At 43.8% G+C, this 123463-nt stretch overlaps 1 protein-coding gene, 1 long non-coding RNA gene and 2 other non-coding genes across 6 annotated transcripts; 2 read left to right on the top strand and 2 right to left on the bottom strand.

The window, feature by feature from the left end:
• Nucleotides 1-8260: 8260 nt before the first annotated feature.
• On the top strand, nucleotides 8261-65554 carry LOC118885078 (zinc finger protein 160-like). 3 transcript variants are annotated; one of them, XM_036833419.1, is made up of 4 exons: nucleotides 8261-8339; nucleotides 20110-20199; nucleotides 23319-23445; nucleotides 62113-64120. In XM_036833419.1, exons 1-4 carry the CDS (start codon nucleotides 8277-8279, stop codon nucleotides 63990-63992), a joined length of 2160 nt encoding a protein of 719 aa, XP_036689314.1. In that variant the 5' UTR covers nucleotides 8261-8276; the 3' UTR covers nucleotides 63993-64120. The 3 variants fall into 3 exon arrangements, with proteins under 3 accessions (XP_036689314.1, XP_036689316.1, XP_036689315.1); XM_036833421.1 differs by lacking the exon at nucleotides 62113-64120 and adding an exon at nucleotides 26852-30040; XM_036833420.1 differs by lacking the exons at nucleotides 8261-8339; nucleotides 20110-20199; nucleotides 23319-23445 and adding exons at nucleotides 44314-44364; nucleotides 56428-56517; nucleotides 57063-57189 and having other exon boundaries at nucleotides 62113-65554.
• On the top strand, nucleotides 24910-24982 carry TRNAE-CUC. The gene has a single exon. It is a non-coding gene; the product is annotated as a tRNA-Glu (tRNA).
• TRNAD-GUC lies at nucleotides 60291-60362 on the bottom strand. The gene has a single exon. It is a non-coding gene; the product is annotated as a tRNA-Asp (tRNA).
• A 42923-nt stretch (nucleotides 65555-108477) lies between the features above and the next one.
• Nucleotides 108478-122711, bottom strand: LOC118885155. Its single transcript, XR_005017452.1, has 3 exons — nucleotides 122562-122711; nucleotides 117924-118493; nucleotides 108478-109509 (listed from the first exon to the last, which is right to left on the bottom strand). It is a non-coding gene; the product is annotated as an uncharacterized LOC118885155 (long non-coding RNA).
• Nucleotides 122712-123463: the final 752 nt, after the last annotated feature.

Raw genomic sequence — 123463 nt, 5'->3', positions numbered from 1 at the left:
GGGAGGACCTGAGGATGGGGAGAGGACCAGAGAGGTTCCAGAGGCAAATTCCGTATCTAAGAAGTTATTTTAGAGGGTACCTGAGGATTCTGTTAGGGCCAGAGACCCCAGCTAGGCAGAGGAGATCGCCTCCTGGGTGCAGCTTCTGCAGGCAGCTGAGCTTTGTGTGCACAACTGTGCTAGGCCAGAAGTGTGAAGTAGAAACCTAGGAAGTTTGGGGTCGGGGAGCAGCTCTAGCTAGGGCCTGTGGGCGCCTTCTACGCTTATGCAGTGCAGGGTAAATCTGTGTGGCCAGCCCTGGTGCTGTTCCGGAGACACACGGATTGTAGGACGCGCTGGATTCAGGCCCTGAGGGGCTGCCGGCTTTTCTGTGTGTCCATGCCAGAGGGTTTGGGCAGGAAAGAAGAGGCAGAAAGGGTGAGGGTGGGGGAGAGGAGATCAAGTACAGCGCGGGATGGTGGTAGGACTGGTTTGTGCTACAGATTTACGTCCGGACCGGGCTGAACCCTGCAGCTTCTTCCCGTGGGCTTGGGTCAGATTGCATTCTGGTTGGGTGATCAGAGCCCTGAGTCGATAGAGGGACCAAGTTGTTGCTGCAAGTTTGGATCCTGGGTAAGGGGTACTAAGACAAGACTTCTGAGCAGAGGTATACAATCTGGGCAGAACCTACAGCAGCGCAGGCGCCTTGGGGAATGACTCCAGGGGGCGGAGTCTGGTCCCACGAGGGGCGGGGCTACATAAAGTTCCTGGACGCATGCGCGGGTGTATGTGCCAGATGCCCTTTGGGGGCTTGGTGGCCCAAGGAAGTCCCTTCCTAAGTTCCTTGGAGAAGCTACGGCCCAAAGACCTGTGCCCAGGTGAGATCCTGCCTTCTCCCAGTGACTCTGTTTTTTGTTTGTTTGTTTGTTTTTAAAGAGTAACTTTTTTTTTTTTTAATTTATTTTTGTCTGTGTTGGGTCTTCGTTTCTGTGCGAGGGCTTTCTCTGGTTGTGGCAAGCGGGGGCCACTCTTCATCGCGATGCGCAGGCCTCTCACAATCGCGGCCTCTCTTGTTGCGGAGCACAGGCTCCAGACGCGCAGGCTCAGTAGTTGTGGCTGACGGGCCTAGTTGCTCCGCGGCATGTGGGATCTTCCCAGACCAGGGCTCGAACCCGTGTCCCCTGCATTGGCAGGCAGATTCTCAACCACTGCGCCACCAGGGAAGCCCCTGTTTTTTTATATTGCTTGTAATCTAATCGTGACCATAAAGTTCATGATGCTGTCTTCAGATTTTTTTCCCCCATGATCAGCAGAAAAATGACAAAGGGAAAAAATATTTTTCTTAATATAGCTCCTAGGTTTCTTTTATTTTATTTTATTGAAGTATAGTTGATTTACAATGTTGTGTTAATTTCTTCTGCACAGCAAAGTGACTCAGATATATGTGTGTGTGCATATATGTATATATATATATTATTTTTCATATTCTTTTCCCTTATGGTTTATCACAAGACATTGAACATAGTTCCCTGTGCTATACAGTAGGACCTTATTGTTTATCCATCCTATATATAATAGTTTGCATCTGCTAACTCCAAACTCCCAATACTTCCCTCCCCCACCCAGCCCCTAGGTTCTTGTTCAACCTAACAGTCACAGAGACCTCTGACTTTGGTGATTTAGAGCCATGTCTTCCAACAGATAATGATGTCTTTCCTTTCTACTTATTTTATTGAAGTATAGTTGATTTACAATGTTGTGTTATAACAGACAATGATGTCTTATGTGTGATAGTGTGAACTCATAGAAAATACATTTACTGGTCTTTGCCCTTGGTTCCTGGCACAGAGCCCTTGAAACTCTTGAAATTTCCTAAGTGATAAAAGAGTACTAGGATCATCTTTAGTTCTAATATTTGGTCTTTGATTCCTGCCATAGAGCTCCAAATTCCTTTAGAATTTCCCGGGTGATAGGAATCTCTTTTGTTCTAATGAGACAACTCTTGGTGGGTTCCTAGACGGAAGCTGGTCACCAGAAAGACCAATCTATGATTAGAAGGTGGGAACTTTCCATACCTCCCTCACCTCCTGCCCCCTTTCTCCACAGAGAGGAGGGCTGAAAATGGAGTTAATGATCCATCATGCCTATGGGATGAAGCCACCATAAAAATCCCAGAAGTATGGGGTTCTGAGAGCTTCTTGGCTGGTGAACACGTGGAGGTGCTGGGAGAGAGGCACACCCAGAAAGTGTATGGAAGCGCCAAGCCCCTTTCCACATACCTTGCTCCATGCATTCTTCCATTTAGCTGTACCCGAGTTATATCCTTTTATAATAAGCCAGCAATCTAGCAAGTAAACTATTTTCCTGAGTTCTGTGAATCACTCTAGCAAATTAATTGAACTAAAGGAGGGGGTCATAGGAGCCTTCGATTTATACCTGGTCAGCCAGAAACACAGATGACAATCTGGACTTGTAATTGGCCTCTGCAGTGGAGGAGGGGCAGTCTTGTAGGACTGAGCCCTTAACCTGTGGGATCCAACGCTATCTCCAGGTAGATAGCGTCAAAATTGAGTTGAATTGTAGGACACCCAGCTGGGGTCAGAGGATTGTTTGGTGGGGAAAACACTATGTTAGAAGTGTCAGGGACTTTCCTGGTGGCGCAGTGGTTAAGAACCTACTTGCCAATGCAGGGGACACGGGTTCGAGCCCTGGTCTGGGAAAATCCCACATGCCGCAGAGCAACTAAGCCCATGCGCCACAACTACTGAGCCTGCGCTCTAGAGCCTGCGAGCCACAACTATTGAAGCCCGCGTGCCTAGAGCTTGTGCTCCGCAACAAGAGAAGCCACCGCAGTGAGAAGCCTGCGCACCAAAACGAAGAGTAGCCCCCCACTTGCCACAACTAGAGAAAGCCCGTGCGCAGCAACGAAGACCCAATGCAGCCAAAAATAAATAAATAAATAATAAATAAATAAATTTCTAAAAAAGTGTCAGAAGTATTGTGTGTGAATAAAAGAGAAACACAGGAATGTGTTTTTCCAATCAGACAGGGACACAACAAGAACACAATGAAGACATAGGACCCTTCGATGCTATTCAAAGGGCATATAGACCAAAGTTCTTGGGCAAATTTGTTATTATTATCATTAGTTTAAAGTTTCTAATGTTCTGTTGTTCAGATATAGCATGTGTACTTATTATTTCTGGAATTTTACTTGGTGTCAGTGTTGAATTTGTTGAATTAATATGTGGTGACACTGTTGAACTTTTCTCCAACTGTATAATTTTGGAAAATGGCTAAGGTTAAAGAACCACTCACCCCCACCCACATGTAGGAAACAGCTTACTGCAAAGGACTACCCTTCCGCATTTGACTTCAGTAAGACTCATAAGAGTCCCCTTGTTTACCTAGGAACGAGGCAGATACAGACCCTTCAAATCAACGTTCTTTGTCTCATCAATATTTACTGAATTGTTTGTCCCCACTGATCAATAGGAACTAAAGAAAACCAAACTATGTAAGTCCAAAAAATGCCACTTCAGCATGTCGATTATTTTGAATTAAATGCACTTAAGAACAGCCAGTGAAAGAAAGACATTCTGACCGTCCATTGTCTTCCTGAAAGCAGGATCTCCCATGTAAAATGTGCCCTCCTCGTACCAGGAGGAAGAAAGACATTCTTATCACCAGAGACAGGAAATTTGGGGCCAAGAAATCTGTACAAACAAATCTTGTTAAACGAATCCGTATCTTTCTATTTTCTTCTTTACCGCTTACTGCCCCTAGCCCAAACCCTTTGTTTTGTCAATTCTTCACAAATTGATTGTTTTTTGTCTAAAAGGTATAAAAGCTTCCTGCTGTGGTCACTTCTTTGGGTCTTCACTCTTGTGAAGGATCCCACGTAGAGTGAGAATTTAATAAAACTTTTATGTGTTTCTCCTGTTAATCTGTCTTATAGCAGTTTAATTCTTAGGCCAGAGATCCAAAGATGGTAAAGGAGAATTTTTCCTCCCCTACAGAACAATGCTTGTTAATAGGATTTAGTCAAACTTTACTTAAGATCCTCTCCTCTCCCCAGTGCCCTGAATTTTGGATCACTTTTGAGCACTGTGAACAACCCTTCCATGACAACAGCCCAAGAGTAGGCAACTTCAGGGTAAAACATTCCCTGATCAATTACAGGTAATGCAGCATCCTCATCTACTCTCACCTGTTTTTTTGTTTTGTTTTGTTTTGTTTTGGCCTTGCCGCGTGGCTTGTAGATCTTAGTTCCCTGACTAGGGATCGAGCGGGTGCCCCCTGCAGTGGAAGCATGGATTCTTTTTTTTTTTTGGAAGCATGGATTCTTAACCACTGGACCGCCAGGTAAGTCCCACTCTCACCTGTTTTTTGTTTTTTTGTTTTTCTAGCCTTGTTTATCCTTCCTTATAAAGAAAAGCTCTTGTCTGTCTGGCTTTTGAGACTTTTGCAGATCATAAGGTTGGAGCATTCTCTCTAGTACATCCTTTCAAACAAAACCTCTCCTTATCTAAGTTCAAATTTGTTTTCTTTTTGGCAGTGGTCACTATTTTAGTTGTTTCATCTGTGCTAGAAAATGTATATTCTCTATTTTTATGTCACAGGGTTTAATATTATAGTCGTATTGAAACCAGGCACCTGAGATTGGGACTTGAACCCACGTGCCAGGACTCGAACCTGGCTAAAACCCACAGTCTTCCAACTGAGATCACACAGAATTCAGTGAGAAAGAACTCAGTGTGAGACAAAGTGATGGGTAAGAAGTGGATTTATTTAGAGAGAAGCACCTTCCACAGACAGAGTGTGGGCCATCTCAGAAGGTGAGAAAAGGCACCAGGGTACGTACGGGGTTGTCAGTTTTTATAGGGGTGGGTAATTTCATAGGCTAATGAGTGGGAGGAGTATTCCAGCTATTTTGGGAAGAGGCGGGGATTTCCAGCAATTAGGCCACCACCCACTTTCTGATCCTTATGGTCGGTCTTGGAACTGTCATGGCGCCTGTGGGTGTGTCATTTAGCTTGCTGATGTGAATGTATACTGAGGTTCAAGGTCTAGTGGAAGTAGGCTTGTCCACCATTTTGGACCCATTTGGTTCCAATCAGTTTATGTCATGTCCTCGGGCTATGTCATTCTTTCAAAGGTTGTCCCCTGCATCCTTCTCTCCTGTTTCAATATAATAATAGTATAATAATTAAACAAGGTTTAATATTATAATCATATAATAATCAACATATAATCATTAGGTCAAAATAGTTCCTTGTGGGAATTCCCTGGTGGTCCAGTGGTTAGGACTCCATGCTTTCACTGCATGAGTTCGATCCCTGGTCGGGGATCCCACAAGCTGCTCAGCGTGGCCAAAAATAAAAACAAACAAACAACAACAACAACAAATTAGTTCCTTATGTTTTTCTTTCTTTCTTTCTTTCTTTTTTGGCTGTGCTGTGCAGCTTGCAGGATCTCAGTTCCCCAACCGGGGATTGAACCTGGGCCACTCAGTGAAAGCCTGGAATCCTAACCACTAGGCCACCAGGGAACTCCCTTCATATTTTTTTTTAAATTTATTTTATTTATTTATTTATGGCTGTGTTGAGTCTTCGTTTCTGTGCGAGGGCTTTCTCTAGTTGTGGCAAGTGGGGGCCACTCTTCCTCACGGTGCGCGGGCCTCTCACTATCGCGGCCTCTCTTGTTGTGGAGCACAGGCTCCAGAGGCGCAGGCTCAGCAATTGTGGCTCACGGGCCTAGTCACTCCGCGGCATGTGGGATCTTCCCAGACCAGGGCTCGAACCCGTGTCCCCTGCATTGGCAGGCAGACTCTCAACCACTGCACCACCAGGGAAGCCCCTCCCTTCATATTTTTAAATCTTTAATAATTGGCATCTGTGTTTTGATATGACAAGATGTTGGGGCCCAGGGTGGGCCACCCCAAAATGTGCCTCAATGGTGTATTGATTATTTTGAATTAAAGCTACTTAAGAAACGGCCAATGCAAGGGGGACACTTTGACCCGCCTTTTCTATCTCCTGAAACCAGGAAATAAATCTTTCATGTGAAAGTTTCATCCCATGCATCTGGAGGTAGGACAACCCTTATGGCCAGAGATGGCAAATTCGGGCGAGATGCCTGTATAAACCTTACTACTTCTTTAATTTACTACCCCAAGCTCAAATTCTGTTTAGATTCTTCACTAATTGAGCACCCAAAGCCTAAGTTTCTTTGTCCTGCCAATTCCTCGCAAATCTTTTTTCTTTGTCTAAAAAGTATAAAAGCTGCCTGCTTTGGCCCCTTCTTAGGTCCCTATGAAACCTCCATGTGCTCGAGTTAAAATTTATTTCTTTTTCTCCTGTTGTTACCTAACCAAACTTGGGTCTGCTCACCTGAGCACAGCTGCCAATCTACTGACCAATCTACTGACACCAGGATGTGGTGAAGGAAAATGCGGCATTTATTGTAAAGGCACCAATACAAAGAGGACGGAATTCCCATGCTCAGAATCCTCGAACTCCCTGACGGTTTTGGGGGAGAAGTTTTTATAGGCAGAATTTGGGGTGATAGATGCAGGGTGTGTGACTTTCTTCTGATTGGTTGGTGGTGAGATAACAGGGTTGGTGCTCTAGGAATCCTGTGCTCAGCCTGAAGTTACCATCCTCCACCTGGGTGGGGGCCTTAGTTCCTGCACAAGAACTCAAAGATATTATTATATATGTTCCTTGAGGAGGAGCCAGGACCCTGCCCCAAGGCTGCACTATTGTTTCTTTTTCTTTTTTTTTTTAAACAAATTTATTTATTTATTTATTTTGGCTGCGTTGGGTCTATGTTGCTGTGCGCGGGCTTTCTCTAGTTGCGGAGAGCGGGGGCTACTCTTCGTTGTGGTGCACCGGCTTTTTGTTGCGGTGGCGTCTCTTGTTGTGGAGCACGGGCTCTAGGCGCGCGGGCTTCAGTAGTTGAGGCACGCAAGCTCAGTAGTTGTGGCTCGTGGGCTCTAGAGCGCAGGCTCAGTAGTTGTGGCACACGGGCTTAGTTGCTCCGCGGCCTGTGGGATCTTCCCGGACCAGGGCTTGAACCTGTGTCGCCTGTGTTGGCAGGCGGATTCTTAACCACTGCGCCACCAGAGAAGCCCTGCACTATTGTTTCTTGACTGCTCCTCCCTGTTTCTGCATTCCCTCCCTTCCCTAATTAGCAACTGTTTGAATCTTCCCTTTGGAACTCAGGGAAGGTCAAGGAGGCTGAATGATGACTATTTTCTACAAACAAGAACCAGGGACACAGAAAGGACGTGTACCCAGGAGGGCCCCATAGGGTCCTGCTCCACTTTAACTCCACATCAGTTCCCCAGACCACAGTGTTGCTTCAGCCTCACTGGCAGGACTCCAACATGCTCACAAAAATAGCTTTTGATTTAAGCTGTTTTCAACTTCAAAGAGGAAGACATCTTAGGTTCCAACATATGTGGCCCGCACAATTGTAGCTTTTACCTTAAAACTGTGAGAGATAGTGTTACCAAACTCAAGTTCGTGTGCCCAATGCACAGGGAGGCCAAACTGAAACATCAGGGTTTGGAGGAGAGAAAGTTTTACCGCAGTGCCAAGCAAGGAGAAAGGGTGGCTAATGTGCAAAAACAAACAACTCCCCAGTGGTTTTAAGGGAGAAGTTTTTAATAGGCAAAATTAGGAGTGAGGGCTGTAGGGTGTGTGGCTTTTTTCTGATTGGTTGGTGGTGAGGTAACAGGGCGGGGTCCAGGAATCTTGCGCTTAGCCTTAAGTTACCATCCTCCACCTGAGTGGGGCCTGAGTTCCTGCAGAACTCAAAAATATTGTTATATATATATTCCTTCAGAAGGAACCAGGATCCTGCTTTAATCTCTGCACTATTATTTCTTGATTGCTCCTGCTTTGCTTCTGCATTCCCTTACTTCTCTGATTAGCAACTATGTGAATCTGCCTTTTGGTACTGAGGGAAGGTCTAGGAGGCTGAAGCCTATTTACGATAAACAAGAAGGGGGACATAGAAAGGATCTGTACCCGGTAGGGCCCGACAGTGTCCTGCTCTGTTTCAACAGTAACTTAAAGTAAGCAGGAAGCAACAGGGCTACACAGAAGAAACAGGAAAGCACTTCCAAACCCTGAAAACCCAGAGGCACTGAAAGCGAAACCCTGGCCCCGCCCCTGCTTTGGCCCCACCCCTGTTTTGGGCCCGCCCAAGCCCGGCCTCTTTTACGTCTCTACGTTCCCGCCCAGCCCAGGCCCCGCCTCCAAGTTGCCCCGCCTCTTCCCTTGGCGCTCATGCGCAGTTTCCTGCAGACCCCGGAAGCGGTTACCGCGGAGCGAAGGTCGCCCTACGGGATCGTGAGTTTCATCTTTCTTGTTTAAACCTGCGCTTTGCGTTACCCCGTCTTCCATACCTGGGTCTGAGGGTCTATCAGGATCTTAAAATCCTGGCACTCCTCCTCCACCCAAAGTAAATGCAGACGTCGCCAGTGAGAGGGGGGAGGGGGTGGGGGTGGGGAGGTGCCGCTTCTCTTGCTTTTTGAAATGCGCGAGCTGAATCCCTGCCTTGCGCACCCCTCAGACTCGCCCTCTCGGCCCCTGGAGGGCAGCACCAACTGCCCCGCTGCAGAAGAGGCCGCGTCCTCTTTATGGTCCTGGGATTCTGGAGAGTCCGCCCCGGTTCCTAAACACACCCACTTCCCTTCACTTCGCACACTTCTCAGCCGGGTCTTTTCCGCTCCCCAGGCCTCCCCTTGTTAGTCACCGCCTCTTCTCACCTTACGTTGGGGGAAGAGGCTAAAAAAGGGCCTGTCTTGAGTCACCCAGAGTTTTTCTGTCCCGAATTCTACCCCACTGGATAATGTGCTCTATTAATGTGGAATTAATAGGCGGGCATCTAATCCCATCTGTTGACTGAAAAAAAAAAAAAAAAACACCACCTAGAAGTTGAGAATTATGTTTTATTTGGCAGACAGATCTGAGGACTTAAGTTCAGAAGACAGCCTCTCAGATCGCTCTGAGGGACCGCTCCCAAGAGGTAAGGGAGGAGCCAGGGTATATAGGAGTTTTGCAACAAAAACCAGGTAGTGAGAACATCAAAAGATTAGTTAATCTAAGAAAACCAGACATCTCCAGTTAATGAATTTAGTGCTTTTCTGTGTATGGGAAGATGCGAGTCTGGGCTCACTGAAATCATTCCTGTGGTACGCACCTTAGTTATCTAGGGCCGGCATCCTGCTGTTCTCCACCCTGAATCCCCTTAGGGAGTACCGTCGGGGTGGCTGCAGTGGCTCTTGGCTTGATGGCTGCAACGTCCTTTGTTTAATGGTATGGCAGGAGGCATTCTTCATCCACACATCCCATTCCTGGGTGAACGAGAGACAGACCCACTGAGAGAATGAGGAAAATGAGAAAAGAGGAATGAGGGAGAACCATAAATAGATGGCAAAGTGAAGGACAGATGGATGAACTTGCAAAGAGACAGAGTTACTGCCCTAAAAAATAGAACAGCCAATTATTTTACCAGCAGAATGGGTTTATCGAGGAATTGCAATACATGACAGGCAGACGGTAGCAAAACACCATAGGCAAGTCCACCAAGTCAAGGAGAGGAATGTTGCTTTATAGAGAAAAAGGATGAAGTTGGGAGTGGTTGTCTTGAACAAAAGTCCCTTGGAGGGAAGCGGAGAGTTTGCAGTTCACGAGGCGTTTCCCATTGGCTGGGTTTGTTGCTGGGCGGCTAGGAGAATAATTCTTGTTTGAGATCTGTAATTGATGTCTTCCTGTTGGCGTTTGTAATTGACTTCTAGTGGTAGTGCCTGAGGGCTTTCGCTTAAAGCCTCCAGATTGATGAGGTTCTCCTTATTCTGTTTCACGGAGTGAAAGAACAAGCTGAGAAAGTAGCAGGGGGAGAAAAGAAGATACAGATTATTTAGAGTGTGTGTGGAGGGTCCTCTAGGGAGATGAAGGGGAGCAAAATAGGGAGAGGAGGCCCTTGATCAGCAAGACGAGCGCGGATAATAAAGGGGGACGCGGGGCATTTTACCCAGAGTGGGGAAAAAGGATAGAAGAGTTGGGCAGACAGCAACTTTGAGCTGGTACAGAAAGAAGGGGCAACGGGGGACAAGAGAAGCAGAGCAAGCCGGGGGTGCCAGAGGGTGGGGACGTGTCGGGTGTAACAGGAAAAGAGCGAACATAACAGAGAGCAAAGATGGGGGAAAAGAAAGAGGCAGAAATACATGAAGATTTGAGACTATCCAGGGAGACTGGGTAGAAAGCGACAAGAGGGGAAACAAGTTGCCAAAATGGAGTAGAACAGGTGTGAGAGGAGGAATAAGACAGAGAAGGGGAGAAACGGCAGGACAGGGGAGGAGACCAAAATGAGCAGAAACCTAAGAGGGAAACACAGAACAGCCAACAGAAATAATGGGAGAGGGAAACAGGTAGCTGTGAAGAGAAGGAGCCAGATGAGTGGTGAGTTGATTGGATGTGGGTGATGAAGTGGCGAGATATATTTATTTGTGACTTCTAATATAATGCATTGAAAATGTGGTTAAAATATGCATGAAAATGACATTTGCAAAACTCCTTTCTAAAAGGCTTGTGCATTTTGTAATTATTTGTATCAGAAGATAACTTCCATTTGCAGTTGACGGAGCAGTGATTTGACTCTGTTGTGGGTCACCCTCTTCCCTTTTCGTAGCATGGGGTAGAGGGTCAGGGAGATGAGAAAGGAGGGCAAGAAATGACTGTCACTATGTGGTGCCCTTTGTTTGTTTGTTTTTGGCTGCACCTCGCAGCTTTCGGGATCTTAGTTCCCAGACCAGGGATCAAACCCATGCCCCCTGCAGTGAAAGCGCAGAGTCCCAACCACTGGACTGCCAAGGAATTCCCTACATGGTGCCTTTTTATTTTATTTTTTATTTTTTAAAGCTTTTATTTAATTTGTTTATTTTTGGCCGCACCACACAGCATGTGGGATATTATTTCCCTGACCGGGGATCGAACCCGTGCCCCGACCCCCCCTGCATTGGAAGCGTGGAGTCTTAACCACTGGACCACCAGGGAAGTCCCCATGGTGCCTTTTTAAAGGAACATTAAAAGTGCTGTTTTTCATAATGGATTTACTTTTTTCTTCCTAATTCCTTTACAGTTACTACATTACTTTTTTTGAAGCTTGAAAGAAATCTTTGTTTATTCAATTTACACTTTTCTATAAATAATTTTTAACTTCTGACATAAGCTTTGGCGGCCTTCTATAAGCAGCTCATGGCATTCTTTTCAAAATACGACATATTTTCATTTTTAAAAAATTTGACTACATAATTCATTAGATTTTTTTTTTCCTTCCATTTTTACACTATTTCCCTTTTAAATTGTGTCCAGTACAGACTGAGGCCTGCAGGCTCTCTGCTCTTTGTCGGAAACATTCTTTGGACTCTAGTAAATAAATTTAGCTTCTTCCAATGTATACTTTGGTAAGGATGTCAATGATCTTTTGTCTTAACAGTCTAAACCTAGTTTAACCTGCTACTGTAAAATTCCATTTTTTAAATTTTTATGTGACCTATTAAAATAGTGAGCTGTGAGGTACCAAGTAGATGTTTCCCTCAAGTCCCTCTCGTCCATGCTCTGCAAATGTTGAAGGATGGTCTGGATTGACCTGGAACCTTCTTCCAACAGAGCCCAGCAGTTCATGATGGAGAAATTTGCTCAGAGCTTATTTCTGTAGGTGACCCTCTAGCAGTGCTGTCAGCAGCAATTGCTATGTTCAGCATTATGTATTTTGTAAATGTTTTACTGTGATTTTTCTGGAAAAGAGGAGTTCATTGCTTGAGATCAATGTGATCAAACCTTGAAATAGAAGTTTCCTTTGCTCAGGCATGTGAAAGATGGTCCTGGAATTTTTTTTTTTTTAAAGATTTTTGTCTGTGGACCATTTTTAAAGTCTTTATTGAATTTGTTACAATATTGGTTCTATTTTATGATTTGGTTTTTTGGCCACGAAGCATGTGGGATCCCAACTCCCCGACCAGGAATCGAACCTGCACCCCCTGCGTTGGAAGGTGAAGTCTTAACCACGGGACCGCCAGGGAAGTACCGGAATTTTTTTTTTTTTAATTTAAATTTATTTATTTATTTATGGCTGCGTTGGGTCTTCGTTGCTGCTCGCGGGCTTTCTGTAGTTACGTGAGCGGGCACTACTCTTCGTTGCAGTGCACGGGCTTCTCATTGTGGTGGCTTCTCTTGTTGTGGAGCACGGGCTCTAGAGCGCAGGCTCAGTAGTTGTGGCTCACGGGCTTAGTTGCTCCGCGGCACGTGGGATCCTCCCAGACCAGGGCCCAAACCCATGTCCGTTGCATTGGCAGGCAGATTCTCAACCACTGCGCCACCAGGGAAGTCCCAGTCCCGGAATTTTTAAGGGAGATTGATAAGGCTAAACTCTGCCCACTGGCCCCTCCAGCCACCTTTTCACAATTCAGTTCCGTCTGGTTCTGCTTACTCAGCTCAGACCTTCTCAGGGTAACTAGACGAAATGACCCCCTCTCCGGGGCCCAGTGAGCCCACCTCAACGAGGAGATGATGGGCTAAAGCAGCAGCTCTGAACCTGAGTGATACCAATCCCTGAAATGGTTCGTAAGATTCAGTGTGTGTCTGCGTGTGGCAGTTCTTGGATGGAGTGCCCAGTTGCCATGAGAATTTTTTTAATGGGTCCTAATCCTCCAAAACGAGGGCGGAGGGGGGAAGGTTGGAAGCAGGGGCACGGGCTCAGACAGCGAGACCATCTGTCGAGAGCTTATCCCTGTCTTAGAGTTATCAGGGGTAAGTCTGTGGGTAAATCATGCCACTACCTGGCATTGAATCCTCCATTAGCTCTCCTCTTCATCAGGACAAAATCCCGACTCCTCCCTGTGGCTCCTCAGCCCTGTGTCATCCTCAGGGCCCTGCCAGGGTCTCCAGCCTCATCCTGGGCGCTGACCCTGTTCTCACGGTTCATTCTGCTGCAGTCACATTTGCCGTTTCTCTGGTCCCAGACACCAAAACCTTTTCTGTCTTAAGTCCCTGCTCTTACCCTGTGTCCCTAAATCGTCCTGGCTCTGGCCCTTTCTCCTCCTTTAGGTCTAGGCTTAGAGATGTGTCGCCACCCCTCCAGGCCATTCATGTGAGGTTCCCTTCACCAGTCAATATCTGTCACGTTAACGCTGGTTTTATTGTCTCCAGATCGGTCACTCATAACAGAAATGCTCTTCTCTGTTGATTATTTTCAGTTGTTCCCGTTTCCCCTGCATTGGAGGGCACAGAGTCTATCTTGCTTACAGAACAGCTGCCGCCTCTTACGTTGGGGTTGGGCTTCAACGCTCGGGCTGTGGGTTGGGCTGAGTACTCCTCAGCATAGATCAAGAGGCAGGGATGAGGATGGGTGCCATGTTGCTTCTGGAAATTTCAACACCAGTTAATCTAAACCTCCTGTGCTTCCTTATTTTACTCAAAAAGGAGCAAATCCCTGAGTACCTGGTGCCCTCACCCAGTGTGCTGAGGTGTCCCCACGTTCGGCCTGCTGTGTCATTGTCTTACTTTAACCCCCAGGGCTTCCAGACTGTGCGTGTCACCAGGGACCAGTTACCATCTTGGGCAGGAGCTTTGCCTTCCACCAGCTCACCTTCTCAGAGTCAGGGACGCTAATTTCCCTTCAGCAAGGGTGGGGAGAAGGTCAGGAATCTAAGGGGACATGAAAGAGGCACCCGCTTAAGAGGTAGGGACTCTTGTAAGTTGCTGTGAGTGGGAGAAGACGAGACAATGGTAGCCTCTTCGAAGAGATCTGGGGCTTGTCTCTCTCTCTGTGACGTCCTCACTGAACTCACTACAGCCAATTTTCAGCTGTGGGTTTTTGGGGGTTTTTTTGGCCACACCCCTCGGCTTGTGGGATCTTAGTTCTCGACCGACCAGGCAGCGAACCCGGGCCCTCGGCAGTGAGAGCTCGGAGCCCTAACCCCTGGACCACCAGGGAACTCCCTCAACAGTTTTTAAACCGGAATGCGTGTTGTCCCCGGTTGCGGGCAGGTGTTCCCAGCAGGGCTCACTTCTTGGCCTCCATACTGAAGGCCCAGTGTCCTTCTGTTTGCAGTTTGCATGCAGTACTGCACTGTCTGTGTCCAGAGGTCCCTGTGATTTTCAGTCCAGTTTGCTCGTGTGGAGGCGGAGTAGAAAAGGGGGGAAGCGGAGGGGAGTCCGTAGGCCTCTACAGAAGGGCCGTGGAAGCTAGAGTGGGCCTCTAGATAAGCCCAATGAATAGTGTGTGCACCTGTCCCAAGTGTGTTTGCGGGATTAAAGGGGTGTGTGGAAGCGTTGGCAAGGTAGTCTAAGATCTGCGAAGAGCACGTGGAAATGGGTTAATGGGTAGTTACGGGGCCGCGTTTTGGGGTGCCACTGTCTTAGGTCAGGTTCACTGGGACACAGATGCCAAGACTGAGATTTGCATATGTGGGTTTAACGGGGAAACTCATGGGCACACTTGAGGAATGACGCAAGTGGGATTCGGCCGAGAGAAACGATATCCCGCAACGTTAGAACCAAGGCCTGTGCTGAGCCCACAGGGAGCTGTGGGTGCAGGAGGACGGGTGCCTTGGTCCTGAGGGGCTGGATCTAGCGGGCGCCCCCCAACACCCACTCCACACGGTGACTTCCGTGGGGTTTGCAGGAATCACTGCCCAACCCAGAGGATTTATAGGGAACGTCTCAGAGCATATTTGGGGGGTACCTTTGGTATCTGGGGTTATTTTGAGTCGCAAGGCTAAAAGGTTTCAGACGCATTTTGGAAGACTCACGTGAGAATTCGGAGTGTTTCTGAAAGATGTTGGCGTCTCAGTGGGGCATGTGCATCCTTGTAGACATCTCTTTTTCTTTGGTAGATTTTGGTCCTGCCAGTGTTTGGGGTGGAGTCATTATGAATGAAGACATGATGTCTTGTTTCAGTAGGTCCTTGGGTGTCTCTCTATGTGTTATTCCGTTGTGAGTTCATGAGTTATTGGGGCTTGTGGGATTTCATAGCAGGAGCGGGGTTCATCACGGAGTATCTGGGGAGGCTGTGAGACCCCATGGGAGTTTGTAAGAGCGTCTGATTCCAGAAGGGCAACAGCTCAGCTGGCAGATGGTTTCCATTAGGGAGAACTTACTGGGAGTGGGTAGGCAAAACACGAAAAGAGAGCTTACAAGGGGGCCATGATGCAGGGAAAGATCTGTGAAAACTAAGAGGGCAGTGACACCCCAGCGAAACACCTGCAGCAGAAAGGCTCCTCACTCTTTTCGTTTTTTTTGAACTATAGTTGATTTATAGTTGTGTTAGTTTCAGGTATACAGCATAGTGATTCAGTTTTATACATATATATATAGAATATATATATAAGAATATATATATATATATATTTTTTTTTTCAGATTCTTTTCCCTTATAGGTTACTATAAAATATAGAGTATAGTTCCCTGTACTATATAGTGGGTCCTTATTGGTCACATGTTTTATATGCAGTAGTCAATATTTTAATCCCAAACTCCTAATTTATCCCTCCCCGCTCCTCTCCCCTTCAGTAACCATAAGCTTGTTTTCTGTGTGGGTCTATTTGTTTTGTAAATCAGTTCATTTGTATATTTTTCTTTTTTTTTTAGATTCCACATATAATCGATTTATTTTTTTTTTTTTAGATTCCGCATATAACCGATATGATATTTGTCTTTCTCTGTCTGGCTTTACTTCACTTAGTATGAGGATCTCTAGGTCTAGGTCACACTCTCCTTGAAAAGATACAGCCTAGCTTCCTTGCTGCTGGGCCAGTGGGGATTACTCTCTGCTGGTCACACGTACCACCACCCACCCAGCCACGCAGCGTCACCGTGCACCTGGGGGAGCACAGAGGCCAGATGTTCCAAACTCACTCTGCAACCAGGATATACCTTCAGCGAGGGGGAGCGCGAGGTCCTGGGTAGGCAGCTGGGGAGAGGATGGGGAGTGCTGGCTTTCGGGGGCGACAGCCCTGGTAGTGGCAGGGAGACTCGGGAATTGGACAAGGGGAAGCTCTGTTCATCCTCGCGGGGGGACCCTCTCTTCAGCAGTGACTAGTATAGAACAGGGTGAGCCGGTGGGCTCATATTCAGAGAAAGGGTATCTTCTTTCCGACCAACACACTTGCCCTCAGCGCACCCTTCTCCCTCTCCCTTTGCTCTCTTCTCTAGAACAGCGAAGGTGATGCTTCCGCAGGTGAGTGACCTGAGGTTGGAAACATGGTTTGTCTATTTGTGCCTCTCCTGTGTCCCCTCCCTTCAGGCCTTCCGCCCTCCTCTCTAATGTTCTGTTCAGACACACACACTTCCTGCTGTCCAACCCTCAGTTTGCACAATCCCAAGACCCTGGGATTGGGGGCTGTGACCATTTAAGCCAATGTCATAGCAAAGTGAGAATTTACACACCAGGATCCTTCCTCCATTGTGGAGTCTGGGCAGCCAGGAGGCCTCTTCTCTTTCTGCCAAGCATAGCCTCTTTCTTTGCTAACGTGCATCTCTCCTCTCCTCCTGTGGCAGCCACCTGTGGATCAGCTCACTGCGATCCTGGCGGAACTTGCACTTGCCCTTGCCACCTTTTGAGAGGGAGGAGAGTGATCTGAGTGAAGGACTCTCAGCTTGACCACCCTCCCCCTCTGCTCCTGGTCAGCTCCCCCCTCACTTGTGATGAAGGCTAATCAGGCCCCCAGAATGAAGGCCACGCCAGAGGGCATACAGGTAGCACTTGGTGTGTCTGACCTGGCAGTTGTGCCCCAGTTGCCAGCCCCACTCACAGTCTCCAGACAGTATGGCATCCTTCCTCCACTGCGTCTTCAGTTTGCCTATCTCAGCAATTGTTTTGGTCGTTTGTTGTTGTCGTTTTTGTACTGTTTTTTTGTTTGTGTTTTTTTATTGATGTATAGTTGATTAACAATGTTGTGTTAGTTTCAGGTGTACAGCAAAGTGATTCAGTTATTCATATATATATATATATATATATATATTCTCTTTCAGATTCTTTTCTGTTATAGAAAAGAATAACTCTATTCACTATCTTGTACAAGATAGTGAATAGAGTTCCCTGTGCTATACAGTACGTCCTTGTTGGTTATCTATTTTAGACATAGTAGTGTGTATGTGTTAACCCCGGTGTTTTGGTCATTTGTAATGGTGGTATTGTCCATCTTAAACACCCTCCCCAAAGTTTTTATTCACTCCTTTCTTCCGTCTTTAAAACAAGACATTCTCTATTAACTACATTTCCCTCTCTAGTAAGTACCCTTTTTCTGTGCTCCGTTTCAGAGCACAAGGCCCTAAAAACTTGTTTATATTCTTCAGTTCTTCACTTGAACCTCATCCAATTAAGCTTTCGCATCCTCCGTGTCACTGACACTTTCTTCTTCAAAGTCACTGATGACCTCCTCGTTTCTTTTTTTTTTTTTTAATTTATTTTATTGAAGTGTAGTTGATTTACAATGTTGTGTTAATTTCTGCTGTAGAGCAAAGTGATTCATTTATATATATATATACATATATATACTTTTTCATGTTCTTTTCTGTTATGGTTTAATACAGGATATTGAATATGGTTCCCCTTGGCAACCACCAGTCTGTTCTCCATGATTCTGTTTCTGTTTTGTAGATAAGTTTGTGTCGTATTTTATTTATTTATTTATTTATTTATTTATTTATTTATAACTTATTTATTTATTTTTGGCTGCATTGGGTCTTTGTTGCTGCGTGCGGGCTTTCTCTGGTTGCAGTGAATGGGGGCCACTCTTCATCGCAGTGCGCGGGCTTCTCATTGCGGTGGCTTCTCTTGTTGCGGAGCACGGGCTCTAGGCACACGGGCTCAGTTGTTGTGGCTCGTGAGCTCTAGAGCACAGGCTCAGTAGTTGTGGTGCACGGGCTTATTTGCTCCACGGCATGTGGGATCTTCCCGGACCAGGGCTCGAACCTATGTCCCCTGCATTGGCAGGTGGATTCTTTTTTTTTTTTTTTTAATATAAATTTATTTATTTATTTTTGGCTGTGTTGGGTCTTCGTTGCTGTGCACGGGCTTTCTCTAGTTCTGGTAAGTGGGTGGCTACTCTTTGTTGTGGTGCGCAGGCTTCTCATTGCGGTGGCTTCTCTTGTTGCGGAGCACAGGCCCTGGGCGCACAGGCTTCAGTAGTTGTGGCTCACGGGCCCAGTTGCTCCGCGGCATGTGAGATCTTCCCAGACCAGGGCTCGAACCTATGTCCCCTGCATTGGCAGGCAGACTCTCAACCACTGCGCCACCAGGGAAGCCCCAGCATGTATCTTTTTGACTTGTAGTTTTGTCTGGATATATGCCCAGAAGTGGGATTGCTGGATCATATGACAACTCTATTTTTTAGTTTTTGAGGAACCTCCGTACTGTTTTCTATAGTAGCTGCACCAGTTTACATTCCCACCAACAGTGTATGACCTCGTTTCTAAATCCAGTATTTAACTTCCTGCGCACATTTGCTTTTCCTGTCAGCAGCAGGTGGCACAGTTCCTCACTCCCTCTTCCTTGAAACACTTTTTTTCCATGGTTTTGAGGACGTCCCACTAACCTTTATAAGCCTGTCTACCTATTTGTTTTATTTTCTTCTCCCCTCCCTGTTCACTTCTTAGTTCCCTCTGCTGAATTCCTTACCTCCCTGGTCTCTGAATGTGGGTGCATCCCAAGGCTGAGTCCTGGAACCTCTTCTCTGTCTATACCCGCTGCCTTTCCTCATCATCTCGTCATATGGCTTTCAGCACCACCTACGTGTCTTGCAATTTATCCTCTCCATCCAGACTTCTGCCTTAAACCGTCAATCCTGTGTCCAGCTGTCTCCTCGACATCTCTGCTGGGGACGTCTAACAGGCATCTCCAGCTTAATTTGTCCGAAACTGGTCTTGACTTCCCCCAGCCCTGTTCCCCCTGCCGTCCTCCACATCTCAGTTAAGGGCGACCCTGTGAATATCTCGGCATGATCTGAAGAATGTATTACATTCTTTGTAAGTGTTTTGATGTGTAAGATAAAAGAAATATCAGATGTTTACTCAAAGTGAGAGGAACAATACATAGTTTCTAAAATTCTTTTGAGAGATGGGAGAAGCGTGTTCGGAGACCAAGGCCCTTCCTCATCAGCTTCCCCCCGTGCCTCTCGGACCTCCCCTCCCGCCCGCCTCCTCCTCCTCACCCTGCTCCAGCCACCCAGCCCTCTTTCCCTCTCCAGGGATGAAGTCTGTACTCTCAGGGCCCTCGCGGGGGTGTCTCTCTGCCTAGAACTATCGGGCTTAGGAGACGCAGGTGGCAAACACGCTTCCTCCCCCAGGCCTTTGGTCTGATGTCAGCGTCTGAGTGGAGCCTTCTCTGACCACCCCCCTCCCATTTAACATGCCAGCCACATCCTCCCCCCCACCTCTGGTCCATGATGCGTGCTTGACGTGTTTTCTTCTGCCCCTTCCCCTTCCACAGCTGGGTCCTGGTGACAGCAGTTCACCACGGGTCGAAAAGAGACAGAAAGAAGGTGGGAGACGGGCTCGGCTTGCCCCCTCTGAGCGGTGCTCAACCCCGGCTTCACATTAGATGGATGAGGCATTTTGCACATACGTGTTTTGTACCCTTCCCCCATCAAAGAGTGTCCTCAGATTTAGTTGGGTGGGGCATAGCCCCAGAAATGTTTTAAAGTGCCCCCAGATGATCCTGGTCTGTGTCCTGCGCTGAGCGCCAGGGCTCTGTGTCTTCCATTCCTGAGGCTGAGATTAGCCCCTGGGGGAGGCAAGGGGGCTCTGCTCTGCGTGGGGATGGACCAGGGCTGGTCTGTGACCTGCAGGGGGTCGTCGGGTCCAGCTGAGGTGCCCGCTGCTGCTGTGCATGTGAGGGCCTCACCAGGAGGGGAGCCTGATCTGAAGGAAAGGGTGGGGAAACTCCTGTGTTGGACTCTGTGTGGGAGTTTACTGTCCTGAGCCCCTCCTGGGACAGTGGGCAGCAGGGAACTGTCTGTTCCACATGCTGAGGTCTTCCCTGTGTGTGTGGTGGTGACTCAGGAAGGGGGAGTGTTGATTCCAAGCATTCAACAGCATCTTTTCCACTTTCAAGGTCGACTTCAAAGACTCATATTGCCTGAGGAAGAAGCCCGGAAGAGGAGGAAGAGGAAAGAAAGAGGAGTCTGGAATGGCTCTTTCTCAGGTAAAGTCATATTGTCAGTTGATTTCTCTGACCTTCCTGAAATGCCCTTCTTCGGACTCGCCGATCTTGTCTGACTCTGAAGTATCCCGCCTGACACCTGTACCGTCACAGTCACCCGGGTCCTTCCTTCAGGGCCTGTCATCTCCACTTAGATTCTGTCTCATGATGACCCAGTGACGTGGAACTTGAAGAAGCTCCATTGTGGTCATCAAGAGACAACTCTTATTTCAGTAAATTTAAGTGTGTATATGTGTCTGCATGAGTGCTTGGATGCACAAGCCCGTGGTTTTTATAAAATACATACCGTTATTTCTAAATAAGTTAGGTATGGGATTCCCTGGCGGTCCAGTGGTTAAGACTCCATGCTTCCACTGCGAGGGGCACAGGTTCAATCCCTGGTCGGGGAACTAAGATCCCACAAGCTGCGTGGCGCAGCCAAAAAAACTAAAAATAAATAAATAAATAAGTAAGTTATATATTATTTAGTTGTTGAAATTATATCTTAAGTATTTTTCATTGTGTTAAATTTTTTCTACACTATGACATTAATGAGTTAAATAGTTATAAAAAGAGTAACACGTATGTGCGTGTGTGTGCATGTCTGCATGATGACATTTTATGTAGTTCTAGGTTGTTAGCCTTGAACTTGTTTCAAGTTTCCTCAGGGAACCCTCTGTCAATGTACCTTTGATGCTTTTATATGACTTAAATTCTTTACGTTTAAATTCAGAATCTAAACACCTGGGTTTATATGTTTGTTCTACCATCTTTAGCAGTTTGACCTGAGGCAAATTTCTTAGAATGTCTGTGACACAGCTGTTTCTACCTTAAGATGGATGGGACCAGATCTTTTTTTTTTTTTTTAATTTAAAAAAATTGTTTTAAATTTTATATTGGAGTATAGTTGATTAACAATGTTGTGTTAGTTTCAAGTGTACAGCAAAGTGATTCAGTTATACATACACAGGTATCTGTTCTTTTTCAAATTCTTTTCCCATTTAGGTGATTACAGAGTATTGGGCAGGGTTGCTTGTGCTATACAGTAGGTTCTTGTTGGTTATCTATTTTATTTTATTTTTTATTTTTTTAAATTTATGTATTTATTTATTTATTTTTGGCTGCGTTGGGTCTTTGTTGCTGTGCATGGGCTTTTCTCTAGTTGCAGCGAGTGCGGACTACTCTTCTTTGTGGTGCGCGGGCTTCTCATTGCGGTGGCCTCTCTTGTTGCGGAGCACGGGCTGTAGGCGCACGGGCTCAGTAGTTGTGGCTCACAGGCTTAGTTGTTCCGTGGCATGTGGGATCTTCCTGGACCAGGGCTTGAACCCGTGTCCCCTGCATTGGCAGGTGGATTCTTAACCACTGCACCACCAGGGAAGGCCCTGGTTATCTATTTTAAACATAGCACTGTGTGCATTGTCAATCCCAAACTCCCAATTTATCCCTCCCCCCTCTCCGACCAGATCTTTTTATTATGTTTTTTTAAATTTTACTTATTTATATATTTTTAAAATAATTTTTATTGGAGTATAGTTGATTTACAATGTTGTGTTAGTTTCAGGTGTGCAGCAAAGTGAATCAGTTATACATATACATATATCCATTCTTTTTCAGATTCTTTTCCCGTATAGGTTATTACAGACTATTGAGTAAAGTTCCCTGTGCTATACAGTAGGTCCTTGTTGTTTATCTATTTTATATACAGTAGTGTGTGTATGTTAATCCCAAACTGCTAATTTATCCCCACCCCCACCCCACCTTTCCCCTTGGTAACCTTAAGTTTGTTTTCTATGTCTGTGAGTCTGTTTCTGTTTTGTTTATTTATTTATTTTAATATTTTAATTTTATTGGAATATAGTTGATTTACAATGTTGTGTTACTTTCAGGTGTGCAGAAAAGTGAATCAGTTATACATATATCCACTCTTTCTTAGATTCTTTTCAAATCTTTTTTTTTTAAGTTTTTTAAATTAATTTTTATTGAAGTAGAGTTGGTTTACAATGTTGTGTTAGTTTCTACTGTACAGCAAAATGAATCAGCTGTACATATACATATATCCCCTCTTTTTTGGATTTCCTTCCCATTTAGGCCACCACAGTGCATTAAGTAGAGTTTCCTGTGCTATACAGTATGTTCTCATTAGTTATCTATTTTATATGTAGTATCAGTAGTGTATATGTGTTAATCCCAATCTCCCAATTCTTCCCACTCTCCCCCTTTTCCCCCTTGGTATCCATACATTTGTTTTCTACATCTGTGTCCCTATTTCTGCTTTGCAAATAAGATCATCTATACCATTTTTCTAGATTCCACATATATACGTTAATATATGATACTTGTTTTTCTCTTTCTGACTTACTTCACGCTGTATGACAGTCTCTAGGTCCATCCATGTCTCTACAAGTGACCCAATTTCGTTCCTTTTTATGGCTGAGTAATATCCCATTGTATATATGTACCACATCTTCTTTATCCATTCCTCTGCCGATGGACATTTAGGTTGCTTCCATGACCTGGCTATTGTAAATAGTGCTGCTGTGAACATTGGGGTGCATGTGTCTTTTTGAATTATGGTTTTCTCAGGGTATATGCCCAGTAGTGGAATCGCTGGGTCAGATATTTTTAAATTTGGTATTATGTTATTATACAAGTTAGTACATGCAGAGTATTTAGAGGAATGCGTAGCACATGAGAAGTGTTCAAACACTTTTTGAGATTACTGTTGCTGTCATCACAGTTTCTTTAAAGCCACTATAGACATTGTCATCTTTGAAGATGTCATTCCTGCTCTTGTTCCTCTAGACATTGAATATTACTTGGTGTGAGGAGCGTATCTCACATTTCTATACAGATTATCCTGTGTTGATTGTGTGTATGTGTTTCTTGTATTGTCCACAAAAATGGGAAATCCACACTGATTTAGAGGCTATCATAACCTCTTATGGAAAAGTATAATAAACCAAAATTAGGGACACATAACTTGCTCAAAAATACTGTAAGTGGATCTGTAACAATACTCACTTCAGTCAAATCGATCCTTTCCCCTCTCTCTCCTCTTCTCATTTTGTGTGAAAATAAGGACTCTCCTCATGGCCTGTTGGTGAAATGTGTTTTCATTTCAGGCACAGTTGACATTCAAGGATGTGGCCATAGAATTCTCTCAGGAGGAGTGGGAATGCCTGGACCCTGGTCAGAGGGCCTTGTACAGGGACGTGATGTTGGAGACCTACAGGAACCTGCTCTCCCTGGGTGAGGATAACTTCCCTCCAGAAGTCAGGACCTGTCCTTGGGTATCTTTGCATTTTCCTTTGTGTGCCTCTTGGGAACCCCTACACTGCCTGCCTGAGATCAAAGCCCTGTTGACTCAGAAATGAAAAGCTTCATAATGTAGCATGAGGACTTTGAACTTGTCCTTTCTTCGTATGATCTTCCCATTTCATGATAAAGGGTGATTCCAGAGCTTAAAAATGCTTAAAATCTTATGGCAAACTTAAAATATCCAGTTCCCTCTTTTCTACCCCTGTGCTTTTGATTCAGTAGTTCTTGGAAGAGAGCTAGATGTCTGCATATTATACTACGCTCTGTGCGTTCAGAAGGAGACAATCAGTGGGTGAATTTTTGAAATTGTTTGTTTAGCTTTATTGAGGTATAGTTGTCAAATAAAATTGTAATATATTTAAAGCGTACAACGCAATGATTTGATATACATATACATTGTGAAAGGATTCCCATCAAGTTAATTAACATACGTTACCTCACATACTTACTTTTTTTTTTTTCTTGGGGAGAACACTTAAGTTCTACTCTCGTAGCACATTTCAGTTTTATAGTATTATCCACTATAGTCATCACGTTTTACATGAAATTTTCAGACCTTATTCATCTTATGACGGAAATTGTGTGCCCTTTTATCAACCTCTCCCCATTTCCATAACCCCCAGCCCCAGGCAGCAGTTATTCTACTCTGTGTTTCTAGACCTGGTTTCTTCCCTCATCATTGTACTCCCTCCCATTGAGTGACTGATTGATGGCTGCGCCGGGTCTTAGTTGCGGCATGCAGGCTCCTTAGTTGCGGCATGCATGCGGGATCTACTTCCCTGACCAGGGATCGAACCCAGGCCCCCTGCGTTGGGAGCGCAGAGTCTTACCCACTGGGAGTGCCCTGCACTCCCTCCCTTTTAGATCTCTTCCTTTTTGCCCCATGTCCTATAGTTAAGAATGGGACAATATTATGCTACTTGCTAAGTCAGTTTCTCTTTTTTCCTAAGTCAACATTTTAAGTGTCCGAATACATTTATCTTCCCACAGATTGGCAAGTACAAACACTGCCCACATGCCATACTCCCTAGCCTCTACGCTTTTTAACTTTTTTTTATTCTCTTTTTTTTTTAATTGAAGTGTACTTGATTTACAATGTTGTGTTCATTTCTGCTGTTCAGCAGAGTGATTCAGTTATACATATATATACATTCTTTTTCACATTGTTTTCCATTATGGTTTACCCCAGGTTATTGAATATAGTTCCCTTGCTTATTTTTCAGAACACATTGTTTGTTTTCTTAGTTTTGAGAGTTCTTTGTATAACCTGGACACAAGTCCATGATGAGATATCTATCATGCAAATATTTTCCCCTAGTCTGTAGCTGGTGTTTTCATTTTCTTAACAGTGTCTTTTTAAAAAAACTTTTTAAAAATTGAAGTATAGTTGGGAATTCCCTGAAGGTCCAGTGGTTAGGACTCTGCACTCTCAATGCTGAGGGCCCAGGTTCAATCCCTGGTCGGGGAACTAAGATCCCGCAAGCCGCTTGGCCAAAAAAATTGAAGTATAGTTTATTTACAGTGTTGTGTTAATTTCTGCTGTACAGCAAAGTGATTCAGTTATACATATATATATATATCCTTTTTTATATTCTTTTCCATTATGATTTATCACACAATATTGAATATAGTTCCCTGTGCTGTACAGTAGGACTTTGTTGTCTATTCATTCTGTATATAGTAGTTTGCATCTGCTAATCCCAAACTCCCAATCCATATCTCCCCCACTCACCCTCCCTCTTGGCAACCACATGTCTGTTCTCTATGTCTGTGAGTCTGTTTCTGTTTCATTTGTGCCTTTTTTTTTTTTTTTTTTTTTTTGCCATGTGGCTTGCAGGATCTTAGTTCCCCAACCAGGGATTGAACCCTCACCCTCGGCAGTGAAAGCACAGAGTCCTAACCACTGGACCGCCAGGGAAGTCCCATGCGCCATATTTTATATTCCACATATGAGTGATAGCACATGGTATTTGTCTTTCTCTTTCAAAAAGTCAGTGGTCTTAATGTAAATTTCAGTTCTCGTTTTGTGTTGGTTCTGGAACAGAAGCCCTTGCTTTTTTTTTTCTTCAGAAGGATTTGTTGAGAATTTCACAAACAATAGTTTTGTGTAATTGTGGTTACTTATTATTTATACCCTGATTTTATCATAGGTTACTAGAATGTTTTATTTACTAATTTTCTTTCTTTTTTAATTGAAGTATAGTTGATTTACAATGTTGTGTTAATTACTGCTGTCCAGCAGAGTGACTGAGTTATGCCTACACATATATACATTCTTTTCCATCATGTTTTATCACTGTTTGCTAATTTTAATTATGACTTATAGATGATGGCTTTTCAGTGGGTATCATGCAGTATAACTGACTCACATCACTGGTTAGTGTTGCAGAATGGCCATTCTGAGTGAATATAGTTCTACGACTTTTATAACTGGTATTCAGAGAATTACTGTATTTTTATAACATCGTTTTATTAAACTTCATTTCCACTTCTAAATTGCCATTTATTTATATTACTCATTAGTTAAAATTGTTATGGCTTATTTACCATTAGAGTACTGTGCTTTAGCATTTATTGGTGCACAATCGATATGCAGTAGATATGTGTAATATCTTTATCTCTTCAAATCTGAAACCGCCATATGTTTTCTGTGAAGTGGTATGTGCTTTGGGGTCATGGTACAAAAATACCCCTTCTTTCAGGGCTAACATGGGTACACTGTGGGTGTTGCAGCCATTGGTTGTTTGAAGTAGGCTTCCCTAAAATTAATTTGAAATACATGTAATCACCCTTTCTCTCTCTTTTTTTTTTTTTTCCTAATTTATTCATTTTTGGCTGCGTTGGGTCTTCGTTGCTGCACGTGGGCTTTCTCTAGTTGCGGTGAGCGGGGGCTACTCTTCGTTGCGGCGCGCGGGCTTCTCATTGCGGTGGCTTCTCTTGTTGTGGAGCGTGGGCTCTAGGCACGCGGGCTTCAGTAGTTGTGGCACATGGGCTCAGTAGTTGTGGCTTGTGGGCTCTAGAATTCAGGCTCAGTAGTTGTGGTGCATGGGCTTAGTTGCTCTGTGGCATGTGGGATCTTCCCGAACCAGGGATCGAACCGTGTCCCCTGCATTGGCAGGCAGCTTCCTAACCACTGCGCCACCAGGGAAGTCCCACCCTTTCTTTATGAAAGAATCTCATTCCCTTTGTGTTCCTAAAAACTGAAGATCATGGTTGCAACATTTCTTAACTGTTCAAAATATGTAGTACTTCTGGTATAATATTATGTTCTTCAATATGAGATATTTCTTTCCAAACTGTAATTAATAGGAGACATACGATTCTTTATGTCTTGTAGATACCTCTCTTAAATGTGTGATCAAGGAATCAGCACCAAAAGAGAACAGTCATACAGGGGAAATGTTGCAAACAGTGTTGTTGGAAAGACATGAACGCTATGAGACTGAGGACTATGGCTATAGGGAAATCCAGAGAAATACGCGTGACTTTGAGTACCAGTGGAGAAGTGACAAAAGAAATTACAGAGGAGTGCCTGTCACCCATAAAAAAAATCTCACTGGTAGAAGAGATCAACATGGTAGAAGAGATGAAGGAAACAAGCCTATTGAAAACAGGCTGGGACTAAGCTTTCAGTCACATCTGGCTGAACTGCAGATATTTCCAACTGAAGGGCAATTTTATGAGTATCATCAAGTTGAGAAGTCTAACAACAGTGGTTCCTCATTTTCAGTACTTCAGAGAATTCTTCCGAGTGTCCAAACCAACATTTTTAATGAATATGGGAATGATTTCTGGCATTCTTCATTACTCACACAAGACCAGAAAGCATACATTAGGGAAAAACCTTACAAATGTGATGAGTATGACAAAGCAGTTAATCATGGCTCACAACTCACTAACCATCAGGTAATCCACACAGGTGTGAAACCTTACAAATGTAATGTATGCGGCAAAGCCTTTAATCAGAGCTCACATCTCAGTAGACATCAAAGAATCCACACGAAAGGGAAACATCACAAGTGTGAGGAATGTGGTAAGGGCTTCAGTTACAGTTCACACCTTGTACGTCATCGCAGAATTCATACCGGAGAGAAACCCTACCAGTGTGGCGAGTGTGACAAAGCCTTTAGTGTGTATTCAAGTCTTATTTATCATCAGGTCGTCCATACTAGAGAGAAACCTTACAAATGTAATGAGTGTGGCAAAGTCTTTAGTCAGAGTTCAAGCCTTACTAATCATCGCAGGATTCATACTGGAGAGAAACCGTACAAATGTAATAAATGTGGCAAAGCCTTTAATCAGAGCTCCCACCTCACTCGACATCAGGTCATGCACACTGGAGAGAAACCCTACAAATGTAGTGAGTGTGGGAAAGTCTTCACTCAAAACTCAAGCCTCGTAAGTCATCGGAGAATTCATACTGGGGAGAAGCCGTACAAATGTAATGAGTGCGGCAAAGCATTTGGTGTGTATTCAAGTCTTACTTATCATCAGGTCACCCATACTAGAGAGAAACCTTACAAATGTAATGAGTGTGGCAAGGTCTTCAGTCAGAGTTCAAGCCTTCCTAGTCATCGCCGGATTCATACTGGAGAGAAACCTTACAAATGTAATCAGTGCGGCAAATCCTTTATTCATTGCTCAAACTTCAACAGACATAAGAAAATCCACACTGGAGAGAAACCTTACCAATGCAGTGAGTGTGGCAAGGTCTTCACTCAAAACTCAAGCCTCGTAAGTCATCGGAGAATTCATGCTAGAGAGTAACCTGACCAATGTAACGAGTGTGGCAAAATAATACAAGTTCAAGCATGGATTGACACTAGAGAGTTCACACTAAAGAGAAATTACATCAGGGTAACATATAGGACAGAGGACTTGTACAGACTTCGCAACTGACTAGACATCAGAATATACACCTTTGATGAAGCCACAAGAACATAATGTGTGTATAAAGGCTCTTATCCGTAGATCAAAACTACAGAACATCGCAAGATTCCTACTGGAGAGCAGCCTTACACATGTAATGAATGTGGGAAGGCTTTTTATTAAACATTCATGGCTTTGATGTCATGAGAGGATTTATACCTGAGAGAAACCAGGGAAGTTTACTGAATGTGGAAAGGCCTTTAAGCAAGTGTCCCCTCAGGATTCACCAAAGAATTCATAATGGAAAGAAACCTTACAAACGTAATGAATATTTAAAATTTCTTCAAGACTTTTCACAACAGAATCCACATCAGAGCATTCACATGAGGAATAACTAAGTCTCAAGTTTAGTCTGAAATATTGCATACTGCAGAATAAAATTACAAGTCAAAATATGTTAAAACTTAGGTAGATATATAGATAGATCCTGAGGATGTTATCCTGTGGTTTCTTTTCTAAATCTCTTATAGTTTAAAGCAGTATGGTTTTACATTTCACGTTTAAAGCTATGACCAATTTTGAGCTAATATTTGTACAGGTGTGAAGTTTTGGTGGAGATTATTTCATTTTTTTTTCCTAGTATGGAAGATCAGTTGATATGGTGTAATTTTTTCAGATTCTTGCTTCATTCAGTTTTCTTGGTACCTTTGTCAAAACTCAGTTGGAAGTAATTGTGTGGGGCTGTTTCTGGGTTCTCTGTTTTGTTCCATCGTTCTGTATGTCTCACTCCACAAATATCAGTCTTGATTACTTTTTATCTTATTAGAAGTTTTTAATTGAATGAGTGATTCCAACCAATTTATTCTTCTTCAGATATTTTAGCTATTCTAGTTCCTTTGCCTTTCCATATAAGTTTTAGAAAAATCTTGTTTGTGCCTACAAAATATCTTGATAGAAAATGCATTAAGCCTATGAGTTGGCGATCATTTGACATCATTTCTATGTTATGCCTTCCAATAAATGGCTGTAGTATGTCTATATATTTGTCTGATCTTTGGTTTCTTTCACCAGTATTTTATGGATTTCAGCATCAAAATCCCGTCAACGTTTTATTTGATTAACACATTTCTACTTTTTCTTTTTTAAATAATCGGACATGTTATTTTTAACTTGTTTCCATGTGTTAATTGCTACTATATAGAAATACAATAGATTTTTGAATGTTGATCTTTTATCCTCAGAACTTACTAGTCTCACTTATTCTAGAGGTTTTCGTAGATTCCTTGGACTTGGACTTGTCTGTATATATCATTTCATTAGTTTCCTAATGCGGCTTGTTGACGAAAATTCAATTATCTATCAAGAAGAAAAAAAAAGGGGAATTTTATTCACGCCAAATTGAGGGCTATAATCCAGGAAGCAGATTCTCAGAAAGCTCTGAGAACTGTTCCAGCTGTTAGCGTTCAAGGTACAGTCATACACATTTTCGAGACAAAGGATCGTGCATCAAAATGACATACTGATATTTTACATAAAGTTCACCAGGGATACGTAGTCCAGGTAAGTACATACAATGCGAGCAGCAAGTCACCATGACCCCCTACAGAGTTGGGAAAGAACGCTATTCTTTTAAGAAGTTAAATTGCTAGTGTCAAAAGAAAGGGAAAAAATTTGACCTTTCCAGTTGGTTGGGCAGGCACTCCCAGTTTGAGGAGTTGTGGTTAGTGTGTAATGCAGGTGCACGCTGCACATTTGGGAGGGAGGAGGCCCGAACAGAGAATTTTATGTTAATTTTTTTCTTGTCTTGCCTTAAAATATACATTTTATTTCATCAGGCGGTAAGAAATTACCACAAACTAGGTGGATTAAAACAATAAAATTTATTCTCTTTCAGTTCAGGTCAGACGTCTAAAATGGGTATGTTAACAGAACCGTAACCCTGACATTCCAGGGAGGAACTTATTTCCTTGCACTTTGCAAATTCTGCAGACTGCTTATATGCTTTGTCACTTCATCCATCGTCAAAGTCAGCCAGGTACCATCTTAATATCTTTTTATCTCCATCCTGCTTCCACCACAGTAGCAGCTTCTCTGTGACTAAGTCCAACTGCATCCTTCTTATTCAACCCCTTCTGATTATACCATGTTTATCGGATAATCCAGGATAATCTCTCATCTCAAGATCCTTAACACTTGAAGGTTACAGGGGTGGGGATGTGGCTATCCTTTGGTGGCGGGAGGTGATTATTCAACCCACCACCGCAAGGATACCTCCTGCTGATGGATACACTAGTATATCTTCTTTCTGATGTTTATCACTTCTATTTCCTTTTATTCCCTTATTTCATTGGCTGTAACTTCTAATTGCATGTTGACTAACAGTGGTAAGAGCGGATGTCCTTGTCTTATCCCCAGTCTCTGTGGGGGAAGCATTCAGTCTTTCACCATTAAGAATGATGTTTGTTGTAAGGTAAGCTTTCTTAGGTGTTCTTTATTGAGTTGAGGAAATTTCCCTCTATTCCTGTTTCTCTCAAAGCTCAAACTGAGTGTTGAATATTGTCAAATGCTTTTTCTGCATCAATTGATAGGATGCTATGATTTTTCCACTGTAATCTGTTGCTAGTGTGATTTATGTTGATTGTTTTTTAAACATTAAAACAGCCTTGCATCCCTCAAGTGAACCCCTTTTGGTCATCGTGTACAGTTCTTTCTGTATATTGTTTGTTTGTTTTAAATATTTATTTATTTGGCTGTACCAGGTCTTAGTTGTGGCACACGGGATCTTTAGTTGCAGCATGTGGGATCTAGTGTCCTGACCAGGGATCGAACCTGGGTCCCCTGAATTGGGAGTTTGGAGTCTTAGCCACTGGACCACCAGGGGAGTCCCTCTTTCTATATATTGCTAATTTCTATCACTAATATTTTGTAAGAATTTTTGCATATTTTTTATGTGGGATTTAGTTAGTAGTTATTGCTTTCTTCAAATGCCTTTATTTTTGTTACCATGGTAATAGTAGTCTTAGAAATTGAGTTTAAAATATTCATGGTCTATTTTCTGGAAGAAATTGTATATTTCTTCATGAAATGCTGTTATTCTTCTTCATACATTTGATAGAATTGCCTAGTGTCACCAGTTGAGTCTAGCAATAAGTTTGGGAGGGGCACTTTTTTTGAGGTAAGAACACGTAACATGAGTACTACCATGTACCGTATTGTTAGCTATAAGTAGTATGCCATATCGTAGATCTCCAGAACTTATTTATCTTGTGTAACTGAAACTTTGTACCCTTTGAACACCATCTCCCCATTTCCCTCTCCCGCTAACCCCTGGCAACCAACATGCTACTCTGATTCTATGAGTTTGACTATTGTAGGTTCCACATAAAAGTGAGATCATACAGTATTTTTCTCCATCGGTCTTGTTTCACTTAGCATAGAGTCCTCCAGGGCTATCCATGTTGTTGAACAATAACAGGATTTCCTTCTTTGTTAAGACTGAATAAGATTGCATTGTATGTTTATAAAACATTTTCTTTATCCATTCTTGTGTTGATGCTCATTTAATTTGTTTCTATACATTGATTACTGTGAATAATGCTGCAATGAACATAGGAGTACTGGTACTTCTGTGAGATCCTGATTTTATTTCCTTTGGATATATAACCAGCAGTGGGATTGCTGGGTCATATGGTAGTTCTATTTATAATTTTTGGAGAACCCACCATACTGTTTTCTATAGTGGCTGTACCACTGTTCCCTTTTCTCAAACATCCTTGGCAACATTTGTTATCATTTGTCTCTTTAAGAATTATCCTAGGGACTTCCTGGTGGTGCAATGGTTAAGAATCCGCCTGCCAATGCAGGGGACATGGGTTTGAGCCCTGGTCTGGGAAGATCCCACGTGCCGCAGAGCAACTAAGCCTGTGCACCACAACTACTGAGCCTGCACTCTAGAGCCCGCGAGCCACAACTACTGAGCCCACGTGCCACAACTACTGAAGCCCGTGTGCCTAGAGCCCTCGCTCCACATCAAGAGAAGCTACCGCAATGAGAAGCTCACACACCACAACGAAGAGTAGCCCCGGCTCTCTGCAACTAGAGAAAGCCCGCGTGCAACAACGAAGACCCAATGCAGCCAAAAATAAATAAATAAATATATAAATAAATTTATTTATTTAAAAAAATAAATAATAAGCATTCTAACAAGTATGAAATGATATAGCATGGTGGCTTTGATTTGCTTTTCCCTGATTAGTGATGTTGGGTAACTTTTCATATACCTGCTGACCATTTGTATGTCTTCTTTTGAGAAATGTCTGTTTAGGTCCTTTGCCCATTTTTTAATTGGATTATTTGGGGGGTTTTGCTATTGAGTTGAGTTCCTTACATATTTTGGATATTAACCCCCTATCAAATACATGGTTTGCAAATATTTTCTCCCATTCTGTAGATTGCCTTTTCACTCTTTTTTTATTATTATTTTAAAAAATATTTATTTATTTGGCTGCACCGGGTCTTAGTTGTGGCATGCAGGATCTAGTTCCCTGACCACATATCGAACCTGGGCCTCCTTTAGGAGCATTAGGAGCGTGGAGTCTTAGCCACTGGACCACCAGGGAAGTCCCTGCCTTTTCACTCTTTTTTTTAAAATAAATTTATTTATTTTATTTATTTGGCTGCGTTGGGTCTTTGTTGCTGCATACAGGCTTTCTCTAGCTGTGGTGAGCGGGGGCTACTCTTTGTTGCGCTACGTGGGCTTCTCATTGTGGTGGCTTCTCTTGTTGCAGAGCACAGGCTCTAGGTGTGTGGGCTTCAGTAGTTGTGGCACACAGGCTCAGTAGTTGTGGCACACGGGCTCAGTAGTTGTGGCTCGTGGGCTCTAGAGCGCAGGCTCAGTAGTTGTGGTGCATGGGCTTAGTTGCTCTGCAACATGTGGGATCTTCCCAGACCAGGGTTGGAAACCGTGTCTCCTGCATTGGCAGGTGGATTCTTTTTTTTTTTTTTTTTTTTTTTTTTATAAATTAATTTATTTATTTTTGCTGTGTTGGGTCTTCGTTTCTGTGCGAGGGCTTTCTCTAGCTGTGGCAAGCGGGGGCCTCTCTTCATCGCGGTGCGCGGGCCTCTCACTATCGTGGCCTCTCTTGCTGTGGAGCACAGGCTCCAGACGCGCAGGCTCAGTAAGTGTGGCTCACGGGCCCAGTTGCTCCGTGGCATGTGGGATCTTCCCAGACCAGGGCTCGAACCCGTGTCCCCTGCATTGGCAGGCAGATTCTCAACCGCTGCGCCACCAGGGAAGCCCGGCAGGTGGATTCTTAACCACTGCGCCACTAGGGAAGTCCCTGCCTTTTCACTCTTGATTGATTGTTTTGCTGTGCAGAAACTTTTTAGTTTGATGTGGTCACATTTGTCTAATTAGCTTTGGTGTCAAATTAAAAAAAATATATTCTACAGGCCGTTGTCAAGAAGCTTTTCCCCTGTTTTCTTCTAGGGGTCTTACAGTTTCAGGTCTGACACTTAAGTATTTAATTCATTTTGATTTGATTTTTTTTTTTTTTTTGCTGTGCCATGCAGCATTTGGGATCTTAATTCCCTGACCAGGGATTGAACCCGTGCCCCCTGCAATGGAAGTGCAGAGTCTTAACCACTGGCCCTCCAGGGAAGTCCCGTAAGATCTTTTTTGATGATCAGTGATAGGGTGAGCTGTTTCACTTACAGCACTTCTGACAACAAACATATGGGGGTTTTCCCCACACCAAGCAATTCTCCAGCTCTTCGGACACCAGCTGGGTGTCCTACAATTGAATTTTGATACCAACTACTTGGAGTAAGTACAGACTCCAAAGAATGAAGGACTCAGTTGCACAACCTTTACCCCCACTTCAGATGCCAATCACAGGTCCTAGGCCTCCCATGCTTCTGACCTACTGGCTGTAAATGGCTGCAAATTCTGCTATACTCTTGAGCAGAAGTGATATTCAGAGATCAATTCTCGATTTATTCCTGACCTAAACAGAAATGCTTGTTAACATTTTTTTTTTAACATCTTTCTTGGAGTATAATTGCTTTACAATGGTGTGTTAGTTTCTGGTTTATAACAAGTGAATCAGCTATACATATACATATATCCCCATGTCTCCTCCCTCTTGCGTCTCCCTCCCACCCTCCCTATCCCACCCCTCTAGGTGGTCACAAAGCACCGAGCTGATCTCCCTGTGCTATGCGGCTGCTTCCCACTAGCTAGCTACTTCACATTTGGTAGTGTATATAAGTCCATAACACTCTCAACATTTGACCATCAATATAGAGTTCTATATTCATTGTTGATGGATACTGTAGATCAGATTAATTTTCCTCCTGATCCTATATGCTGGGTGTATGTTTATTTTATTTTACTTTATTTTAAATTTTATTGAAGTATAGTTGATTTACAATGTTGTGTTGTAGATTTCTATAAATGTAACTGAGTGTTGAAATGTTTCAAGTGCTTCTCTGAAGCTATTGGCATAATGGAAGTCAGTGTTCTCATGGTTCACACCACCGCAGGCTGTGTAGTACCACACATATTAAAATATCATGTATTACTAGAATAACATATATCAGTCACATTGTGTATTTTAATGATCCATTTTGCATCAAACTTCAGAAGTCAAACTGCTTTTTTTTTGATGTCTTAACATGAGGGATATAATAGCAGTATTACACATTTTCATATCTTCTGTATTGAAAAAAGTTTGTAAATGAAGAGAACTGCCAGTACCTTGCAAATGTGGGAAATTTTCCTGTAAAGCAATCAGTCTTGTTGAATATTTCAAAGTTTTGAAGTTATTTATGTTTCTCTCATTTCTAATTCTTCTTAATTCAGTTTTAGTGATCTATATTTGTAGAAATCATTCTTCTCAATTTTCAAATTAATTAATATAAAGTTGTTCTTAGTAATCTCTACAGGTTTTGAAAATCTCTATCAATAGTCATCTACTATGATTAGTATTGTTCAAGTGTGTCTTTGCACATTTTATTTTATTTTATTATTTTTTAAAATAAATTTATTTACTTTTGGCTGCGTTGGGTCTTCATTGCTGCACATGGGCTTTCTCTAGTTGCAGTGAGCAGGGGCTACTCTTCCTTGTGGTGTGCGGGCTTCTCATTGCGGTGGCTTCTCTTGTTGCGGAGCATGGGCTCTAGGTGTGCAGGCTTTGGTAGTTGTGGCACGTGGGCTCAGTAGTTGTGGTACATGGACTTAGTTGCTCCGCGGCATGTGGGATCTTCCCGGACCAGGGCTCGAACCCATGTCCCCTGCATTGGCAGGAGGATTCTTAACCACTGCGCCACCAGGGAAGCCTTTTGCACATTTTAAAGCTAATATTTCAAAAGAACATTTTGTTATATTTAATATAATTTTCATTTTTGCCTTTTGTTGGGTTTACAGTATACCTTTCTTTAAAAATTCTTGAATTGGACCCATAGGACATGGATTGTCCAGTGAACTTCTAATATGTGAATTTGCAGCTATCTTATTTCCTCTAAATAATTTTTTTCATTAAATAAATATCACAAGGTTGACACAAGAATTTTCTTATCTTTTCATATACATAAATTCTAATTATCTAAACAAATAGTGACTCTTTAAGGTTTTCAATATTTTAAAATTTCTGAATGTACAGTTTTCCAAGTATTATTTGATGATAAAATATTATCTGTCTTATTAAAAATTTTTTTTAGTGTTTGAAACTTTGTGGTCTAACAACTGCTGAAAAATGTTCTTTATATATATATTTTTTGACACAAGTTTGAATATATTGTCCATTTGTTGAAACTCCTTTAAATTTTTTGGATCCTCAAATCTAGCAATCACAAATAAGGGTATATTCTAATCTTTCTGTGTGATTGAGGGATTGTCCATTTCCCCCACTTTTTGATTTTCCTGTTTTGTTCCCTTGGATCTTTTCCTAAGGAAAAATCCACATAAACAAAAAGTTTATTCACCCACACCCTCCTCCTCTGCTATTCTAGAAATGTGAAGATTCCACCATACATATATTTCCTCAGTAGAGGACATGGGAGTCCGAACTGACACCTGTCTTCCCTCAAACTAATTGAGATATCACTTAATGCAAAATATTTCAGCCTGTAAATATCCCAGTACCCAGTTGATAGTTTTACTTGTCGATTTCCCATCTTAAAAACATTCTACAATGAGATACCACCTCACATCCATTAGGATGGCTACTATTATTTAAAAAACAACAGAAAATAACAAATGTTGGCAGGGAGGTAGTGAAACTGTAAACCTTATCCACTGTTGGTTGGATTGTGAAATGGTGCAGCTAATTTGGAAAACACATGGTTCCTCAAAAAGTTAAACCTAGAATTAACATATGATCCAAAAATTCTACTTCTGGGTATATACCCCAAAGAACTAAGAGAAGACTCAAAGAGAAATTTGTACAGGCATCTTCAGAGCAACATTATTTACAATAGCCAAAAGGTGGACGCAACCAAATGTCCACTGACACACAAAGAGAAACATGATGTGGTCAACGATAAAATATTATTCAGCCTTAAAAAGGATAGTCTGACATATGCTACAACGTGGATGAACCTTGAGGACATTATGCTAAGTGAAATAAGCCAATTGCAAAAGGACAAATACTGTCTGATTCCACTTATATGAGGTATCTAGACCAGTCAAATTTGTAGAGACAGAAAGTAGAATGGTGGTTGCCTTACCTTCATCATTCAGCTGATTTTTGCCAGAAAATACAGAAAAAACATATGGCAATCTCTCCCCATCCAAAAACAACTCAAATAGCAAGGTCTCCTCTTAGGCTTTGAGGTAAAAACACATGCTGGACCTTCAGTGTTATGCAGTGTCTGACACCTTATTCCCTCTTCCAGATCCATCCTAGGTATGTGAATAATCAAAACCAAAGGCTCTTTCTTTCCATAAAGTCTTCTCACATTTCACTGCCTCCTGAATTCTAGGGACATTTTGATTTATTAGACTGAAATATACATACTCAGAGAAACTTTCTATTTTCTCCAAATAATACAGGCCACACTTTTTACAAATTCCTAGACTCAAGTATTATATTGAAACAGCTCATGAAAATGAAATTACATTGCATTTTGCTTAGTAAATAGCTGGTTCAGTGTCTTCCCCAATATATTTTATTTTGGTTTTTTTTTGTGTTAATTAGACCTTTTCATTTTTGCTTTTTTTAAATTTAATTTTTATTTTATATTGGAGTATAGTTGATTTACAATGTTGTGTTAGTTTTAAGTGTACAGCAAAGTGATTCAGTTATACATATATCCATTCTTTTTCAGATTCTTTTCCCATATAGGTTATTACAGAATATTGAGTAGAGTTCCCTGTGCTGTACAGTAGGTCTTTGTTGATTATTTTATGTACAGTAGTGTGTGTATGTTAATCCCAACCTCCTAATTTATCCCCACCCCACCCCACCCACATTTCCCCTTTGGTAACCATAAGTTTGTTTTTGAAGTCTGTGAGTCTGTTTCTGTTTTGTAAATAAGTTCACTTGTATCATTTTTTTTTTAGATTCCACATATAGGTGCTATTATATGATATTTGTCTTTCTCTGGCTTACTTCACTTAGTGTGATCATCTCTAGGGCCATCCATGTTGCTGCAAACATCATTATCTCATTCTTTTTTATGCCTGAGTAATATTCCATTGTTTATCTATGTACCACATCTTTATCCATTCCTCTGTCAATGGATATTTAGGTTGTTTCCATGGATATTGTAAATAGTGCTGCAATGAACAGTGGGATGCATGTATCTTTTCAAATGATGGTTTTCTCCAGATATATGCCCAGGAGTGGGATTGCTGGATCATATGGTAGTTCTCTTTTTAGTTTTTTAAGGAACCTCTATATTGTTCTCCATAGTGGTTGTACCAACAAAATTTTTTAAAAAAATAAATTTATTTATTTATTTTTGGCTGCATTGGGTCTTTGTTGCTGCACACGGGCTTTTCTCTAGTTGTGGCGAGCGGGGGCTACTCTTTGTTGCGGTGCGCGGGCTTCTCACTGCAGTGGCTTCTCTTGTTGCGGAGCACGGGCTCTAGGCGTACGGGCTTCAGTAGTTGTGGCACGTGGGCTCAGTAGTTGTGGCTCACGGGCTCTAGAGTGCAGTCTCAGTAGTTGTGGCGCACGGGCTTAGTTGCTCCGCGGCATGTGGCATCTTCCCGGACCAGAGCTCGAACCCGTGTCCCCTGCATTGGCAGGCGGATTCTTAACCACCGCGCCACCAGGGAAGCCCCCACCAATACATTTCAAATTCTGAAGACAGCCTGTTGCTCAGCACTCTCTGTGATGTGGCTGGTCATCGTAGTGCTGAACACAGCAAACACTGAATGAGTAAAGGACTTTATATTGTGAATACAAGTAGAAAATTTAGAGTTTTCTGACCAGATTAGGGACTTGGGTATTCCTTCTGCAGCCGGTAGAGCAGAGCCTGGGTACATCGGTGCCTGGACTCATGAGAAGAAAGGGGCTGACAGTGGGGAAACGTGAATGCATTAGTGCAGAGATGTTAATCGGCCACCAACTGGGATTATTGAAAATCACCATAAGTTGCAAAAATGGGGCAGAGGATGTAGAAGGAAAGAAAGGTGCTCACCAAGGCAAGGATTCTTGGGGAAGCTCTGGTCTCAGGAAAGGATCTGGTTGAACGGTTGGTCCTGTGAATGTGTCAGACTGGCTGGTTGTGTCTGTACAGAATGAAAACCATGTATCCCCTGGCCAAGATCATGAGTCCAAAAGACAAAGTACTAGGAGGGCTTTAAAAAGCTGCCAATAGTGTGGATGTTATTTTGTCAAGCAGAGTACTAGAGCAGTATCCCAAATCTTTTTGCTTTGCAATGTTTGTGGTGCTTCATTTGCCAGACACATGTGAAAACAAGTATATTTCAAGCAAGTGCAAAATCCATCACAGGTAAATAAAGAAGTCAGTGTACTTGGGAGCCTTTACTTTAAGATTTGTCCATGTGGAGTTTCTGGGGCTGATCGTGATGGCCTGTAAGATACTTAAGAGACAGGTGGTGCTGAAGGACACAGCCGTGGCCATGCTGTGAACATAGAAAACAAGTTTGCATCCGAAGTCACTGAGGAAATGTTTCAACCCAAAGGCTGCCATTGTGTGGGGAAGTCCTTTAGAAAGGAGTACCAAGGTATTGGCAAAAATCAGGTGCCTGAGAATCAAATCTAGGGATTTTAACCTGTATCCCTTGAGGTGAATGATGACATTCTGATAAAGAAAATAGAAATTCCCTAAGATTCCAACTACAAGTCTGTGATAAGGAGATAACCCCTGTTGCCAAATCCCTGGAGGCCTTTGGCCACCTCCCAGATACTGAGATTCATATTCAGAGTAAGATGGCACTGCAGGAATATGTGAGTTTTATGTTACTGGTGACATGGCAATTGAAATTCACTATTCTTCATTCAGAAACACTCCTATTTTCCATTAGCAAGTGGTTGCATAAGTGATATTGTTTTGTATGTAACAACACTGAATCTTCAACTCTGAGATAAGTACTGTTGTTGTCATTTTCCAGACGAGGCGACCCTAAGTACAGATTATAAGAACCATCCCAACTCGCATCCCCCTAGGTGGCAGCGTCAGAAACTGCATCTGTGTTTTCTAGCTGCAGACAAGCCTCTTCACCAGGATCCTGCATGAAGAAAGGTAGTCAGGTTTACTCTTCACGTCCTCAGCATCTGTATTTTTTTTTTTTTTTTACTGATGTCCTTTGCCATACTTAAGTGGTTTTATCTTCATTAATAATTGTGATGTGGCAATTTTATAATTATGTCTATAAGTTTATTTTATAGACTAGTGTTACCTATGAATAAATCTTTAAAATGCAAATAAGATGATAATGCACCAACTACCATAAAATCCTATAAGAAAGATCATCCCAGACCAAGTGTTGGGTTTATAGGGGCAATAATGGCTTGATGTGATGATGGTAACAGAGATGCATTTGTCCTTATCCCAAGAACAAGCATAAAATGAGAGCAACCACCAGACTCTTTGTACTATAATATGATGGGCTAATCTCTGGGCTTTGAAACACATGAGACAAAACACTGTAAAACAGAGATTAAACTATTATTGATTACATAGAATATAATTGGTTAACAATGAAGGAGGATTAAATGAAACTCTGTGAGGAACAATATAATAATTACTGAAATAGACTCAAATACAAGTATTCCAAATGATATCCAGAAGTCATGGAAACAAGTGCAGTGAATAAGTTTAAATATTAGATTTGGCGTGAGCCTGGGGTTGACATTAAAACATTTATTCTTTTTTTTTTTTTTTTTTGCAAGTAGACCTTTTTTTTTTTTAAATAAATTTATTTATTTATTTATTTAGGCTGTGTTGGGTCTTCGTTTCTGTGCGAGGGCTTTCTCTAGTTGCGGCGAGTGGGGGCCACTCTTCATCGCGGTGCGCGGGCCTCTCACTGACTGTCGTGGCCTCTCCCGTTGCGGAGCACAGGCTCCAGACGTGCAGGCTCAGTAGTTGTGGCTCACGGGCTTAGTTGCTCCGCGGCAAAAACATTTATTCTTAACAGAGAAATATCAGAAGATACATCTGAAGCTGCAAACTGTCAAGTCCCAGATCGTTTGCTCTGAAACCCACAACATAATGCTAATTTTTTTCTGAAATGGTCATTGCCTAATTTCTTTTTTTGGGGGGGGTGGGGGTGGGGGTGGGAGGGTGTGATCTTTTATTGTTTTTCCAAATTCCTGAGCAAAAATCCACAAGGAAGACAGCTAAAGTGGATAATGAATATTTGCTGATGCCTTTCAGTTGTTCTAAGAGCAAAGGGGAAAAAATCCACGCGGGACTGAGTTTATCTTCATGACCCAGACAAGGCCCTTAGGTAGGTCTCCAGAAAACCCAGAGAGGAGAGTTATGTGGCCGCCTCCTTGAAACCAGGGGAGGAGCCCGAAGGCGGGACGACAGAGGTCTGTGAGTAGCGAACTGAACTAAGACACCAAGGAACTGAACTAGGACTCTCCCTTCCTCTGGAAACCTGACTCTGAACCAGGTAGCGATCCTTAGCGCTCCTTCCAGCAGTGGGGGACGGTCGGGCCCGTTAACCAAGGGATAAGGTGCTTTGAAATCCCCTGTGAATTGCTGGCTAGAAAACAAATGGGTCAGCGTAGGAGCAACTAGTCCCTGTTGGGAAAGCACTTTGCAGAAGCTCGGCCGGAGAGAGGGGAGGGGAGGGGTAGGGAGAGGAGGGGAGAGCCGGGTAGCCACAGTGAAGGGAGCTTGTGCCCTGGGAGGGGAGGAGAGGGGAGGGGAGGGGTAGGGAGAGGAGGGGAGAGCCGGGTAGCCACAGTGAAGGGAGCTTGTGCCCTGGGAGGGGAGGTGAGGGGAGGGGAAAGAGAGAGAGGAGGGACAAGGGGAGGAGAGGAGGGAAGGGGAGGAGGGGAGAGGGGACGGGAGAGGAGGGATGGAGGAGGGAAGGGAGGGGACAGGAGCGGAGAGGAGGGGAAAGAGGAGGGGGGAGGGGAGGAGCGATGGGGACGGGGGGTGGGCTTAGAGGCCGGACTCCCTGTCACGGCCCAGCCTGACCAGGCCAGGGAGGAAGAAAGCAGATAAACGGAGTGCACCACCCCTGCCTTTGGCTATTGGCTGAAGGGCCCCCTAAGCCCCACATCCCCCAGGCAGCCCAAGGCTGCCTGCACCTGCCCGGTCTGTGCCTAATTTCAAGAGGGATAATAGTTTCACCATAATCAGAGCACAGGTTTTTTTTGTTTTGTTTTTGTTTGTTTGTTTTTAAACCCACGTGTAGATAAAATTACAGCATCCATTTTAAACAATATGTCCAGCTTAAGAGGGAAAAGGAAGATATTTATATTGTGGTATCAAAGAAAAATTAATCAGTAGTCAATGTAAGAAAGAAATGGAAAATTTTATACCAGTCAAATTGAGGATTATAACCCAGGAGCCAGTCCCCCAGGGAGCTCTGAAAACTTCTGAGAGTCAGGGCGGAGGCCAGTATATATGTGGATTTGGGGAAGGGGATACATGTAACCAAGCACACATCTTGGTAGGTTTCTGCTGGTCAAAGGGAACAGACATCTTAATGGTTGTTAATGGTTTCAGTGCTTTTCTAAGTATGGGAAGATGAAAGAATTCAGGTTCCTAAAAAAATTTCTCCTGAAAATATCTAACATTCTGAAGGCCGGTTCTGCCAGTTTTCCCAGAGCAGAGAGTGCCTCATCCTGATCTCTGCCTGGAATTCCTGTCAGGGCGGCTGTAGGTCAGTGACTGCGGTGGCTAATGTCTTGATTCTTGTAGAACTGGATGGTGGGCAATATTCTTTCTGTTTTAAAAAAATTATTTATTTTATTTTTGGCTGCGTTGGGTCTTTGTTGCTGCGAGCAGGCTTTCTCTAGTTGCGGTGAGCGGGGGCTACTCTTCATTGTGGTGCGTGGGCTTCTCATTGCGGTGGCTTCTCTTTTTGCGGAGCACGGGCTCTAGGCGTGTGGGTTTCAGTAGTTGTGGCTTGCGGGCTCAGTAGTTGTGGCTCGAGGGCTCTAGAGCGCAGGCTCAATAGTTGTGGCGCACGGGCTCAGTAGTTGTGGCTTGTGGGCTCTAGAGCACAGGCTCAGTAGTTGTGGCGCTCTGGCTTAGTTGCTCTGCGGCATGTGGGATCTTCCCGGACCAGGGCTCGAACTCGTGTCCCCTGCATTGGCAGGCGGATTCTTAACCACTGCGCCACGAGGGAAGTCCCACATACAGCTTTCTTTCCCAAGTCACGGAAAACAACAGACTTTTTTTGCATAATTAATCAAGAAAAGCTTATTCTCACCAGCTTATTTCTTCAGCAGCGCTCAGCTGGTGATAGAGGAGATGCCTGGATAATTTAGTTACATAAGTATGACATTTTCATGACTGCTTATATTGTCTAATCATGAACATAAAATCCATGATGCTGTCCGAAGATTTTTTTTTTCATGATCACCAGAGAAATGGCAAAATGAAAAATATTTTTCTTAATATAAACTCTGGGTTCTTGTTCAATTTAACAGCAACCGGGACCTCTGACTTGATTTAGAGGAACATCTTTCAACACGTAATGATGTCTCTAGGATGTGACAGGATGAGACACAACACAGCCACAAATGAACATGCAGAGCCCTTCAACGTCGTTCAAAGGCATGTACACTGAGGTTCCTGGGCAAGTTTGTTGTTGTCGCCATTATTATTATTTGTTTAGCATTTCTTTTTTTTTTTAATATTTATTTATTTTGGCTGCACCGGGTCTTAGTTGCAGCATGAGGGATCTAGTTCCCCCACCAGGTATCGAACCCCGGGCTCCCTGCATTGGAAGCTCGGAGTCTTAACCACTGGACAGCCAGGAACTCCAGGAAGTCCCTAGTTTAGCATTTCTAATGTTCCATTTTTCAACTATAACATGTGTATTTATCATTTTTGACTTTTGCTTGGTGTTACAGTTTGTGGTGACAAGGTTGAAGCTTCCTTAACCCTGTCATTGTGGAAAAGAGCAAAGGTTAAAGAATTCTTCCACTTGACATTCCAGGAAACGGCTTACTGCCAAGACCCACCCTTCTGCATATCACTGCATGAAGACTCACCCTCGGCCCCTTGTTTACCTGGGAAAAAGCCAGAGACAGACCCTCCAAATTCCCAACGATTGCTCAATTATTTGGCCCCGCCCGCCGCGCCCGGGGCCCCGCCCGCCGCGACCCGAGGCCCCGCCCACCGCGACCCGAGGCCCCGCCTCACCCTCCCAGGCAAGGTCCCCACGGAGACCCGTCTTCTCTCCACGACCCGCCCCCTGACGGTCTCGCCCCGCCCAGGCCCCTCCCCCAGACCGCTCCCCCTTTTCGCTCCGCGCGCGCGCGCGCAGTTGCACACACACTCGGAAGCGGAGAGCGTGGAGAGGAAGGCTCGGTGCCCAGCGTGAGTTTCTCTCTTTGTAGTTTAAACTTGCGCCTCGCAGTCTCCTTTCCTCTGTACCCGGGGTCTGAGGGTCGCTACCGACCATAAATAAATCAGACGTCGCTGTGAGAGGCCGAGGGGCGCTTCCCTTTCGGTTTAAACTCTGAAGCCGGTCCCTGCCTTCGGTCCACTTAGACACCGCCTTTCACCCCTCTTCCCTGCTTAAAACCCTTTACTGACCTCACTGACCCCTCCGCCCTTTCCACACCACATAAAATTCTCTTCCGCGAGGTGGATTTATTCGCTCAGCGGCCCCCAAGCTTCGCCCTTTTCGGCCCCTGTGAGCAGCTCCAGGCCAGGCCGCGTCCTCTCCCCGGTCCTGGGGTTCTGGAGAGCCCGCCCCTCTCCTGAGACCCCCTCTCAACCCCTCTCTCCTCAAGTCCTTCTCAGGCCGGTCCTTCTGCTTCGCAGGCCTCCCCTTCGTAGTGACCCTTCCCCTGACCCGTGTTGGGGGAGGTGACCTGGGCCAGCCATGTGACACCCATGGTTCTTCCGTCTCAAATTACATCCCACTGAAAATGTGCTCTTGCTGGTGGGGGACATCTTATTCAGTCGCCATCCCTGCAAATACGTGGGCCAGAGGGATCAGGAGAAGCAGAGACAGAGAGCGACTCAGAGAAATAGAAAATTGAGGAGAAAAGGAGGGAGAACCGATGGCAACGTAGAGGATTGGTAAGGAACTTGCGAAGAGACAGCAGCGTTAAGGAGAGTAAGCCTTGAAGGTAGCAGGTGGGTAAAAGAGAGCAGTTTAGAGAAAAGCGAGATCTCCAGGGAGATGAAGGTGAGCAAAATAGGAGAGGGGCCCTCGATCAGAGGTAGCAGCTGGGCAACGATGGTGAAGCACTTCAGATAGTGTAAGCGAGAGGATGAAAGAGTTGGAGCCGTGGTGGTGTTGGGACAGAAAGAGAAGAGGGAAGACCTGGAGAGCAGGGAGGAAATCAGCCCCTGGGGATGCCAGAGAGTGTGGACTAGGGGAATGTAACAGGGGTAGAAGGGAAGGAGAGCAGAGAGGAAGCTAGGATGGGAGAGAAAGAGGCAGAAATACATGGAGATTAAGGACAGTCAGGTTGGGAAGAAAGAGCTACAGAGAGGTAATGAGTTGCAGAGTGGGACAGGACACGTGTGAGAGAAGAAGTAGGGCAGAAACAGGAGGAGGGTAGAGGGGAACAAAAGGACAGAGAGAGAGGGAGAGAGGGAAAAAAAGAATAGGGAGATAAATAGAATGAGAGGGAAACCCACAGTAGTGACGAAATAGGAGTGACCTGGACCCAGATGAGTTGGTTGGATATGAATTGATTGGATATGAATGATTCAATTGTGATATGTTGAATCGTGGCTTTATAGTCTAATAAATTTAAAAGCTGTTTAATTTGTATAGATGAGGAGGAGAATTGCAGAATTCCACTCTATAAGGCTTGTGCGTTTTATATTTATTTTTATCAGAAGAAAACTTCCATTTGCAATCCTTCACCCAGGGGCCGGTGACTTGACTCAGTCAGTTGTGGGTCACCCCCTTCCCTTTTCCTGGCGTGGGGTAGGGAGTGTGTGTGTGTGTGTGTGTGTGTGTGTGTGTGTGTTTGGAGCAAGAAAAAATTGTTACTTCATGGTGCCTATTTAAAGGGACATTAAAATTCCTCTTTTTTTTTTGTAATGGGGATTTACTTCTTTTTTCATTGTTCTTTTTGTAGCTTGAGCATAATCTTAGTTCATTCAATGTCTACTTTCCTATAAATAATAACCTCTGAAATTGCTTTGGTGGGCATCCTATAATCAATTCATGTCATTTTCTAAATATATATGCTTAATATTTTTTGACTTTGACCCCAGAATTGTGTAGGTTTTTAAAAAAAAAAAATTACTAATTGTTTCCATTTTAAATTTGTTTCTGGTTTAGAGAAAGCCTGTGTGCTTTCTCCTCTTTATCTTATATATTGGAAATATTCTTTGGTAACTAGTAAAGAATTTTAGACTATTTCAGTGAGTACTGAGTAGAGGTGTCAGTGATCTTTTAATAGTTGAAACCTGACTTAACCTAGTTAGTCTGATACTCAGTTTTCTTTGCTTTTATGTGATCTATTAAAATAGCCATGAGCTACTCAGCAGATACTCCCCTCAAGTCATTCTTGTCCACTCTCTGGAAGAGTTGAAGGGTGGGCTGGATTGACTTGGAACCTTTTACCAACAGAGCCTATCTATCTGCGATAAAGAAAAGTGCTCAACAAAACAAAACAGAAAAGTTTCAATAAACATGAAATTAAAAAAAAAAAAATTTGGGCTTCCCTGGTGGCGCAGTGGTTGAGAATCTGCCTGCCAATGCAGGGGACACGGGTTCGAGCCCTGGTCTGGGAAGATCCCACATGCCGCGGAGCAACTGGGCCCGTGAGCCACAATTACTGAGCCTGCACGTCTGGAGCCTGTGCTCCGCAACGAGAGGCCACGATAGTGAGAGGCCCGCGCACCACGATGAAGCGTGGCCCCCAATCGCCACAACTAGAGAAAGCCCTCGCACAGAGACGAAGACCCAGCACAGCCAAAAATCAAATTAAAAAAAAAAAAATTTGCTCAGAGCTTCTTTCACAGCTGACCCTTTTTCAGTGTTTTCCTCACCAGTAGCTATGTTTCTGCAATTATGTATTTTTAAACTGTTTTGCTGTGATTTTCTGGAAAAGAAGAATTAAATGCTCAGTATCAGTGTGATCAGACCTTGAAAGAGAAGTTTCCTTTGAAACTTCTTGAAAGAGACATTTCCTTTGCTCAGGCACGTGAAAGATGGTCCCGGTGTTTTAAGTGGGAACGTTGTTAAGGACAAACTCTGCCCACTGGCCCTTCAAGCGACCTTTTCAGAATTCAGTTCCACCTGCTTCTGTTCACTCAACTCAGACCTTCTCAGAAGTGTCTCCCGTCTGGGCCTCAGGGAGCCCACTTGTAACATGGAGATGAGAGACTAGACCGGAAACTCTGAGGCTGCGCAACGCTGACCCCTGAAATGATTGGCCAGATTGGGCGTGTGTCTGTGTGTGGCGGTTCTTCATGGAGGGAGTGCCCGCTTGTAATTAGAATATTAAGTGGGTCCCAGGCCTCCCAAAATGAAAAACTAAAAGAAAAACAGTAGGATGGAGGCAGGAACATAGGCTCCAAGTCAGAGACCATCATCAGGTGTCTTCCATGAATAAGGATAAATGGGAAGGGAGGGTTTGTCACTTCTGGCACTCAGACCTCCACTGGCTTCCATACGTCTTCAGGGCAAAATCCCGACTCCTCATGGTGGCTACACAGCTCTGTGTCATCCTCAGGACCCTGCCGTTGTCTCCAGCCTCATCCTTTTCTCATGGTTCACTCTGCCCAGGTCACATTCAGCTTTTCTCTGTTCCCAAACATCAACACTTTTTCTATCTCAGATCTTAGTTCCTGCTTCACCCTTTGTCCCTAAATCATCTCTGCTCTGGCCCTTTCTCCTCCTTCAGGTCTCGGCCAGAGATATCTCCCCATCTTCTCCAGCCAATCATCTCGATTTCCCTTCACCAGTCATTCTCTGTCTCATTACCCAGGTTTTATTGCTTCCACATCAAGCTCCTCTATAAGAAATGCTCTTCTCCCTTGATTATTTTGGGTCTTTTTTCCCTCCATTGGAGGGTGCATTGTCTCCATCTTCTTCCCAGGACACCTGCAGCACTTTACTCTGGGGGTGTTTAGATGCTGGGGACTGGGTTGGGCAGAGTACTCCTCAGGGAAAGCCAAGGGGCTGGGACACGTGATGAGGTTAGTTCCCATATTTGTTCTGGAAATTTCAACTGTAACTGAACTAAAGTGTCACTGCTGTGTCAGTGCTCCACTATAGCCCCCAGGTCTTCCAAATTCTGCACATCGAGGGGCTAGCTGCCATCTTGGACAGGAGCCTTGCCTTCCAGCAGTTCAGTTGCTCAGCGTCAGGGATACTGATTACACTTTGGTAAGGATGGGGAGAAGCTTAGGAGCCTGTGGGGTGGGCATGAAGGAGGCCCCCCCTTAAAAAGCTAGGGTACCTTGCAGTTTGCTGTGAGTGGGGAGGACAGGAGACAATGAGATCTGGGCTGTCTCTCTGTTTCTCTTTCTCTCTCTCTCTCTCTGTGACTTCCTTATCAAACACAATCCAGCCAATCCTCAGATGTCTTTAAAACTAGATTCCATAACGTCCCCAGTTGCTGGCAAGTTTTCCCAGGAGGGCCAGCTTCTTGATCTCCATACTGAACGCCCACTGTCCTTCCGTTTGCAGCTCTGTCCACGCCTGTTGCGATGCCTGTGCTCATAGGTCCCTGTGCCTTTTAGCCCTGTTTGTTCACGCACGCGTGGAGGAGATGTCAAAAAATGGGAAATAGTGGAGGGAAGCCCTTAAGCGTCTGCAGGAGTGATACAGCAGCAAGTGTGGGCCTCTAGATGAACCCAGTGAACGGTGTGTGCACCTGTCCCGTGCGTGGTTTTGGGTTCAAGGGGTGTGTGGAACTGTTGAAAAGGGATGTCTCAGTTCTGGCTGGAGCACCTGGAAGTGGATTCATGGGTAGGTGTGGGGCTGCATGGATTGGGTTTGGGTGCCATAATGTCTTTTTTCAGGTTCTCTGGGACACAGATGCTGAGATTGAGATTTTCATGCATGGGTTTAATTTGGAAACTCATGATCACACCTGAAGAGGAATAAGGAAGTAGAATTAGGAGCAGGAATGTCATCCTGTAGTGATGTTAGAACCAAGGCCTGAGCAGAGCCCACAGGGAGCTCTGGGTGCAGGAGGATGGGTGCCTTGGTCCTGGGGGGGTGGATCCAGGAGGTGCCCCCCAGCATCCACTCCACACAGTGAGCTTTGTGGGATCTTTTGGGAGGGCAGAAATCATTGTGCAACCCACAGAGTAGTTACAGGGAACACCTCAGAGATCATTTTTTGTCTTGCTTTTGGTATTTTGGGGTATTTGGGGTTACAACAAAGAAAGTTTCAGGTGCATTTTGAAAGATACAAAAGAGAATTTGGAGTGTTTCCTGGGAAGAAGTTGAGGTCTCATTGGGACATGTGCATCATTGGACAAATCTCTCTCTCTTTTTTAAAAAATTAATTTTTTTAAATTTATTTTTTGGCTGCGTTGGGTCTTCGTTGCTGCGCGCAGGCTTTCTCTAGTTGCGGCGAGTGGGGGCTACTCTTTGTTGTGGTGCGTGGACTTCTCCTTGCGGTGGCTTCTGTTGTTGCAGAGCACGGGCTCTAGGAGTGCTGGCTTCAGTAGCTGTGGCACGCGGGCTCAGCAGTTGTGGTGCATGGGCTTAGTTGCTCCGTGGCACGCGGGATCTTCCTGGACCAGGGATCAAACCCGCGTCCCCTGCATGGGCAGGCGTATTCCTAACCACTGCGCCACCAGGGAAGTCCCAAATCTTTCTTTTATATACAATTTAAAAAAAATATTCTTCTCCATTATAGTTTGTCATAAGATATTGAGTATAGTTCCCTGTGCTATACAGTAGGACCTTGTTGTTTGTCCATTCTGTATATAAAAGCTTACATCTGCTAACCCCAACCTCCCACTCTGTCCCTCCCCCAATCCCCTCCCCCTTGGCAACCACAAGTCTGTTCTCTGTGTCTGTGATTCTCTTTCTGTTTCATAGACAGATTCATTTGTGTCATAGTTTAGATTCCACATATAAGTGATATCATATGGTATTTGTCTTTCTCTTTCTGACTTATTTAACTTAGTATGATAATCTCTAGTTGCATCCATGTTGCTGCAAATGGCATTAGTTCTTTTTTATGGCTGAGTAGTATTCTATAGTGTATATGTACCACATCTTTATCCATTCATCTGTCAGTGAACATGTAGGTTGTTTCCATGTCTTGGCTATTGTGAATAGTGCTGCAATGAACATAGGGGTGCATGTTTTTTGGTTTTTTTTTTTGAATTAGAATTTTGCCTGGATATATGCCCAGGAGTGGGATTGCTGGGTCATATGGTAATTCTATTTTTAGTTTTCTGAGGAACCTCCATACTGTTTTCCACAGTGGCTGCACCGACTTACATTCCCACCAACAGTGTAGGAAGTTTCCCTTTTCTCCACACCGTCTCCAGCGTTTGTTATTTGTAGACTTTTTCTTTTTAAATGATATGCCTATTTATAAATTTATTTATTTATTTATTTATTTTTGGTTGTGTTGGGTCTTTGTTGTGGTGCGCGGGCTTCTCATTGTGGTGGCTTCTCTTGTTGCAGAGCACGGGCTCTAGGCATGCGGGCTTCAGTAGTTGTGGCACTCGGGCTTAGTTGCTCCGCGGCATGTGGGATCTTCCCAGACCTTCAGGGCTCGAACCCGTGTCCCCTGCATTGGCAGGCGGATTCTTAACCACCGTGCCACCAGGGAAGCCCTGTAGACTTTTTAATGATGGCTATTCTGACTGGTGTGAGGTGGTACCTTATTGCAGTTTTAGATAAATCTCTCTTTTATTAGTAGATTTTGTGAATGAAAATATGGTGTCAAGTCTAGTGGTTTTTGGACGTCTTCATGAGTATCAGTCCATCGTGAATGCCTGAGTCATCGGGGCTTGGAATGTTTTGTGGGATTGCATAGCAGAAGGGGATCGTTACGCAGTCTCTGGGGAGTGTGTCAGACCCCATGGAAGTCTGTCGATTTGAGTCATGGAGGGAAACGATGGGTCTTAAGACTCATATGGCAGAAAGTTGTCATTAGGGAGGGCCTACCGGGGGTGGATACAACTTGAGAAGGGCTAGAGGTGTCCTTAACTTGTGGAAAGATTGTTCAGACAATCAAGGGTGATAAACACCACAGAGACCTGCAGTACAATGGCTCATCCTTGGAAAGATGCAGCTGCTGTCTTACTGCCAGGCCAGTGGTGGTTAGTCTGCTATCTTTCCCTGCCTGTCCCAGAACACACACACACACACACACACACTCTCTCTCTCTCTCTCTCTCTCTCTCTCTCTCCAGTCAAAAGGAAGCTGGGGAGGGGAGGGGCAAGGTGTTTTAAATTAACCGTGGAACGAGTATATTTCTCCAAGGAGGAGGGCCACTGCGTTCTGGGAAGGGAATTTGGAGAAGGAAGGGGAGCGGTGTTTGGGGATTTAGAGCCCTAGTAACAGCAGGAAAGCTCAGGAACTAGAAGAAGGAAAAGCTCTGTTCATACTCACCCGGTGACCCAGTGCCCAGCACTTAGCAGAACAGAAGGGGGTGAGCTAGTGGGGCCACATTTAGAGAAAGGATCTTGTCTTCCTACCCAACACACACTCACCCTACATACACATGTCTTCACTGTCTTCTCTAGGATGGCAGTGATGGTGGTTTCCCAAGTAGGAGACTTGAAGAAGAGAAGTGGTTTGTCTGCCCCTTGTCTGCGTTTCTTCCCTCAGGTCTTCCAGCTTCCCCTCTGCTGTTCTGTCAAACACCCACTTCCTGCTCTGCTTCTGCTGTTGCTTTGCACAATCCAACCAACCCAATCAAGTCAGGATTTCAGGCTGTGATTTTTTTAAGCTAATGTCATTGCAGAGTGAGAAACCTTAGATTCCAAGGACTTTTCTCCATATTAGGGTCTAGGCAGCCAGGAGGCTTCTGCTTTTTCTATTGATTTTGTTTTATTTTATTTTATTTATTTATTTGGCCACACTGTGCAGCTTGCGGGATCTTCATTCCCCAACCAGGGATTGAACCCAGGCCCGTGGCAGTGAAAGCATTGAGTCCTAACCACTGGACCGCCAGGGAATTCCCAATTGTAGCCTTTCTGTTGCCCAAATCGGTCCGGTCAGCCGCAGGCGGCTACCCCTTGGATGAGCTCACTGTGCTTCTAGTTGAACCACGCTTGTCCTTTGCACCTTTTGAGGGCAAGGAGCATTGTCTGCATGGAGGACCCTTGGCTCTACCCGCCTCTGCTGTTCCTGGTCAGCTCCCTCCTCACTCTTTCCAGGGCAAATGACCCCTGCACACATCTGTCCCACAAAGTGAAGACTATGGCAGAGCGGGTACTAGTGTAATTTTGTGTCCTTCTCATTCATTTATTCACTACATGTGGAGTGTATACCATATTCCAGGCTTTTTGTCTTGGTCTACACTGGGGATAAAAAATGGTGCACTAATGGAATATACTCCTCTACCTCATGCGGGTTGTTATTTTTAATTTTTATTGGGGTATAATTGATTTACAATGTTGTGTTAGTTTCAGGTGTACAGCAAAGTGAATCTATTATACAAATACATATATCCTCTCTTTTTTAGATTCCTTTCCCATATAGGCCATTACAGAGTATTGAGTAGAGTTCCCTGTGCTATACAGTAGGTCCTTATTAGTTATCTATTTTATATATAGTAATGTGTCTGTGTCAATCCCAATCTTCCAATTTATCCCTCCCCGCGCCTTACCCTCCGGTAACCATAAGTTTATTTTCTACATTTGTTACTCTGTTTTGGTTGTGTAGATAAGTTCATTTGTAGCCTATTTTTGGATTCAACATATAAGTGATATCATATGGTATTTGTCTTTCTCTGTCTGACTTCACTCAGTATGAGAATCTCTAGGTCCATCCATGTTGCTGCAAATGGCATTATTTTATTCTTCTTTTCTGGCTGAGTAATATTCCAAAGTTCATGCGGGTTATTTTTAAATGATGGAGACAGTGAATTAATTCCCTGGTGGTCCAGTGGTTAAGACTCCGAGCTTCCACTGCTGGGGGCACGGGTTCAGTCCCTTGTTGGGGACCTAACATCCCGCATGCCACGTGGTGCAGCCAAACAAACAAACAAAAAAAGATGGAGACAAGCACACCCTGTCACTTACTCACAGCCGTGCAAAGTCAGATGCCGCAAAGCAAAGGACGGGTGCACTTATTCTCCTGTGACCCTCCACTTCCTTGCCCTCCCTGGCATCCCCATCACACCCAGCTGTGCCTCTGTGCTGTCCCCGTGGGGCTCATCACCGCTGGAGAAAAGCACACCCCCAGACTGACCGGTCTCACTTCAGGTTCCCGGCTCTGTTCCCTCACATGCCCTGTGTCTGCTCCCTACCTTTCCTTTACAGGCCCTCATCAGTCCAGTTCATCCTCTCCCATCTTTCCTCTCAGAGACCCTGCTTCTTCTTCATGGAGCCCCTGGAGCGAAGGGAAGAGACCTCCTGTAACTGGCTCACCCATCTGCCTCAGGGCCTGTGTTCTCTCCTCAGTACCGACTGTGAAGTCTGTCCCTGCTCCTGGCTGCGGCTGACCCTGCGATTGTGCCCTTGTTGCCAACTTCACTCTGTGTCAGGACGGCGTGGCATTATGTGGTTTTTTAAAAAATAAATAAATAAACAAACAAATAAGTTTATTTAGGCTGCGTTGGGTTTTCGTTGCTGCGCGCGGGCTTTCTCTAGTTGTAGCGAGCAGGGGCTACTCTTGGTTGCGGTGCGCGGGCTTCTCATTGCGGTGGCTTCTCTTGTTGCAGAGCTCGGGCTCTAGGAGCATAGGTTCAGTAGTTTTGGCACGTGGGCTCAGTAGTTGTGGCTCACGGGCTCTAGAGCGCAGGCTCAGTAGTTGTGGCGCACGGGCTTAGTTGCTCCGCGGCATGTGGGATTTTCCCGGACCAGGGCTCAAACCCGTATCCCTTGCATTGGCAGGCGGATTCTTAACCACTGCGCCACCAAGGAAGTCCCGCATCATGTGTTTTTACTTCTTGGAAGTTACTTTGATCAGTATACAAACATGGTGGCATTGTCTATCTTAAACACTTACAAAGATGCACACACACACGCACCCCACAAATTTTTTTTTTTAAGATTTTTTTTTGATGTGGACCACTTTCAAGGTCATTATTGAATTTGGTACAATATTTGGTTTGGCTTCTGTTTTATGTTTTTTTGGCTGCAAGACGGGTGGGATCTTAGCTCCCCAACCAGGGATCAAACCCACACCCCCTGCATTGGAAGGTGAAGTCTTAGCCACTGGACCGTCAGGGAAGTCCCTCCCACAACTTTTTATACACTCTGTTCTTTCATCTTTAAAATAAAATGTTCTCGGGCTTCCCTGGTGGCACAGTGGTTAAGAATCCGCCTGCCAATGCAGGGGACATGGGTTCCAGTCCTGGTCCGGGAAGATCCCACACGCCGCGGAGCAGCTAAGCCCATGCACCACAACTACTGAGCCTGCACTCTAGAGCCCACGAACCACAACTACTGAGCCCACGTGCCATATCTACTGAAGCCCATGTGCTCTAGAGCCCATGCTCTGCAACAAGAGAAGCCACCGCAATGAGAAGCCAACGCACCACAACGAAGAGTAACCTCTGCTCGCCGCAACTAGAGAAAGCCTGCGCACAGCAACGAAGACCCAACACAGCCAAAAAATAAGAAATATATAAAAATAAAATAAATTTAAAAAAATAAAAATAAAACGTTCTCAATTAACTGCATCTTCCTTCCTATCAAGTACCTTTTTGCTCTGCTCCATTTCAGAGCACGATGTCCTCTTGCAGGAGATTGGGGGCACGAGAGAATGCTCACGTCCCAGAAGAGTTCCTGAGACTGGCTGCCAAGTGAGCGTCCTGGCTTCACACAGGAAAGAATTCAAGAGCAAGCCATAGTAAAGTAAAAGCTGGTTTATTAAGAGAGATAGGGACTTCCCTGGTGGTCCACTGGTAAAGAATCTGCCTTCCAATGCAGGGGACGCAGGTTCGATCCCTGGTCAGGGAGCTAAGATCCCACATGCTGTGGAGCAACTAAGCCCGCACGCTGCAACTGCTGAGCTCACGCGCCTCAACTGGAGAGCCCGGGCACCGCATCGAAGAGACAGCCTGCCTCAATGAAGATCCCACGTGCTGCAACTTAGACCCAACGCAGCCAAACAATATATGGAAAATAGGTACAATAAAAGAAATAAAATATTTTAAAATTTATAAAAATAACATTAAAAAGAAAAAGAGAGGGGCTTCCCTGGTGGCTCAGTGGTTGAGAGTCTGCCTGCCAATGCGGGGGACACGGGTTCAAGCCCTGGTCTGGGAAGATCCCACATGCCGCGGAGCAGCTGGGCCCGTGGGCCACAACTACTGAGCCTGCGCGTCTGGAGCCTGTGCCCTGCAACAGGAGGGGCCGCGATAGAGGCCCACACACCGCGATGAAGAGTGGCCCCCGCTTGCCGCAACTAGAGAAAGCCCTCGCACAGAAACGAAGACCCAACACAGCCAAAAATAAAAATAAACAAATTAATAAATTAAGAAAAAAAAAAAAAAAGAGAGAGATGTACATTCCATAGGCAGGATGTGGTTGTCTCAGAAGGTGAAAGTGGCTCCAGGCTGTGGGGGTGATGAGTTTTTATGGGCTGGGGTAATTTCATGCACTAACAAGTGAGAAGATTATTCCAGCTATTTTGGGGAAGAGGCAGAAGTTGATTTGGGTAATTATTTCACAGTATATGCATGTGTCAGCTATCACATTGTACGTCTTAAATGTACACAATATTTATTTGTCAGTTATACCTCGATAAAGCTGGAAAAGAAGAAGGTGCAAGGTGTGCCAGGCTTGCCCCCTCTGAGGGGTGCTCATCCAGGCTGCACATGACAGCGATGAGGCATTTTGCAAATACCTTTGTTACCTGACCAGAGATTCCCCTTCACAAAGTCTGTGCGGGGCCCAGCCTCAGTGATACTTAAGGTGCCCTGGTGTATCCATCACTGAGCATCGTGACTCTGAGTCCCCCCGTTCCTGAGGGCTGAGATCTGGGCTGAGGCTGAGGGGCTCTGCTCTGCGTGGGGATGGATCAGGGCTGGTCTGTGACCTGCAGGGGGTCGTCGGGTCCAGCTGAGGTGCCCGCTGCTGCTGTGTACGTGAGGGCCTCACCAGGAGGGGAGCCTGATCTGAAGGAAAGGGTGGGAAAACTCCTGTGTTGGACTCTGTGTAGGAGTTTACTGTCCTGAGCCCCTCCTGGGACAGTGGGCAGCAGGGGACTGTCTGTTCCACATGCTGAGGTCTTCCCCGTGTGTGTGGCTGTGACTCAGGAAGGGGGTGTGTTGACTCCAAGCATTCAACAGCATCTTTTCCACTTTCAAGATCGACCTCTAAAGACTCATGTTGCCTGAGGAAGAAGCCCGGAAGAGGAGGAAGAGGAAAGAAAAGGAGTCAGAAATGGCTCTTTCTCAGGTAAAGTGATGTTCTTGGTTGATTATTCTGTTTCTTCTTCCTTCTTTGCATTTGCTAATCTCTGAATCTAGAGTAGCCTTAGATTCCATCTGTGACACAGTTTTCTACTCTGTAGAATGGAAACATCTTTCTCTAATGAGCTATTACATTGATAACAAGTTAATTCAGGTAAAGCGTTTAGAGTAACACGTAACGTATAGGAAGTGTTCAACAACTTGTAGCCATTGCTGTTATCGTCATCACAGTTTTTAGATTCCGACCTTTCTTTAACACTTCTGTATAGACCCAGTGTTGAATTTTTATTTGTGTATTTCATGTATCATACAGAAAAATGAGAAATCCACATTGATTTGGAGGCTATCATAATCTCCTATGGAAAAGCATAAGAAATTAGAGAGGCATAATGTGCCCCAAATACCTTTACGTGCATCTGTCAGAATACATACTTCAACTGAATCGATCCTTACCCCTCTCTCTTCTTCTCATTTTGCATGCAGATAAGAACTCTCCTCATGGCCCCATGGTGAAGTGTGTTTTCATTTCAGGAACGGTTGGCCTTCGAGGATGTGGCCATAGAATTCTCTCAGGAGGAGTGGGAATGCCTGGACCCTGCTCAGAGGGCCTTGTACAGGGACGTGATGCTGGAGACCTACAGGAACCTGCTGTCCCTGGGTGAGGATAACTTCACTCTGAAGTTGGGATCTGTCCTTGGGTATCTTTGCATTTTCCCTCATGTGCCTCTTGGGAGCCCCTGCCTTGCTTGACTGAGATCAAAGCCCTGTTGACTCAGACATGAAACGTTTCATAATGTGGCATGAGGACTTTGAACTTGCCTTTCTTCATGTGATCTGCCCATGTTATGATACATCAAGGGTGGTTCCAGAGCTTAAATAGGCATAAAGCCTTATAGCGAACTTAGAATATCCACTTCCCTCTCTGCTACCCCTGTGTTTTTGATTCAGCAGTCCTTGAAAGAGAGCTAGATGTCTGTATATTACACTATTCCTTATGCATTCAGGAGGGGGCAAGCAGTGGATGAATTTGTGAAATATTTTCCTAGACCCATCTGTAATGTCCTCACACATTAGCTGAACAAAGAGCTGGGATTCTGGAAATGACACAGCACATGATCTTCCTTTCTTGCAATTAGCAGTAATTACTGTTTCTGACCTGATTATTATTATCTCCATTTTAGTGTAAGGGAAAGAGCGCTGGACTCTGAAGAGGGAAGTGAAAATAGTGAAAAAAAACCAAAGGGATGAAAAATTATCAAAAATGTGGACACAGGTCAGATCTCAGATGGACACATCATTAACAGTTTTGGGGAAACTCTCCCCAAGTGGGAGAGTTCTATGGGACTACAGAAGTTTTTTTTATTATTTGAGTTCTCAGAGGAAATTTTTCTTCTCCCCAACTTATCACTCTGTCTGTCAACATGTAAAATGTATTCTTTCACCCTCCAGTGGGGCTGCAGCTCCTACAGAGACAAAGGCAAAGTTTTTCTCATGATCTACACTCTGCCATCTGGCCCCTGTGAACTCTTTGGTCCCTGACTTTGAGGAGCATGGGACGGGATGTTTTACAGAGGTTTGTCTCCCCTTCTGAACTTGATTTCATTGGTTGCTCAGTTCTTAGCCCATATAGGTAAGAGCTGACACCTCTGTAGTGGTAACACGTGGACCTATCCTGGTTCCATCTCCATTTGCTGTACTTGGGAGACCTAATCAGAAGATGAGAAAACACTGGCTGCTCTTTGATTCCGTCTGTCACCCCAGAACCTGCATGGAGCTGTCTCAAGCCCTGTCTGCCTGTTTAGATCCCTCAGACCTTCCTTTTGTTCCGTTTTTGCCACACAGCTTGGGGGTGTGTAGTGGGACGTGCGTTGGATCATCTGTGATTGTTACTTAAGAAAACTGTAAAGACAGTGGGCAGAGTGGTCCTCTTTTTGATCCCAAATCCTACATGGGGATTATATGTCAGTCTTTCAGGCTCTTAGCTTTGTGTCTGTGGGTAGAACACACAGTCCTATGTCAAGATCCTACAGTATCTGACCCCCATATCTTATATTTTTCTCATTCTTCTACTGCTCTATCTGATCTGGGAATGTAAACTCTTCCCTGATTTCATACTGTGTTCAATTTGCATGATTTTGCCTCTGAAGCTTGCTTTTGAAATACACATTCCTGGGATCTGAGATTTCATCCTCTGTTTTTTTGCTGTGATAATCGACTTTTGGAGGATAGACAGACTCTTGGGACTCTCCTATGGGGTGGGTTTATTTGGTGACAGAAAACTCTTGATGGAGAACACTTTGAGTAGTATGTTGCAATGTTATCCTGCTACATACAGAAGCACCACTTGAAGCCACTCAGTAGAGTGGTCAGCATGTCTCAGGATACTGAGATGGAAGGTACACAAGAGCCTGATTGATAAGTGTTTCCAGTTTTCTGGTCTTTGAGGACTGTCAGTGGAGCATCTCTCGAGGGCACCATGACAGCGTTGATCACATGTACTGGTGATCATGCCATCTGAGCCACACTAAATAATACAGGAATTTCTCCTGGGAACAACATTGTCCAAGTTCATATCCTCGTATTTCTGAGGCTGTTGACTAAACTATTGTCCATACCACATTTTTCGTCCCCTGTAAGTGCCATTGTTCATCCTTCCTCAACACATATTATTTTGAAGCATCTTAATGACTGAGCTTACGAAGCTGAACGATGATACGCCTAGTGTTCTTTGTTTTATATTTGCAGTGTGTGGCAGGGTTGAATTGGGGAATGAACATTCTTTTATATATTTTACACTATTTCCTTCTTTAGTGATGGTGATACGGCTCATCAGCAGTTTCCCTAAATCCTACCCTTCGTCCAGAATATTTTGAAAAGATAGTCTTTTTAAACAAATTTTACTGAAGTATAGTTGATTTACAAAGTCATGTTAATTTCTGCTGTACAGCAGAGTGATTCAGTTATACTTATCTATTCTTTTTTGTTGTTGTTGTGGACCATTTTTAAAGTCTTCATTGAATTTGTTACAATATTGCTTCTGTTTTATGTTTTGGTTTTTTGGCCACGAGGTATGTGGGATCTTAGTTCCCTGACCAGGGATCGAACCCGCACCCCCTGCATTGGAAGGTGAAGTCTTAACCACTGGACTGCCAGGGAAGTTCCTACATATCTATTCTTTTTCATATTCTTTTCCATATAGTTTATTATAAGATATTGAATATAGTTCCCTGTGCTATACAGTAGGATCTTGTTGTTTATCCATCCTATATAAACATAGTAGTTTCCATTTGCTAATCCCAAACTCCCAGTTTGTCCCCACCCACCCTCCCACCCTTGGCAACCACAAGTCTGTTCTCTATGTCTGTGAGTCTGTTTCTGTTTCATAGATATGTTCATTTGTGCTGTATTTTAGATTCCACATATAAGTGATATCATATGGTATTTGTCTTTCTCTTTCTGACTTACTTTGCTTAGTATGAGAATCTCTAGGTCCATTCAAGTTGCTGCAAATGGCATTATTTTATTCTTTCTTATGGCTTTTTATAGTATTCTATTGTATATATGTACCACATCTTTATCCATTCATCTGTTGATGGACATTTAGGTTGTTTTCATGTCTTGGCTATTGTAAATAGTGCTACTATTTATAATAGGGGTGCATGTATCTTGAAAAGATAGTCTTTTTAATTTATTTTTTTAAGTTTATTTTTATTTTTATTTATTTATTTAGGCCATACCGGGCAGCATGCGGGATCTCAGTTCCCTGACCAGGGATTGAACCTGGGCCACAGCAGTGACAGTGCTGAATCCTAACCACTAGACCACCAGGGAACTCCCCCATCACACTCCTGTTTCTCTTACTTTCTGTGTAAATTGGGGTTATGTACATAAACCCTCTAAGTCTACCTCCCTTATTTGAAAAATAATGGTAGTTTACCTCAGGCTTTTAAAACAAATAAGTACTGTCAGATGGCTTATAATATTGCACATTTATGGAAAGACTCATAAGTTACTGTTATTTAATTAGATATATCAACTTTCTCTCATGTTTGTTATGCAATATCCCTTTGTCTGCATTATATTTTGTAATTTTTTATTTTGCAACTTGTTCTCAACAACGTTGTCTCTGACCTTAGATCATAGATTTTTAAAGCACACACTTCATATTACATATATTTTGGGGACAATGAACTGGAGAATTAAAGGGCATTGCATAGAGAGGGAATTGCTCTGCTTGGCTGTTATATAACAGCAGTCATGAAATCATGTGACTTCCGACTTCTTTCTTCAGTTCTTATTCTTTATAATGCCATATATTTTCCCGACCTGATATTTTAGGAGTCAGTTATCTCAACACATTTTACAGTTTTCATATTGTGTGTTCTTTCTGGAGTAAAAGTCTTTTCTTTATTCTTAAGGGGGAGTGTTTAGCGTTCCATAGAATATGATATTCTATAACATGGTTACTTACTACTGCTCGTTTTATCATGGGTTACTAGAATAGTGCATTTATTAACCTTTTAAAAAAATATTTATTTATTTATTTATTTATTTGGCTGCATCGGGTTTTTGTTGCGGCACATGGGATTTTCGTTGCGGTGTTCGTTGTGGCGTGTGGGCTTCTCTCTAGTTGTGGCATGCAGGTTTTTCTCTTCTCTAGCTGTGGAGTGGGCTCCAGAGCACGTGGGTTCTGTAGTTTGCGGCATGTGGGCTCTAGTTGAGGCGCGTGAGCTCAGTAGTTGTGGCACGTGGGCTTAGTTGCCCCGTGGCATGTGAGATCTCAGTTCCCTGACCAGGGATCGAACCTGCATCCCCTGCATTGGAAGGCAATTTCTTTACCACTGGACCACCAGGGAAGTCCCTTTTTATTAATTTTTATTGTGATTTACAATTGATGGTCTTTCAGAATGTATTATGCAATATAATTGACATGTACTTGTTAATGTTATAAAATGCCTATTCTTCATGGGTACTGATACTTTTATAACAGGTATTTAGAAAAATATTTCATTTTTTAAACATTGTTTTATTAAATTCTTCTTTTTCTCAGTGCTGTATTTGTTTTGCAGTTCTAAACTGCCATTTACTTACGTTTTTTGTTGGATAAGCTTGATTTGGATTATTTACCATTACAATATATTGTCTGTTTTTTGTCATTTATTTATGTATTGATAGAATAAGTATGTAAATACTGTATGCAGATTAGGTATAATTAGTATGCAGAAAATATGTCTGATATATTTCTCCTCAGTTACAGTCAGTTGGTATGTGCTTTGGGGTTTTGGTCATGGGATTAGCCGTTTTTTGAGAGCTAAACATAAGTTTGCACAATGTGAGTGTTTTTATCATAGATTGCTTGAAATGAGGCTACCCTAAAATTAATTTTAATTACATGTGATCACACTTTCTTTATTAAAGAATCCTGTTTCTTTAATGTTTCTCAAAATGTGAAGATCACGGTTGGGAAGTTTCTTAACTACATTCAGTGTGTTATTTTTGGTATAATGTTATGTTTTCTACATAAAATATTTATTCATGAATCGTAATTAATAAGAAACCTATGGTATTTTGTATCTTGTAGATATCTCTCCCACACATGTTATCAAGAAATTACAACCAAAGGAGAACACTAATTCAACAGATACATTCCAGACAGTGATTTTGGGAAGACACGAAAGCCATGAAGTCAAAGGTTTTTACTTCAGGGAAATCCGAGAAAACATGCATCACTTTGAGTGTCAGTGGAGAGATGATGAGAGAAATTACAAAGGAGTGCCTGTAACCCATAGTGGAAATCTCACTGACAGAAAAGATCCACATGGTGGAAGGGATGCAGGAAACAAGCCTATTGAAAATAAGCTTGCATTAAGCTTTCAGGATGAACTGTGGATATTTCACACTGAAAGGAAAATTTATGAATGTAATCAAGTTGAGAAGTTCATCAACAATAGTTCCTCAATTTCAGCTCTCCAAAGAATTACTCCTAGTGTCGGAACCAACACTTCTAATATGTATGGGAATGATTTTGTCCATCCTTCAATACTGACACAAGACCATAAAGCACACAGGGAAAAACCTTACAAACGTAATGAGTGTGGCAGAGCCTTTAGTATGTGCTCAAGCCTCACGAACCATCAAGTAATCCATACTGGAGAGAAACCTTACCAATGTAATGAATGTGACAAGGCTTTTTTCCATAGTTCCAAACTTGTAAAACATCAAAGAATTCATAGTGGAGAGAAACCACACAAATGTAATGAATGTGGTAAAGCTTTTATCCAAAGTTCAAGCCTGGCTGACCATCAGAAAAGTCATGCTGGAGAGAAACCATACAAGTGTGATGAATGTGGCAAAGCCTTTATTGTGCATTCAAGCCTAATCAACCATCAGGTAGTCCACACTGGAGGGAAACCTTACCCATGTAATGAATGTGGGAAGGCTTTCCTCAAACGTTCAAACCTTAGGCTTCATGAGAGAATTCATACTGGAGAGAAGCCATACAGGTGTATTGAATGTGGCAAGGCCTTTAGGCAATGGTCTGACATCAGGATTCACCAAAGAATTCATGCTGGAGAGAAGCCTTTCAAATGTAATGAGTGCGGCAAAGCCTTTACTCAGGGCTCACACCTCACTAGACATCAGGTAATCCATACAGGAGAGAAACCATATAAATGCGATGTATGTGACAAGGTCTTCAGTCAGAATTCACACCTTGCAAGTCATCGGAGAATTCATACTGGGGAAAAACCATACAAATGTAATGAGTGTGGGAAAGCCTTTATTGTTCGTTCAAGCCTAACTTACCATGAGGTAATTCATACTGGAGAGAAATCTTACAAATGTAATGAATGTGGCAAGGCTTTTATCAAGAGTTCACATCTTAGGCATCATGAGAGGATTCATACTGGAGAGAAGCCATACAGGTGTATTGAATGTGGCAAGACTTTTCAGCAATGGTCTGACATCACTACTCACCAAAGAACTCATGCTGGAGAGAAGCCTTTCAAATGTAGTGAGTGCGGCAAAGCTCTTACTCAGGGTTCACACCTCACTACACATCAGATAATCCATACTGGAGAGAAATCATATAAATGCAATGTATGTGGTAAGCTCTTCAGTCAAAATTCACACCTAGCAAGTCATCGGAGAATTCATACTGGAGAGAAACCATACAAATGTAATGAGTGTGGCAAAGTCTTCAGTCAAAACTCACACCTTGTAAATCACCAGAGAATTCATACTGGAGAGAGACCTTACAGATGTAATGAGTGTGGCAAATCCTTTAGTGTGCCTTCAAGCCTCAGTAAACACCAGGTGATCCATACTGGGGAGAGACCTTACAAATGTAATGAATGTGGCAAGGCTTTTAGCAGGCGTTCACACCTTAGGCTTCATGAGAAGATTCATACTGGAGAGAAATCATACAAATGTATTGAGTGTGGCAAAGCCTTTAGACAGTGATCCTACCTCAGGATTCACCAAAGAATTCATTCTGGAGAGAAACCTTACAAATGCTGTGATTGTGGCAAAGCTTTTACTCGGGGCTCACACCTCTCCAGTCATCAGAAAATCCATACTGGACAGAACCTTACAGATGTACTGAGTGTTGCAAGGCTTTTAGGTATTGCCTTAAACTCAGGGTTCACCAAATAGTCCATACTTAACAAATGCAATGAATGTGGCAAATTTTCAACTTACTGCACACTTTTCACCAAGTAACAGGATCTGTATTCTGGAGTGAAACCATACAAGTGTAGTGTGTGTGATAAGGATATTTTATCCAAATATCAAACGTTGGGGAACATATTGGATGGACATCTTTAAAATGCAATACACATGGCAAAGGCTTTCACTTGAGTTAAGTATTAGGCAACAGCAGAGTCCCAAAGATCAAAACTATGGAGCATCAGAGGATTTATGTTGGAGAGCAACCTTACAGATGTAATGAATGTTGTAAGGCTTCTTCAGATGTGCATGCCTTTGGCATAATGAGAGAATTTATGCAGGACAGAAAATATACAGATATACTTAACATGGAAATACCTTTAAGAAACAGTGTGTCCTTAGGATTCACCAAACAATTCATATTGGGGAGAATCTTTATAAAAAGTAGTTGGTAAATTTCTTCACCACTTCTCACAACAGACCGCACTTCAAGGAACCATACTAGGAATACCTAAGTCTTCAGTTTTCTGAGATTAGCCTGAGATAATTGTACAGTGCAGAATAATTAAAAATCAAAATCTGTTAAAACTCAACGACATGATGCTTATCACAGGAGCAAAGACTCATGCGGAAATGGCCCATTCAGTGTATAAAATATTTAAATATTTGAGTTTTCTTGAAAGAGTACATTGCTATTCATGACTTTCAACCTGAAGGTTGAAGTCTGTTGAACTTATGCCTTCATTACAGTCGTTTCATGATGGTCTCTGGGAAGAAATCAATAAGGTGAAGGGGCTGACTTTATTAGGTGTGGTTCATTGACATCCATGTTCCCTGGAAAAATAAGAACAGAAAATTATCAAATTCAGTAGTGTGTGAATTAGCATTAGGGAGGGGCAGAGAATACTGTAAAACTGTGACATGACTCATCGTGCTTATTATGTTCAGGGTGCCCTTCTGTGGATAGGCCAGTGTGGGTTATAGGAAAGAATGTTCTATCAACTGACCATGAACAGAGCAGATTGGACATTAAAGGACTTGGGCTTTTCATGGGAGGAGAGTTACAGGTTATTAGGTACTGATTATGTGGTAGAAATAATGCAGATGAAATGGTGGTCATTTTCTCCATTGACTGGCAATAGTTGTTGTGTATCAGTGATTAATGAAAAATTAGCCTTGTTCTTGGAAATTGAAGAGAGAGCAGTTATCTTGAAAGGAAAATGTAATCAAAAGGACCAGAAAAGTATGTGCATGTGTATGATTCATATTTAGCTGCTGCCATTACATTTTGCTACTGTTTTATTCAGAATGTATCGTAAGTCTCGTGCTTTAATAAAATTTTTATCGTTTTTTTCCATAACTCTGAATGGATCATGTTTCTTCCACCAACACAGTTTTATCCCACTTCGGTACTTCATAACGGAAACGAACAATGCACCATAGGCTCTCAAGTTTGAAAGAATCTATAACAATTTCTTTCCATGATGGATTCAAAGAACATAGAGTTTGGGGATTATATATTCATAATTTGCATTTGAGTTATTCTCTCCGCACTCTGTCCATAGCAGTGCAATTATAGACTCTGGCCCCCTAAAACCTACCCCCCTGTTCATGAATGTGCACTATATTATATGTGCGCCATGTAATGTTTCCTGATGTCCTCTTTTGTGCCCAAATAAAGCCCATAGTATGCACCTTGATTTACCTGAAGTGAAAATAGCAATAACAAACATATGAAAAAATTAGGAAATAAAAAACTAAAAGGTTAAAAGTAATCTCTTTTTGAGCTTGGAGCACTCTAAAATAATTTAGAATGAACACTATGTAATAGGAACTTTTTTTGTTTCATAAACTAGAAATTTCACATATTCACTCCCCAACATTTTTGTTCTTATTCATTTGCAGTTGCAGTCGTCCACTGGAACAGGATGGAGCCACACCCAAAGTTTGGTTTGGATGTTGAGACAGATGAGGCCGTATGCTAAAGTGTTACGAGAATGTTTGTTACCTTCTGAAACTTCTAGGGGGAGCAGAGTAGACTCCCAAGCTGTTTAAAAAATGGCTTGACAAAACGGAATGGTGACTGGCTTGGTCTGTTAAGGTGATTACTGGATGAGGATGAGGGGAGGGTACCTGCTTATGGTGAACTTCCAGTTGGTATCAAAAGAATGAGCCCTTAGCTTTTTTTATCAGACTGCCCAGATAGGCAGCATAGGAAGAGGTTGTTTTGAAACTCTCAAGGTGTCAGTAGTCAGACATCAAAAAAATGCAGTCAGACTGTTTAACGAAACATTGAATGTTTACTCCTGACACTTCTGATTTCTTGGTTGGGAAAGACCACACTTTAGTTCATGCTATGAATTTATTACACTCCTTTTCCTGCTGTACACATAGGTTCCATTGTGCAATATGGTTGTTGAAGATGCTAGTAAATTACTATTTAGATAAATTGCCTAAGATATTTTTACACTAGCCTAATGAACATTAATGTTTGGAAATATTTATTGGGTAATAAATACTAAATAATTTTAATAGAAGATCAGCTTTCCATAGGATGTTAAAATGTTGATTTCAAATTATAGTATTAAGTAATATGCTGCATGATTCATTGTCAGCTATAGTAAAATTCCTTTTTTTAAAAAAATTTAATTTTGGCTGCGTTGGGTCTTCGTTGCCGCATGCGGGCTTTCTCTAGTTGCGGCAAGCGGGGTCTACTCTTCGTTGCGGTGCGTGGGCTTCTCATTGCAGTGGCTTCTCTTGTTGCGGAGCACGGGCTCTAGGCGCTCGGGCTTCAGTAGTTGTGGCACATGGGCTCAGTAGTTGTGGCTCGCGGGCTCTAGAGCACAGGCTCAGTAGTTGTGGCACACGGGCTTAGTTGCTCCGCGGCATGTGGGATCTTCCCGGACCAGGGCTCGAACCCATGTCCCCTGCATTGGCAGGTGGATTCTTAACCACTGTGCCACCAGGGAAGTCCTCTTTTGTTTTTTTAGTACAATTTTTCCTCAGCATTATTTTTTCCATCCACATTTTGTGACCCAGATTTAATGTTTAATTTACATTTTTTCCCTGTCTTACACCAAGGAATACATAAATCAATGGATTATTTTGAGACTTTTGTAACATGAAAATGCACATAAGACAATGTCAGGTACATAGTAGGTGCACTATGAAGAAAGACTTCCTTTAGGACTTTAGTTCAATCAGTTAATACACATAGAAATATTTAGAAATATTGCAAAATTGATGATAATTTTGGTGAAAGTAAATTCCAGTGTCTTCGCAAGACCTTATATTTTACTGGCTGCTTTGTTATCCACATCTGACACAGCTTTCAGAAATAGAGAACAAAGAAAAGAGAGAAAAATATAATTTTTAAATAAAAGTCAACTACCTAATTACCCTCAAATGAACATATAGTAATTTGAAGTTACATTATGTTTAGGAATTATTGACTGAAGTATATTATGATGTAAACAACTTTTTCTCAAAGGTATTTGAAGGTAATTCACCAGTGTGGAACAGAAAAACTGTTTTAAAGAAGAATGCAGGGACTTCCCTGGTGGTCCAGTGGCTAAGACTCGGGGCTTCCAGTGCAGGGGGCGCGGGTTCATCCCTGGTCGGGGAACTGAGATCCCCACATGCTGCCTGTGTGCAGCCAAAAAGAAGACAGTTCTCATTAAAAGGAAATTTTTTCTTTTCTCTTTTTATTGTATCTATATGAGATGATGGAGTTATTTCACAATATATGTAAGTCAGACCATTCTGCTGTATGCCTTAAACTCGATCTATGTCAGTTATATCTCAAAATTGGGGGAGGGAGGTGCTGGTTTTAAAAAGTCAAAACACTTCAGCAAAAAATAAAATGCAATGTATAACAATGTTTTAAAACGTATTGTTGGGATTTCCCTGGTGGTGTAGTGGTTAAGAATCCGCCTGCCAACAGAGGGGACACGGGTTCGATCCGTGGTCGGGGAAGATCCCACATGCCGCGGATCAACTAAGCCGGTGCGCCACAACTACTGAGCCTGCGTGCTGCAACTACTGAAGCCTGTGCGCCTAGAGCCTGTCCTCCGCAACAAGAGAAGCCACCGGAATGAGAAGCCCGCGCACCGCAAAAAGAGTAGTCCCCCTCTCGCTGCAACTAGAGAATGCCCGTGCACAGCGACGAAGACCCAAAGCTGCCAAAAGTAAATTTATTTAAAAAAAATAATAAAATGTGTTACTCATTTTTTTGCCGCACCGGGCGGCTTGTAGGATCCTAGTTCCCCTACCAGGATCAAACCCCGGCCCTCGGCAGTGAGAAGGTGGAGTCCTAGCCACTGGACTGCCAGGAAATTCCCAAAATGCATTGCTCTTTTTAAAGCAATGGTTAGTGTGCTAAATTATCAAATGCCTTAGTCCTCCAGCCTCAGACCCCAGGTCTTGTCCCTATGAGTCTGCAACTGAGCAGTGCTGAGTTTGGCCTCCTGAGTGAGTGGGGAATAGACAGAAAAACCTGTACTGTACGGTGTCAGTATGAAATGGCCCATTCTACCCAGGGAGAGTTTTGTATTTCACATTCTAGTCTGTAATGCAGAGAGAACTCTACTTCTTTTTTTTTTTTTTTTAATTTTATAGCTACTTTTATTTTTATTTATTTATTTATTTTTGGCTATGCTGGGTCCTCGGTTCGTGCGAGGGCTTTCTCTAGTTGCGGCAAGCGGGGGCCACTCTTCATCGCAGTGCGCGGGCCTCTCACTATCGTGGCCTCTCTTGTTGCGGAGCACAGGCTCCAGACGCGCAGGCTCAGTAATTGTGGCTCACGGGCCTAGTTGCTCCGCGGCATGTGGGATCTTCCCAGACCAGGGCTCGAACCCGTGTCCCCTGCACTAGCAGGCAGATTCTTAACCACTGCGCCACCAGGGAAGCCCGAGAACTCTACTTCTTGTTTACTTAAACTGCTTAAATTTAATTGCAGGAAATGTTCCTGGATCCAACCACCTTCTCACATCAAACTCCCAAGACCCGAGTTCCCAGACCGCTGAATTGCTTCAGCCTCACTAGCAGGACTTGTAGCCACCCGCTGGCAAAAACAGCTTTTGACTTAAACCGTTTTCAACTTGTCAAGAGGAAAAGATCTCAGTTTCCGACGTAAGTGTTTCACACAACTGTAAGCTTTTGCCTTAAAACCGTTGCAGACAGTAACTTGAAGCAGAGAGGAACTCTGCTGCACAAAGGAACAAAAAACATTTGAGCATTTCTGAACCCGAAAAAGACGTCTTCAGAGCCAGGTGGGTGGCGTGCAGGCCCCGCCCCCTGACCGATCTCTCCGGGTCCCTGCGCAGACCCGGGCTCTCCACGCCCCGCCCCTCGCCGCTAGCGCCCCGCCCAGGCCCCCTTGATCCTGGAAGCCCCGCCTCTAACCCCGCGGGCGCAGTTTCTTACGGAACCAGAAGCAGGGGGCAGGGAGTGGAGGTCACACGGCAGGGCGTTTCTGTTTTCTAGTGTAAATCTGTGCTGCGCGGCTCCCCCATACTCCATCCTCAGGGTCTCGGTGTCACTACGGATCTTAAATCCCCGCACCTGCGCTTGCGCCACAGTAAACCCAGACGTCGCCGTTACAGGTCGGCTGTGTTTTCCTTTGGGTTTGAAATTGCTCTGAGGCTGGTCCCTGCCTTTAGAATTTCGACCTTCGGTTCCCGTAGACACCGCCTTTAGGGTCGTTTTCCTCCATAAAACCCTTTACTCCCTCCCACTCCATGTAACGTCCCCTTCCACGAGGTGGATTCGCGCCCCCCAGCCTCGCCCTCTCGGCCCCTGGAGGGCAGCGCCGGTCGCCCCGCTCCCGGACAGGCCGCGTCCTCTCCCCGGTCCTGGGGTTCTGCAGAGCCCGCCCCTCTCCTGAGACCCCCTCCCTCCCTCCCTCCCAGCCCCTCTGTCCTCGCCTCCTCCTCAGGCCGATCCTTCGGCTCCCCCGGCCTCCCCTTCCTAGGCAGTCCTTCCCCTCACCCCGCATAGGTGACCTGGGCCAGCCGTGTGACACCCAGTGTTCCTCTGTCTCAAATTCCACCGGATGGAAAATGCTCTCTGGCGGTGGGCGGGTATCTTATTCAGTCGCCATCCCTGTAAATACGTGGGCGAGGGGGATCAGGAGAAGCAGAGACAGAAAGCGACTGAGAGAAATAGAAAAACTGAGATGAGAAAAGAATGAGGGAGAACCGATGGAAACATAGACGATGGGCCGATGGACTTGGAAACAGCAACTTGAAAGACGGTAACCTGTGAAAGCAGGTGAATAAAACAAGTTTATAGAAGTGGGATCTGCAGGGAGATAGAAGAAGGTGAGCAAAATAGGGAGAGGGGCTGTAAATCAGCGGTAGGAGAGAGGGCCCAATGGTGAGGCACTTCACACAGAGAGTGGGCGAAGAGGATAAGAGTTGGAACCTTGGTCTACAGAGCAACCTGGTGCTGGGAGAGAAAGAGGAAAACTACTGATTGAAGGGGCTGAGAAAGAAAGCGAGCAGGAAGGAAGCACAGCCACTTGGGGGTGCCAGAGAGTTGGGAGGAAGGGCGTGTAACAGGGACAGAAGGGGTGTAACGGGCCGGGCAGAGAGGGAGCAGAGGTGGGGGAAGAGAGAGGCTGAAATACATGGAGGTTTAGGGCAGTCAGAGAGGTTGGAGAGAACGAGCGTCGAGAGGGCGAACAGGTCACAGAGTGGGGGTGGGACAGGTGTGAGGGAGGAAATGGAGAGGAGGGCAGGAACGGCAGGAGAGCAGAGGGGAAGAGAATGAGAGACAGAGACCGAGATGAACTAGGGAGACAGGTAAACAAGGAAATGGAAACAGAGTAGTGCAGGTAGAGGCGAGAAACTGGGTCCAGATGGGCGGTGAGTTGTTTGGATATGAACGATTATGTTGTGATACGCTGATTTGTAGCTTTAGAATCTAATGAATTTAAAATTTATTTGCTTAAATTAGACAGATGAGGTTGAGAACTGCCAAAACGGAAAGGTTCGTGTATTTTGTAATTACTTGTATGAGAAGATAACTTCCATTTGCAGTTCCTGTTCGGCCAAGGCGCAGTGACTTGACCCAGACAGTTGTAGGTCACCCCCTTCCATTTTCCTGGCATGAGGTAGAGGTGGGTGGGTGAATAGTGGGGAGAGAAGTGGGACAGGAATGACTGACTCTGTCACTACACAGTGCCTTTTTTTTTATTATTAATTAATTAACTTATTTATGGCTGTGTTGGGTCTTCGTTTCTGCACGAGGGCTTTCTCTAGTTGCGGCAAGTGGGGGCCACTCTTCATCGCGGTGCGCGGGCCTCTCACTATCGCGGCCTCTCTTGTTGCGGAGCACAGGCTCCAGACGCGCAGGCTCAGTAGTTGTGGCTCACGGGCCTAGTTGCTCCGCGGCATGTGGGATCTTCCCAGACCAGGGCTCGAACCCGTGTCCCCTGCGTTGGCAGGCAGATTCTCAACCACTGCACCACCAGGGAAGCCCCACAGTGCCTTTTTAAAGGAACATTAAACGTGGGGTGTTTTTGGTAATGGTTTTACTTTTTTCTTTCTCCTTTCTTTACATTTAGTTCTTTTTGTAGTTTGAGATAAAAATTAGTTCATTCAATATCTACTTTCCTGTAAATAATTATTCACTTCTGAAATAAGATTTGGTGGTCTCCTATAATTAATTCACGTCATTCTTTTCTAAATATGCTCTATTCTCAAAATTTTTTTTCACTTTGCCCCAGAATTCTTTACATGAAAAGAATTTTAACAAGCTGATTCTCTTTGCTTGTTTTAATTTATTTGAGGCCTGTTTGCTGTCTCCTCTTTATGTTGTATCTTGGAAATGTATTTTGGTAACTAGTAAATAATTTTAGACTATTTTGATGACTACTTGGTAAGGATGTCAATGATCTTTTATATTAACAGTCACAACCTAATTTAACCAGATATTTCATTTTCTTCTCTTTTATGTGATCTGGTAAAATAGTGATCTATGAGATGATATGATGAAGTTTCCCTCAGGTCCCTCTTGTCTGTTCTCTGCAAATGATGAAGCATGGGTTGGATTGACTTGGAACCTTCTTCCAACAGAGCCCCTCTATTGATTGATTGATTGCTGCGTGGCTTGTGGGATCTTAGTTCCCTGACCAGGGATCAAACCCGGGCCCACAGCAGTGAGAGTGCAGAGTCCTAAGCACAGGACCACCAGGGAATTCCCACAGCCAATTCCCACAGCCGCTCTATTCATGATGAAGAAGTTTGCTCACAGCTTATTTGTAAGCTGTCCCCTTTCAGTGTTTTCCGCGCCAGTAGCTATGTTTTTGCAAAATTATTTTACTGTGATTTTTCTGCAAAGAATTACATGCTTAGTATCGTTGTGATCAGACCTTGAAAGAGAAGTTTCCTTTGCTCAGGAACAAGAAAGATGGTCCTGGTGTTAAATGGGACAGGCGATGAGGACAAACTCTGCCCACTGGGCCATCAGCCTCCCACTTCAGAATTCAAGTACAACCGCTTCTGTTCACTCAACTCAGACCTTCTCAGAAATGTCTCCCGTCTGGGCCTCAGGGAGCCCGCTTGTAACATGGAGATGAGAGACTAGACCAGAAACTCTGAGGCTGAGCAACGCTGACCCCTGAAATGATTGGCCAGATTGGGCGTGTGTCTGTGTGTGGCGGTTCTTCATGGAGGGAGTGTCCGCTTGTAATTAGAATATTAAGTGGGTCCCAGGCCTCCCAAAATGAAAAACTAAAAAAAAAAAAACAGTAGGATGGAGGCAGGAACATAGGCTCCAAGTCAGAGAGACCATCATCAGGTGTCTTCCCATGAATAAGGATAAATGGGAAGGGAGGGTTTGTCACTTCTGGCACTCAGACCTCCACTGGCTTCCATACGTCTTCAGGGCAAAATCCCGACTCCTCACGGTGGCTACACAGCTCTGTGTCGTCCTCAGGGCCCTGCTCCAGCCTCATCCTGGGAGCTTAACCTTTTCTCATGGTTCTCTCTGCCCTGGTCATGTTTACTTTTTCTTCATTCACAAACACCAAAACCTTTTCTGTCTTGGCTCTTAGTTCCTGCTCTTACCTTTTGTCATTAAATCACCATGACTCTTGCCCTTTCTGTTCCTTCAGGTCTAGGCCAGAGATATCTCCCCATCCCCTCCTGACAATCTCTGTTACATTAACCAGGTTTTATTGCCTCTATATTAATCGCCCTCATGAGAAATGCCCTTCTCCATTGATTATTTGGAGTCTTTCCCAGTTTCCCTTCTTTGTAGGGTGCACCATATTCCTCCTCTTCTCAGGACGATGGCCTCATCTCACTGTGGGGATGTGTTTAGATGCTGGGGCTGTGGGTTGGGCTGAATAATCCTCAGGGGAGACCAGGGGAACAGGGTAGGTGATCAGGATGGTTCCCTTGTTTGTTCTGGATATTTCAGCTCTAAATTCATCCTTATCCCATTTGGCTACTTAATTACTCAAAAGCAAAAAGATGTAGGGAGTCCTAAAAAGCCCTATGGAACTGGTGTCCTCATGCAGTGTCTTGAGGTGTCCCCATGTTTAGTCTGTTGTGTCACCAATCTGCTACAGCCCCCAGGTCTTCTAAGCTCTATACGTCCAGCGACCAGTTGCCATCTTGGACAGGAGCTTTGCCTTCCAGCAATTAATCTACTCAGAGTGGGGGATAGTGATTTCACTGTGGTAAGAGTGTCCAGGAAATCAGTAACCTAAGGGGGCATGGAGGAGGCCACCCCTTAAGAGTTAGGGTATCTTCCAATTAGATGTGAGTGGGGAGAACAGGAGGCAGTGAGATTGGGCGCTCTCTCTCTTTGGGACTTACTCACTGAACTCAATCCCACCAAACCTCAAGGGCCTTTAAAACTTGACTCTGTGATGTCCCCAGTGGCTGGCAGGTTTTCCCAGGAGGGCCATCTTCTTGATCTGCATACTGAATGCCCATTGGCCTTTGGCCGGCAGCTTGTGTGCATTTCTGTTGTGATGCGGTGCCCAGTGGTCCCTGTGCTTTTTAGCCCTGTTGCTCAGTCATGCATGGAGGAGAGGTAGAAAAATGGGGAAAAGTGGAGGGGAGCCCGTAGGGGGCTGCAGGAGGGATATGACAGCAAGGGTGGGCCTCTAGATGAGCCCAGTGAGTGGTGTGTATGTGTCCCCAGCGTAGTTGTGGGATCACGGGGTGTGTGGACCTGTTGAAAAGGCATGTCTTGGGAATTCCCTGGCTGTTCAGTGGTTGGGACTCCATGCTCTCACTGCCAAGGGCCGGGGTTTGATCCCTGGGGTTCAATCCCTGGTCTGGGAACTAAAATCCCACAAGCCATGCGGTGCGGCCAAAAAAGAAAAGGAAAGAGAAGGGATGTCTCAGTTCTGGCTGGAGGACCTGGAAGTGGGGTCATGGCTAATTGTAGGCTGCATGGAATGGTGGGAGGTGCCATAGTGCCTTAGCTCAGTTTCCCTGGGACACAGATACTGTGACTGAGATTTGCATGCGTGGTTTTAATTGGAGAACTCGTGGGCACACCTGAAGAGGAATGAAGGAAGTAGAATTAGGAAAAAGAATGTCATCCTGCAGTGTCCTTAGAACCAAGGCCTGAGCTGAGCCCGCAGGGAGCTCTGGGTGCAGGAGGATGGATGCACTGGTCCTGGGGGGGTGGATCCAGAAGGTTCCCCACAGCATCCACTCCACAAAGTGAATTTTGTGGGGTCTTTTGGGAGGGCAAGAATCATTATGCAACTCGTGGAATAATTATAGGGAAAACCCCAGAGGTCACTTTGTGGGTTACCTTTGGTATTTTCTGTTATTTTGGATTGCTAGTGAAGAAAGCTTCAGATGCATTTGGAAGGTAAAGAAAAGATAACTTCCAGGTGTTTCCTTGGAAGATGTTGAAGTCTCATTAGGGCATGCTCATCAGCATATGCATCTGTCTTTTATTATTAGATTTTGTAGGTGGCGGTGTCTGGGCTGGCTGGGGTCACTGAATGAAAAGAAGACGTCTTGGGTCTAGTTGGTGCTTGGGTGTCTTCATGTGTATTATTCCATCATGAATGCATGAGTCGTTAGGGCTTGGAATCTTTTTTGGGATTGCAGAGCAGGATGGGTTGATTATTACTGGGTGTCTGGGGAGTGTGCTGGACCAGATGAAAGTTTGTAAGTTTCTTTCAGCCTCGAAGGGAAATGGTTGGTCCTAAGCTTTGATGGCAGAAGGACTTCATTAGGGAGGGGCCATAAAATCTTAGGATATAGGGAAAGATTATTCCAAGAATCAGAGGGCCATCAACACCACAGCAACCTGCAGTACAAAGGCTTATTTTGGAGATGATGCAGCTGCTGCTTTCTTGCTGCCAATGCAGTGAGGTTACTCTACTGTTCTCTCCATGTCTTTCCAAAACGTGTGTGTGCATGCACACGCGTACCCACACACACGCGCGCATACCGATAAAGGGTAACTCGTGAACTGTTTGTGGGAATGTAAGTTGTACAGCTTTATGGAAAACAGTATGGAGGTTCCTCAAAAATTAAAAATAGAACAGGCATACGATCTAGCAATCCCACTTCTTTTTTTTTTTTTTAATATTTATTTATTTATTTGGCTGCATCAGGTCTCAGTTGAGGCACGCAGGATCTTTTGTTGTGGCGTCTGGGCTTCTCTCTAGCTGTGGTGCATGGGCTCCAGAGCGCGTGGGCTCTGTAGTTGTGGCGCGTGGGCTTAGTTGCCCTGTGGCATGTGGGATGTTAGTTCCCTCACCAGGGATTGAACCCGCGCCCCCTGCATTGGAAGGCAGATTCTTAACCACTGGACCACCAGGGAAGTCCCCAATCCCACTTCTGATGGTGTATACAAAGGAAGCAAAATCAGTATTTTGAAGGAGTTACCTGCACTCTTATGAGCAATACTACATTTTTCACAACAGCCAAGATGTGGAAACAACCTAAATGTCTGTTGACAGATGAGTAGGTAATGAAAACATGATACATGTGTATATGAGATAGCCTGGGACCTGGAGCCCTTTGCTGCAGTGCTTGCACCTGGATACAAAGAAACTATAAGGGACTAAAAATAACTGCACACATGTGCAGTCTAGGCAATAGTGAACAATAAGATACAAGAAGGCCACAGACCAGCTGCTATTTCTGAGGTGCCGAAGCAAAAGCAGGGTACGGTGCATGATCCCTGCACACAGCGCCACCAAGGGGGTGGGCAGGCTACCTAAGCGGACCCGTCGATCTTCTCCTACTCCGCCCCTACCGTCACCCCATTTAAAGGACTGGCTCGGTGCCCGTCCCCCTGCCCCCCGTCTTGAGGAGCGAGCAAGGGCACCTACTTCTTGTTTTCACTCCCTCTTACTGCAGCATGAGTCCCAGTAAAGCCTTGCCTGAATCTCTCCTACGGCCTCCTACCAGTTTCTATTGATTAAAGAGCCCAAGGACCCAGGTTGGTCACATACACACACACATATATATATATGTAATGACATATTATTCAGCCATAAAAATGAAGGAGGGTTTTGCCACTTAGGACAATATGGATGAAAGTAGAGAACATTATGCTAAGTGAATTAAGCCAGGCAGAGAAAGACAAGTATTGTATGATCTAGCTTATATGTGGAATCTAAAAACAGTCAAACCCATAGTACCAGAGAGTAGAATGGTGGCTATCTGGGGCTGGGAGGTGTGGAAGATGGGGAGATGTTGGTCAAAAGGTACAGACTTTCAGTTGTAAAATGAGGACGTTCTAAGGAGCTGATGTGCAGCATGCTGACTATAATTAGTCATACCGTGTTACTGTATACTTGAAATTTGTGAAGAGAGTAAGTCTTTTTTTTCTAAAATAAATTTATTTTATTTTTGGCTGCGTTGGGTCTTCGTTGCTTCGTGTGGGCTTTCTCTAGTTGTGGTGAGCAACCACTCTTTGTGGCGGTGCACGGGCTTCTCATTGTGGTGGCTTCTCTTGTTGCAGAGCAGGGGCTCTAGGCGCACGGGCTTCAGTAGTTGTGGCTTGCGGGCTCTAGAGCGCAGGCTCAGTAGTTGTGGCTCACGGGCGCTAGAGCGCAGGCTCAGTAGTTGTGGCTCACGGGCGCTAGAGCGCAGGCTCAGTAGTTGTGGCGCACGGGCTTAGTTGCTTCGCGGCATGTGGGATCTTCCTGGACCAGGGTTCGAACCCATGTCCCCTGCATTGGCAGGCGGATGTTTAACCACTATGCCACCAGGGAAGCACTACATTACATCTTGTATGTTGTTATTTTTCATTTTTTCCCAAGAGCATTGTCTCTGACTCTAGTTAATAAATTTTCAAAGCATTTTCCTTTACATATATGTTGGGGCCAATGAACTGGGTAATCTGAGGTTACTGTATAGATAGGGAATTGCTGTATCGAATGGCTGTTATGTAAGTAGAGAATATTTCATTTATTAAAATTTTTTTGATTTACAGGTGATGGTCTTTCAGTGTGTATTATGCAATGTAACTGACATGAACCATTTTTTTAAAAAAAATTAATTTATTTGCTTTTGGCTGTGCTGGGTCTTCGTTGCTGCACATGGGCTTTCTCTAGTTGCGGCGAGCGGGGTTTACTCTTCGTTGCGGTGCACAGGCTTCTCTTTGCGAAGGCTTCTCTTGTTGCGGAACATGGGCTCTAGGTGCGTGGGCTTCAGTAGTTGTGGCACGCAGGCTCAGTAGTTGTGGCTCTCAGGGTCTAGAGCACAGGCTCAGTAGTTGTGGCTCATGGGCTTAGTTGCTCCGCGGCATGTGGGATCTTCCTGGGCCAGGGCTCGAACTCATGTCCCCTGCATTGACAGGAGGATTCTTAACCACTGCGCCACCAGGGAAGTCCAAACTATTTGTTAATGTCATGAAATGCCTATTCTTCTATCTACTGGTAGATTTATAACAGGTATTTAGAAAAGTATTTTGTTTTTTAAAAAATTGTTTTAGGGAATTCCCTGACAGTCCAGTGGTTAGGATTCAGCGCTTTCACTGCCGTGGGCCCCGGGTTCAGTCCCTGGTCAGGATTGAAAATAAAAATTGTTTTAGATGAACTCTTTATTCTCTCAATGCTATATTTGTCATACAATTCTAAACTACCTTTTTTTTTTGTTTGTTTTTACATTAGATAGCTTCTTTTGGATTATTTACCATTACAATATATTGTCTGTTCTTTAGCATTTAATTATGTATAATAAGTATGCCTAAAGTGTGTATAATATAATACTTTTTCTCCTCAATTATGAGACAGCAGTGTGCTTACTGCCAATTAGAATGTGCTTTGGGGTCGTGGTGGGAAAATACCCTTTGTTTGAGAGCTAACATAAGTTTGCACAACATGAATGTTTTTCTCATAATGCGTTTGAAACTAAGCTACCCTAAAATCAATTTGAACTACATGTGATCACTCTTTCTTTATTAAAGAGTTCTATTCCTTTAGTGTTCCTTAAATTTTGAAGATCATCATTGAGAAGATTCATGATTCTGTTCAGCATGGGTATTATTCCTTGTGTAGTATCATGTTTTCAACATGAAACTATTTATGAATTGTAATTAATAGGATACCTATGGTTCTTTATATCTTGTAGATATGTCTCATATACATATCATCAAGAAATTACAACCAAAAGCAAACAGTGATAAAGGAGAAGTATTTCAAACAGTGATGGTGGGAAGCCCTGAAAGCCATGAAGTCAAAGGCTTTTACCTCAGGGAAATCCAGGAATATATGCATGATTTTGAGTGTCAGTGGAGAGATAATGAAGGAATTACAAAGGAATGTCTATAAACCATAACGAAAATCTTACTGTTGGAAGAGATCAACATAGTACAAGCGATGCAAGAAATAAGCCTACTGAAAATAGGCATGGATCAAGCTTTCAAGATGAACTGCAGATACTTCAAACTGAAGGGAAAATTTTTGAATGTAATCAGGCTGTGAGGACTGTCAACAGTATTGCCTCAGTTTCACCACTTCGAAGAACTCCTAGTGGCTGCACCAGCATTTCTTCTAATATACATGAGAATGATCCTTCGGTACTGACGCAAGACCAAGAAGCACACAGGGAAAAACCTTACAAGTGTAATGAGTGTGACGTAACCTTTCTTCAGGGCTCAGACCTCAGTAGACGTCAAAGAATCCATACAGGAGGGAAACCATATAAATGTGGTGTGCGTGGCAGGGCCTTCAGTCAGAGGACTCACTCTGCACATCATTGGAGCATCCACACTAGAGTGAAACCTTACACATGTAATGAGTGTGGTAAAGGGTATAGTCTGTTGGACCCTCAGAAAAGTCAAGCTGGAGGAAAGCCACACAAATGTGGGTGTCATGGCAAAGCTTCGGTTCTCTGTTCAGACGTGGTTAACCAACCATCAGGTAATTAATCCCGAATTGGAACCTTACCAGCGTAGTGAATATCGCAAGCGTTTGGAAAGCGTTCACACCTTACGAAGTGTGAGCGAGCTCATACGGGAGAGAAGCCGTACAAGTGCAATGCGTGTGGCAGACACGTCAGGGTGCATTCAGGCCTAAAAAGACATCAGGTGATGCATACTCGCGGGAGACCTTACAAATGTAATAAATGTGGTGAGGCTTTTGTCAGGCCTTTACATCTTAGGCTTCATAAGAAAATTCATGCTAGATAGAAGCTGTATAAATGTAATGAGTGTGTCAAGGCTTTTAGACAGTTGTCTGAACTCAGGATTCAGTAAAGTGTTCATTCTGGAGAGAATGCTTACAAGTGACACGAGTGTGTAAAACCTTTACTCAGGGCTCACATCTCACCAGTCATCAGATAATCCATACCGGAGAGACCCTTAAAAGTGTACGGAATGTGGCTAGGCTTTTAGGTAGTCTTAAACTCAGGGTTTACCGAATACTTTATACTTACAAATGCTATGAATATGACAGTTTTAAAAATTATTGCTCACTCTTTAGGTATGTAAGAATATATATCCTGGAGACAAACCACACACATATAATGTTTGTGGGAAGGATTTTACCCAAACATCAAAGGTTGGGGAACATAGTGGAGCGATCCCTTACAAATGCAATGGGAGTGGCAAAAGTTTCACCTTGAGTTGAAGTATTAGGCAACAAGAGTCCATATTGAAGAGAAGTCCTGGAAATGTATGGGCAGGCACTTTCCCCAGGCTTCAGAGTGCACTAGACTTCAGAATATACGTCTTTCAGAGAAACCACACAAGAGTAATGTGCATGCTAAAGCTTTAACCCAGAGATCAGAACTGTGGAACAGGAGAGGATTTATATTGGAGAGCAAGCTTTCAAAGGTAATGAATGTTGTAAAGTTTTTCATCAAATAGTCACACCTTGGGTGTAGTAAGGTAATTCATGCAGATTCAGAAACTGTACACATGTACTGAATGTGGAAACACCTTTAAGAAAACAGTATGTCCTGAAGATTCACCAAAAAATTCATACTGGGGAGAAATGTAACGAATTTGGTAAATTTTGAGACCAATTCTTGCAACAGGCAGACAACACATCAGACAGTTCATATTAGGAATAAATAAGTCTTTAGTTCTCCAATATTAACTTACAATATTACATACTGCAGAATAGTTAAATATGTTGGAACTTATGATGTGTATAACACAGGATCAAGGACGTGTGGAAATGGCCCATTATCTTCAGTGTATCAAGTAATTATTTATTTGCGTTTTCTTGAGAAGGCGACATTACTGTTTATGACTTTTCTGCAGAAGTTTGAAATCTTTTTATTGTAAAGCTTTCTTGCAGGCCTTTCATGATGGTCTCTGCAAAGAAATCAGTAAGATGAAGGGGCCGACTTCATTAGGTGTGGTTCCTTCATATCCATCTTTCTTGGGAAAACAGGAACACTGAATTATTACATTCAGTAATAATTGCTGTGAATTAGCATCAGCATAGGGCAGAGAATACTGTAAAACTGTGACATGACTCATCGTGCTTATTACGTTCAGGCTGCCCTTCCATAGACAGGCCACTGGGGGTTATACTGCAGCGGTCCCCAACCTTTTTGGCACCAAGGACCCGTTTCGTGGAAGACAGTTTTTCCACGGATGGTTCAGGCAGTAATGCGAGCAATGGGGAGGGGCGGATGAAGCTTCACTCGCCCGCCTACCACTCACCTCCTGCTGTGCGGCCCAGTTCATAACAGGTACCGGTACCAGTCCGCAGCCCAGGGGTTGGGGACCCCTGGGTTATAGGAAAGGGTGCTCTACTATCTGACCATGAAGAGAGAGCAGTTATCTTGAGAGTGGAATTTAATCAATAGAAATCAAACCGTATGTATATGTGTATGATTCACATTTAACTGCTGCCATTGCCATTTGCTACTGTTTTATTCAGAATGAATCACAGGTCTCCTGTTTTGATTAATAAAATTTAATCACTTTTGTCATAACCCTGGATGAATCATGTTCCTCCCACCAACACAGTTTTATCCCACGTCAGTACTTTGTACTAGAAGCTAACAGTGCACCATTAGGCTCTTAGGGTTGAAAGAATCTATGACAGTTCCTTTCCGTGGTGGAATCAAAGAACATGCAGTTTGGGGATTACATTCTCCTAATTTGCACTTGAGTAACTCCTCCACACTCTGCTTTAGAATATTCACCTGGCTGTAATAAAAATACCATAGCAGTGCATTTTCAGACTCTGATATTAAAGTACAAAAATTGGGGAATTCCGTGGCAGTCCAGTGGTTAGGACTCCGCACTTCCATTGCAGGGGGCATGGGTTCGATCCCTGGTCGGGGAGTTAAGATCCTACAAACCACGCGGCACGGTCCCCTCCCCCCTCCAAAAAAAAGCACAAAAATTGAACTAAGTAAATTTGAAGATCTAATTGACTTTATTGAATGATTCATGAATCAGGCAACATCCCATCTAGTTAACAGAGAGGTGCCCAAAGGAGATGTACAAAATGGAAGGCTTTTGTAGGCAGAAACTGGATGGCACAAGAAAGTTATTAGCCGAAAGAAAAGAGAAAGAACGGTTGTCTCAGGTAAGATCCATTTGGAGGTTGGGGGGAGTTCAGCAAGGGTCCTAACCCTGCAGATTACCTCACTAGTGTTGATCTGGAAATTCCAAAGCCATTGGCTTAAGGTCACGTTTCTTAGAGGGCTGAAACTACAATTAAGTGTTGCTTTGCTCTCCTGGGGGCGGTGACTACCTAGAGCCTGTTGTCTCTTTTTATCGCCGCCTAAACCTTGCCGTGCATTGGTGAATGCGCACAGTATGAATACATTTCTTCACGTCCTTTTTTGTATCTCTTGATTTACAGCTTGATTTACATGAAGAGAAAATAAGAATATAGTAAGCATATGAAAAGTATTAGGAAATAAAAGAAAATTTCACAAATAAGGATACAAAAAAATAATACAATCCCTTTTTTGTGCTTGGAGCACTCAGTAAAGTAACTTGAAAAGATCAATGTTCATGAATTTTCTCTTATTTGATAGATAACCAGAAATTTTTTATATTCACTCCCCAGACTTTTTTGTCATTGCTAATTTGTACTTCTGGTCATTTACTGGAATAGGATGGAATCCCACCCGAAGTTTGGTTTGGATATTGAGACTGGTATTAAACACTGGAGTGTTACCAGAATGTTTGTTAGTTTACATAGTGACGAGCAGGGACTGGTGACTGGCTTGGTGTGTTATGGTGGGAACTGTGTGGTTCCGGGGGCAGGGTACCTGCTTATGGTTTGAACTTCCAGCTGGTATCAAAGGAGGGAGCATTCAGGCTTTTTTATCAGCTTGCCCAGATCGGCAGACTGGGGAGAGGTTGATGGTGAGGCTTAAAAGGTGGGAAATTACAGTAAGTCCCCTACATACGAACCTTCGAGTTGCGAACTTCCAAAGATGCGAATGTGCCCCTGTATGCCAGCTGTTGTACTGTACTACTGTACTTTTCAACGTACTGTACTGTAAGATTAAAAATGTTTTCTTTTTGTATTTGTTTTTTATGTATTATTTGTGTGAAAAGTATTATAAACCTATTACAGTACTATTTAGCTGATTGTTTTAGTTGGATACCTAGGCTAACGTTGTTGGGCTTACAAACAAATTGGACTTACAAACGCGTTCTTGGAATGGAACTCGTTTGTATGCAGGGGACTTACTGTATTGGGAAAGACCCCACTTTTCTTTTCTTTTTTTTTTTTTGTACAGCAGGTTCTTATTAGTTATCCATTTTATACACATCAGTGTATACATGTCAATCCCAATCGCCCAATTCATCACACCCCCACCCCCACCCCCCAGCCGCTTTCCCCCCTTGGTGTCCATACGTTTGTTCTCTACATCTGTGTCTCAATTTCTGCCCTGCAAACCGATTCAGCTGTACCATTTTTCTAGGTTCCACATATATGCCTTAATATACGATGTTTGTTTTTCTCTTTCTGACTTACTTCACTCTGTATGACAGTCTCTAGATCCATCCACGTCTCAACAAATGACCCAATTTCGTTCCTTCTTATGGCTGAGTAATATTCCATTGTATATATGTGCCACCTCTTCTTTATCCATTCGTCTGTTGATGGGCATTTACGTTGCTTCCATGACCTGGCTATTGTAAATAGTGCTGCAATGCACATTGGGGTGCATGTGTCTGTTTGAATTGTGGTTTTCTCTGGGTATATGCCCAGTAGTGGGATTGCTGGATCATATGGTAATTCTATTTTTAGTTTTTTAAGGAACCTCCATACTGTTCTCCATAGTGGCTGTATCAGTTTACATTCCCACCAACAGTGCAAGAGGTTTCCCTTTTCTCCACACCCTCTCCAGCATTTGTTGTTCGTAGATTTTCTGATGAAGCCCATTCTAACTGGTGTTAGGTGATACCTCATTGTAGTTCTGATTTGCATTTCTCTAATAATTAGTGATGTTGAGCAGCTTTTCATGTGCTTCTTGGCCATCTGTATGTCTTCTTTGGAGAAATGTCTATTTAGGTCTTCTGCCCATTTTTGGATTGGGTTGTTTGTTTTTTTAATATCGAGCTGCATGAGCTGTTTATATATTTTGGAGATTAATCCTTTGTCCGTTGATTCGTTTGCAAGTATTTTCTCCCATTCTGAGGGCTGTCTTTTCGTCTTGTTTATGGTTTCCTTTGCTGTGCAAAAGCCTTTAAGTTTCATTAGGTCCCATTTGTTTATTTTTGTTCTTGTTTCCATTACTGTAGGAGGTGGATCAAAACAGATCTTGCTGTGATTTATGTCAAAGAGTGTTCTTCCTATGTTTCCCTCTAAGAGTTTTATAGTGTCCGGTCTTACATTGAGGTCTCTAATCCATTTTGAGTTTATTTTTGTGTATGGTGTTAGGGAGTATTCTAATTTCATTCTTTTACATGTAGCTGTCCAGTTTTCCCAGCACCACTTACTGAAGAGACTGTCTTTTCTCCATTGTATATCCTTGCCTCCTTTGTCATAGATTAGTTGACCATAGGTGCGTGGGTTTACCTCTGGGCTTTCTATCTTGTTCCATTGATCTATGTTTCTGTTTTTGTGCCAGTACCATATTGTCTTGATTACTGTAGCTTTGTAGTATGGTCCGAAGTCAGGGAGCCTGATTCCTCCAGCTCCATTTTTTTCCCTCAAGGCTGCTTTGGCTATTCAGGATCTTTTGTGTCTCCATACAAATTTTAAGATTTTTTGTTCTAGTTCCGTAAAAAATGCCATTGGTAATTTGATAGGGATTGCATTGAATCTGTAGATTGCTTTGGGTAGTATAGTCATTTTCACAGTATTGATTCTTCCAATCCAAGAACATGGTATATCTCTCCATCTGTTGGTATCATCTTTAATTTCTTTCATCAGTGTCTTATAGTTTTCTCCATACAGGTCTTTTGTGTCCCTAGGTAGGTTTATTCCTAGGTATTTTATTCTTTTTGTTGCAGTGGTAAATGGGAGTGTTTCCTTAATTTCTCTTTCAGATATTTCACCATTAGTGTATAGGAATGCAAGAGATTTCTGTGCATTAATTTTGTATCCTGCAGCTTTACCAGATTCATTGATTAGCTCTAGTAGTTTTCTGGTGGCATCTTTAGGATTCTCTATGTATAGTATCATGTCATCTGCAAACAATGACAGTTTCACTTCTTCTTTTCCAATTTGTATTCCTTTTATTTCTTTTTCTTCTCTGATTGCTGAGGCTAGGACTTCCAAAACTATGTTGAACAATAGCGGTGAGAGTGGACATCCTTGTCTAGTTCCTGATCTTAGAGGAAGTGCTTTCAGTTTTTCACCATTGAGAATGATGTTTGCTGTGGGTTTGTCGTATATGGCCTTTATTATGTTGAGGTAGGTTCCCTCTATGCCCACTTTCTGGAGAGTTTTTATCATAAATGGGTGTTGAATTTTGTCAAAAGCTTTTTCTGCATCTATTGAGATGATCATATGGTTTTTATTCTTCAATTTGTTAATATGGTGTATCACATTGATTGATTTGCATATATTGAAGAATCCTTGCATCCCTGGGATAAATCCCACTTGATCATGGTGTATGATCCTTTTAATGTATTGTTGGATTCTGTTTGGATTCTATTTGGATTCTTTAGGCCAATATTTTATTACATTCCTTTTCCTACTGCACACATAAGTTATATTGTATTATCTGGTTGTTGAAAATGCTTGTGAAAATACTATTTGGATAAATTCCTAAGATATTTTTACACTAGTTTAATGAAAATTAATGTTTGGACACGTTTACCGATAATAAACATTACTAAGTAAGTTTACAAAGCAATATCCCAAAGGATGTTAAAGTGTTGATTTCACATATTGGTATTAAGCAATATGTTACATGGTTCATTTACAACTGTAGTAAAATTTGTTTCTTTTTTTAATATAATTCTTTCTTATAATTATTTTTTTCTTCCACACAATGTGACCCAGATTATATATTTAATTTACATTTTTCCCCTTTTACACTAAGGGATATATATATCATTGTGTTGTTTTGACACTTTTGAGACATGAAAATGCACATAAGGCAATGACAGGTGCAAAGCAGGTGCTCTGTAAACATGAAGAAAGAGAGTTCCTTTAAGCCTTTAACTGGAGTGGCAAAACGGTGAACTGAATCTTTAATGTGGGACCTGGCTATGGTCAGGTGCTTGAAAATCAAGTGTTAACAATCACACAGTGAAGTAAATGAAAATACAATGATGAATAAGATATGAAGTCTCCAAGATTCCAACTACAGTTTGTGACAAGGAGATAATCTCCATTGGCAAATGCCTCGAGGCTATTCTGCCCTTTCCCAGTGATGTATTCACATTCAGAGCCAGAGGGTCTTGCAGGGAAAATGAGATTTGTGCTACTTTTACCACGGCAACTGACACCCAATATCCTCCACTTAGAATTTGTTCCCATCCCAATATAATAAGTATATTTCCTTTAATAAGTGATATTAATTTTGATATCTTTTCTATCGTATTAAGAGTCACTGTTATTAACGCTTACGTTTGATAACTGCTGGAATCTTCAACTCTCTGATAAGTACTGTTGTTATTCTTATTTCACAGATGAAGGAAGTTAGGACAGAGGCAAATTTGAAAGCTCATTTAATCCCATCCCAACAAGTGGCTGAATCTGGATCTGAGTCCATGTTGTCTGGTTGTAAAGACGTCTCTTAACCATGATGCTACACTAACAAGGCAAATTATTTCTATCCTTCAACTATTCAACATCTGTATTTAATTTTCTGAGTATCTCTTGACTTTTTTTATGGGTTATCTTTATATATAATTATGGTTGTGGGGACTTTCTGTTCTGTCTGTACTTTTATTTCATAGGCCAGTATTACCAATGAGTGAATTGTTAAATAAGATGTAAATACACTGATACCCACATAACCCTACAAGGAAGATTATCCAAGATGAAGTTGGATTTATTGAGGCAAGAATGGTTCACTATTAGGATGGATACAGAAGACCTATTTCCCTTGAGTCAGGAACAAGGGTGGAGAGATTCTAACTGTGGAAATAATTGCCCAAGATTGTGGCTAGCTGAGGAGTAGAACAAAACCATGAGGAAGAGATCAAACATTTTAGGATCAAACATTTAGGAGATTATTATTGATTACAGATCATATAATTATTAGTGGAGGGCTGCTAAGAGAAATTAAATTGGAAATAATGTAATAATTGTTGAAATAGACTTAAAAGACATGTAAAATTACACATATTTCTTTTTTTTTTTTAATTGGAGTCTAGTTGCTTCACAATATTGTGTTAGTTTCTAATGTACAGCAAAGTGAATCAGCTATACATATACATATTTCCCCTCTTTTTTGGATTTCCTTCTCATTTAGGTTACCACAGAGCATTGAGTAGAGTTCCCTGTGCTATACAGCAGGTTCTCAATAGTTGTCTGTTTTATACGTAGTGTCAATAGTGTATATATGTCAACCTCAATCTCCCAATTCATCCCACCCCCCACACACATATTTCTTCTACTTTTTCTTTTTTGAGCACTCATACATGGTATTGTATTTTTAATTTCAGTTTCCATGTATAAATTGCTAGTTTGTAGAAGTACAGTAGATTGTTGTATGTTGTTCTTACATACTGACACATTGCAAATTTTATTTTTCTAGAAATTTATGTAGATCACCTTGATTTTCTACATATATTATTTCTCTAAGTTTTCCTATTGCTGCTGTAACAAATTACCAAAAATTGAGTGGCTTAAACCAACAACATTTATTCTTTGTACAGTTCTGGAGGCCGGAAGCGTAAGATGGATCCAAAGCCCTGTGCTCCTTCTGGATACTTGAGGTTAGAATTCATTCCCTCGGGGTTCCAGAGGCCACTTAGATCCTTTGCCTCATGGTCCTCTTCTGCCATCTTCAAAGGCAGCAAGGTAGCCTCTTAAAATCTCTTCATCTCTGTCCCTCTGCTTCTGTCACATCACCAGCTTCTACATGAGTCTAATTCCACCGTACCCTGCATATAAGGACCCTTGGGATTATAACACATTTTACCAGATCATCCAGGATAATCTCCCATGTCACGATCTTAAGTAGATCACATTTGCAAACTCCCTTTAGACATTTAAAGTAACACTCAATATGTTATAGCTATGAGGGTGTGGATATTTGGGGGGTGCATTATTCAGCCTACCACAGCCATAATGTCTTCTGTAAGTGGGTACACTATTTTATCTTCTTTTTCTCTCCCTATTACTTTTATTTACTCTTCCCTTATTTCACTGGCTACGCCTTCTAATACAGTGTCAATAGCAGTAGTGAGAGTGGACATCTTTGCCTGGTTCCTAATCTCTGGGGAAAAGCATTCAGTTTTTCACCATTAAGTTTGATGTTTACTGTATGTTTTTCGTAGGTGTTCTTTATTGAGTTGAGGGAAGTTCCCTCTCTTCCTAGTTTTCTGAAGTTTATATAATAATAAATGGGCATTGGATTTTATGAAGTGCTTTTGCTGCATCTATTGATAGAGCCCCTGAATTTTCTTCTTCATCCTGTTAACAGTGTGGATGACATTGGTTGGAAGTTAAAGCCAGCCTTCTATCCCTCAAATAAACACCATTTGGTCATGGTGTATAGTTCTTTCTGTGTACTGTTGATTTCTATTGCTAATACTTTGTTAGGAACTTTTACATCTACATGTGCGATTCAGTTGGTAGTTATCTTTCTTCTTCCTTTTTTATCTATTTATTTATTTATTTATTTCTAATGTCTTTGTCTAGTTTTAGCATCATGGTAATACTGGCCTCATAAATTGAGTTGGGAAGTATTCCCTTCACTTCTATTTTCCGAAAGAAATTGTATATAATTGCTATTTATTCTTCTTTATACGTTTGATAGAATTGTCTAGTGTCACTGTTGTGATTTTGTTAATATTTGTTAAGTAGAGCCCCCAAGTGTTGGATATTGAGCCCCTACTCAACAAAAGACTGCAAGGGAAAACAAAATGCAGACGTTTATTATAGGTCCTGAAGCACACCTCCTGGGCCACATGAGGAGGTCCAGGCAGGGAGCAGGGTGCAGTCAAGGAGCACGGGGCAGGACCTAGGTCACATGCCTTTATTAGGCTCCATGGATGGAGTGACTTTGGGTTCTGGGGTTAAGGTCAGATAGGTCAGTTCAAACCCAAAAGAACAGAGTTTTGGTAAACTTCAGGGGTGGGGGGGTCTTATCTAAAGGGAAACAAGGGGAAGGCCCTGGGTAACCAGGGACAATGCTTATCACAAGGGCAGCTGGGGGAGTCATATCAGGAACTTACATTTACTGTGACCCTTGGGCTGTTATCTAGGACATGCCCTCAAGGGAGGGGCTGGTGTCAGTTCAAGACCCGTGCAGGCCATTTGGCCACAGAAAATAAATGCCAAGGCAGCAGTATTACCAAGTAGTTTAGCTAAACACTCAACAGTCACTGTGCTTGCAGATTTATTTTTTTGGGGGGAGGGGAGATTTTAAAATTATAAATTCACTTCGTAATTCAAAATATTTATTCAAATGATATGCTTCCCATTGGTGATGTGTGGTAGGTTGTATGTTTAAAAGAATATTTCATCTTAGTTGTCAAGTGTATGTGTGTGGAGCATTTGTAGTAGTCCCTTACTATCCTTTTGATGTCTGTAAATTCTGTAGTATTTTTTTTTAAGTTGGTTTTTTTTTTTTTGATATGAACCATTTTTTAAAAATTAATTAATTTGGTTGCGTCAGGTCTTAGTTGCGGATCTTTCATTGTGGTGTGCAGGATCTTCGTTGTGGCGAGCGGGCTTCTCTCTCTAGCTGTGGAGCGCGCTAGAGCGCGTGGGCTCAGTAGTTGCCCCGCGGCATGTGAGATCTTAGTTCCCCAACCAGGGATCGAACCCGCGTCCCCTGAACTGGGAGGCGAAGTCTTAACCACTGGACCACCAGGGAAGCCCCTCTGTAGTGTTAACCAAACATTCAACTGAATAAACTTTAAAGATCTAATTGGCTTCATTGATTGATACAGGAATCGGGCAGCATCCCGTACAGCGAGGTGAGGGGAGCTGTAAAGGGCTACAGAAAAGGAGAGGTTTTTTTAAAGGCGAGGCAAGAAGTCATAAACAAAAAAGATAACTTCAGGCTTAGGTCACTCACCTGTGGTGGACAGAAGGGGTCTGTGTGGCAGAGGACCTCATGTTCCTTTGGAGAATGGAGAGGGCCCACGTGACACATGACCTCACTGGTGCAGACCAGAAAATTCCTGACTGACCTGTTAAGACAGCATTTCTGGGGGAGGTTGAAGCTTCAATTAAGTTATCAAGCCCCGGTTTTTGGGTTTTTTTTGGCCACACCACGTGGCATTCAGGATCTTAGTTCCCCCACCAGGGATCGAACCTGTGCCCCCTGCAGTGGAAGTGCAGAGTCTTAACCACTGGACCGCCAGGGAAGTCCCTCAAGCCCCAGTTTAGTGGTGTGGCCTAGCATGAGTGATTCGATTTTGGCCTGTGGTTTTCTTTTTAACAGTGGTAATGTTCCCTGTTTCATTTGATATTAGTTATTTGTGTTTCTCCTATTTTCCTTCTTTTTATAAAAAAAAAATTTTATTTATTTATTTGGCTGTGCCGGCTCTTAGTTGCGGCACACGGGATCTTCCTTGTGGCATGCAGGATTTTTTAGTTGCAGCATGAGGGCTCTTAGTTGCGGCGTGCATGTGGGATCTAGTTCCCTGACCAGGGATCGAACCCGGACCCCCTGCCTTGGGAGTCTGGAGTCTTAACCACCGGACCACCAGGGAAGTCCCTCTCCTATTTTCTTTGGTAGTTTTGATAGTGGGTTTTCAGTTTTATTTTTTTCAATTAACCCGATAATCTTTGGGACTGTAAATATGCATGCGAAGGGAGTAACCGGAGCAAGCAGCTCATTGCACAAGGAAGGCAACATTTCCAATAGTCTGTTAGATGTAACTAGGTGAAGCCAAGAGCAACGAAATACAAACCACTGGATGTCCATTCTCAGGAGAAGAGCTGGATTCAAGAAAAGGATCATTTGTCATTCCTGCCCCCACAGAACAGGGCCCCACTGCATCTGCCCAGCAGAACTGCACATTTGCTGTGGACCCGAGACTACTGGGTACCTCTTTTCTTTTCTTCTTCTAAATGAGAGTGTTTATTGAGATTTTATTTCTCTGTTCCACCATAATGTGTTATGAGTGAGGAGAGCTCCACATGGGGCTCTGAATTCAGAGGAATCTCATGAGATTATTATGAAATTCTCATTTGTGATTGAACTCACGTCTAGGTAGAAATGTATTTTCTTTCCTCTGGGACTGGGGTAAATATATTTTGTGTGAACAAAGGACAGACAAATTATTTCTGATAGAAGTGGCACTAACATATATTGTAATATTATTTCCAATCATTTATCACCATCCTGTGAGATCATACATGTCTGCTCTTTGATATCAAACTTGGCCACTTGACTTAGGCAACCAACCCTTCCTTCCCTTTGAGAGGACTGCACTTCCCTGCCCATTTTATGCAAGCTTGGCTTTGAGAGTTCCTGGTGTGAGTAGAATGGTATGTTTCAACTTTAAATGGAAGCTTTCAAAAGCTTTGTTTGCTTTTTGGAACCTTCTCTTTCTGCTGCAAGAATGGTAGATCCCAGATACACTGGAATTTTACCCTGAATCCCAGAATCAAGTTAGAGAAACAAGCAAGAGGTGAATAATGATAGGTATCATATGAGCAAGAAATAAATGTTTGTTGTTTTAAGCCAGTAAGAATTCAGGGATATTTGTTACCACAGGAAAACTTGTAGAAAGCTGACTGGTACACTTTCAATGACCTTTTTTTTTCCTTACCCACCTTAACCACCCAAGGTTTAGGTTACAGATGGGAGTTCACTATTCCCAGTAATTGTTCCACCTTTGAAATCTTGATTTCAAGATTCCCTTCCTAAATATTACCCTCATTTCTTCCATCATATATTCACTGTTTGCATTAGAATATCTACTTAATTTTAATTCATCTAGAAATATATTACCTTTCATTGTCTAACTACCCTTAATGGATTGTGTGTTCTCAGTTTTAACATGTTTAACTGGTTTATCATATCAGATATTTGTAACAACCTCAAGAAACTTGCCCTCTTTCACTGTGATGCCTTCACCTGCCTAAACAAGCCTCAGAACTGGATGAGCTCAGTTAAGACTTAAGTCCCATTATAAGCAGGAAGTTCACACTGAGGGCCAAAAAGCCCAAGCAAACAAAAAAAATGAAAGAGCTCTTAGGCTTTTAGGTGTTTTGTTAAATTGCTATCCCTTCTCCAAGGGTGCTCTTTTTAATTTCTCCAGCTATAGTAGCAAATTATAAATTTGATACGTTCTGTTTTCATTTTTATTCAATTCAGAATACATTCTAATTTCCTTTCTAATTTCTTCTCTGTCACAGGGTTGGTCACAAGTCGGTCATTATATTTCAAATATTTGATTTTCCAGATATTTTTGTTAATGATTTCTGTTTTAATTCCATTGTGGTCATAGAGATATTTTGTATAGGATTCTTTTAATGTTTATCCAGACTTGTTTCATGGGCCAGGATGCGGTTTGTCTTGGTAAAGTACTACTTGCACTTTGAAAGATTGCTTAAAATTCTCGTTAGCTGGATTGTTCTTTTTTTTTTTAATTAATTTATTTATTTTTGGCTGTGTTGGGTCTTCGTTTCTGTGCGAGGGCTTTCTCTAGTTGCGGCGAGCGGGGGCCACTCTTCATCGCGGTGCGTGGGCCTCTCACTATCACGGCCTCTCTTGTTGCGGAGCACAGGCTGCAGACGCACAGGCTCAGTAGTTGTGGCTCACGGGCCCAGTTGCTCCGCGGCATGTGGGATCTTCCCAGACCAGGGCTCGAACCCGTGTCCCCTGCATTGGCAGGCAGATTCTCAACCACTGCGCCACCAGGGAAGCCCCTGGATTGTTCTTATAAAGGAAAAACTCAGTTTCCTTCCTTCTGTGGAGAGAAAGATCCAGTCCATCCTACTGTGTGTTTCTTTTCTCTGTGTTTCCTTTATGCTCACACTATTACTACCTTCACTCTGAACACATCACTTCTCACACTTTTGGTCACCAAATGTGGAAGTTTTTCCCCACAACAAGCAATTCTCTGCAACACCAACTAGGTGTTTTTCACTTAAACTCAATTCTGACACTATCTACCTGGAGAGAGCATCACATCCCACAGATTAGGGCTCAGCCCACAACACTGCCCCAGCCCCCGCCCGACACACTTCAGACCCCAGTCACAGGTCCAGGTCATCACCTTTGCTTCAGACCAAGTAGCTATAGATGGTGGATTCCAACAAGCCCCTCCTGGGATCAGTTAATTTGCTAGAGCTGCTCACAAAACTCAGGGAAACACATTCACCAGTTTACTAAAGGATATGATAAAGGATACAGTTGAAGAGACACATAGTTGAGATCTGGGAGGTACCCCAGCGCAGGGGCTTTTGTCTTCATGGCGTTGGGGTGCATCTACCTCCCCACGTGGATGTGTTCGCCAGTCCGCAGCTCTCTGAACCTCCTACTGTCAGGATTTTATGGAGGGTTCCTCGTGTAGGTATAATGAATTTTTAGGGGTAGAGCTGAAAATTCCAAGCTTCCAATCATGGCTTGGTCTTTCTGCTGACCCAGCTCCCCTTGTAGGATGGAGCCACCCAGAGTCACCTCAATAGAACAAAAGATGCTCTTGGTGCTCTTATCGCTTAGAGAATTACAAGGGTTTTAGGAGCTCTGTGCCAGGAACCAGGGCCAGAGATCAATATATATATTTTCTATTATCTCACAGTTCTATAAATCTCCATTTCATTGATTAATGGTATTGTTAGAATCTTCCAGGAACTTACCGATTTTCTGTCTGTTCTTCTACTGTTATTGACAGAGGAAGCATGGAAATCGCTGACCATAAGCGTGGGTTTATTTGTTTCTCCCTGCAATCTTGTCAGTTTTTTCCAAGGGTTTTGAAGTTCTGCTGCTGGGTGCATAGTTTTTATGATTGTCATGTCATTCTGATGAACTTAATCCCTTTATGATTATGAACTAGATTTCATTATCCCTGGTCTTATTATTTGCTCCTTAATGTACTTTGATCTTGCAATAGCCACTCTATTTTGAATAGTGTTGATATGGTTTATCTTTTTTTCCATGCTTTTATTTTGTGTCCTTTAAATTTCAGAGTGCATTTCTTGTGGGAAACATAATGTCATCTCTCTTTTAAAAATCTAGTTGACAATGTCTGCCTTTCAATTGGGGTCTTTAGGCCATTTGGTTTGAAAGAGATAATTATATAGTTAGATTTAAATTATTATGCTATTGGTTTTATATTGTCTGCTTTGTATTTTCCACTATTTCCCCTCTTTTTCCGTCTTCTTTAAAATAACTGAATTTTTTTATGGGTTTGTTTAAACTCCTTTTTCGGTTCCTCACTGTTAGCTGTAACTATATGTAAGTGTTTGCTCTAGGGGTTTTACTAGACAGCTTACCACAGTCTACATTCAAGGACTTTCACACTACTTTCTATAGAGCATCCGACCCTTACACACATATACTTCCATTTCTCCAGTCCTGCCCTTTGTGTGATCATTATCATAGATTTTACTTTGACATATACTATAAACCCAAACTAGATGGTTAAGTTTTTTAAACAATTATATTTTAAAGAAACTTAAAAATAAGAAAGGTATGGCTTATGTATTTACCCGTGTAGTTACTGTCTCTGGTGCCCTTCATTCCTTTGTGTAGGTCATGGCTTGGCAACCTACAGAACAGGAGCCAAATACAGCCTACCATCTGTTTTTAAATGCTGTATCAATGTAATTAGAATACACTTACGTTTAGGTACTATGGATCTAATAAGGGCAGGGTAGAATAGTTGTAACAGAATCAGTACGGCTTACAAAGAATAAAATATTTGCTACCTGCCCCTTTCCAAAAAAGTTTGCTGACTTCTCATGGAGTGTCACATTTTGATTTCGTATCTCAATTACTATAAAATTTGGGACATAACGCATACAGAAAAGTCAATCTGGTACTCAGGTATTAGGCAGTGGTGACACAGGAATTACTCTTTTTTAAAAAAAATTATTTTATTGAAGTATAGTTGATTTATAATGTTAATTTCTGCTGTATGGCAAAGTGATTCAGTTATACATATATATATATATTCTTTTTCATATTCTTTTCCGTTATGGTTTATCACAGGGTATTGAATATAGTTCCCTGTGCTCTACAGTAGGACCTTGTTGTTTATCCAACCTATATATAATAGTTTGCATCTACTAACCCCCCGCAACTACAAGTCTGTTTTCTATGTCTGTGAGTCTGTTTCTCTTTTGTAGATAAGTTCATTTGTGTCATATTTTAGATTCCACATATAAGTGATAGCATATGGTTTTTGTCTTTCTGACTAACTTAGTATGATGATCGCTAGGTCGATCCATGTTGTTGCGACACAGGATCGCTCTTACTTGGAAAAGTAAAACTGGAAATAATTGGCAGTCAGTAGGTCTTGTACTCGTTCAGGGGAAATACAAGTGATATGAGATTGTGTTGCGATTTGATTCGAACGTACAATGTCTTATTATACGTTAAAATATTTTGATGACATTGACGCTGAAGGTACAACTGAGGCTTAAAAGCGCCCACTCACTTTACTTGTCATGCATTCATAAGTGGAACTAGCAACATACCCCTACATAGCTACAGGGGTCGATACAGGAAAAGTGTGTATATAACTAGTCCCGGGATCAAATCTCTCAGGCAATTTTGACAAGTAATATTAACTATCTTTCCATTAATTCATTGTACTGCCCCATCCCCATGTCTTCTCGGCAATACTGAAGATGCTATAAAGAAACATGTCTGTGTGTCCTTCAAACAGGTAATCATGATTTTGGATCCATTACTTATATCTTAAGCTCTATAGGGAATTATATCATTTTTAAAACGAAGACTCAACATGCAGAAGTATACACAGCCTATTTATATAGGGTGGCTTTTTAAGTCCTGAAAAATAAAAAATAATTCTAACTACAGGAAGTCCCAAATTTTAAATGTCTCCAATAGAAAATTAATATCACACCTCACCAAGCCACACAATAATTATGGCTATTCCTCAATCATTGTAAATATGTTCCCATCCTGGCAATTTTCTCCTTCTGTTTCCTTCACCGAATTGCCCTTCCCCATTTGTATTTGTATGACACACTCAGGGCCACTGCAGTGACCAATGAGCTTGATCCTTGTAGAACTGGAATGGCAGGGAAACATTTTTGTCCTTACCGGTGTTAGTATGAAATAGCCCATTCTAAGGGTTCTGTGTTTCACATAGTTTGTAATCCCTACACAGACAAATCCAGCTCTTGTTTCCTTAAACTGCTTAAATTAACTCTAATTGCAGGAATGTTCCTGGGTCCAAACATCACCCCACATCAAGCCCCCACCGAGACTTCAGTTCCCAGACCTCTGAATTGCTGCAGCCTCACCAGCAGGACTCGTGTTCAGTTGACTTAAACAGTTTTCAACTTGTTAAGAGGACAACATCTTAGTTTCCAACATAAGTATCCCACACTACTTTAAGCTTTGACCTTAAAACTGTTACAAACAGTTAAACCAAGGAGGAAGCGATGGTGCAACACAAGACCCTCAAACATTCCTAAACCCAGACAAGATCAAACGGAGAAACGTGCAGCGCCCGCCCCGCCCCGCCCCGCCCCGCCCTCTCACGGTCTAGGCGCTGGCCTGGGCCCCCACGCCCCGCCCCTCGCCGTGGCGCTCTGCTCAGGCCCCGCCCCTCGCCGTGGCGCTCTGCTCAGGTCCCGCCCCTCGCCGTGGCGCTCTGCCCAGGCCCCGCCCCTCGCCGTGGCCCTCTGCTCAGGCCCCGCCCCTCCCCGTGGCGCTCTGCTCAGGCCCCGCCCCCAGCCGCCTCTGGCGTCCTTACTCCACGGTCGCGCAGTTTGCTGCAGATCCCGAAGCAGAGAACGCGGAGCTGTGGTCGCGGTGGGCAGTGTGAGTTAACCGTTTTTTTCTAGTTAAACCTGCGCCTGGTGGTCCCCTCTCCATATCCGAGGTCTGGGGTCGCTACGGACCTTAAAATACCCGCTCCCGCTCCTCCACCCCAAGTTAATTCAGTTGTGGCCGTGAGAGGCCTGGGGTCTGATTTCCCTTCGGTGTAAAATCCAAAGGTAATACATATAATGCACGAAATACGTAGTAACTTGTAGAAAAAAGAAGTCATTTTAATACCGACATGGTACTTAATTTTGTAAACGTCCCGTAACAAATGTTCAGGAAATAATTTAAGTAGAATTTCAGCTTTGGGTGCTGATAGTGGAGCTTCTTCCTTGAGTCTTAGGTCTATTTTTCTCCTTTTCTGGTTTACAAGACCAGGATAATAAATATACTACAAAGACTCTTCATTTTAGGAGATTATTTTCAATGACGCTAGTTACTGGTATTAGAGCTAGAATTTAAAAGAAACAAAATGGATGCTTGTTGTTCGATAATAACGGGTGCTCTAGGGTTTGTCCTCCAATTCAGGTGTCGATAGGTCTGCTACTAGTACCCAAAAGGCATTGGCTGAGGGGTTGGAATGTTATGCTTCGTTGTTTCAATGTATGGAGTACTGGGTAAATGCTAGGATTAAGACTGAAAAAACTAGAGCTAGTACTGTAAGTTTATTGGGAATTGATCGTAGAATTGCGTACGCGAATAAGAAGTATCATTCTGGCTTGATACGTGGTGGTGTATTAAGGGGATTTGCTGGGATGTAGTTGTCTGGGTCTCCTAGCAGGTCAGATGAGAATAATACTAAGATTAGAATCAGTGATCAGACACCTAGGATGTCTTTGTATAGTAGGGGTGAAATGGGATTTTGTCTATGTCATACGAGATTCTTGTGGGGTTATTAGAGCCCATTTCTGGAAGGAATAATAAGTGAACAGTTGCTAGTGCTGCAATGAGGAGGGTAAAATGGAAGGCAAAGAATTGTGTTAGAGTTGCCTTGTCTACTGAAAAGCCGCCTCAGATTCATTCCACAAGGCTTGTGCCGATATAGGGAATTGCTGAGAGAAGATTGGTAGTAACTGTTGCTCCTCAGAACGCTGTTTGTCCCCAAGGTAAGACATAGCCTATGAATGCTGTGGCTATACCTGTAAATAGTAAAATGATTCCAGTATTTAATGTTTCAGAAAAGGTATAGGATCTGCAGTATAAGCCTCGTCCTCCATGAATGAATTGGCAAATAAAAAACATGGAAGCTCCATTTGCATGTAGATACCAGATGATTCTAGTTTACATGTTGGCAGATATGTGTTACTCATGAAAATGCAGTTACTATATCTGATGTATAATGTATTGCTGGAATAAGCCTGTCAAAATGTGTAGAACTAAACAAATGCCTAATAGAGAACCAAAGGTCCATCACGATGAGATGTTTGATGCAGCTGGAAGATCAATGACTGCATTGTTGCTAATTTTTATTAGCGGGTGTGATTTTCAGATGTTGGTCATTAGTGTTCTTATGGTTGAAATACAACGATGATTATTCATGTCATTGGCTGTGGTTAGATTCCATGTAAGAATAATGGTAACATACATTGTATTTAAGTACTATTTTTATAATTAGTTTTGTGGGGTTTTCTTCGAAACCTTCACCTATTTGTGGTGGACTTGGGTTGATTGTGGGTGGTGGTGTTGGTTGTGGAATTGTGTTGAATTTTGGTGGTTCACTTTTGGGTTTAATGGTGTTTTTAATTTCGTTAGGGGGAATGTTAGTAGTATTTGGTTATACAACAGCTGTGGCTACTGAGCAATATCCTGAAATTTGAGTTTCCAATAAAACTGTTTTAGGCATATTTCTTTTGGGATTAATGATAGAATTTACAATAGAAAATTGATAAAGTGATAGAATTTTCTGTGCTTTAAAGGACAAGGAAGGGCTTCCCTGGTGGCGCAGTGGTTAAGAATCTGCCTGCCAATGCAGGGGACACGGGTTCGAACCCTGGTCTGGGAAGATCCCACATGCCGCGGAGCAACTGGGCCCGTGAGCCACAACTACTGAGCCTGCGCGTCTGGAGCCTGTGCTCCGCAACGGGAGAGGCTGCGACAGTGAGAGGCCCGCGCACCGCGATGAAGAGTGGCCCCCGCTTGCCGCAACTAGAGAAAGCCCTCGCACAGAAACGAAGACCCAACACAGCCATAAACAAATAAATAAATAAAGGACAAGGAAGTAGAAATTGTATTTGTTCAATGGACTGGGGGACTGAGTAATTGATGATTCAGGTGATTCTGGATTTTTTAGTGAGGAGGCTATAGATATTTCGGCGTTGTATAGTTATGGTAGTTGATTCAAGGTAATTGTTACTGGTTGGTCATTGCTTATAGTTATTATAGAGGTTACTCATGGTAATTAAATACTATTATGCTTAGGGTAAGGATAATGAGGAATGAAAGGAAGTATAGTTTGATTAGGCCTTTTTGGTCTGATACAAGTGTAGAAAATTTTATTTGAATAAGAGAAGTGGGTTTTGGTAAGATATTTTCTAGTCAAATTAAATCCAGTAGGGAAGATGCTGATTTTTGGCTTGCTGAAAGTGGTGTATAATAGTGGGAAAATATCCTAAGAGTTTGGAGATTTTGAAGAAGTTTGAGGGATAATTAAGTTTTAAATTTTATGCAGCAAGGTTGATTTCAGGTGCTAGAATAAAGCCTAGGATGGTTACGGCAAGGGCAGTTGGTTTCAAGTAAGGAGGCACAGTTAATTGTGGGATTGTTGTTGGGGGAATGCTGTTGGAGATAAGAAATCCAGAGAAACTGCTTCTAGCTAATAGATGTGTGAGATGATAGAGTTGATTAGGAGTGGGTTGTCTTCATTAATTAAAATTAATTGGACAAACAAGGTTGTCCTCGGAGTGGGAGGAAAATAACGCGAGTGCTATGGACAGCTGTGAGGGATGTGGCGACGGGGGTTATTGAGAGGGCTCAGGTGTTGGTATACAGCGTGTCAGCGGATTTGATAATAAGATCTTTAGAATAGAAACCTGTGAGGAGTGGTATCCTGTTAACGTGAGACTTCCAATAATGAGGGCTGTTGTGGTGAAAGGCATTGCTTTACATAGGCCTCCTGTTTTTCGAATGTCTTATCTATCATTTAGACTGTGAATAATCGATCCAGAGCATATGAACAGTATAGCCTTGAAACAGGCGTGTGTGCAAATATGGAGAAATGCTAGATGAGGCTGGTTAATGCCGACTGTTACTATTATAAAGCCTAGTTGACTCGAAGTGGAGAAAGCAACAATTATTGTAATGTCGTTTTGGGTAAGAGCACATATGGCTGTAAATAATGTGGTGATAGCTCCTAAACATAATGTTCTTGTTTGGATAAATGTATTATTTTCTATCAAAGGGTAAAAGCGGGTAAGTAGGAAGATGCCTGCTACAGCTATCGTGCTCGAGTGGAGTAGGGCTGAGACGGCACTAGGACCCTCTGTTGCTGAGGGAAGTCATGGGTGGAGGCCAATTTGGGCGGGTTTTCCAGTCGCGGCTAATGCAAGTCCTGTCGGGTAGTATAAAGATTTGTTGAATAGAGATCATGCTGTTGATACAATGAATCCAGTGTCTCCAGTGCGTTGTGTAAAATTGTTTGAAGAGCGGCCGTGTTTGCATCTGCTGTCACATCATCACCCAATAAGTAGAAAAGACATAATTCTGACTCCTTCCCATCCAGTGAAAACTTGGAAAAGATTGTTAGTGGGAACACGAATTAGTATTGTGGGAATTCCCTGGCAGTCCAGTGGTTAGGACTCCGTGCTTTCACTGCCGAGGGCCTGGGTTCCATCCCTGGTCGGGGAAAAGAATTAGTATTGTGATAAGAAACAGGAGTAAATATTTTAAAAATTGATTAATATTAGGATCTGAGTGCATGTATCATATTGAAAATTCTGTAATAGATCATGTGACAAATTAGTGCTACTAGCACAAACATTGAGAAATAATCTATTGTGAAGCTAAATCATAATTTTAAGGTTTGGATTGTGATTCAGTGTCAGTTTGAGATAATTATTTCTTGTCCTGTAAGAATAAATGTCATTGTTGGAATCAGGCTGGTGATAAAAGTATACGAGGTAGTGGTTTTCACATGGGATGGATATATATTACTTTTGTAAATGTTGGAGTTTGTTATAATCGGCATTGTTAGTATGAATAGTGTGACTAGTGTAAAGGAGGTGAGTAAGTTATTATTTTTACTTGGAGTTGCACCAGTTTTTTGGTTCCTAAGACCAGTGGATAACTACTGTCCTTTAGAAGTTTGAAAAAGCCATCCTGTTAGGTATGGACGCGTGAATTAGCAGTTCTTGCATACTTTTTGGTAAATAAGATTTAGTCTTCTGTTACTGGATTCACAATCTAGTGTTTTGTTCTTTTTTAAATTTAAACTATACTTACAGTATAAGGTCCTGAAATGATTCGGGGATTTAATGATAGGAGTAAGAGAGGGAGCGGGCGGAGAGTTACGATGTGTAAACGATGGCTTAATATTATTGATATGATGCGTGTATCTGCCTCCTTCAGCTTTTGGGTCTCTGGTCCACGCAGACACCGCCTTTAGGGTCGTTTTCCTCCATAAAACCCTTTACGACCTCCCCTGCCCCCCCCATGTAACGTCCTCTTCCGCGAGGTGAATGCGCACCTCCAGCCTCGGCCCCTGGAGGGCAGGCCGGTCGCCCCGCAGAGGTCTCTCCCGGTCCTGGGGTTCTGCAGAGCCCGCCCCTCTCCTGAGACCCCCTTCCTCCCTCCCAGCCCCTCTGTCCTCGCGTCTCCTCAGGCCGGTCCTTCGGCTCCCCCGGCCTCCCCTTCGTAGTCAGCCCTTCCCCTCGCCCCGCATAGGGGGAGGTGACCTGGGCCAGACGTGTGACACCCAGTGTTCTTCCTTCCTAGATTCCACCCGCTGGAAGATGTGTAGTCAGCGGAAAAGTAATCAGTAGTCAATCTAAGAAAGAAGTGGAAAATTTATCTTTGCCGACCTGAGGATCACAACCCAGGAGACAGTCCTTAGAGAGCCGCGAGAACTGTGCTGAGAGGGAGGGGCGAGGCTGGTGGATGGCCGACGTCGGCGAGGGGTACAGGCCGCCAGGCGCACATCTTGGTAGGAGCTCACAGCCGTTCTTGAGGAACACACAGCTTAGTTAATGGTTTTAGTGCTTTGCTAACTACAGTAAGATGTAAGAACCCAGGTTCATAAAAATTTTTCCTGAAAATGCCTGACTGTCCGTGGGCCGGTTCTGCCAGTTTTCCCAGAGCAGGGAGTGCCGCCTCCTGCCCATCTCTGCCCTGAATTCCTGTCAGGGCGGCTGTAGGTCAGAGACCGCGGTGGCTAATGTCTTGAATCTTGTAGAACTGGATGATGGGCAACATTATTTATTTTACAGTCCGTTCCCTTTCGGTCTTAATTTCATCCAACATTTGGGAGGCATTTCGTGACCAGTCTGCCCACGGTGCTAGGAATGCGCATTCCCAGGTCCAGTGAGCAGCCTGGTCTTCTAAGGTTCACCAACCCATTGCTCTCTAGGCCTTTCAGGAGTAGGGTCTTGTTTTGTTTTTGGCTGCATGGCGTGTGGGATTTTAGTTCCCCAACCAGGGATCGAACACACGCCCCCTGCATTGGGAGCTCGGAGTCTTAACCACTGGACTGCCAGGGAAGTCCCGGCAATGCTCCTTTTTAAGTGTATGATTCATTTTCTCAGTTTTTCCTGTTGATTGTGGTCTCCAGGATGAATGTAGCTTCCAATTAATTTGCAGTGCTTTAGACACTTGTTGGGTTTTGCTCAAGACAACAGCAGACCCGTTATCACTTTGAAGGGTGTTAGGCAGTCCACATCAGGGGATAATTTCCTTGAGGGCGTTAACCACTTCAGAGGCTTTTTCTCTGTCTGGGTGGGATATGCCTCCACCCATCCTGAAAAAGCGTCCACAAACACAAGCAGATACCTGAAATTTCCTGTGGCTCGAGGCATTCTGATGCTGCAGAAATGTGTCTCGGGAGGCTCCCAGGAGCTCTGGTTCTTTACGTCTCAGCACAGAAAGAATTCAGTGAGAGGCAAAGTGATAGATAAGGACGTTGGTGAGGCTTGCGGGCGGGCAAGAGGGTGCCGCCCCGAGAACTTAGCTACTGTTTTATATAATCAAGGGAAAACTCCTGCGCGTCCAGAGGGGCAGTTTTCTTGTCCCTGCGTGGTCAAGCCGGGACTGTCATGGAGCAACGGAGATGAGCAAAAAGGTGGTAACATATACTAAAATACGATAAGCCATCTCAGGTTTCAGCATAATGTCACCTTTTCCTTATATTTTGTTTTTAGTGTGTGCAGAGGAGTGTCCTAGGAGTCATCAGCTTACTGAGCTCACTGGGCAGATGTGGGTCTCTTGCCACCATTGTTTTATTGTTCGGGGGCGTGTCTCAGGCTTCTGTTGCATGGTTTTATTGCTAAGCAAGCCTGCCCTCTTGAGTGATCATTAACTTGCAGGGGTCTCCCATACTTCTTTCTTTACTTATGATTCCCTAGTGGGATTAACTATTTAATCACCTACTTTGTCCCTTTACTCTGTCCCTGTCATTCTCCTCTCCAGGTGTTTACCCTTTTATGCCTAAAATGGAGGTAAGGAGCGAGGTGAGATGGGACCTAGGCCTGCCTGGAAGGAATAAAGCGCCTGGCTGTCCGTGCTTGTTGGGAGAATGGCAAGTCACTGTCACTCTGGTCAGCACCATCCGTTAGCCCTCTTGGATGCTAAGCGTCAGGGGATGAGTCTACAAAAGACGTAAATAGAGCAGTAAGCATTCGAAGAGTCATCAAAAGCGATTGTAACCATAAGTTTGAAGATTCAAACCATTTTTCCCAAACAGTTTCCAAATCTGGAAGAAGACCACCTAACGCCTCAATCTGTTTGTTTTTAGCTAGGCCCGGAACCTCAACGTTTTGTACTTCAGGCTCTGTTGAGTCTTTTATCTCAGTTATAGATTTAATCTGTTGTTTTTTGTTAATATCATTTGGTGATAAGGGTGGCTTCCTTATCCCTCGAGAGACAGGGTGGCCCCTAATTTAGTTAGTAAGTCCCTTGCATTAAAGAGAGAGGACAATCAGGCACAAACGGAAAGCAATGTAGAAACGACCAGCCATTGCTGTTGCACAAAAGGGGTTCCTGGAAAGTGTGCCCGTCTCTTTCCCGACACTCCCATTACGTATTTCTTATGCTTGTTAAGGCTTCTAATCCTTTGGGTTAAGACTGAAAGGGTTGCACCGGCGTCTATGAGAAATTCTATCATGGCCCACCACTTAGTGACCACCCAGGGCTCGACACTAGTGACGTACATGGTATCTGTAGGCAGAGCCACTTTCGGCCTCGAGCCCCCTCAGTGTTCTGATTGTGAGACCATCAGAGGCCCCCGTCACTCTCTGGCGTCTGGGGCACTCCCTCCTCCAGTGCCCTGGCTGTTTGTAAAGGGCGCGTGCCACAGTCCTTCCTCCAGTGTCCCTTTGGTCCACACAGGGCACACTGGTCCTGTCTGGGGACCCCTGGGCCTTGTGGTCCACCACAGCCAGACTGGCCCGGAAAGGCCAGCCTCCCCTTCGGTGGGCTCTGAGTGGACGAAGCCACTACCATCATTTGGGCCGTTTGTATATATTTCTCTGGGTGCGTTCAGCCTTGTCGGCCATATCCCTATTATAGAAAACTGAATAAGCCATTTGGAGCAAATCACTCATAGGGGTCTGAGGGCCAGCAGTTGCTTTTTGAATCTTGCGCCTGATGTCTGGGGCAGAATGCGCTATGAAATGTACAGCCAAAAGGGCCTGTGCCTTGGGGAGGAGGGATCCACAGTTATATACTTATTTATTTATTTATTTATTTATGGCTGTGTTGGGTCTTCGTTTCTGTGCGAGGGCTTTCTCTAATTGCGGCAAGTGGGGACCACTCTTCATCGCGGTGCGCGGGCCTCTCACTATCGCGGCCTCTCTTGTTGCGGAGCACAGGCTCCAGACGCGCAGGCTCAGTAATTGTGGCTCACGGGCCTAGTTGCCCGGCAGCATGTGGGATCTTCCCAGACCAGGGCTCGAACCCGTGTCCCCTGCATTGGCAGGCAGATTCTCAACCACTGCGCCACCAGGGAAGCCCTATACTTTTTAAAATCTTCTATTAACTTTACTATCAGATTTCCATCTGACCCCTGTTGGACTTCTTTCACTTTTTCATAATTGACAGGTTTCACTGTAAATTTTTTTGTAGCCTCTACTGAACAATCATACGGTCTCATCTGTCCCTATCAGTGGAATTTACCTGATAATGCATCGTGCATCTGCCTCGGGGACAGCGTTGTTCCCCACCCGGCGTACTGCCTGGCCCTCTTGGGCTCTGGCTGCCAATATTATACACTGTTTTTCCTCTGGGGTGCAGCACGGGATAGTAAAGTCTGCAAATCCCCCCAAGTGAGATCAAAAGATCGCATTAACCGGGTAAATTCCTTCGTGAAAAGTTCAGGGTCCTCAGAAAAACTTGCCAGTTTATCTTCTGCCAGACTTAGATCAGACATTGAGCAAGGCACACGGACTTCTATTTTTCCTTGATTTCCATCAGGAACTTTCTCTCAGAGGCAGAACGGTAGGGGCAGTTGGTTGGTAACTTACGCCACTGCGGGTGCTAGCTGGTCCAAGGCTGGGCCCCTTGGGGTACAGAGAAGGGGCTCCTGCATATGGTGGGGGCCTCTCTCCTCACCCTTGGGTGCGCTTTCCCCTGGGATAAGGGCCCCAGCTGGAGGAGGGGCTCCTGCCTGTGAGATGGCCCTTTACTGGAGCAGCCACTTCCATGGCTATAGCGCCTTCCAGCGGAGCAATAGTTAGCTCTCCAGAAGTTTCCTTCCCTTGTCAAAATCCACCGTGCAATTTAATCAGGATTTGTACTTACTACTTTAGATGTATCCCCTCCAAAGTAGTCTCCCAACCTGGTGTTAATGGCCAAGAAACTGTCCCAAAGGAACAGTGCAGAAGGTGTCCCCAGTGGTGTTAACAATGAGTGGGAACTGGTCTGACTGTAAATTGGAAATAAAGGGTCAGCACCTGTAAGGGTCGTAGGGAGGGGAAGACCGAGATCAGGGCACTCCTCCGTTAGGCACTTCTAGTAATTGGGGGAAAAGTACCTTAAGTCTTGGAAGTTGATTCCCTTCAGTTTCCTTGTGCATGACGTGCTTAAGAATACCTGTTAAGAGGCCTTTTATCTAGGATGGACACGGTCCTTTAAATGATGCTTTTTCTAGTATGTATAATCTCCTGGTTATAGATTATGGGCATCTAATCTTCATCCAGAGGTAGATTACAGTGATCAGCTTCAGAAACAAGCTTAGAATATCTTAACTCAATTAAGCTTTAGAATAATATAGCAACAAAGAGCTATTTGAAAAGTGAGTTTTAAGACAGTAGATACTGACCTCAATTAGCAGGACTAAAATTTAATATCTGTTGAAACATAATTTTTTCTTTTCTCAATAACCCTCAGTTTTACCAAATATAGCCAAAATAAGATTAATTTGTTTGTAAAATAAGTCTGGTTAATTAATAACATAGGCTTGTATTATAATTTGTCCAGTAAAGTGGTTGCCTTGACCACTAAAATTTATAGAAACTATACCCAAGTGAAAAACACGTTTTTAAAGCATTCTTTTTTCCACTGCGAGGGCATCAACCTTGTAGCCAAGAAAGGGTTTAAACCATTAAATAAAAAATGGGGTTTGCCAGGGATCCGGGAAGAGCCAAGTGGCTGTCTTGGATTTCCCATAGCCCTGACTGTTCAATTTGCAGCTATTATTTACCCATTTAATTTCTCTCATTTAGGAGCAGACTGTGGCCATGCTACAAGGACATCAGGACAGCAAAAGTCTGACAATGAGGGGTTAATTTTCTTGCTGACAGATTTTACAACAAAAATAGTATGAACTTAGTGACTTTCAGGAAACCCAGGTACAATAAAAATACTGTGCTTAATGTTGATGATTCTAAAGACATGTCTGTATTAATTAACAAACTTTAATAACAAACTTTAATACCAGATATTAATTTAAAATTAAATATTTCTCAGGTCATGTGAACCTGAAATCCATTTAGCTTAGTTTCTCTTATATTCAGAAATGTTTAATTTGTAAGCACTTACTTTTTTTTTTAAGCCAATTAAATTGAGCTCTTTTACAAATTAACCTTAGCAATACTATCTAAAGACAAGACCACGTAAGACACATATCTATCCAGACAGACAGAGATCTCATAGTTTCATTTTAAAACTTGTTCATAAGACAGGCATTGCAATACAAAACTTATCAGTTTATAAATAACAGTTGGAACAGTTAAGTTTACAGACTTGAGTATAACAGGGACAGACCTAGAATGTACGTGTCCTTCCAGGTCCCTAAACATCCGTAGCATCTTCCTGTGGCCAGCCATGCTGACTGCCAGCATTCCTCTGGTTCCGTGTCTCTAAACATCCATAGCATTGTTCCTCTGGTCTGTACCTAGATCTCGCATCAGAGTCCTGAAGCATTCGGGGTTGACCAGCCGCCTAAAAGGGGCACACATTGGGGGAGTGTCCTCCCCATTCCTCCTGGCATCCACGGCCCCTCTAGGACCCGACCCCCCTCCTCCTTATCTTACCACTGCCCCTTTGTGGTCGCCAGCCGAAACCACTGAAATGTGTCTTGCGGGGCTCTGAGGAGCTCATCCTTCAGCGAGAGGCAAAGTGATTTATTAGAATATGACGCCTGTGAGGCTTGCGGGTGGGTGAGAGGGTGCTGCCCCGAGAACTTAGTGGGCTCCTGTTTTATAATCAAAGGAAAAGCGGGGAGGAGGAGAGGACCACCTTCTTCCTCATTCTTGAGTAGACGTCAAGCTTCCATCATCAGCTCCGCCTCCACATCGGGTGGGGGATTCTTCTTGTCCCTGCAGAGTCAAACTGGGACTGTCATGGAGCAACAGAAATGAGGAGAAAAGGTGGTAACGTATACTAAAATATGATAAACCATCTCAGGTTTCAGCATAATGTCACCTCTTCCTTATATACTTGTTTTTAGTGTGCGCAGAGGAGCGTGACTAGGAATCATCAACTTACTGAGCTCACTGGGCAGATGTGGGTCTCATGCCACCATTGTTTTATTGTTCGGGGGCGTGTCTCAGGCTTCTGTTGCATGGTTTTGTGGTTAAGCGAACCTGCTTTCTTGAGTGACCGTTAACTTACAGGGGTCTCCCATGCTTTTTTCTTTACTTGCAGTCCCCTAGTGGGATTAACTATTCAATCGCCTACTTTGTCCCTTTACTCTGTCCCTATCAACTTGAGTAAAGTCTATCTGCCAGTCCTTGGTGGCTCGTGGAGTCCTCTGTGTTGGCTCCCCATCTGGAGAGATCTGACAGCAGTATTTGGGTTATTTTCAGCACAAATCATGGAATTTTGAGTGACTCCCTGGATGGCCCTTTGTAGGTTAGGCCCCATTATATATTTCTGAATCCATCGTAAGGTGGCATCTCTCCCGTGGTGGGTACTGTTACTAATGTGCTGCAGCACGGTGTCCACGAGTGCCTCAGAAATCAAGTCAGTTCCATGTGCACTACATTTCTAGCCAGGCGAGGTGCGATCAAGAGTGAATCCCCACTCTTTGGCCCTCTCCTTGTCCTTGCCTGAATATTCCGGCTGGTATTTTGACAAGTCATTCTGCGGGAGAAGTGACCCTGAGATGGCTTGGTAATCGCCTACCTTTGCTACTTTCTTTGCAGCCTGGTCAGCTAACCAGTTGCCTTTTGTTATATGAGTCTCACCCGTCTGGTGGCCTGGGCAGTGCATTACGGCCACTTGTGAGGGCTTGTGGACTGCTTCTAATAGTGACAAGATTTCAGAAGCATGTTTTATGTCTTTATTGTTTGAAGTGAGGAGCCCCCCCCTTTCTTTCCAGATTGCGCCGTGAGCATGCACCACGGAGAACGCATAGCGAGAGTCTGTGTATATATTTACTCGCTTGCCTTCAGGGAGTAGTAGGGCTCTTGTCTGAGTAATGATTTCTGCCTTCTGAGCTGAGCTCCCTGGGGGCAGGGCTTTTGCTTCAGCAATCCTTTCAAGGGTTACCACCACATACCCAGCACGTCACCTACCTCGGTCCATGATGCTGCTGCTAACTGAGAACAGTTCCGTACCTGCCTCAGCCAGGAGCTGTCCGTTCCATCTGGTCTGCTAGAGTACGCCAGCTCCACGACGTGCAGGCAGCTGTGCTCTGGGGATTGTGCAGCAGTGGTCGGGAGCAGTGGTGGCTGGCTTTCGGGCTGCGGTGACCGGAAATGTTACACTGGGATTGTCTAAGAGAATGGCCTGGTACTTCCCCATTCTCCCAGAAGGCAGCCAGTAGCCCCCCTTTTTGTTCCAGTGAAGAAAAGGACGTGGTGAGAGACACACACAGTGGTGGGTTGCCCAGGGTAAACCGCTCAGCTTCCAGAAGTCTCTTGCAAGAAGTTGCTACAGCTCAAAGGCAAGGTGGCCATCCCTTAACAGTGTGTTCTAGTTGTCTTGAGAATTAGGCAACAGGTCGAAGGATATTCCCCAGAGTCTGAATTAACACCCCAAGATTTGTCTGTCATGGATATATATAACCTGAAAGGTTTCTTTCAGTCTGGTTGTCCCAAAGCCGGAGCTGAGACTAACTTTGTTTTTATTGTTTCATAGGCTGTTTGGCACTCTGTAGTCCAAGTAAGGGGCTCAAAATCATGTCCCTTTAAAGCCTCATAGAGGGGCTTTACTCTGAGCCTTTAGTTCGGGATCCAGATCTGATGGAATCCTGCCATTCCCAGAAACGCCCTCAGTTATCTGCAACTCTTGGGTGTTCCCAAGCCTGCACTTGTTTTCTATCAGGCAAAAGACCCTGCCGCCCTTGGGAAAGGATAAAACCCAGCCACGTGACTTGTTGCTTACATACTTGAGCCTTTTTCTGGGAGACCTTACATTCACAGTTGGCCAAATAGTTCAGGGTTCTGATGGTATTTTGTAGACACTTATCATTTGTAGGGCTCGCTATGAGCAAATGGTCCACATTTTGGAGGAAGAGTCCTTCATCCAATATTAAGTTTCTAAGGTCCCTAGCCAACATTTCCCCAAACCAGGTAGGGGAATCCTTAAATCCTTGAGGCAGGACCGTCCAACAATACTGTTGGACTACCTGTCTTTCTGGGTCCTGCCATTCTAAAGCAAACAGCTGCTGTGATTCTTCTGCAGTAGGAATGCAGAAAAAAAGCATCCTTCAAGTCAAGAACAGAACCAGCTGTTTGCTCCTGGAATAGTTGTGAGCAGAGTGTATGGATTAAGTACCACAGGGTGCAAATCTTGGATTTTTTCATTAATAGCCCTCAAGTCTGGGACAAAGAGATACTCTGTTGAGTTTGGCTGTTTGACTAGGAGGATAGGGATTTTATATGGGGACCTGCAAGGTTTAACCTGATTAAACCAACTTTTTGAGAACTGGCTAAATTCCCTTTGGGCCTCTTGGCTCAGAGGGTATTGTTGTAGATTAGGTGTCCCAGCGCATCCCTTTCTTTTTGCCACGCTGTGCGGCTTGCGGGATCGGGATCTTAGTTCCCTGACCAGAAATCGAACCCGGGCTACCGCAATGAAAGCGCCGAGTCCTAACCAGTGGACCACCAGGGAATTCCCTCCAGAGTCTTTTTTTTTTTTTTTTTAATTAATTAATTTTTGGCTGTGTTGGGTCTTCGTTTCTGTGTGAGGGCTTTCTCTAGTTGCGGCGAGCGGGGGCCACTCTTCATCGCGGTGCGCGGGCCTCTTCACTATCGCGGCCTCTCTTGTTGCGGAGCACAGGCTCCAGACGCGCAGGCTCAGTAGTTGTGGCACACGGGCTTAGTTGCTCCGCGGCATGTGGGATCTTCCCAGACCAGGGCTCGAACCCGTGTCCCCTGCACTGGCAGGCGGATTCCTAACCACTGCGCCACCAGGGAAGCCCCCAGAGTCCCTTTTTGACATGATTTGTATTGGCCATGCATTTTTGGCCTTCCCTGGGGTGCCATCGACCCACACTTCTGCCTTAACCTTTTCACAGACCTGGAGCGGGGGAATGGGGGTGGAGTGGGTGAGAGCTCAGCCTCCTTTTCTGGGGCGTCCGTGAGCGCCATCTTTAGGCTTACAGTGTGCTCCCGTGGGACCCTGATGTCAGGCTGTTCTGGCGAAAAAGTTGTTTGAGTGCTTAATTTACAAAAGAGGGACGGATTGGACATGCCGGCATATATAAGAAACTGTGTTTCAGGGTGAGGTCCCCTAATTAGCATTCTAGAGGTTATAAGAAAGAAGGATTTTTGTCCTTCTCCAGAAACGCCTGTGACTGGGATGGATTGAGATGTTTTCTGTGCCACCTTGGTGTTTACCACAGAGTATGTTGCACCCGTATCTATCAGAAAGTCAATCAGCTTGTCCGCCACTGTCAGAGTTACCCGGGGCTCCTGTGGGGCATCTTCAGAGCGTTGCTCTCTCTCTACCGTAGGAGAGGCTCCCGTCTTTCTTTTGTTGTTTTCTTTCTTATTCCTTAGCCGAGCGCTGTCTTTTTTCCAATGCCCTCCCTCCTTACAGTAAGCACATTGTTCCCTCCCCAGTGGGGCTCACCTCTCTCCAGGCTACTCGCCTTCCGGGGATCCAGTGCCGCCACCAGATAAGTGGCGTTAAGTCTTGCAAAGAGCTCCTTTCGTTGTTCCCTGTTGTTGAACACTTTAAAAACAACATCTACCAATTGAGAAGGGTTCATTCCAAAGGCACCATCTAACTTTGTAATTTTCTTCTTATATCTGGGGCGCTTTGCCCAATGAAGGTCATATTTACCATTCTCGATTTTGGGGGGCCTCAGGGTCTGCATCAGTGTAGCGCCTATAAGCTTGATAAATTCTTTCTAGAAACTCTGATGGATCCTCATTGGGTTTTTGGTGTATCTCTTGAATTCTGTTTAAGCTGTTTTGCCTAGCTACTCCCTGTCGAAGACCCGCTGGGATACACTTCCTGTAACGCTCTAGGTGCGGCGTATCTCCGTTATTAGGTTCGCAGTCAGGCTCAGGAGGAACTGCCAGATTTGCTTCTGGAGTTCCACCTGGGTCCGCCAGATGGCACTGGTGCACTTCCTCTCTAGTCTTGTCAATGACCATCCTCCTTTCATCCCCAGTAAGCATCATATTCATAAGGGTGAGAATGTCCCCCCAAGAGGGATGGTGAGTGACAAAGATAGACGTGAAAACTTCAGTCATGTGGAGGTATGTAGGTTATGGTTTTTCCAGTTAAATAAATCAAATTGAGAATAGATTGTGCATCCATAGAAACCCAGCTGACTGGCCCTCTGCATTAAGGCCTCCTACAGGATATCGGTGCAAGGGAAATTGCCTGCTCCAGAAGTGGCTCCTGGTCAAATGGGGTGCCCTCTTGGGTCACAGATGGTGATACAAACTAGGCCCCTGTGCCCCAGAGGTTAACATAGAAACTTCTAATTGGTCCCCATAAGTAGGGGAAACAGGAGGTGGTGAAAGGAGTGAATATGTTGGTGGCATGGGGGCAGTCGGAACAACCACTGGTGCAGCCTGCTTGGCCAGTGTTTTGAAATAACGTGTTCTCAGTCTCATTTTCTCCCTCTCCCTCTTGTAGAACAGATTTTCCCCTGGTTTTCCTTTCAGACCACTGTACCGTAAGGCGGCAGTTGTCTGACTTCTTTTCCTCATGATGCAGTAGCGTAAATGCTTCTACATATGGAAGCTCATCATTTTTACCTGCTCAATTCTAACTGCAAGGTTGTGTAAGTGAGCCATTCAGGGCCCACTGCTCTCCCGATCCTAACATATACTGGGGCCACACACTAAACAGTAGAATAGCATCTCTTTTTAGTCATAGGCCCACAGCTATATTTTGCCCATTCATTTAAGACACGCCCCAAAGGACTTTCCTTAGGGACAGATATATTTATAAGTTCAAGAGCAACAAAACACAAAAGGCACAAACAAATTCCATCGTGAATGAACGCAAAACAAAAGCAAACAAATTGGTTCACAGAGTTCCAACAAAAAATTCCCCTCTCCAACAGGGTACCCCAGTCAAAAGCAAAACAAATTGGCTTTTCCCTTACAGGAAAAGCCCAAATTGAGAGGGCAGTTATGTTCCCAGTTGTACACGTCAGACATTCCTACTGTCTGGAGCCCGTCGATTCCATCGGTATGGAGCTACCAGATGTCGATTCCTTGCTCCCACTGCCAAGTGCTGGGGCAGCTGGTGCCGCTTCAGGGGATTTTGAAGGGAAGATCCTCAGGACAAGTGGTCCTGTCAGCTGCTAGGGCCTTACCCGAAAATTCCTCACCGGGGCTGACCACAGGCAGCAAGGCTCCCGGCCAGCTCCGCCAAAATCGATGAGTCCAAGGTCGTTCTGCTCGCTGCATGACAGGCCGGTAACTGAGAGGCGAGGTGCTGGCGCACGGCATAGCGACTTTTCATTCGGAAAAGAACATGGCGGACCAGTGTCTCCACGAGCCGTCTTCCCCCAGTCAGATTTCGGGCTCCTTTTATACAGAGGAGGGGTGCTGTGTGGCTGGCTGTTGCAGACTCGGTGACCGCGCCGGCCAAGGGGGCGAGTGGGCAAACGGGGGCTGGACTGCGGCCCCCAGGGCCACTGCCACACCGACTGCGCCGGCAACGCCCCGCACGCGCCCTGCCCCTGATGCAACAGCAGCCAAAGGCCTCTGCATGGTGTGTCTCCCCAGCCTGTTGTGGTCCAGGAAATGGTCCTCTCTTGTTGCTTCTTCCCATATTTAGAGTTATACTATTCAAATCATCGGTCTTATAAGACTGTGTATTTGGTCACTTGTTTCAAGTCGCCTAGTCATCATTTTTACCGGAGGCTCAGTCACACACTTGGCAATGCAAGAACAATCTTTTTTTTTTTTTTAATGGAAAGATCACATTCTTTTTTTTTTTTTTCCTTTAAATTTATTTATTTATTTTTGGCTGTGTTGGGTCTTCGTTTCTGTGCGAGGGCTTCCTCTAGTTGCGGCGAGCGGGGGCCACTCTTCACTGTGGTGCACGGGCTTCTCACTATCGTGGCCTCTCTTGTTGCGGAGCACAGGCTCCAGATGCGCAGGCTCGGTAGTTGTGGCTCACGGGCCTAGTTGATCCGCAGCATGTGGGATCTTCCCAGACCAGGGCTCGAACCCGTGTCCCCTGCATTGGCTGGCAGATTCTCAACCACTGCGCCACCAGGGAAGCCCAAGAAACAATCTTGTAAAATAGGCAGAACACAAGTAGTATAGTAACATTAATAAGGTCATAAGTAAGTATTTAAAAGAACTTCTATTAGGTGCGACCCAGTATCTCCCCAGGTCTGTTGAACAGTCTGTTCTGCACCAACTGTTATCTTTAAGGGAAATGATATATTGTTGTTGTACATAAAGTTCACTAAGGTATCTAGACATACAGGGTGAGTGCTGCGTCATTACTGATGAAGGAGAAGGAAACAGCATGTCCTAGGACGTGTGTGAGCCCCCGGGGCCGACTGCCAAGTGAGTGTCCTTGGCTTCATGCAGGAAAGATTTCGAGAGCGAGCCATAGTAAAGTGAAAGCAAGTTGATTCAAAGAGATGCACATTCCGTAGGCAGAACACGGGCCTTTTCAGAAATTGAGAGTGGCCCTGGGATATGGGGTTGGTTAGTTTTTATGGGCTGGGTAATCTCATATGCTAATGAGTGGGAGGAATAGTTAACTATTTTAGGGAAGGGGCAGGATTTCTGGGGATTGGGCCACTGCCCACTTTTTGGGCTTTTATGGGCAGCCTGGGAACTGTCATGGCACCTGTGGGCACGTCGTTTGGCATATGCTAATATTACCCTGAGAGGGGAACGAGGCTCAAGGTCCACTGGAAGTCGAATCTTCTGCCATTTTGGGCCTAGTTGGTTCTAACCAGTTTTTGTCATATCCTGTTTTTCTCAATGCTTGTGTCCCCCTCTTCATTCTTTGGTGCCCTGCCACCTTCCTTCCTGTCTCACTGTGACCCTTTAGAGGACTGAGGATGTTACATGGCTGCGGCCAGAGGGATAAAAATTGATCTTTATGGTTGAGAAGATATTTCTGCCATTGGGGAGGTCTGGTTTACACAGTGCACACCAGAGGGGAGGGAGGAGGCCAAAATGGGCAGTGAAAAAATTTGTTTAAATTTTTCCTGTCTTGCCTTAAACTGTGAGTTTTTATCTCATCAGTGTTTGCCCAGGAAGCAGGCATCTTACTCCATCCCACATCCTCTGACTGTGTGGGCAAGGGGACCAGGGGAGACAGAGAGGGACTGAGAGGGGAAAAGAGTGGGCAAGATCAGAGGGCAGTGTAGAGGATGCGTGAGCGTCTTGCAAAGAGGTGGTAAGAATGAAAGAAAAAGCAGTGAAAGTAGCAGATGGGTAAAATAGAGTGTATAGAAAACCGGGATCTCCAGGGAGATGAAGGTGAAGGGATTAAGGCAAAATACGAGAGGAGCCCTTGGTCAGTGGTAACAGCATCGTCCACGGTGGTGAGGCATTTCCCATGGAGAGTCGGGGGAGGGGATACAAGAGTTGAACCCATGTCCTACAGAGAAGCTTGATGCTGGGAGGGGAAAAGAAGAGGAGAAACGAGGAGAGCAGAGGAAGAGAGCGAGCAGGAAGGAAGCACAGCCACCAGGGGGCGCTGGAGAGTGGGCAGGGAGAATAACAGGGACAGAAGGGGTGTAACCAGAGGGCAGAGAGGGAGCAGACATGGGGGAAGAAAGAGGCAGAAATACATAGAGATGTAGGGTCATCAGAAAGGTCGGGGAGAAAGAGCATCAATAGGGGACACAAGGTGCAGAGTGGGGCGGGACAGGAGTGAGAAAATAGGAGGGGAGAAACAGCAGGAGAAGAGAGGGGAACAAAAAGACAGAGACATAGAAAGCAATAGGGAGACCGATGAACAGAATGAAATGGAAACGCAGAGCAGTGCAGGTGGAGACCTGGAGGTGATCACACTGTAATACAGCCCAGCAGTGCGCAGCCCTTAGCACAGGGCCCTTGGCGCACGCTGTGCCCCCCACCCCCGTTACCAGGCAACGGTTACCAGGAGACCACTGAAGGGACGGTTAGAGTTGCCTTAGAGCTCCCATTCAGCCATTGGTCGGCGCCACTGTGAGCCCCTCCCTCAAGCGACCAACTGTCAATGAGTGACATTTAGTGGACCCATTCAGCCAAATGTCCGCAGAGAGTGAAGTAAGAGAGGGATCCCGGCCTTCTCCCCTCCCCTTCTCCTTGGGCCGGCAGGGGAGCTGGGAGGCCAAGGGAACAGGCTGGGGGTGTGTCTTGCAGGGCTCCAGAGCCCTCGCCAAGGCTGCCCACCGCCCGGGCCCTGAGGCAGCGGTGACCCTCTCCCCCATCCCCGCCTCTGCGACCTAATGGCAGCGGCAGTCTGCATAGGCCACTGTCTGCGGGACCTGGCCCCTTGCCGTTGGGCGGCCAGAGGAGCCGGAGGGCCAGTTGGGTCCTGGGTGCCTGGCTCTCTCAGCAGTCACAGCTGGGCAGGGTCTGGGGACCTGGCCCTGAGGGAGCTGCCAACTGAGATCATCATCTTCCGCCAGGCCTGGGCACTGGCGGCAGGACCCAAACCTGGTTCTGGACGAATGCTCTGGGGCAGGGTAACTGGCCCCCCTGCAGGGACCCCCTTCTCTTTGCCAGGCCTGGACCTCGGAGGGTGAAAGGTGTGCCTTGGCACCTTCCCCTTTCTTGTCAGGACAGAGAGTAACATTTGTTTGGTGGAGGTTTCCAGGAACATCTTTACCTGCCCATGACCTGACCTCAGGTACAAAGGGTCTGCCACCAAGAAGCCTGCAACAACTAACCACACCCCCCTCACTGTTCCTGTAAGAGGGCTTTGCTGGAAGCTTTCAGGGAGTTTGGGGCTTTTAAGGCATGAGCCACCCATCTCCTTGCATGGCCCTGCAGCAAACCTTTCTCTGTTCCAAACCCCAACGTTTTGGTATTGTTCGGCCTCACTGTGCGTCAGGCACAGGGACTTGCATTTTGGTAACAATACCAAGTGGAGTAAATCAGACAGAGATAGACACATATGATATCACTTATATGTGGAATCTAAAAAAATGGTACAGATGAACTTATTGACAAAGCAGAACTAGACTCACAGACATTGAAAACAAACATGGTTCCCAAAGGTGGAAGGAGGGGGAGAGATAAATTAGGAGTTTGGGATTTACAAATACACACTACTACATATAGAATAATTAAACAAGGATCTACTGTATAGCACAGGGAACTATATTCAGTATCTTATAATAACCTATAATGGAAAATAATCTGTAAAAGAAAATATAGGGACTTCCCTGTTGGTGCAGTGGTTAAGAATCTGCCTGCCAATGCAGGGGACACGGGTTCGAGCCCTGGTCCAGAAAGATCCCACATGCTCCGGAGCAGCTAGGCCTGTGCACCACAACTACTGAGCCTGCGCTTTAGAGCCCGTGCTCCGCAACAAGAGAAGCCACCGCAATGAGAAGCCCACGCACTGCAATGAACACCCAATGCAGCCATAAATAAATGAATGAATGAATAAAATATATATTCAATATATGTATACTTCAGTTAAAAAAGGGATAAGCTACACTATTTGATCTTCAAAGATGTCATGCACTGAACAAAAAAAAAGTGTAGGAACTTACTTGTTGGTCTCTGTGTGGGAGTTTACTGTCCTGAGCCCCTCCTGGGACGGTGGGCAGCAGGGGACTGTCTGTTCCGCATGCTGAGGTCTTCCCTGCGTGTGTGGTGGTGACTCAGGAAGGGGGCGTGCCGATTCCAAGCATTAAACAGCATCTTTCCAAGTTTCAAGATCGACCTCTAAAGACTCTTGCCTGAGGAAGAAGCCCGGAAGAGGAGGAAGGGAAAAGAAAAGGAGTCAGAAATGGCTCTTTCTCAGGTAAAGTCATATTGTCAGTTGATGTTTCTGTCTGTCCTTCCCAAAATGCCCTTCTTTGGACTCGCTGATCTTGTCTGACTCTGAAGTATCCCGCCTGACACCTGTACAGTCACAGTCACCTGGGTCCTTCCCTCAGGGCCTGTCATCTCCACTTAGATCCCGTCTCCCCATGACCCAGTGACCTGGAACTTGTGAAGAGGCTCCACTGGGCCTAGTCCTGGGCAGGACTTCACACCCATGGACTGGAGACGGGGTGTCAGTGCTGTTGGGCAGCAGGGATTGTTGAGAGGCCCCATCTGGATGCACTGTCTGCTCTCTGTAAACCAGGATAAAGAAGCTGCACATGCAGGTCAGGTATTAATATGCACTTACGCTGGTAAATTGTAGGAAACAAACTAATTACAGCAAATACCTTCTGACTCTTCATGCTGCATTAGAAGCGAAATGGGTGTGTCACTGATTTAAAAATTGTAATGATTGGGAATGGAATGGAAAGTTTAGAGATACATCACTGATAGAGAGGGTGTTTCATTCTATTATTGATTTTAAACTTTGAAATCAACCTAAATCTCTGACACATGGAGATTCTTAACCGATTTTGATCATCTCCAGTCCTTGGAGGTTACCTTTTCACTGTGTTGGTTGCCTCCTCTGACACACAGAAGTTTCTCATTCTGATGCAGGTAAGGTTCCAGCTTTATACTTTTGCCGGTAGATACCCAGTTTCCCAGCACCGTTTGTTACTGAGACTGTCCTTTTTCTATTGTGTGGTATTGGCACCTTTGAAAATGCATTTTACCTATATGCAAAATTAATCTGGGCGTTCTGTACTGTTACGTTACGTATCTGTGTTTATGCCAGTACCACACCGTCTTGATTATTTCGTGGTATGTTTTGCGCATTGACTTTTGTTATCCTGCAACTTTTCTAGAGGTTTTTTAAATTTTTAATTTTTGGTTGCATTGAGTCTTCATTGCTGCACGCAGGCTTTCTCTAGTTGCAGCGAGCAGGGGCTACTCTGTTGTGGTGCGCGGGCCTCTCACTATCGCGGCCTCTCTTGTTGCGGAGCATAGGCACTAGGGCGCGCAGGCTCAGTAGTTGTGGCTCACGGGCTTAGTGGCTCCGCGGCATGTGGGATCTTCCCAGACCAGAGCTCAAACCCGTGTCCCCTGCATTGGCAGGTGGATTCTCAACCACTGTGCCACCAGGGAAGCCCTAGAGTTGTTTCTTGAGCAGTTTCCTTGTGGAATCTTTACTGTTTTTACATATAGAAGTTATCATCGGACTTCCCTGGTGGCGCAGTGGTTGAGAATCTGCCTGCCAATGCAGGGGACACGGGTTCGAGCCCTGGTCCGGGAAGATCCCACATGCTGCAGAGCCACTAAGCCCGTGTGCCACAACTACTGAGCCCGCGTGCCACAACTACTGAAGCCCACGCGCCTAGAGCCCAGGTTCCGCAACAAGAGGAGCCACCGCAACGAGAAGCCCGCACACTGCAATGAAGAGCAGCCCCCGTTCACCGCAACTAGAGAAAGCCCGTGTGCAGCAACGAGGCCACAATGCAGACATAAATAAATAAATTTATTTTTTAAAAAAAGTTATCATCTACGAAAAAAGATAATTTTACTTTTTTCAATTTGGGTATCTTTCTTTTTCTTGTCTAATTCCTCTGGTGAGGGCTTTCTGTACTTTGCTGGACAGTAGTGCAGTGTGTATCCTTGCCTTCTTCCTGATCTGAGAAGGAAAGCTTTCTAGTTGAGTGTTTATATCTCTCTTTTTTTCTTTTTGGCCTTGCGTTGGGATCTTAGTTCCCTGACCAGCGATTGAACCTGGGCCATGACAGTGAAAGTGCCGAGTCCTAACCACTGGACTGCCAGGGAATTCCCAGAGTTTTTATATCTTGAAACACAGTTGAATTTTGTGAAATGCATTTTTCTGCATCAACTGAGATGATCATGTGTTTTCTTCCTTTATTCTGTTAATGTGGTGTATCACATTAATCGATTTTTTTATAGTAATAAAGTCCACTTGGTCATGATGTAATTTTTTTCATGTGTTGTTGAATTTTGTTTGGTACTATCTTGTTGAGGATTTTTACTTCAGTATTCATGAGGGATATTGGTTTGTAGTTTTCTGTGCTTCATGTGTCTTTCTCTGGGCTTGGTATAGAATCATGCAGGCTCCACAGAATGAGTTTGCCAGTGTTCCCTCTACAGCTCTTCGGAAGCTTTATTTTAATCAGGATTAGAGGTAATTCTTCTGTAAAGGTTTGGTAGAATTATGCAGTGAACCGATCTGGTCTTGGCTTTTTCCTTGTTTGAGATTTCTGATTACTGCTTGAACCTCTCTAGTTATAATTCTTTTCAATTTTTTTATTAAAGATAAGAGCTTAGTAGGTTGTATGTTTCATGAATTTACCTGTATCTTCTAGATTATGTAATTTGTAAGCATTATCGTTCACAGGACCCCTTACAGTTTTAAAAAACATTTCTGTGACAGCAGTTGAAATCTCTCCTCTTTCATATGTTTTTAGTTATCTGAATCTTTTTTTTTCTTACTCTAGCCAAGGTTTTGTAAATTTAATTTTTTCAAAACACTAACTCATAGTTTTTACTTTTATATTGACTTTTATATTTTATATTCATTATCGTACATTTATCTCTGGTCTAATCTTTTTTATTTACCTCTTTCCTTTCATTAAATTTTAGTTTATTCTTCTCTACTTACTTGAATAGTAAAAAGATTTCTGATTTGACTTCCCTGTTAGTACAGCTTTCACTACATTTTATAAATTTTTGTATGTTTTCATTTTCATCCAGATATTTAAAAAATTCCTTTGTGATTTCTTCTTTGACCCAATGGTGATTTATGAATACGTTGTTTTATTTCCACATTTTGGGGATTTTTCTGTTTTCATTCTGCTGTTTATTTCTAATTTCATTGCTTTGTAGTTTGAGAAAATGCATTATGCTCTCAGTCTTCTTAAAATTAAGATTTCTTTTATGTCCTAACATGTGGTCTCTCATGGAGAATGTTTTATTTGTTCTTGGGAAGTGTGTGTTTTCTCCTGTTGTTGGGTAGAGTGATTTGCACATGTCTGTTAGGTCCAGTCGGTCTATAGTGTTGTTCAAGTCCTCTGATATTCTCTTTGGTTCCACCCATCGAAAAAACTGGGATGTTAAAGTCTCATACGATTATTGTGCTGCTATTTCTGTCAATGTTTCCTTCATTTTTGGAGGGAGCTCTAATGTTAGATGTATATCTTCTTGGTGAATTGATCTTTTTAACAGTATATACTGTCCTTCATCTCTTGTATCAGCTTTTGTCTTTATATTGTCTGACATTGTATAGTCACCCCGGGTCTCTTTAGGATGGAATGTCTTTTTCCACCCTTTCACTCTTGGCCTTTCCATGGCTGTAGATTTGATTGTTAATAGTTCCAGCTCTCTGACACACTTGCAGACTGTACAGTGGTGAAAGGCAGGAGCCCTGGCCAGCACCCTTCACTGCAACTTCAGAGGTAATGCATCCAGTGTTTTCTTCTGATTATGATGTTTGTTTGGTGAAATGTTCTTGCTTCATAACAATATATTTTTTTCTATATTCCTTTTTGTCATAATTTTTAATTCTCCAGGAAGTTTTTATTATTGTGATAAGTCTTTTTCTTACTAACGTGTAACAGTAATTTAACATATTAACTTCTAATTTTGAGTCAATGTTTTTTGTAAGTGGAATACACAAACTCTGTTTTGCATTTGTTAATACCTAGCTGTTTTAATTTTGGTGGATAAAACTGTATTTATATTTTTGAATATTGGTATTGTACAGAGATAGGAGTGAAAGTTTATATTTTTCTCTGTATGTTTGTATCATTTTTCTTTTACTAGACCAGTATAAAAATAATGTTGACAAACTAAATTAAGTGCAGGTAATTCTTGTTCAAAAATGCTGAAATAAAATGGTAATGGAAAATGTTATCCAAAAATATGTCACTAGACAACTCCTATCTTTTGTTTTTTCTTTGGCCAAGCCAAGCATCTTGTGGGATCTTAGTTCCCCGACCAGGGATTGAACCTGGGGCCACAACAGTGAAATCACCTCCCTGGGCCCACAAGTTCCTATGAAGCACCAATGTATAAGGGGACAGTGGCCTTAGGTGGGGAGACCTCATGTAACCCCAGCTTGAAAAAGTGAGTCTGAATCTAGTTCAGATGCTCTAAGTCCTCCAGAAAGAGCAGTTTAATAAAAGGCTTTGGGTTACACTTTCAGAAGATAATATATAGAGAGAGCTGGATATTCCACTTAATCAATAAACATTAGTTTAAAATCAGGAACAACTGAAAACTGTTCAGTGAGATAGATAGACAAAAAACAAAAAGCTTACTTTTTTGGAAGCTTATCATTGTTTTCAGCCTGTCCTCCCAATTTGCTGAGGCCCAAGGCATCTTGAGATGAGTTTTATGTCTCTCACATACCACCTAGGAGGAAGCAGAGTGGTCGAAATATTGAGAGAAAATCAACACAGCCAAGTTAGGTGTTTCTGTAACAGGTGGAGGATTATCTGCAGGGAGAGTGAAGAAAATTGTAAAGGCGAACTTTCTGACCAGACAACGAACACACAAAAATGCTCGAGGCAGTAAGGCCTGGACGTCTAGGGAAGGCTGAGTGACTCAAGGCAGACGATCGTTGCCCGCCCTGTTCTCTGGGTCGTGTGTGGACCCACTGAGAAAACGGAAGCCTCCTTAGCGTCTGCTCCTGGAGAGCACCCCGCTCGTGCGTGTGACAGGAACCACGTGGGATGATGGCGGGGGATGGCCACACAGAAGGTGCACACGGAGTCAATTCACTATATTTGTCTTGATTATGTCTGGTTCCCTTGACAACACTGACACATCTGCTGTCACTCACTTCACAAACATCTTGTTGCAATTTCGTGTTCACTTCCTCAGATGCGATGAGGTCTTCTCTGGCCGTGTACAGACCTTCCTCCCGCTCTGCCACATGAGTACAGAGGGGCTGCCAGGCGCCCAGCCCCTTCATCTGGCTCTGCTCGCTTGACTGCTTGTCTGAGATTTCCCGGAGCTCGGGCACTTCAGCCAGGTCTTCCTCATGAGAACCATCAGAAGATCTCTAACGGGGGAAAGAATCCTTAAACGGCCTTGTTTGGTGAGGGACAAAATAAAGCACTTCCAGGAAATCGCTAGGATCCAAACTGCCTTCTGCACGCTGCGGGCTCACACGACTGTCACGGCCACTCAGGTCTCAGCGGTGTGTTGGCCACAGGTT

Source organism: Balaenoptera musculus, chromosome 19 (genome assembly GCF_009873245.2).
Source record: "Balaenoptera musculus isolate JJ_BM4_2016_0621 chromosome 19, mBalMus1.pri.v3, whole genome shotgun sequence".
In the NCBI taxonomy this organism is placed as follows: Eukaryota; Metazoa; Chordata; class Mammalia; order Artiodactyla; family Balaenopteridae; genus Balaenoptera; species Balaenoptera musculus.
This window is presented reverse-complemented; position numbering and strand designations above follow the sequence as displayed.

Coding starts and splice junctions, on each gene's coding strand:
- LOC118885078 (XM_036833419.1), top strand. CDS start 8,277: ATGCGCAGTTTCCTGCAGACCCCGGAAGCGGTTACCGCGGAGCGAAGG. Junction 8,340..20,109: donor GAAGGTCGCCCTACGGGATC/GTGAGTTTCATC, acceptor TCCACTTTCAAG/GTCGACTTCAAAGACTCATA. Junction 23,446..62,112: donor CAGGAACCTGCTCTCCCTGG/GTGAGGATAACT, acceptor TGTATCTTGTAG/ATATCTCTCCCACACATGTT.